At 44.1% G+C, this 144,179-nt stretch overlaps 6 protein-coding genes across 7 annotated transcripts; all 6 read left to right on the top strand.

Annotated features, from left to right (window-relative positions):
• The first annotated feature begins 8,097 nt into the window (after nucleotides 1-8,097).
• LOC139920158 (odorant receptor 131-2-like) lies at nucleotides 8,098-9,051 on the top strand. Its single transcript, XM_071910133.2, has one exon. The coding sequence runs from the start codon at nucleotides 8,098-8,100 to the stop codon at nucleotides 9,049-9,051; it is 954 nt and encodes a 317-aa protein (XP_071766234.2).
• A 13,937-nt stretch (nucleotides 9,052-22,988) lies between these two features.
• LOC144541755 (odorant receptor 131-2-like) lies at nucleotides 22,989-23,942 on the top strand. Its single transcript, XM_078286650.1, has one exon. The coding sequence runs from the start codon at nucleotides 22,989-22,991 to the stop codon at nucleotides 23,940-23,942; it is 954 nt and encodes a 317-aa protein (XP_078142776.1).
• A 14,335-nt stretch (nucleotides 23,943-38,277) lies between these two features.
• On the top strand, nucleotides 38,278-39,231 carry LOC144541754 (odorant receptor 131-2-like). Its single transcript, XM_078286649.1, has one exon. It carries the CDS (start codon nucleotides 38,278-38,280, stop codon nucleotides 39,229-39,231), a length of 954 nt encoding a protein of 317 aa, XP_078142775.1.
• A 13,903-nt stretch (nucleotides 39,232-53,134) lies between these two features.
• Nucleotides 53,135-54,088, top strand: LOC139919996 (odorant receptor 131-2-like). Its single transcript, XM_071909927.2, has one exon. It carries the CDS (start codon nucleotides 53,135-53,137, stop codon nucleotides 54,086-54,088), a length of 954 nt encoding a protein of 317 aa, XP_071766028.2.
• A 14,330-nt stretch (nucleotides 54,089-68,418) lies between these two features.
• LOC144541735 (odorant receptor 131-2-like) lies at nucleotides 68,419-69,372 on the top strand. Its single transcript, XM_078286469.1, has one exon. It carries the CDS (start codon nucleotides 68,419-68,421, stop codon nucleotides 69,370-69,372), a length of 954 nt encoding a protein of 317 aa, XP_078142595.1.
• Nucleotides 69,373-75,118: 5,746 nt separating this feature from the next.
• On the top strand, nucleotides 75,119-120,693 carry nup98 (nucleoporin 98 and 96 precursor). Of its 2 annotated transcripts, none has more exons than XM_071909466.2 (35): nucleotides 75,119-75,238; nucleotides 76,995-77,104; nucleotides 77,567-77,662; nucleotides 79,748-79,933; nucleotides 80,894-81,036; nucleotides 82,769-82,876; nucleotides 83,258-83,438; nucleotides 84,007-84,197; nucleotides 85,510-85,650; nucleotides 87,269-87,404; nucleotides 88,570-88,662; nucleotides 88,976-89,116; nucleotides 89,530-89,663; nucleotides 91,142-91,329; nucleotides 91,798-91,914; nucleotides 92,197-92,386; nucleotides 93,942-94,041; nucleotides 95,273-95,386; nucleotides 95,582-95,720; nucleotides 98,265-98,442; nucleotides 98,735-98,902; nucleotides 102,131-102,361; nucleotides 103,269-103,401; nucleotides 103,529-103,746; nucleotides 104,183-104,367; nucleotides 105,251-105,525; nucleotides 106,333-106,614; nucleotides 107,318-107,475; nucleotides 108,958-109,098; nucleotides 109,547-109,698; nucleotides 110,401-110,622; nucleotides 111,823-112,064; nucleotides 113,105-113,259; nucleotides 116,324-116,435; nucleotides 118,483-120,693. In XM_071909466.2, exons 2-35 carry the CDS (start codon nucleotides 77,026-77,028, stop codon nucleotides 118,683-118,685), a joined length of 5,532 nt encoding a protein of 1,843 aa, XP_071765567.2. In that variant the 5' UTR covers nucleotides 75,119-75,238; nucleotides 76,995-77,025; the 3' UTR covers nucleotides 118,686-120,693. The 2 variants fall into 2 exon arrangements, with proteins under 2 accessions (XP_071765567.2, XP_071765494.2); XM_071909393.2 differs by having other exon boundaries at nucleotides 88,973-89,116.
• Nucleotides 120,694-144,179: the final 23,486 nt, after the last annotated feature.

Below are 144,179 nucleotides of genomic sequence, written 5' to 3'. Positions count from 1 at the left end.
TAAGTTGGTTTAGCTGTTCCTGTTGATGTTTTAACATTTCCTTTGACTGTGCCAACTCAGACCTTGAGTTTAGGTTACCTGACCCTGAATGAGGACCTCCCACCACTGCAAACTGGACACCTGCAGCAGATGGGACAGAGTGGCTCCTTCCCCTGCTACCCCCTGGCATCCCCTCCCGCTCCCACCTAATGGCCTCGCTACAGACATCGAGCAAGGTGGCGGTGGGATGGCGTCTGACAAACTGCTTTAATTCCCTGCGGAGAGCACAATCATACACATGTTCAACAAATTGGTCACGCAGTAATATACTGGAGTTTGGCAGGCCATTAGGAGCATTAGTTACAACCCTGTCCATCAAACACATCAAAGCATGGGAAAATTCGTGCAGTGTTTCACCCTCCTGTTGCTTTCTCGAAAAGAAGTCTTCCTGCAAAGAAACATAGGATTTAGAACACCCATACAACTCCTGCAATACGTCAAGGATTTTGTCTGGATCCTCCCTTTCCTCTCTAGATCAATATTTTATCTCCTCTCTTGCCTCACCTTCCAAATGATCATAAATGAAAAGTGCTTGATCAGCCCAAGACAAGTGGCGGGCACGCATACAAGCTTGAACTTCCTCCACCCACTCTGCAATGCTTAGACCAGTCCTACCTCTAAACATTGGGCATTTTCTGTCTCTAGGGACATAAACCAGTCACTCAATTACTGGAGCACTAGAGGAGTGGGGCTGAGGAGCAGAGTCACTTGTTGATGCAGCACTAGTACCAGGTGCTGCTTCCCGTTCCCGCAGCAGTCGGTTTTCAGCTTGCAATTGGGCAACCAAGTCTCTTAACTGGCTCGCGTCCTCCATGATGAAGAGGGAGACAAGAGCAGGAGAGGTTAACACAGGCCTGTTGCTTGGAGTTCTAGATGTTTGCAGGACCAGCTGCTGTTTTGCCTATGTCATACACACTAACCACTAAAATATACAAATGCATACACATTCATATACAAATACTTAACATAAAATGAACCAACTAAGTACTAGACAAAAAAACAAAAAAAAGAACACACGTCTCTGCTTTTACAGTAATCCTGCCGACAACGCCAGAATGTGGCGCGGTGCCGATATAAGCAAACAGAATATAACTAACCCGACAATGCCACCTGGGGAATTTCACCCCAGGAAGTATATTGAGGAACCTGGACTAATACCTCGGTCATACACAGGCTACACAAGTTCGATAACTGAAGGAAGATAGAGATGTGATTCCAAAAGAAATGCAAATTTATTGAATAATTAATGACTGGAAGGGTCTGTGGAGAGGATGGGTTAAACACAAATGAAAAATGAATCAAACCTATGTGAAAGGAAGTAACAAAATGTTTATTACAATAATTTAATCAATATCTAACAAATGCAATTATTTTACTAAAACACTTCCAGTACTTACAAAGGGGAGCGTGGGCTGAGGCCAGCAATGGAGAGGCAAACTAACTGAGGGCGTGTCCAGGGGTGCAACCACTTAGCTACCACACGTGTATTCACTACAAAACAGCAATCACGGCAAACAGGTGAAAAACAGTGTCCCAGTGCTCTTTTACCATTACAAGCTTGTGAAGAGAACCGCACCAGGGTGTCTAGCCTCCCCAACCAACCAGCACTCTGCACCACTATAGGGAGATAACAGAAATATTAAATTACTCGAGCAAAATATAAAAAGGTCATTAGTAACAAACCAGTTGGCTCACACTAAAAGTACCTGACACAACTGGCAACAAGATAAAACAAGCAAGTCAACACACATACACAGTAAATACAAAACTATCTATAGAGGCAAAACAGCAGCTGATAGAGACCTACAATACAAGAGACACATTAGTAACAGGTCTATAACAACTATAATAACCATTACCTCAGGTATTTATCGTACCCTACTTACCCCTAACTACAGTGACCAGTACCTTGACGAAATGTGCGTTGGCTAAGCAGACTCAGGGTGGTAAGAATCCACGGCACCCAAGGGCAGACAGGAACTACAGCAGATAAGATTGATCAGTTGCAGTACCACTTCACATGTGCTTGGTGCACAAACAGTTGGAAAACATACCTTAAGTCACAAATCTCAGCCAGCAGACACCAGTACGACCAGGTAGACAGGAGACTATTACAAACAAAATAAAGCTCAGTCATTGAGTACATAAAAAGACCCTTAAACAACCTCATGACTGCATCACCTACCTCAGAGTCACAAAGAGGGGCCAATATGGCAACCAACAGGCAGAGAAAAGGAAAAGCAGCCATGATGCCACAGCTTCCTTAAATACCCTGACAAGCTAATTGGAGGGCTGGACCAGGGAGGAGTCAATCTAATGCTGTGGGGGTGTGTCGAGACCTAAGAGGGAGTACTGCATTAATATTGAAACAAGTGTTCCTACTACAATCGGAAAGAGAAAGAAAGCAAACTGAGGGAAAACAACTGCTAACTAATTTCTTTCAAAAGAAAGGTGAGCACAACTAACACAGTTTAAGAATGGTTTAAGCTAATATCAGCAGTTGTTTAGATTGAAGGCAGTCAGCCAGGAATCTAGCTTGGAGCATATTTGCATTGTATAACATAAATTAATCAGTATCATAAATGAATCCGCATCATAGCTACAATGTCATATGACATTATATCTATCAACATTACCTAGCAAAGCTTAACATCATGAAACACATGGCAAGTGTCACGGTGAGGTGTGGTGAGGACCCAAATGCAGGACAGCGAGGCAGGTAGTGATCAAACCCCAAGAATGGGTGTTTAATATAACGGGTGCAGGAAACAACAGGTAAACTTAACTGACACGTAACAGGAAATAATGATCCGACAAAGACTGACTGGGGAACAAGACTAATATACACATGGGGAGGTGATTACAAATCAGAAACAGCTGGGGCAAACAGAGAACATGGCACGTAGAACTAGACAGGGAACATAATACACATAGAAATACAAAAACTAGACAATGAAGCAGGGACTGAAAGTCACAACCGTGACACAAACAGAAAACACTACAATTTGTCAAAAAAAATGTATTGGGGACCCACTCAATTTCCCTGGGACCCACTCAAATTACCACCTGTGGGTCCCGGGGACTCACTACATTGAAAACCTATTTACATCACTGCCACACATGCTTATTTAAAGGAGAATGCCACCCCTTTTGAGAATTCACAAATGTTATTTTTGTGCCCCAGGACAGTTCAGTCAATACTTGTGAATGTGCAAAACTCTTTCCTAAAGCTAGAAACTGGAGAACTGGCCCTTTAATTTGTGATGTCACTAGGATGTGAAATCTGGCTCTACTCCATAGACAATGACTGCCGAGAGACGAGCTGAGGAAATTCAGATATGTTCATTTGTACGACACCTCATCTCCGAATTATAAAGACTACCAATGTCAGTGAATTTGTGGTGAGAAATATCCAGAATGAGTTTCAGAGAATGTAAACACTACTTCTTCTGTTATTACTTCTGTACGAACAAAGCATGCCACTGCCATCTAGCGTTTTGGTGGTCTTCACAAACCAAATCACCAACACAGAACTATAAATACTTGCACTGCCGTAGACACCTGCGGCGTAGCCACAGTGGCACTTTAACGCAGAAGTATAACTTGGCCTTCAGGGCAGTGAGGCTTTAAAGGCCTTCTAGGGGGGTATATAATCTCCACAGCAAACTAAAAGCGAAACCAAACACACACAGTAAAGTTGCTAAAGTTCACACTTGAGAAATAATCCATTCAGGGTAAGCAAAACTTACAACAGTGTATCACAAACAATTCACTGCAAACAAGGGTCCCAATGCCTGCACTGAGACTAACCTGGAAGCCTGATACCTGAGGGTGACCAAACACCTAGCAGGCCAAGCTCTATTCCTCCCAACACTCTGAGGGCTGGTGGAAAAAGGAAGGTCAGAGGAAGGAGCACTTTGAGGAACTCCCTCCGAACAGGAGGCAGAGCTGGAAGATTTGGGGCGGTCAGAGCCCATGTCCTTGACAGAGGTCAGAAACCACCTTGGTGGGAGTGGATAAAATGAATCCTGAAATGCTGAAGGCTCTGGATATTGATGGGCTGTTGTGGCTGACACGTCTCTTCAGTGTTGTGTAGACTTCGGGATTGGTGCCCTTGGATTGGCAGACAGGGGTGGAGAGGGGTTCCCATTCTTCACATTAAGTCAAGCATGTCTGCGGGAGTGACTGAGGGAGAGGTCGTCACGCCCGCAGTTGCCAACAGCCTCCTATCAGTGTCGGCGTCCCCATCCATACCACCTCCCCTGCCACCTCTGACAAGGAGCCCATGCAGATTGGAGGGATGCGTCTCTCCCAGGGAGAGCGGGACCGAAGGAGGAGAAATGGCTGTTGTTTGTATTGTGGGTCTCCTGAGCACTTCCAAGCCTCCTGTCTCAAGCGTCCAGTAAAAGAGGAGACCCGTCAGTAGATGGGGAACTTCTGTTTCCAGCAACTTCTCCCACTCAAGTGATGTTGTCAGCTGTCTTGTCTTGGGGTTCACATGTACTGGGCTCTGGGGAACCAGCTGGATGTTTTATTGGCTCAAGCTTGTGGAATAGGAGGAGGCAATGTGCACCACGGCACTGGATGGGCGGCCCCTAGGCACCGTCAGGCACCCTTTTTGGCTGGTCCTGGAGGGGACCACAGGGAAGAGCTCGCCTTTTACCTCGTCGACTCACCAGTGCTCCCTTTGGTCCTAGGTTGTCCCTGGCTCTCTTGTCACAAGGAGGAAATGAAGGAGGCATTGGAGGCATAGCATTGCTGGTTGGAGGGGCATGAACATCCTTTTGTGGTATGGATGGACCACAAAAACCCCTCATACATCTGGGAGGCCAAATATCTCAACTCCCGCCAAGCACGGATGGCTCTCTTCTTCACCAGGTTTAACTTCAACCTCTCCTAATGACCTGGCAGTAATAATGTCATGCGATTTTGACATCTCAGAGGAGAACGTGGAACCTGAGCCCATCCTGCTTTCGTCCTGCATTATCGCCCCCATGACTTGGGGAGTGGAGGCTGAGGTCTCCCAATCATCTTTATGTCCCGGCACCTGTGCACTCCCGTGTGCTCACATGGGGTCATTCCTCCCGGTTAGTGGGTCATCTGGGGGTACAGAGGATGCTGCTTTTGGTCAAGCGGCGGTTCTGGTGGTCTTCCATGGCCCAGGATGTCTACCACAAATCCCCAAACCAACGTCCCGCTGGTCTGCTCTGCCTATTGCCGACACCCCACCGTCCCTGGTCTCACCTCTTGGTTGACTTCATCACTGGCCTGTCCCCATCTGAGGGAAAAACTGTTGGTGGTAGATCGCTTCTCCAAGGCGACTCACTTCATCGCCCTGCCTAAGCTTCCCTCCCCCCGTGAGACTGCAGCTTTCCTACTGCAGCATGTGTTTCGTCTCCACGGCTTCCCCAGTTCATGTCCCATTTTTGGAGGGCTTTCTGTTCCCTTGTTGGGGCCTCCGCCAGCCTCTCGTCAGGTTGGAGACCACACTACGCTGCCTTGTCGAGTCCAACCCAACTACTTGGAACTCCTAGCTGGTAAAGGCAATAGCCGATAACCACCTCCAGTCTTCCTCCACGTATGAGACTTCAATTACCCATGTGAAGTATTCTGCTCTTTTCTAGTACACACGGACATATTACATATTATAATCTCCTCTCTGTCATGCCAGTCCTGCCAAGTCTTGGTCTCACATAGCCACTGTCTGCGTCCTAGTTCTCAGCTCCGCATCATTACAAGTTCAAGTTCAGGTTGTATAGTGCTCTAGTCAGGTTGTCTTTTGTTTATTCACTGTCAATCTTTATGGCAGTTCGTGATAGGTAAGTTTCAGGTTTTATTTATTTCCTATATCCTAGTATAGTTAGTTTAGCTAGGTAGGTAAGTAGATAGGTGTTTAGTTATTCTGCTTCCCCACCTGTTCCTGTGCTTCCTGTGGTTTCAATAAACCTGTTGCTGCTGTTCCACTGCCTCTTATCTATACTCTGCGCTTGGTTCCAATACTGTCATCTTTTGCATGGCTTGCTGATCTTCTGTTGCTGCAAAAGTTAAAGAGACATTCCAGAATCCAGCAATAATTAAGGAGATATTCCAGACCATTCCCACCAATCCTCACTCCATATCTTCATCCAAAACTGAGGGGTTGCCAGGTGTACAACAGCTGTATGTGTTGTCTCCTTTCCAACGGGTTTCCCACAAGTAGCCTCTGAAGGATGCCATTTTGTAATTACATTAGAGATATGCATAAGGCTTTCAGTCGCACTTCGTTTTCAGAGGGTACAGTAGTAGAAGCATGTGAAGACAGATAAGATGCATAAAACACCAATGTGATAAGATGCGTAAAAAATAGGGGTGCGTCGATCTGTATCTCGACGCATGATCAACGATCCTATTCATGTAAGCTGGGGCGTAATTTCCACTGGGGACGGGGGGGACATGTCCCCCTCTTTTTTAACCGCAAATATCGTACTTAATACGCTACTGTTTGGCCAGCCATCAGATTCTGAGAATGTGAATTGAGCTGCTGATTGTAAGGCCCTGATATACTCCAAAAAATTGCCACGGACGAGTAGCGGACACGGACAGCCTGCCTGCGCGGTTCTATAGTACATTTTGGCGTCTGTGGACCAGTGTTGCCAACTTGGCGACTTTGTCGCTAGACTTAACGACTTTTCAGATCGCCCCTTTATTTCTCAAAAGCAACTAGCGACAAATCTGGCGACTTTTTCTGACCATGGGAAGCAGTGTTAATGTGTTGAATCCCAAAGCATTTGGCAATAAATTGGTACAGCTGATGCCGGTTTTCTCTACTTGCTTGTCTAATCCAGAGAGGTCTGATGATCACAGCGCTTCCCACACACAGCGTAGCCCCCCTCCCTCCGCTGAGAGCAGGGACTGTAGGATAGGGTCCACTTGTAATTGCTACCGGCGTACGCCGAAACTGGCCCGGATGGGCGGAGTCAGCACTTATATTAAAACGGGCTACACCGCGGCGTGCATAACAAGTGCAGCATTATATATTGATATGCAAATTATCGTATGACATCATCTGGCGACTTCTAGCGACTTTCTGAGCAGTATAGTATAGTACTGACAGTGTGTGACTTCTAAAAAAACTTCTAAAAAAAGTTTCATATTCTTTGATACATTTTGTATATGTTTGTTGTGATTGAAGTTGCAAATGACACATTATCTATCGATAGTGCCACAATAATGTACCATAGATCTGTCAGTCCTATTCTTCAAAATATATATCTATCCATAATTGAATAACTCAACATGTGAAGTTCACTAAAGTTGTGGGTTAAGCAATACAGAAAGTAAGACAGTTTTTCTTATGCATATTTAGTACTATTCTGGCAGAATTTAGCATGATGACCAACTTAATTATTTCCCGGATTTTGTATTGGTTACCGTAGTCCGTAAATGTATGTAGAAATGCAGGAAATGGGATTCAAATCGCAAATTGTTTTCTGGGGGAGTACCCCCAGACTCCCCGTTTTATTGTGTCCTCCCCACTTCTCAAACCAAAGTTACGCCCTTGAGCCCAGGTATAGTCTAACTGTGAAACTCCCAAAGATCTATGAGTAAAGAAAAAAAGATACCACATTCTTAAAAGTTCCTCAAACTTGGGAAGTTGCTGTTCCATTCCCACGCCCACCAGGGAAGAACTGATAACATCATAAACGTTTAAATTGGAGAGATGGTAGTAGAGACATTACATCACCCATTTCTAATGTGGTGATCATGCTGACACATGATGGTGTCACATGAAGTAGGCGTGAAGACAAAGCTCATATACAGGATGGGAGGGCAGGCAAACCCTCCAGACCAGCTCTGCCCTTGTGGACATGAGCGTGGCCTCGAACCTGCTAACTGTCTGCACTGGGAAAATCGATGGATGATTTTGTATTCTGCATGCAAACTCAATAGCTGTCACCCTTCGAAAGATGATGGATCTTGACTGTTTTGGAAATACACACTGGAGAGGATTCTTTGTGTTTTGTGCTCCAATTACATCAATAGTTCAATATTTTTTTGTGTCTTTTCTGCTTCTCCAACATGTCAAATCAATCTCAGACCAACATCACTGTTGGAGTGCAGTATCAAGGGTCACTGGAGAGAGCGTTGTTTTCCACTCTGACTACGTTGCCATGCTGCTCTTTCCTCTACATTAATGGGGTCATGCTGTACACCCTGAGGAGTAAGCCGGTGTTTCGTGAAACCTCCCGTTACATTCTGCTGTATAATCTTCTTTTCGCAGACACCCTTCAGCTGGCACTGAGCCAGTTACTTTACATACTGACTGCTTGTAGAATAACACTGACATTTCCTGTGTGTGGTATTCTCAATATGCTCACCGATCTCACAACTGAAATCTCCCCTCTCACCCTGGTGGTAATGTCACTGGAGAGATATGTAGCTGTGTGCTACCCACTGAGGCACGCTGCCATCATCACCATCAGAAGCACAGGCGTGTCCATCGCTGTAGTGTGGGCCTTCAGTTGTCTTAACATCCTCATTCAAGTTCTTATAATGTTAACTTTCCCCTTTGAAGACCTGGAGAGTCTGCAGATGACTAACCATTGCTCCAGCGTAGCCATGTTTCTTGTGCCAATGTCTGATCATTACGACAGAGGCTATACTTGTTTTGTCTTTCTATCAGCTGGTGTGGCAATCATTTGCTCCTATATTGGTGTGACCGTAGCAGCCCGGTCTGCCTCCACAGACAAAGCCTCAGCCAGCAAGGCTCGTAACACAGTGCTGCTGCATCTGATACAGCTGGGCCTGAGTCTCTCCTCAACCATGCACTCCTTACTCCTCTTAGCTATCGTGAGAACAGTAAAGAGAATAGTATTTGTGCGCATCCAGATTGTTCTCTTTGTGTTTGTTTTCATCCTCCCCAGGTGTCTAAGTGCTCTCATCTATGGCCTCAGAGACCAAACCATCAGACCCATCCTCATGTATCACCTATGTTGCCGACTGAAACTCTCAGTCATGTTCCACCGAAGCTGAGGTCTGGCCATAGGCTACATGGAAGGTTTCAAGCATGTGCATATGTGACATTTCAAAACCCATGCAATTATCAGGCAGGCCTTAATAAGCAAGCACATCCAATTTTACTGACTGAATGAGAAATACATTTCCAAAACACTGATAAACTCATCTGTAGTCAATATTCCTGAAATCCAGACTATAACCAGCCTATAAAACTGTTTTAATTTTGTCCACCGAGGACATAAGTTAGCTACTCATTTGAAGAGTATGGAAATTTGTTTTAATTTCATGCTATGTATAATTTCGTAAGAGTAGTTCTCCTCACTTGATGGATACATCAATTTGGAAGAAAACTTCAATTTCAATTTCAGGGAATGTGGAGGCAGAGCAAATGGGCTAGTGCCTTTCAATTAAATTCAAGCTAGGTTTGCTGCACTTAATGATATGCATGATCATACATATATATAGATATCAATAAAATAAGAATGCGGCTTACTATTGTATTGTTTTGTATACTATTGTACATTCCTGCATTATATATGGTCCTCACATATTACATTTTTACTTAAAATTAGTGCAACAGTAGAATAAGCTTCAATTCCCAGATCACCAACATTACAGGCAACCAATAGTTAGGAAGACCTGATCTGCAAACCTGTAATACAAATCTAATTCATAAAGTTTGAAAGTAAAATGTGTTTGTGCGTTGATGCATTTTGTAGTTGTAAACAGCTATTTGCTTTTGAATTCACAAATGTTATTCCTGTGCCCCAGGACAGTTCAGTCAATACTTGTGAACATGCAAAACTCTTTCCTAAAGCTAGAAAATGAAGAACTGACCCTTGAATTTGTGACGTCACTGGGATGTAAAATCTGGCTCTGCTCCATGGACAGTGAATGGGGCTCTGACTTTGTTGACTTTTCTTTGAGTTCTTAAACCCAAATGAGGTTTAAATTCTGGTTCATACCTGTTAGCAATGCTAGAATATGAACTTCATACACAACTCAACATAGCATCTTATGGATCCACAAAGTCAGCCCCCCATTTGTCTGATTTTACATCCCAGTGACATCACAAGTTAAAGGGATAAAGGGTTCTCTCTGATTTCTAACTTAGTTCACAAACACTGACTGAACTGTTCTTGGCCACAGAAATCACATATGTGAACGATTAAAATGGGTGACATTTCAATGTGAAATACAGGTGGGTGTTATCACCTGCTGGGCATATCAGCCACACCTCCAACGGTGCCCTTTGGTCAGCTGCAGGTATTACGAAAGAGGGGAAGAATAATGTAAAGAAATTGCTGACACACAATGCCTCTTCCTCAAGACCAAACGTGTATTCTATATGGCATTTGTCAGTCATACAGTTGAGGGTTAGGGTTAGGGCACCAACATTTCGATTACAGTATTAACTCTTTCACATTACCTTATAAAATAAACAGAAATTATTCCTTTCTGGTAAATATATAATGTACAATTATCAATAGGAAAATTCTCTCATAAAATAAGGCTAGGGTCCAGGTCAAAGTCATTGTGCAGGGTGTGTGTGTGTGTGTGTGTGTGTGTGTGGGGGGGGGGGGGGGTGGGGGTTCAGGGGTCATGGCTCGCGGGCACAGGGGTCGCTGATGTTGTTGAACAGTCCAATGGCCGCCGGCACAAAGGAACGCCTGAGGTGCTCCGTCCTGCAGCGTATCTTATTGCTTATTCTAATTAAGTATGACCGAATTCTACTATCCGGAGATTTTAACCTTCATATAGATGATGAATCAGACAAAAAAGCAATAGAGTTCATAAGCCTTGTACAGAGTCTTGATTTAATTCAACATGTAAGTGCACTAACAGAACATTAGAGGCCACTCACTTGATCTGGTTCTTTCTAAAGGCATTGATATTATCATTTCATCCATCCTTGATGTCCCTTTCTCTGATCACTCGTGTATTTTTTCTTGCTGACATTTGCACTGCCAGTCTGACCCCCACTGAGCAATTGGTAACAAAATGGCATTTAGATGCTGATGCATTTTCTGCCCTGATGAGCTCTGTGCCTCCCCCTGCTACTGGCTGCTCCCTCCACAAAGTTGTGGACATATTTTATGAAAACCTCAGAATATCTATTGACAGTGTTGACCCCCTGAAAGCTGGAAAAGCACACTGTAAGAGACCGGCACCATGGAAACACGATTTTACCGGAAACCTTAAAAAAAAGAGTATAGAACGGCAGAGCGTAGATGGAGAAAATCTAAACTAACTGTTCACCTAGAGATCCTCAGAGAAAACATTAGAATGTACAACCAAGCTATTCGAAAAGAGAGACAGATTTACTTCTCCAATATAATCATTGAAAATAACCCCAGATAATCCCAGAATATTGTTTTCCACAATTAATAGCTTGCTCCATCCATTTCAAAATTCCAATCTGGTCAACAATTTATCCTGTGAAGACTTTGCCTTATTTTTTAAGAATACAATTTCCGTCATAAGATCCAGCATTAAGAATACGAGCGGGGACCTTGTACTGGACCTTCCACCCAACCCCCCCTCTGCTACACTGAATAACTTTACTCCAATAGCTGGAGCTACGCTTCATAAAGTAGTGATGGGAATGAAATCATCTACTTGTTTACTTGACCCCATTCCCACTCGACTCTTCAAGGATAGGTTTGCTAGTCTTTCTTCCCACACTCTTCACATTTTAAACTCCTCCTTATTATCTGGTGTTTTTCCAAATGTGTTTAAATCTGCAGTAGTTAAACCTTTACTAAAGAAGCCAAAACTGGATAGCAGTGTCCTTAATAATTACCGCCCCATCTCCAACATACCCTTTCTAGGCAAAGTGCTTGAGAAAGTGATCTATAATCAAGTGAATGGATACCTCAAGGAAAACAAGATCATGGAACGATTCCAGTCTGGTTTCAGAGCGAACCACAGTACTGAGACCGCGCTGGTTAAAATAGTTAACGACCTTAGACTGAGCGTTGATGCAGGTAATGTAGCAATCCTCATTCTGTTACACTTAAGTGCCGCCTTCGACACGATTGATCATAAAATCTTGTTTTATCGTCTTGAAAAGTGGGTCGGTTTATCTGGCAGTGTAATCAGTTGGTTTCATTCATACTTATGTGGCAGACATTTTGCTGTATTGTTAAATGATGATTTCTCTGAGAACTTTAGCGTTGATTTCGGAATTCCTCAGGGAAGCATTCTTGGGCCTCTCCTTTTCTCTATATATATGTTACCTTTAGGCTATGTCATTCATCAATATGGGGTAAATTTTCACTTTTACGCTGATGACACAGCTTTATCTATCTGTGGAGCCAACTGACCCAAATGCCTGGACAGATCTCCCTGTCTGCTTATCAGAAAGCTCAGCAGTGTACTGCCTCCCCAGACTTTGGATGGGCTACTCTGCCAGCAGTGGAATTTTCTCCCCACCTGCAGAAAAGGTGATGTTGTCGTTTCTGACCCCTTTTCTGAGGGACAGGCTTCATGACTTGGCAGTCTTAATCTTCATCCTTGCCCAGGACACCAGCTCACGAGCCTTTTTTCAGCAGCCTGGATGTGCATGCTGCTGTCTGCAGGATGCTTGTGACGTCGTCCAAGTAGGCTCTCAGTGGGGGTAGCCTCTGCCCTGATGGTAGCTTGACTCCTCCTACCATCTGTCTTGCGCTGATGAAGATGATCTTGAAGGCTGCCACAAACAGGCTGGGAGAGATGGAGCATCCCATGGCAATACCGACCTCCAGCTGTTGCCACCCAGTTGTGAAGTTTTGGAGGGAAGTACATCTGCAGGTCTTTAAACTAGCATTACACAAGGGCGCAGTCCGGCATATGGAAGAACTCCATGGCAAACTCAATGAGTTGGTGTGGGACTGACCCATAGACGTTAGCGAGATTGAGCTACACGACTGGCTCTCTGGATCTGTTCCCATATCATTGAAAAGTGCTCCACACACCCTGGGAGGCCTGGGACGCCCGCTTTCTGGCAGCTGGTATCGATATAACCATTCTCCATGAGGTAGCTGGTCATCCATTGGGATGATCTTGCAAGATCTTGCCTTCCACATTCAGCAGCATGATGCTCCAGAACTGGCTGATGCCTTTGGAGTGTGGTGTTGAACTGGGAAGTAGATGGTTGAGGGCGAGGCACGTACCCTGGTGGTCCTAACAGGATGCTCCGTGCAGGGTCGCTGTACTGGCCTCTGATGTGCTGCTCCAGCTCCTCCTTGGTGACCTCCAGCTTCCCGCTCTTTTTGTCCTCAAGAAGCTGTCTGGCGTGATTGAAGGGGTTTCTGAAGAAACTGGCTCTTTCCTTTTCCTCCACTTTCGGATTCGCTCAGTCCTCCATAGGCAGGCTATCCTTCACTTGACCTCCTCCCAGAGGACCTTCAGCCCCTCCTTCTCAGCCTCTGTTGCCTTCCTCGAATTCCTCCTGAGCTGCCGCCACCTCTGCACCAGCTGGTTGATCTCCTTTTCCCTCCTTTCTTTTCCTCTCTGGACTGCCAACTGCTTGCTGGTGATTTCGCCGAACCTCTCTTTGCACTCCTGGTACAGGATGTCCCCAAACAAGTTGAGCTTGGACTCTTTGCTGCCACGCAGTGCGTTCTCCTGCACACTGCTCAGATCTTCATCCAGCTTCCACCAGGCATCAGCTTTGTTTGATTTTGGCCACTTGATCTTGATCCTCCTCCCCAGTTCCTTCCTCTCGGCTCTCTGGATTGGCTCAGTTCTGGGGGAACTGGTTGCGGTGTCTCCTTGGTGATCCTCAGGGGGGTTGCTCTCCACCATTGGGCCTTCCTGCTCTGCTGTCTGCCCGCCTTCAGCAATGTTAGGTCCTTCAGCACTTTGGTTTTCTACCCGGCTTTCGGTCCCTCTTATCTGACCTGACACTGCAGTGCAGGGGCGTCGTAGTGGGGGGAAAAGTGGGACTGACTACCCAGGGCCCCAATGCGGGGAGGGCCCTTGAAAAGCCTGGAATGAAAAGTTTGTTTTTGTTTGCATTTTTTTATTTCTAAACTGAAACATAACTAAATTAAAATTGGCTGAATAAATCGGTTGAGAGACTGAACTTTGTATCAAAAAAAAATAGTGGAGGCTCTCTGAGGCCCCTCTCACCCCTTACAAAAGGCGCAAAATGGTTTAGTCCGCCCCTGCACTAGGATTCGTCTCTAAACGCAGCTAATCGAGCCGAGTGACTGCTGATGCTGGAGCACCAATGTGCACTGTGATAGAGTCATGTCTTTCCCCAAGAAAGGGAAATCGGGGTACCAAAAAAGAAAAGAAAGAAAGGAAAGAGAAAGAAAGCAAACTGAGGGAAAACGACTGCTAACTAATTTCTTTCAAAAGAAAGGTGAGCACAACTAACACAGTTTAAGAATGGTTTATCAGCAGTTGTTTAGATTGAAGGAAATCATCCAGGAATCTAGCTTGGAGCATATTTGCATTGTATAACATAAATTAATCAGTATCATAAATTAATCTGCATCATAGCTACAATGTCATATGACATTATATCTATCAACATGTTATGTATTTGGAAAAAGAATACATTATTTCAGTATTTAGAATAGGCATTTGGCACTACTTTTGTTAAGTGATAGAATGGTCAGTATACCTTTAATAGGTTAAGGGATACGTCAGCGTAGGGATACCTGTGTGACTGAATTTGCACTTGACCAGTAAAGACCCTAAACTGTATCTCATGGTTCAACTCATCATTTTATTGCTGTTAGTGTAAGAGAAGAAACACAACAGAATTGGCGACGAGTCTATAAGAATCCGTAACGTGCAACGGAAGGAAAAAGGACGGGAAAACTGGATTTTGTTGACCTGGAACTTGTGGAAATTCACCGTCTGCCCACCCCTGGATACTGCGTTTGATGGGAAAGCTAGCAGGAGGAGGGGGCGTGTGTGTTAAACAAAGACCAAGGTAAAAGAAGCTGATAAAAGGAAATAAAACTAAGCGAAAATGTCTGGAATTGCTGGACAAACATGGACAAGTGTTCAGAGAGGGCATCGGTACCCTGAAACACATTAAGGCACAGATTGAGCTTGAGGACAATGCGAAGCCAAGGTTTCACAAGACTCGTCCTGTTCCATATGCCTTGCGCCCCAAAGTGGAAGCAGAGCTCCAACATCTAATGGACCAAGGAATTGTATCCAAGGTGGACTGGTCTGAATGGGCAACACCAATAGTACCTGTAGGCAAAAAGACAAGTGACAGAGTACGTATCTGCGGAGATTTCAAGGTGACAGTGAATCCTGTAATTCACGCAGACCAATACCTGCTCCCACGTATAGATGATATTTTTGCATCTTTAACACATGGTGAACGTTTCTCAAAGATTGACCTTGAACAGGCATATCTACAGATGGAGGTGGAAGAATCATCACGAAAATACCTGACAATAAATACGCACAAGGGCCTATATCAGTACAGTAGACTGGTGTTTGGCATCACCAGTGCCCCAGCAATTTGGCAACGTGCCATGGACCAGGTTCTGCAAGGTATTCCTGGCACTCAGTGTTACTTAGATGATATTATTGTGACTGGCCCGGATAATGCCACTCATTTGGCAAACCTGGATGCTGTGTTGACGAGACTAGAGAAGTATGGACTGAGAGCTAACGAGCAAATGTGAGTTCTTCAAAGACTCAATTGAGTACTGTGGACACAAAATCGACAGACATGGACTTCACAAAACTCAGGATAAGATTGAGGCAGTCCTGAATGCTCCACAGCCAGAAAATGTGAGCCAGCTGCGCTCATTCCTGGGCCTTGTCAACTATTATCATAAATTTCTGCCAAATCTCTCGACTGTGTTACACCCTCTGAACGCATTGCTGCGACAGGACACCAAACGGAGGTGGACCAAAGACTGTGTACAGGCGTTCGCTACAGCAAAGCAACTCATAACCTCAGATGAAGTGTTGACACACTATGATCCTAGCCTCTCTCTGCGTTTAGCATGCGACGCTTCACCATATGGCATTGCCACTGTATTGTCTCATAAAATGACTGATGGGTCAGAGCGACCAATCGCTTTTGCATCTCGGTCTTTAACATCTGCTGAGTGCAATTACGCGCAAATTGACAGAGAAGCTTTGAGCTTGGTATGGGGTGTGAAAAAGTTTAATCAGTACCTATATGGACAGCATTTTACCTTAATTACTGATCACCAGCTCCTAGTATCCATCTTCAGCCCCCAAAAAGGTGTTCCAGCCATGGCAGCTGCACACTTACAAAGATGGGCTTTGTTCTTAGGAGCACATACATACACCATCGAATATAAAGGTACTAAGCTACATGGAAATGCTGATGGGCTATCTCGCCTTCCACAAGCAAAGACTGAAAAAGCTATAGATCCTGCTGTAGTGCTCCACATGTCACAGATAGCGCCTCTTCCTGTCACCAGTGCTCAGGTGCAAAAAGAGACAAGGAGAGACCCTGTCCTAGCTAAAGTTTATGACTTGACAGTGAATGGATGGCCAGCACACGGAGACACCCAGCTCCCGGAGTACTCCACCCAACGAGACCAACTATCTGTGTGCCAAGGTTGCATTATGTGGGGTGCACGTGTTCTTGTACCTCCAAAGCTACGTTCGAGAGTGCTTACCTCATTGCATGAAGGGCACCTTGGTGTAGTCAAAATGAAAAGCCTCTCCAGAAGTTATGTGTGGTGGCCTGGCATAGATGGCCAAATTGAAAACCTTGCTAGGACATGCACAGGTTGTCAACAGACCCAGCGCCAACCCCAGACAGCACCTATCCACACATGGGAGTGGCCTGCCGCCCCCTGGCAATGCATACATGTCGATTATGCTGGTCCATTTTTGGATCACATGTTTCTTGTCGTGGTCGACGCTCATTCAAAGTGGCCTGAAATCTTCATGATAAAGAAGGCAACTTCTACTAAGACTGTGAACCTCTTGTGAATGCTGTTCGCTCGCACGGGCTTACCTCTGCAACTGGTGAGTGACAACGGTAGTCAGTTCACAGGGGAGGAGTTTCAATGTTTTCTCAAGAGCAATGGAATAAAGCACATCACGTCAGCTCCTCACCACCCTGCTACGAATGGACTAGCGGAACGTCTTGTTCAAACATTCAAACAGTCCATGAAAGCAAGTAGGAAGGAGGACATGCCACTGCAACAGAAGGTAGCAAACTTCCTTCTGGCCTACAGAAACACTGTACATGCTACAACAGGACAGACACCTGCGATGCTGTTCATGGGAAGGAGTTTGAGTTAGTGTGGGGCCCAACATGGTCTGGCACAGGCACGTGGACCAACTTCTGGATGCTTCAGCTGGAGAAGTCACAGCGCAACAAGAGGGCTCAGATACTTCCCAGAACTCAGAGGACACCCCCCTCATGACACCAGATTGTGCTGCTGTTAATGGTGACACCCAAATTCCAGCAACTGCGAACTCCACTCTGCATAGTGTAACTGACTCTGAATCCTCAGTACGACGTTACCCTGAGCGAAATCGTACACCACCTCAGAGACTTGATTTATAGTTAACTTGAATAGAGATTGTTGAACTGATTGTTGATTGTAAAAAAAAAAATAAAAAATGTTGTTTTGGTTTATACTTGACATTTCATAATGGTGCCTTATTTGGGTTTAATTTATGGTCATCGGAAATGTATATTCCCTGAAATGTTTTATTGTTTTGTTTAATGTTGGCTCAGAGTACATCAAAGCTGGAAGGGAGGAATTGTTATGTATTTGGAAAAAGAATACATTATTTCAGTATTTAGAATAGGCATTTGGCACTACTTTTGTTAAGTGATAGAATGGTCAGTATACCTTTAATAGGTTAAGTGATACGTCAGCGTAGGGATACCTGTGTGATTGAATTTGCACTTGAACAGTAAAGACCCTAAACTGTATCTCGTGGTTCAACTCATCATTTTATTGCTGTTAGTGTAAGAGAAGAAACACAACACAACCTAGCAAAGCTTAACATCATTAAACACATGGCCCTCAGTTTCAGAAACAGCCACCGAGAGTGGAGGAGTGGCAGGTCCCTCATCTGTTACTGAGGACGTGAGACAAGGTGAGCTCATGAAGTGTCACGGTGAGGTGTGGTGTGGACCCAAATGCAGGACAGCAAGGCAGGTAGTGATCAAACCCCAAGACTGGGTGTTTAATATAATGGGTACAGGAAACAACAGGTAAACAGAGACGGGAGCACTTAACTGACACGTAACAGGAAATAATGATCCGACAAAGACTGACTGGGGAAAAAGACTAATATACACATGGGGAGATGATTACAAATCAGAAACAGCTGGGGTAAACAGAGAACATGGCACGTAGAACTAGACAGGGAACATAATACACATAGAAATACAAAAACTAGACAATAAAGCAGGGACTGAAAACAGAAAACACTACGATTTGTCAAAAAACACAAATTTTATTGGGGTCCCACTCAATTTCCCTAGGACCCACTCAAATTACCACCTGTGGGTCCCGGGGACTCACTACATTGAAAACCTATTTACATCACTGCCACACATGCTTATTTAAAGGAGAATTCCATCCCTTTTGAGAATTCACAAATGTTATTTTTGTGCCCCAGGACAGTTCAGTCAATACTTGTGAACGTGCAAAACTCTTACCTAAAGCTAGAAACTGGAGAACTGGCCCTTTAATTTGTGATGTCACTAGGATGTGAAATCTGGCTATACTCCATAGACAATGACTGCCGAGAGACGAGCTGAGGAAATTCAGATATGTTCATTTGTACGACACGTCATCTCCGATTATAAAGACTACCAATGTCAGTGAATTTGTGGTGAGAAATATCCAGAATGAGTTTCAGAGAATGTAAACACTACTTCTTCTTCTTCTGTTATTACTTCTGTACGAACAAAGCACGCCACTGCCATCTAGCGTTTTGGTGGTCTTCACAAACCAAATCACCAACACAGAACTATAAATACTTGCACTGCCGTAGACACCTGCGGCGTAGCCACAGTGGCACTTCAACGCAGAAGTATAACTTGGCCTTCAGGGCAGTGAGGCTTTAAAGGTCTTCTAGGGGGGTATATAATCTCCACAGCAAACTAAAAGCGAAACCAAACACACACAGTAAAGTTGCTAAAGTTCACACTTGAGAAATAATCCATTCAGGGTAAGCAAAACTTACAACAGTGTTTCACAAACAATTCACTGCAAACAAGGGTCCCAATGCCTGCACTGAGACTAACCTGGAAGCCTGATACCTGAGGATGACCAAACACCTAGCAGGCCAAGCTCTATTCCTCCCAACACTCTGAGGGCTGGTGGAAAAAGGAAGGTCAGAGGAAGGAGCACTTTGAGGAACTCCCTCCGAACAGGAGGCAGAGCTGGAAGATTTGGGGCGGTCAGAGCCCATGTCCTTGGCAGAGGTCAGAAACCACCTTGGTGGGAGTGGATAAAATGAATCCTGAAATGCTGAAGGCTCTGGATATTGATGGGCTGTTGTGGCTGACACGTCTCTTCAGTGTTGTGTAGACTTCGGGATTGGTGCCCTTGGATTGGCAGACAGGGGTGGAGAGGGGTTCCCATTCTTCACATTAAGTCAAGCATGTCTGCGGGAGTGACTGAGGGAGAGGTCGTCACGCCCGCAGTTGCCAACAGCCTCCTATCAGTGTCGGCGTCCCCATCCATACCACCTCCCCTGCCACCTCTGACAAGGAGCCCATGCAGATTGGAGGGATGCGTCTCTCCCAGGGAGAGCGGGACCGAAGGAGGAGAAATGGCTGTTGTTTGTATTGTGGGTCTCCTGAGCACTTCCAAGCCTCCTGTCTCAAGCGTCCAGTAAAAGAGGAGACCCGTCAGTAGATGGGGAACTTCTGTTTCCAGCAACTTCTCCCACTCAAGTGATGTTGTCAGCTGTCTTGTCTTGGGGTTCACATGTACTGGGCTCTGGGGAACCTGCTGGACGTTTTATTGGCTCAAGCTTGTGGAATAGGAGGAGGCAATGTGCGCCACGGCACTGGATGGGCGGCCCCTAGGCACCGTCAGGCACCTTCTTTGGCTGGTCCTGGAGGGGACCACAGGGAAGAGCTCGCCTTTTACCTCGTCGACTCACCAGTGCTCCCTTTGGTCCTAGGTCTTCCCTGGCTCTCTTGTCACAAGGAGGCACTGAAGGAGGCATTGGAGGCATGGCATTGCTGGTTGGAGGGGCATAAAGATCCTTTTGTGGTATGGATGGACCACAAAAACCCCTCATACATCTGGGAGGCCAAATATCTCAACTCCCGCCAAGCACGGATGGTTCTCTTCTTCACCAGGTTTAACTTCAACCTCTCCTAATGACCTGGCAGTAATAATGTCATGCGATTTTGACATCTTAGAGGAGAAAGTGGAACCTGAGCCCATCCTGCTTTCGTCCTGCATTATCACCCACATGACTTGGGGAGTGGAGGCCGAGGTCTCCCAATCATCTTTATGTGCCGGCACCTGTGCACTCCCGTGTGCTCACATGGGGTCATTCCTCCCGGTTAGTGGGTCATCTGGGGGTACAGAGGATGCTGCTTTTGGTCAAGCGGCGGTTCTGGTGGTCTTCCATGGCCCAGGATGTCTACCACAAATCCCCAAACCAACGTCCCGCTGGTCTGCTCTGCCTATTGCCGACACCCCACCGTCCCTGGTCTCACCTCTTGGTTGACTTCATCACTGGCCTGTCCCCATCTGAGGGAAAAACTGTTGGTGGTAGATCGCTTCTCCAAGGCGACTCACTTCATCGCCCTGCCTAAGCTTCCCTCCGCCCGTGAGACTGCAGCTTTCCTACTGCAGCATGTGTTTCGTCTCCACGGCTTCCCCAGTTCATGTCCCATTTTTGGAGGGCTTTCTGTTCCCTTGTTGGGGCCTCCGCCAGCCTCTCGTCAGGTTGGAGACCACACTACGCTGCCTTGTCGAGTCCAACCCAACTACTTGGAACTCCTAGCTGGTAAAGGCAATAGCCGATAACCACCTCCAGTCTTCCTCCACGTATGAGACTTCAATTACCCATGTGAAGTATTCTGCTCTTTTCTAGTACACACGGACATATTACATATTATAATCTCCTCTCTGTCATGCCAGTCCTGCCAAGTCTTGGTCTCACATAGCCACTGTCTGCGTCCTAGTTCTCAGCTCCGCATCATCACAAGTTCAAGTTCAGGTTGTATAGTGCTCTAGTCAGGTTGTCTTTTGTTTATTCACTGTCAATCTTTATGGCAGTTCGTGATAGGTAAGTTTCAGGTTTTATTTATTTCCTATATCCTAGTATAGTTAGTTTAGCTAGGTAGGTAAGTAGATAGGTGTTTAGTTATTCTGCTTCCCCACCTGTTCCTGTGCTTCCTGTGGTTTCAATAAACCTGTTGCTGCTGTTCCACTGCCTCTTATCTATACTCTGTGCTTGGTTCCAATACTGTCATCTTTTGCATGGCTTGCTGATCTTCTGTTGCTGCAAAAGTTAAAGAGACATTCCAGAATCCAGCAATAATTAAAGAGATATTCCAGACCATTCTCATCAATCCTCACTCCATATCTTCATCCAAAACTGAGGGGTTGCCAGGTGTACAACAGCTGTATGTGTTGTCTCCTTTCCAACGGGTTTCCCACAAGTAGCCTCTGAAGGATGCCATTTTGTAATTACATTAGAGATATGCATAAGGCTTTCAATCGCACTTCGTCTTCAGAGGGTACAGTAGTAGAAGCATGTGAAGACAGATAAGATGCATAAAACACCAATGTGATAAAATGCGTAAAAAATAGGGGTGCGTCGATCTGTATCTCGACGCATGATCAACGATCCTATTCATGTAAGCTGGGGCGTAATTTCCACTGGGGACGGGGGGGACATGTCCGGAGTCAGCACTTATATTAAAACGGGCCACGCTGTGGTGTTCATAACAAGTGCAGCATTATATATTGATATGCAAATTATCGTATGACATCATCTGGCAACTTCTAGCGACTTTCTGAGCAGTATAGTATAGTACTGACAGTGTGTGACTTCTAAAAAAACTTCTAAAAAAAGTTTCATATTCTTTGATACATTTTGTATATGTTTGTTGTGATTGAAGTTGCAAATGACACATTATCTATCGATAGTGCCACAATAATGTACCATAGATCTGTCAGTCCTATTCTTCAAAATATATATCTATCCATAATTGAATAACTCAACATGTGAAGTTCACTAAAGTTGTGGGTTAAGCAATACAGAAAGTAAGACAGTTTTTCTTATGCATATTTAGTACTATTCTGGCAGAATTTAGCATGATGACCAACTTAATTATTTCCCGGATTTTGTATTGGTTACCGTAGTCCGTAAATGTATGTAGAAATGCAGGAAATGGGATTCAAATCGCAAATTGTTTTCTGGGGGAGTACCCCCAGACTCCCCGTTTTATTGTGTCCTCCCCACTTCTCAAACCAAAGTTACACCCTTGAGCCCAGGTATAGTCTAACTGTGAAACTCCCAAAGATCTATGAGTAAAGAAAAAAAGATACCACATTCTTAAAAGTTCCTCAAAGTTGGGAAGTTGCTGTTCCATTCCCACGCCCACCAGGGAAGAACTGATAACATCATAAACGTTTAAATTGGAGAGATGGTAGTAGAGACATTACATCACCCATTTCTAATGTGGTGATCATGCTGACACATGATGGTGTCACATGAAGTAGGCGTGAAGACAAAGCTCATATACAGGATGGGAGGGCAGGCAAACCCTCCAGACCAGCTCTGCCCTTGTGGACATGAGCGCGGCCTCGAACCTGCTAACTGTCTGCACTGGGAAAATCGATGGATGATTTTGTATTCTGCATGCAAACTCAATAACTGTCACCCTTCGAAAGATGATGGATCTTGACTGTTTTGGAAATACACACTGGAGAGGATTCTTTGTGTTTTGTGCTCCAATTACATCAATAGTTCAATATTTTTTGTGTCTTTTCTGCTTCTCCAACATGTCAAATCAATCTCAGACCAACATCACTGTTGGAGTGCAGTATCAAGGGTCACTGGAGAGAGCGTTGTTTTCCACTCTGACTACGTTGCCATGCTGCTCTTTCCTCTACATTAATGGGGTCATGCTGTACACCCTGAGGAGTAAGCGGGTGTTTCGTGAAACCTCCCGTTACATTCTGCTGTATAATCTTCTTTTCGCAGACACCCTTCAGCTGGCACTGAGCCAGTTACTTTACATACTGACTGCTTGTAGAATAACACTGACATTTCCTGTGTGTGGTACTCTCATAATGCTCACCAATCTCACAACTGAAATCTCCCCTCTCACCCTGGTGGTGATGTCACTGGAGAGGTATGTAGCTGTGTGCTACCCACTGAGGCACGCTGCCATCATCACCATCAGAAGCACAGGCGTGTCCATTGCTGTAGTGTGGGCCTTCAGTTGTCTTAACATCCTCATTCAAGTTCTTATAATGTTAACTTTCCCCTTTGAAGACCTGGAGAGTCTGCAGATGACTAACCTTTGCTCCAGCGTAGCCATGTTTCTTGTGCCAATGTCTGATCATTACGACAGAGGCTATACTTGTTTTGTCTTTCTATCAGCTGGTGTGGCAATCATTTGCTCCTATATTGGTGTGACCGTAGCAGCCAGGTCTGCCTCCACAGACAAAGCCTCAGCCAGCAAGGCTCGTAACACAGTGCTGCTGCATCTGATACAGCTGGGCCTGAGTCTCTCCTCAACCATGCACTCCTTACTCCTCTTAGCTATCGTGAGAACAGTAAAGAGAATAGTATTTGTGCGCATCCAGATTGTTCTCTTTGTGTTTGTTTTCATCCTCCCCAGGTGTCTAAGTGCTCTCATCTATGGCCTCAGAGACCAAACCATCAGACCCATCCTCATGTATCACCTATGTTGCCGACTGAAACTCTCAGTCATGTTCCACCGAAGCTGAGGTCTGGCCATAGGCTACATGGAATGTTTCAAGCATGTGCATATGTGACATTTCAAAACCCATGCAATTATCAGGCAGGCCTTAATAAGCAAGCACATCCAATTTTACTGACTGAATGAGAAATACATTTCCAAAACACTGATAAACTCATCTGTAGTCAATATTCCTGAAATCCAGACTATAACCAGCCTATAAACTGTTTTAATTTTGTCCACCGAGGACATAAGTTAGCTACTCATTTGAAGAGTATGTAAATTTGTTTTAATTTCATGCTATGTATAATTTCGTAAGAGTAGTTCTCCTCACTTGATGGATACATCAATTTGGAAGAAAACTTCAATTTCAATTTCAGGGAATGTGGAGGCAGAGCAAATGGGCTAGTGCCTTTCAATTAAATTCAAGCTAGGTTTGCTGCACTTAATGATATGCATGATCATACATATATATAGATATCAATAAAATAAGAATGCAGCTTACTATTGTATTGTTTTGTATACTATTGTACATTCCTGCATTATATATGTTCCTCACATATAAAATTTTTACTTAAAATTAGTGCAACAGTAGAATAAGCTTCAATTCCCAGATCACCAACATTACAGGCAACCAATAGTTAGGAAGACCTGATCTGCAAACCTGTAATACAAATCCAATCCATAAAGTTTGAAAGTAAAATGTGTTTGTGCGTTGATGCATTTTGTAGTTGTAAACAGCTATTTGCTTTTGAATTCACAAATGTTATTCCTGTGCCCCAGGACAGTTCAGTCAATACTTGTGAACATGCAAAACTCTTTCCTAAAGCTAGAAAATGAAGAACTGACCCTTGAATTTGTGACGTCACTGGGATGTAAAATCTGGCTCTGCTCCATGGACAGTGAATGGGGCTCTGACTTTGTTGACTTTTCTTTGAGTTCTTAAACCCAAATGAGGTTTAAATTCTGGTTCATACCTGTTAGCATAGAATAGAATATGAACTTCATACACAACTCAACATAGCATCTTATGGATCCACAAAGTCAGCCCCCCATTTGTCTGAATTTACATCCCAGTGACATCACAAGTTAAAGGGATAAAGGGTTCTCTCTGATTTCTAACTTAGTTCACAAACACTGACTGAACTGTTCTTGGCCACAGAAATCACATATGTGAACGATTAAAATGGGTGACATTTCAATGTGAAATACAGGTGGGTGTTATCACCTGCTGGGCATATCAGCCACACCTCCAACGGTGCCCTTTGGTCAGCTGCAGGTATTACGAAAGAGGGGAAGAATAATGTAAAGAAATTGCTGACACACGATGCCTCTTCCTCAAGACCAAACGTGTATTCTATATGGCATTTGTCAGAGTCATACAGTTGAGGGTTAGGGTTAGGGCACCAACATTTCAATTACAGTATTAACTCTTTCACATTACCTTATAAAATAAACAGAAATTATTCCTTTCTGGTAAATATATAATGTACAATTATCAATAGGAAAATTCTCTCATAAAATAAGGCTAGGGTCCAGGTCAAAGTCATTGTGCAGGGTGTTTGTGTGTGTGTGTGTGTGTGTGTGTGTGTGTGGGGGGGGGGGGGGGGGGGGGGGTTCAGGGGTCATGGCTGGCTGGCACAGGGGTCGCTGATGTTGTTGAACAGTCCAATGGCCGCCGGCACAAAGGAACGCCTGAGGTGCTCCGTCCTGCAGCGTATCTTATCGCTTATTCTAATTAAGTATGACCGAATTCTACTATCCGGAGATTTTAACCTTCATATAGATGATGAATCAGACAAAAAAGCAATAGAGTTCATAAGTCTTGTACAGAGTCTTGATTTAATTCAACATGTAAGTGCACCAACAGAACATTAAAGGCCACTCACTTGATCTGGTTCTTTCTAAAGGCATTGATATTGTCATTTCATCCATCCTTGATGTCCCTTTCTCTGATCACTCGTGTATTTTTTCTTGCTGACATTTGCACTGCCAGTCTGACCCCCACTGAGCGATTGGTAACAAAACGGCATTTAGATGCTGATGCATTTTCTGCCCTGATGAGCTCTGTGCCTCCCCCTGCTACTGGCTGCTCCCTCCACAAAGTTGTGGATATATTTTATGAAAACCTCAGAATATCTATTGACAGTGTTGACCCCCTGAAAGCTAGAAAAGCACACTGTAAGAGACCAGCACCATGGAAACACGATTTTAGCCGAAACCTTAAAAAAAGAGTATAGAAAGGCAGAATGTAGATGGAGAAAATCTAAACTAACTGTTTACCTAGAGATCCTCAGAGAAAACATTAGAATGTACAACCAAGCTATTCGAAAAGAGAGACAGACTTACTTCTCCAATATAATCATTGAAAATAACCCCAGATAATCCCAGAATATTGTTTTCCACAATTAATAGCTTGCTCCATCCATTTCAAAATTCCAATCTGGTCAACAATTTATCCTGTGAAGACTTTGCCTTATTTTTTAAGAATACAATTTCTGTCATAAGATCCAGCATTAAGAACACGAGCGGGGACCTGGTACTGGACCTTCCGCCCAACCCCCCCTCTGCTACACTGAATAACTTTACTCCAATAGCTGGAGCTACGCTTCATAAAGTAGTGATGGGAATGAAATAATCTACTTGTTTACTTGACCCCATTCCCACTCGACTCTTCAAGGATAGTTTTGCTAGTCTTTCTTCCCACACTCTTCACATTTTAAACTCCTCCTTATTATCTGGTGTTTTTCCAAATGCGTTTAAATCTGCAATAGTTAAACTTTTACTAAAGAAGCCAAAACTGGATAGCAGTGTCCTTAATAATTACCGCCCCATCTCCAACATACCCTTTCTAGGCAAAGTGCTTGAGAAAGTGGTCTATAATCAAGTGAATGAATACCTCAAGGAAAACAAGATCATGGAACGATTCCAGTCTGGTTTCAGAGCAAACCACAGTACTGAGACCGCGCTGGTTAAAATAGTTAACGACCTTAGACTGAGCGCTGCTGCAGGTAATGTAGCAATCCTCATTCTGTTAGACTTAAGTGCCGCCTTCGACACGATTGATCATAAAATCTTGATTTATCGTCTTGAAAAGTGGGTTGGTTTATCTGGCAGTGTAATCAATTGGTTTCATTCATACTTATGTGGCAGACATTTTGCTGTATTGTTAAATGATGATTTCTCGGAGAACTTTAGCGTTGATTTTGGAATTCCTCAGGGAAGCATTCTTGGGCCTCTCCTTTTCTCTTTATATATGTTACCTTTAGGCTGTCATTCGCCAATATGGGGTAAATTTTCACTTTTACTTTAGGTTCTAGGTACTCAAAGACGCTTCACATACAGGGTAAAATCATTTAATAGGTACATTTATAATAATAAAAAATAAAAGACAAGAATAAAAGTAGGTAGTTAAAAACTAGAGGAATCATGAGATGGAGGGAAGGGAGAGGAGGTTAACAGGTGAAAGCAAGCTTGAAGAGGTGGGTTTTGAGGGCCTGTTTGAAAGATGGTAGGGTCGTAGCCTGTCGGATGTGGATGGGGAGGGCGTTCCAGAGGGAGGGTGCAGCAGCTGAAAAGGCCCTGTCACCCCAGGTCCGGAGCTTGGTCCTGGTGGTCTTTAGGGTGGTTGCGTCCGCGCACCTGAGGCATCGGGTAGGGGTGTGCCGGGGGATGAGGTCGGAGAGGTATGGAGGGGCCAGGTTGTGTATGGCTTTGTAGGTGGTGAGTAGTATTTTAAAGGCAATCCTGTGTTTAACCGGAGCCAGTGGAGGTTGTGAAGGACAGGGGTGATGTGATCGCGGCGGCGGGTGGAGGTGAGCAGGCGGGCAGCGGAGTTCTGGACGTATTGAAGTTTATTAAGGGTTTTGTTAGGTAAGCCGTAGAGGATGCTATTGCAGTAATCGAGTCTGGAAGTTATGAGGGCATGGATGAATGTTTCAGCAGCGGCAGAGGACAGGGAGGGCCGAAGGCGGGCAATGTTCCTGAGGTGGAAGAAGGCAGTTTTTGTGACCTGGTTGACATGAGGTAGAAATGAGAGGGTGGGGTCAAGGATGATTCCGAGGTTGCGGACCTGGGTGGAGGGGGTGACGATGGAGCCATCGATGTTGAGTGAGAAGGTCTGGGCGGAGCGGGTGAGGGAGTTTGGGCCGATGATGAGGATTTCGGATTTATTGCAGTTGAGTTTGAGAAAGTTCCGTTGCATCCATGATTTTATGTCTGCAAGGCAGGTGTTGAGGGTGGAGTGGATGGTTGAGGTGATGGTTTTGGAGGAGAGGTAAAGTTGAGTGTCATCGGCGTAGCAGTGGAAACGGAGGCCATGTCGGCGGAGGATCTGTCCAAGAGGAAGGATGTACAGGATGAAGAGGAGGGGACCAAGCACTGAACCCTGGGGGACACCGTGGGTGACTGGGGCAGTGGAGGATTTGCAGTTGTTTATGGAGATGTATTGATGTCTGTCAGAGAGATATGAGGTAAGCCAGGAGAGGGCGGTGCCGGTTATGCCGAGGGAGTGTTGAAGGCGTGAGAGGCGGATGGAATGGTTGATGGTATCAAAGGCGGCGCTGAGGTCAAGGAGGATGAGGATGGTGAGGAAGCCAGAGTCAGCAGAGAGAAGTATGTCGTTGGTGATTTTCAGTAGGGCAGTTTCAGTGCTGTGTTTGGAGCGGAAGCCGGATTGGAAAGGTTCGTAGAGGTTATTGGAGTCGAGGTGGGATTTGATTTGAGCAGCAACAACTCGCTCATGGATTTTGGACAGAAAGGGGAGGTTGGAGATGGGCCGGTAGTTGTTCGGGATGTCAGGGTCAAGACCAGGTTTTTTCAGTATGGGGGTGACAGCAGCAAGCTTGAGGGGGGGGGGATGAGGCCAGTGGACAAGGAGGAGTTAATTATATTGGTGATGAGTGAGGAGAGTGAGGGGAGGCAGGCCTTGACTAGAAAGGAGGGGATAGGGTCGAGGGCACAGGTTGAGGACTTCATGCTAGTGACTATGGAGGATAGGTCGGTTTCAGTGATTTCACTGAAGGATGTAAATGAGTGACGTGGAAGTAGTGGGGGGTTGGGTTGAAGGCCAGAGAGGGTGGTGAAGGAGGAGGCAGCCAGCTGGTTGTGTATTGTGTCAATTTTAGTTTGGAAGAATGATAGAAATGAGTTGCATTTGCTGGTGGTGAAGGAGTTAGAGATGGTGTCCATGGGTTTGAGGAGTTTGTTGATGGTGGAGAAAAGCAGTTTGCAGCCAGATTGGATGATGGAGGAGTAGTGAGAGGAGCGTGCACTGTTGAGGGCATCTTTATATTGTTGTTGGTGAAGTTTGTAGGCATCCAAGTGGACAGTGAGACCGGTTCTTTTGGCAAGTCGTTCCAGTTGACGGCCTTTGGCTTTGAGATGGTGAAGTTGATCGGTGTACCAGGGGGCGGAGTGTGTGAAGGAGACAGGTTTGGTTTTTATGGGGGCAATTTCATCAAGACAGGAGGAGAGTGCGTCATTGTAGGTATTGACCAGGTCGATGGGGGAGACGTTCGGCGTGAGGGCAGAGTCGGAGATGATGTCGGCCAGGATGGAGGAGAAAGAGGAGGGGTTGATGGACTTGAGGTTCCGGAATGTTATGGAGCGTTTCTGTTTGACAGGAGGGGTGGGGATGTCTATGTCCAGGGTGATAGCCAGATGGTCGGAGATGGTGAGGTCAGTGCTGGTTAGGTTGCTGATGGTGATGCCGGAGGTGCAGACCAGGTCCAGTGTGTGTCCTTTCCTGTGGGTGGGGAAATCTATGTGTTGGGTAATATTGAAATAGTGTAGAATGTCCAGGAGTTCCATTGTGGTTTTGCAGTTGGTAGAGTCGACATGGATGTTGAAGTCACCTAGTAGCAGAACAGATGGTGAAATGGCACAGAGCTGAGTTAGGAATTCAGACAAGTCAGAAGGAAATGCAGGGTTTGGCTTGGGGGGGCGATAAATGACAGCAGTGACCAGAGGTTTAGGACCAGACAGTTTAAAAGCAAGGTGTTCAAATGAGGAGGGGGTGGGAATGGATATTGCAGTAGTGTTGATGGTTTGTCGATGCAGTGTCGCTATTCTGCCACCACGCCCGTCCTGGCATGGTTTTTCCATGTAGGTGTATCCAACGGGTGCAGTCTGGTTTAGAGAGAAGTATTCCAGGGGTTTTTGGCAGGTTTCAGTGAGGCAGAGAAAGTCAAGTTTGTAGTCCATAATAAATTCACTGAGGATGAGGCCCTTGTTATTTAGGGATCGGGTGTTGAAAAGTGCAAATTTGAGATGTGATTGTTTCTGAGTGGGCTGGTTTGCTTTGACCAATGTTCGTAGGCAGGCAGAGTGCACGTGTGGTTTGTTGTGGTGACGTAGTGGAGCTGCGGCAGTGCGCCCGCTGGACCACATGGACGGGATGGCATGCTCCGACCCCGAGTAAACAAACTTTCGCCGGGAGCCTCTATGGATGTAGCTAGGTCGGCGTAACAGCCCAAGGTTTTTGATGGCTGAGATGCATAGAGGTGGAGTGATGTGGTTGTTGAATTTGAAAAGTTGCGAGGTGGAATATTTCAGCATCGTGAAGCCGGGGAGGACGATTAGCATGATGCTAGCTGCCCAGCTGCTGGCCAACTGAGAGACGGCGGTCCCAGCCAACAAGGGCTAACCGCACCGGGACAGCTGAGAGGCTGTCCGGGAAAGAACTCTCAGTAGTAGACAGCACTGAGCAGGGACGGAAGGATCCAGAAGTGCCGGTATGAGGCTGGGGAGCGTGTGCTGAGGAGGGTAGCTAAGGTCCCAGCCAGGGCGGGCTAACCGTAGCGGGGACAGCTGAAGAGGCTGCTAGCAGCTGACTGGAGAGGCAGCGGTCCCAGCCAGCAAGGGCTAACTGCACCGGGGCAGCTGAGGGCTGGCCGGGATAGAGCTCTCGGTAGCAGTGGTAGCACTGGGCAGAGATGGGAAGATCCAGAAGTGCAAGCTGTTGAGAGAGTCTCCGACAGCAGCAGCAGCAGCAGCGGTGGCAGCAAAGTGGCAACCAGTGAGACGGAGGTTATGCAGTCCAGAGTCGGGACCCACGGGAGAGTCGAGACGGAGCAATCGGGCTGTGCTCGGATGGGGCAGGTGAGGCAGCAGAGTCCAAACACTTTGCCTGGAGCGGGAGCTGGTGTAGCTGCTACATTAGCTGGTGTAGCAGGCTGGTGCATGCAGGTATGTAACCACGAAATCCGTCAAAGTAGCGATCGGGTGGAGAATGTGTCCAGACACAACGTGATAAAAAAGGTACAAAACGGTTGAATCTATGGCAGGATAAAAAGTCAGACAATAAAGCTAGCTAAAACGCAAAACTAATCTAATCTCAGATCTTAGATGGAGAAGCGGCAAACAAACAGCGCCAGCGTCCTCTCACATCCGGGGCAATTGTGAGCACATTACGGTGCTACACTTTACATGTTTTAACCACCTTCTTAAACCAATCTTCCATCCTAATAAACCTTTATGGCTTTTTAAATTAACTTATTCTATTTATCTATTTATGTACCAAACACAGATATGTGCGAAATGGCGACTCTCTACACAGACAATGGCCAAGCATGCTCTCTGCGTCCTCTAGTTAGCCTGGCATGCAACACAGTAAGCTAGTGATCTTTTTACCTTCGTTTAAAATAAATTCAAAACTTTTTCCGTTTACTTTCATAACTTAAAATATACCTTAAAACACCATGAGCATTCAGTTTAACCTGAAAGAGGGGAAGAATAATGTAAAGAAATTGCTGACACATGATGCCTCTTCCTCAAGACCAAAGGTGTATTGAGGAAAGCAGCAACGAGCACCCCCCTCAGGCGCAACTCTGCAAGGCCAATGCAATCAATCGCACATTTCTTTGATTAGACATGACTAGCAGGTAACAGACGGATTAAACTGAACCTCAATACAATATTAATATAAAACACCATTATAATCTGCTAAAGTAAAATAATCAAACCTGTACAAAAGTAAAATAGCAGCCTTGTGAAAACCTTACTACTTTGCAGTATTGTAGTATTTCCCATGCAGCATTTAGCATAGAAATTCAAATCTTTCATATAAACCATTTTTTTCTATCCATTACACAGGGTCATTGGCGAGGGACCATCAATCCTCAACGTTTCGCTCCTTGTCCCGGTACATCTCCTGGTGGCGGAGCAGTGGCAGGGACATCTCCCTGCCAGTCCCTACAGCTGGCCTCCGAGTAAATTGCTTGTTCCCCAACCCTGGGAGCTGGCTTTGGTCGATCCTCGCCAGGCCATCTGAGAGCTGTTTCTGGACAGATCTCCCTGTCTGCTTATCAGAAAGCTCAGCGGTGTACTGCCTCCCCAGACTTTGGATGGGCTACTCTGCCAGCAGTGGAATTTTCTCCCCACCTGCAGAAAAGGTGATGTTGTCGTTTCTGACCCCTTTTCTGAGGGACAGGCTTCATGACTTGGCAGTCTTAATCTTCATCCTTGCCCAGGACACCAGCTCATGAGCCTTTTCAGCAGCCTGGATGTGCATGCTGCTGTCTGCAGGATGCTTGTGACGTCGTCCAAGTAGCCTCTCAGTGGGGGTAGCCTCTGCCCTGATGGTAGCTTGACTCCTCCTACCATCTGTCTTGCGCTGATGAAGATGATCTTGAAGGCTGCCACAAACAGGCTGGGAGAGATGGAGCATCCCATGGCAATACCGACCTCCAGCTGTTGCCACCCAGTTGTGAAGTTTTGGAGGGAAGTACATCTGCAGGTCTTTAAACTAGCATGACACAAGGGCGCAGTCCGGCATATGGAAGAACTCCATGGCAAACTCAATGAGTTGGTGTGGGACTGACCCATAGACGTTAGCGAGATTGAGCTATACGACTGGCTCTCTGGATCTGTTCCCATAAAATTGAAAAGTGCTCCACACACCCTGGGAGGCCTGGGACTCCCGCTTTCTGGCAGCTGGTATCGATGTAACCATTCTCCATGAGGTAGCTGGTCATCCATTGGGATGATCTGGCAAGATCTTGCCTTCCACATTCAGCAGCATGATGCTCCTGAACTGGCTGATGCCTTTGGAGTGTGGTGTTGAACTGGGAAGTAGATGGCGGAGGGCGAGGCACGTACCCTGGTGGTCCTAACAGGATGCTCCGTGCAGGGTCGCTGTACTGGCCTCTGATGTGCTGCTCCAGCTCCTCCTTGGTGACCTCCAGCTTCCCGCTCTTTTTGTCCTCAAGAAGCTGTCTGGCGTGATTGAAGGGGTTTCTGAAGAAACTGGCTCTTTCCTTTTCCTTCCTTTTCATCTCCATGCTATTTGGACCCATATCTCACTAATGGTGCATTATATTGTATTGAAATTTGTCAAGAGAATTGTTAAGGCAATTATGGAGATTTGTATGAAGTTTGCACTTTCTGTGATTATTATTAATAAATGAATCAATACATTTTTGTACTGTTATTTTTTTATTATTATTATCGTTTTCCTCTTTGGGCTCAATTTCCCGTGAGATGGTACATGCTAGAGCCATGAAACTGCACCGTGGTCTAGTATGGCTTCAATTAGACCTACAAGAAATATGACCCCCATTGACCTGATGGTGGCGCTATAATTAAAAGTCAAAAATAAAAAGTTTAAAGGGCTGTATCTCCCACACAGTTTGTCCGATTTACATGAAACTTGGTACACATGTCCAGCTGACCGTACTCTACAAATTTGCCATAAGGACTCTCAAGGTTCGCCTGGAAAATTTTTGAGATATTTTGAATTTGAAAAACACATTTTTAACATCTTCTCCTACACCGTTTGACCAATTACCACCAAAATCGGTCAGTAGCATCTATGGTCCTACGCTCTTTAAATGTGGATCATAGATTGTTGATATCTACTGTAGTTTTGAAGATATTAACTCTTGTGAAGGAGGCATGGCCTATAAGCTAAATTGTTAACTTTGTGATAGATGGTCCAATCATCATGAAACCTGGACAACATGTTCACATATAATGAATGAACATGTGTGCAAAGCCATTCAAATATTGACCAATAGGGGGCGCCACAAAGGCCAGAAAACTGTATCTCCTAATCCAATAGGTGAAATTGCACGAAATTCGGTACACATACTCTAGGACCATGTCCTAGTCAAAATCTGAAGTTTGGTCATCATTAGTGAAAGTGGGCGTGGCCTATGACATTTTGGCTTAGAACTCAAACAGAATTTCACCAATCGCTATGAAACTTGGCAATCATGTTCCAACCTTTATGTGGAACATGCGCAACAATTTCCCTACAGATCCAAGTAGATTTTGCCCAACAGCAGCATTTTGAGTGTACAGCTAAACACAGTAAAGCCAATACGAAGTTGGATATTGACACCTTTTAACTTGCTATTACATTCTTCAGTATCAGAACTTGATAGCTTGGGGCCTGATGGCTCAACAGCCTAATATGACCAAACTGACAGTAATCTTAATGCAAACTTCCACGTTTCAGCTCTGGCTGCTGTACTGGCATGAACCCAGCCATCGCCGCTAGCGGCTATATTTAACTAGTTGAATTTATTATTGAGTGTTAAAAAAATTGTTAAGGTACATACCCTTTATTATTGGGGAGACCATCCCTAGAGGATTATATCCATTCATTTTGGAGTGTTTAGGAGTAATAATAATATAATTAACTTTAGATTAGCACAGAAGGATTTTTTTTATCATTTGGCGAAATAAAAATAGTTGGGACATACAACCAATATAATTGGTAAGATTAACCCTGGAGTCTCATTGTGTGATTATTGAATGGCTATTTAATTACATTTGCCTTAATGGGGCCTTCGAGGATTGAGGAATTTTGGGGATATACCCTTGCTGCCGGCCCCCGACTGCATCCTAGTTTAGAAGATCTAGCCAGGCCCTTCTCTGTAACTAGTTCTGAGAAGGATACAAATTTGTTATTTTTAAGAAGATCTTGAATTGTTGTAATACATTTTGCTTTCCAGCTAGTCCAATTCAGGATTTTCTTATTAATTGATATATTTGGGTTGTTCCATAATGGTTGCCGTTTTAATGTAATCGGGCTAATAGATACGATTTTCTGACTTGTTTTAATTATTTTAAACAATGTTTCAATTGGATTATTAGCAACTTCCTTTGCGCTTGTTCAAGTGAAATATAAACCGTTTGGCCCCATTTTCGAGCTTTCCATTACAGTATTTTCTGTTTGAATCCAATCTTTCTCAGGTGTTGCTTGATTAAAAAAATTCTGAGCTTGTAAACACCCAAAGGCTAGAAAATAATGATAAAAGTTTGGTTGATTAAGACCACCCTTCAGTGTTGAGCTTGATAGTCTAGCATAGGAACACCTCGCCTTTTTTCCACTCCAGATAAATTTGGTTATTGTTTTATGAAGATGGTCAAACCAATTCTTAGGAATATATAATATATATATTTTTGGCAGAATGGTCATCTTAATAGCATTTATTCGTCCCCATAGTGAGATTGGTAGGCATGATCATCTTGTGAGGTCACTGTTTACTTTATTCATAATTTTTTTGAGATTGATATCTCTAGTTTGAATGGAATTTGGTGTTATTTTTAATCCTAAATAAGTAACTTCTGTTTGCTTCCATTTTATTTTAGTATTCTTTAAACACTGGATGTTACAGGAATCATTTAAAGGCATAAGCTCTGACTTGGTCCAATTTACCTTATCCTGAGAATGTGCTAAAAGATGTTAAAGTACTACTCAAACAAGCAAGGGATGATGCAACATCTGTTAAATAAAGAATAATATCATCTGCGTAGAGCGATAATTTATATGCATAATCTCCAATTGTCACACCCTTTATTTTAGTTGTTGATCTTATTTTCTGGGCTAAGGGTTCTATTGCTAAGTTGAATAATAAAGGAGAAAGAGGGCATCCTTGTTCCACGATGAAGTGTAAAGGGCTTGGGAACCAAACCATTCGTTTTGACAGTTGCTTGGGGATGACAGTATAACATGCGTATCCATTGCCAATACCATATTCATTGAGTATGTTAAATAGATAGTGCCATTCGACCCTATCGAATGCCTTTTCGGCATCTAATGTACATATACAGTAGCTGCAGATGGGTTGATTTTCATTGCCCATTTCATAATGTTAAATAATTTCCTGATATTGTCAGATGAATTATGTTTTTTCATAAAACCTGTCTGGTCTATGTGGATCACCTTATTAAGGACTTGTGCTAGCCGTGATGCTAAGACTTTGGCAATAATTTTATTATCAAGGTTGGCTAAGGAAATTGGTTGATAATTACTGCATAAAAGAGGGTCTTTGTCTTTTTTATGAATTAATGTCATTTGTGATTGATTAAATTGGGGAGAGAAAGACCCACTAACAAATTATGTCTGATATGTTTCCAACAATATTGGGGCAATAACTGGGCAAAACATTGGTAAAATTCGGCACTATAGCCATCTGGACCTGGAGGTTTGTTTTTAGAAAAGGAAAGAATGGCACTTTATTTAACTCACTGTTATTAGTTTATCTAATTCAGCCTTTTCCCGATCTGAGATAGCTGGTAATTTAGTGTCTACTAAAAAATCTTCTAACTGCAATGTAGTGGATGTATTATCGGAACTATAAAGATTCCCATAGAAAGAAGCAAAGGTGGAGTTGATCTCCTTAGGGTCTGTCATTAATTTGTTCTCTGTTTGGATACCAGTTATATTGTTTTGCATCATTTGCTGTTTTAATCTTGCTGCCAGAAGCTTCCCTGATTTTTCCCTACCTTCATAAAAGATTATCCTTGCTTTATTTAACTCATATTGAACTCTTCCCCTAATTATATAATCATATCTAATTTTCAATAAGCGTAATTTATTCCATTGTTCATCTTCAAAATGCCTAGAAAGAGTTCTTTGGTTTGTATGAATTTCATTGGATAATACTTCAAGTTCTTCATTTTGTTTTTTCTTGTGATGACTAGCAATTTTAATAATTTCCCCTCTAAGGGAGCATTTTAAAGCTTCACAAACGGCTGCGAAATTAGACACAGAATCCCTGTTTAAGGCTATGAAATTCTTTATATATTCTGATATTTGTTCTCTGATTTTTGAGAGTTATTGACTCTCCATTATTTGGATCTAATGGATGGTGATGGTAAACTGAAAACGATTTGGATTGGGCTATGATCAGCAACTAATATTGGATGTATTGTACATTCCAGCATATTTTGAGTTAAATCTTGATCTACAAAAAATAATCTAATTTGATGTCTGTGGAGGTGTAATCCCTCACTGTAGGGTGAAATATCCGCCACACATCTACTAAATTATATGTCTGCATTAAGTTTAACAAAGCAATTGCAGCTTATAAAATCCAAAGTGGGCACACTTGGGGTTTATAGACGTTTGGTGGTGCATCATATATTTGTTTTTCTCTGTCGTTTGACATTCTCTGATATTTCGCATTGTGTGTTCGACAACAATGAGGTAAAAAGTTTCTCTCTGCTTGAGTGAGGGACGGGAGGAGCCGCCTCCCTCCCCACAGACTGACAGGCAGCAGGCAGGGACAAACAAGCCAAGAAAGGGAGAGAGAGAAACAAAATTAATTCAGTAAACTGCTACAATAATATTTTCTGAGATACGCATCATATACCGATACAAAAACGCCCGTATTAATTTGTGATTTGCTCTCAACTTTTGACCGATACAAGCTGTTTGAATTGATGTACCCATACCCCAAACATTTAGATCAGTGCATTGGTTGAAATCTGTGAAGTGTTACACCCCTAGGAAAATAGAAAGTCCAATGAAAGGTAGAGAAGCTAGCCTAAAATCAGCAGGCACAGCAGAGCTGTCAAACAGACACCTTCACAAGCAGCAGGAAGTGATGTGACAGCCCAGGTATAGTCTAACTGTGAAACTCCCAAAGATCTATGAGTAAAGAAAAAAAGATACCACATTCTTAAAAGTTCCTCAAACTTGGGAAGTTGCTGTTCCATTCCCACGCCCACCAGGGAAGAACTGATAACATCATAAACGTGTAAATTGGAGAGATGGTAGTAGAGACATTACATCACCCATTTCTAATGTGGTGATCATGCTGACACATGATGGTGTCACATGAAGTAGGCGTGAAGACAAAGCTCATATACAGGATGGGAGGGCAGGCAAACCCTCCAGACCAGCTCTGCCCTTGTGGACATGAGCGTGGCCTCGAACCTGCTAACTGTCTGCACTGGGAAAATCGATGGATGATTTTGTATTCTGCATGCAAACTCAATAGCTGTCACCCTTCGAAAGATGATGGATCTTGACTGTTTTGGAAATACACACTGGAGAGGATTCTTTGTGTTTTGTGCTCCAATTACATCAATAGTTCAATATTTTTTTGTGTCTTTTCTGCTTCTCTAACATGTCAAATCAATCTCAGACCAACATCACTGTTGGAGTGCAGTATCAAGGGTCACTGGAGAGAGCGTTGTTTTCCACTCTGACTACGTTGCCATGCTGCTCTTTCCTCTACATTAATGGGGTCATGCTGTACACCCTGAGGAGTAAGCCGGTGTTTCGTGAAACCTCCCGTTACATTCTGCTGTATAATCTTCTTTTCGCAGACACCCTTCAGCTGGCACTGAGCCAGTTACTTTACATACTGGCTGCTTGTAGAATAACACTGACATTTCCTGTGTGTGGTACTCTCATAATGCTCGTCATTCTCACAAATGAAATCTCCCCTCTCACCCTGGTGGTGATGTCACTGGAGAGATATGTAGCTGTGTGCTACCCACTGAGGCACGCTGCCATCATCACCATCAGAAGCACAGGCGTGTCCATCGCTGTGGTGTGGGCCTTCAGTTGTCTTAACATCCTCATTCGAGTTCTTATGATGTTAACTTTCCCCTTTGAAGACCTGGAGAGTCTGCAGATGACTGACCATTGCTCCAGCGTAGCCATGTTTCTTGTGCCAATGTCTGATCATTACGACAGAGGCTATACTTGTTTTGTCTTTCTATCAGCTGGTGTGGCAATCATTTGCTCCTATATTGGTGTGACCGTAGCAGCCAGGTCTGCCTCCACAGACAAAGCCTCAGCCAGCAAGGCTCGTAACACAGTGCTGCTGCATCTGATACAGCTGGGCCTGAGTCTCTCCTCAACCATGCACTCCTTACTCCTCTTAGCTATCGTGAGAACAGCAAAGAGAATAGTATTTGTGCGCATCCAGATTGTTCTCTTTGTGTTTGTTTTCATCCTCCCCAGGTGTCTAAGTGCTCTCATCTATGGCCTCAGAGACCAAACCATCAGACCCATCCTCATGTATCACCTATGTTGCCGACTGAAACTCTCAGTCATGTTCCACCGAAGCTGAGGTCTGGCCATAGGCTACATGGAATGTTTCAAGCATGTGCATATGTGACATTTCAAAACCCATTCAATTATCAGGCAGGCCTTAATAAGCAAGCACATCCAATTTTACTGACTGAATGAGAAATACATTTCCAAAACACTGATAAACTCATCTGTAGTCAATATTCCTGAAATCCAGACTATAACCAGCCTATAAAACTGTTTTAATTTTGTCCACCGAGGACATAAGTTAGCTACTCATTTGAAGAGTATGTAAATTTGTTTTAATTTCATGCTATGTATAATTTCGTAAGAGTAGTTCTCCTCACTTGATGGATACATCAATTTGGAAGAAAACTTCAATTTCAATTTCAGGGAATGTGGAGGCAGAGCAAATGGGCTAGTGCCTTTCAATTAAATTCAAGCTAGGTTTGCTGCACTTAATGATATGCATGATCATACATATATATAGATATCAATAAAATAAGAATGCGGCTTACTATTGTATTGTTTTGTATACTATTGTACATTCCTGCATTATATATGGTCCTCACATATTACATTTTTACTTAAAATTAGTGCAACAGTAGAATAAGCTTCAATTCCCAGATCACCAACATTACAGGCAACCAATAGTTAGGAAGACCTGATCTGCAAACCTGTAATACAAATCTAATTCATAAAGTTTGAAAGTAAAATGTGTTTGTGCGTTGATGCATTTTGTAGTTGTAAACAGCTATTTGCTTTTGAATTCACAAATGTTATTCCTGTGCCCCAGGACAGTTCAGTCAATACTTGTGAACATGCAAAACTCTTTCCTAAAGCTAGAAAATGAAGAACTGACCCTTGAATTTGTGACGTCACTGGGATGTAAAATCTGGCTCTGCTCCATGGACAGTGAATGGGGCTCTGACTTTGTTGACTTTTCTTTGAGTTCTTAAACCCAAATGAGGTTTAAATTCTGGTTCATACCTGTTAGCATAGAATAGAATATGAACTTCATACACAACTCAACATAGCATCTTATGGATCCACAAAGTCAGCCCCCCATTTGTCTGATTTTACATCCCAGTGACATCACAAGTTAAAGGGATAAAGGGTTCTCTCTGATTTCTAACTTAGTTCACAAACACTGACTGAACTGTTCTTGGCCACAGAAATCACATATGTGAACGATTAAAATGGGTGACATTTCAATGTGAAATACAGGTGGGTGTTATCACCTGCTGGGCATATCAGCCACACCTCCAACGGTGCCCTTTGGTCAGCTGCAGGTATTACGAAAGAGGGGAAGAATAATGTAAAGAAATTGCTGACACACGATGCCTCTTCCTCAAGACCAAACGTGTATTCTATATGGCATTTGTCAGAGTCATACAGTTGAGGGTTAGGGTTAGGGCACCAACATTTCAATTACAGTATTAACTCTTTCACATTACCTTATAAAATAAACAGAAATTATTCCTTTCTGGTAAATATATAATGTACAATTATCAATAGGAAAATTCTCTCATAAAATAAGGCTAGGGTCCAGGTCAAAGTCATTGTGCAGGGTGTGTGTGTGTGTGTGTGTGTGTGTGTTGGGGGGGGGTTCAGGGGTCATGGCTGGCGGGCACAGGGGTCGCTGATGTTGTTGAACAGTCCAATGGCCGCCGGCACAAAGGAAGGCCTGAGGTGCTCCGTCCTGCAGCGTATCTTATTGCTTATTCTAATTAAGTATGACCGAATTCTACTATCCGGAGATTTTAACCTTCATATAGATGATGAATCAGACAAAAAAGCAATAGAGTTCATAAGCCTTGTACAGAGTCTTGATTTAATTCAACATGTAAGTGCACCAACAGAACATTAGAGGCCACTCACTTGATCTGGTTCTTTCTAAAGGCATTGATATTGTCATTTCATCCATCCTTGATGTCCCTTTCTCTGATCACTCGTGTATTTTTTCTTGCTGACATTTGCACTGCCAGTCTGACCCCCACTGAGCAATTGGTAACAAAATGGCATTTAGATGCTGATGCATTTTCTGCCCTGATGAGCTCTGTGCCTCCCCCTGCTACTGGCTGCTCCCTCCACAAAGTTGTGGACATATTTTATGAAAACCTCAGAATATCTATTGACAGTGTTGACCACCTGAAAGCTAGAAAAGCACACTGTAAGAGACCGGCACCATGGAAACACGATTTTACCGGAAACCTTAAAAAAAGAGTATAGAACGGCAGAGCGTAGATGGAGAAAATCGAAACTAACTGTTCACCTAGAGATCCTCAGAGAAAACATTAGAATGTACAACCAAGCTATTCGAAAAGAGAGACAGATTTACTTCTCCAATATAATCATTGAAAATAACCCCAGATAATCCCAGAATATTGTTTTCCACAATTAATAGCTTGCTCCATCCATTTCAAAATTCCAATCTGGTCAACAATTTATCCTGTGAAGACTTTGCCTTATTTTTTAAGAATACAATTTCCGTCATAAGATCCGGCATTAAGAATACGAGCGGGGACCTGGTACTGGACCTTCCACCCAACCCCCCCTCTGCTACACTGAATAACTTTACTCCAATAGCTGGAGCTACGCTTCATAAAGTAGTGATGGGAATGAAATCATCTACTTGTTTACTTGACCCCATTCCCACTCGACTCTTCAAGGATAGGTTTGCTAGTCTTTCTTCCCACACTCTTCACATTTTAAACTCCTCCTTATTATCTGGTGTTTTTCCAAATGTGTTTAAATCTGCAGTAGTTAAACCTTTACTAAAGAAGCCAAAACTGGATAGCAGTGTCCTTAATAATTACCGCGCCATCTCCAACATACCCTTTCTAGGCAAAGTGCTTGAGAAAGTGGTCTATAATCAAGTGAATGAATACCTCAAGGAAAACAAGATCATGGAACGATTCCAGTCTGGTTTCAGAGCGAACCACAGTACTGAGACCGCGCTGGTTAAAATAGTTAACGACCTTAGACTGAGCGTTGATGCAGGTAATGTAGCAATCCTCATTCTGTTACACTTAAGTGCCGCCTTCGACACGATTGATCATAAAATCTTGTTTTATCGTCTTGAAAAGTGGGTCGGTTTATCTGGCAGTGTAATCAGTTGGTTTCATTCATACTTATGTGGCAGACATTTTGCTGTATTGTTAAATGATGATTTCTCTGAGAACTTTAGCGTTGATTTCGGAATTCCTCAGGGAAGCATTCTTGGGCCTCTCCTTTTCTCTATATATATGTTACCTTTAGGCTATGTCATTCGTCAATATGGGGTAAATTTTCACTTTTACGCTGATGACACAGCTTTATCTATCTGTGGAGCCAACTGACCCAAATGCCTGGACAGATCTCCCTGTCTGCTTATCAGAAAGCTCCCCAGACTTTGGATGGGCTACTCTGCCAGCAGTGGAATTTTCTCCCCACCTGCAGAAAAGGTGATGTTGTCGTTTCTGACCCCTTTTCTGAGGGACAGGCTTCATGACTTGGCAGTCTTAATCTTCATCCTTGCCCAGGACACCAGCTCATGAGCCTTTTTTCAGCAGCCTGGATGTGCATGCTGCTGTCTGCAGGATGCTTGTGACGTCGTCCAAGTAGCCTCTCAGTGGGGGTGGCCTCTGCCCTGATGGTAGCTTGACTCCTCCTACCATCTGTCTTGCGCTGATGAAGATGATCTCGAAGACTGCCACAAACAGGCTGGGAGAGATGGAGCATCCCATGGCAATACCGACCTCCAGCTGTTGCCACCCAGTTGTGAAGTTTTGGAGGGAAGTACATCTGCAGGTATTTAAACTAGCATGACACAAGGGCGCAGTCCGGCATATGGAAGAACTCCATGGCAAACTCAATGAGTTGGTGTGGGACTGACCCATAGACGTTAGCGAGATTGAGCTACACGACTGGCTCTCTGGATCTGTTCCCATATCATTGAAAAGTGCTCCACACACCCTGGGAGGCCTGGGACGCCCGCTTTCTGGCAGCTGGTATCGATATAATCATTCTCCATGAGGTAGCTGGTCATCCATTGGGATGATCTTGCAAGATCTTGCCTTCCACATTCAGCAGCATGATGCTCCAGAACTGGCTGATGCCTTTGGAGTGTGGTGTTGAACTGGGAAGTAGGTGGTGGAGGGCGAGGCACGTACCCTGGTGGTCCTAACAGGATGCTCCGTGCAGGGTCGCTGTACTGGCCTCTGATGTGCTGCTCCAGCTCCTCCTTGGTGACCTCCAGCTTCCCGCTCTTTTTGTCCTCAAGAAGCTGTCTGGCGTGATTGAAGGGGTTTCTGAAGAAACTGGCTCTTTCCTTTTCCTCCACTTTCGGATTCGCTCAGTCCTTCATAGGCAGGCTATCCTTCACTTGACCTCCTCCCAGAGGACCTTCAGCCCCTCCTTCTCAGCCTCTGTTGCCTTCCTCGAATTCCTCCTGAGCTGCCGCCACCTCTGCACCGGCTGGTTGATCTCCTTTTCCCTCCTTTCTTTTCCTCTCTGGACTGCCAACCGCTTGCTGGTGATTTCGCCGAACCTCTCTTTGCACTCCTGGTACAGGATGTCCCCAAACAAGTTGAGCTTGGACTCTTTGCTGCCACGCAGTGCGTTCTCCTGCACACTGCTCAGATCTTCATCCAGCTTCCACCAGGCATCAGCTTTGTTTGATTTTGGCCACTTGATCTTGATCCTCCTCCCCAGTTCCTTCCTCTCGGCTCTCTGGATTGGCTCAGTTCTGGGGGAACTGGTTGCGGTGTCTCCTTGGTGATCCTCAGGGGGGTTGCTCTCCACCATTGGGCCTTCCTGCTCTGCTGTCTGCCCGCCTTCAGCAATGTTAGGTCCTTCAGCACTTTGGTTTTCTACCCGGCTTTCGGTCCCTCTTATCTGACCTGACACTGCAGTGCAGGGGCGTCGTAGTGGGGGGAAAAGTGGGACTGACTACCCAGGGCCCCAATGCGGGGAGGGCCCTTGAAAAGCCTGGAATGAAAAGTTTGTTTTTGTTTGCATTTTTTTATTTCTAAACTGAAACATAACTAAATTAAAATTGGCTGAATAAATCGGTTGAGAGACTGAACTTTGTATCAAAAAAAAATAGTGGAGGCTCTCTGAGGCCCCTCTCACCCCTTACAAAAGGCGCAAAATGGTTTAGTCCGCCCCTGCACTAGGATTCGTCTCTAAACGCAGCTAATCGAGCCGAGTGACTGCTGATGCTGGAGCACCAATGTGCACTGTGATAGAGTCATGTCTTTCCCCAAGAAAGGGAAATCGGGGTACCAAAAAAGAAAAGAAAGAAAGGAAAGAGAAAGAAAGCAAACTGAGGGAAAACGACTGCTAACTAATTTCTTTCAAAAGAAAGGTGAGCACAACTAACACAGTTTAAGAATGGTTTATCAGCAGTTGTTTAGATTGAAGGAAATCATCCAGGAATCTAGCTTGGAGCATATTTGCATTGTATAACATAAATTAATCAGTATCATAAATTAATCTGCATCATAGCTACAATGTCATATGACATTATATCTATCAACATGTTATGTATTTGGAAAAAGAATACATTATTTCAGTATTTAGAATAGGCATTTGGCACTACTTTTGTTAAGTGATAGAATGGTCAGTATACCTTTAATAGGTTAAGGGATACGTCAGCGTAGGGATACCTGTGTGACTGAATTTGCACTTGACCAGTAAAGACCCTAAACTGTATCTCATGGTTCAACTCATCATTTTATTGCTGTTAGTGTAAGAGAAGAAACACAACAGAATTGGCGACGAGTCTATAAGAATCCGTAACGTGCAACGGAAGGAAAAAGGACGGGAAAACTGGATTTTGTTGACCTGGAACTTGTGGAAATTCACCGTCTGCCCACCCCTGGATACTGCGTTTGATGGGAAAGCTAGCAGGAGGAGGGGGCGTGTGTGTTAAACAAAGACCAAGGTAAAAGAAGCTGATAAAAGGAAATAAAACTAAGCGAAAATGTCTGGAATTGCTGGACAAACATGGACAAGTGTTCAGAGAGGGCATCGGTACCCTGAAACACATTAAGGCACAGATTGAGCTTGAGGACAATGCGAAGCCAAGGTTTCACAAGACTCGTCCTGTTCCATATGCCTTGCGCCCCAAAGTGGAAGCAGAGCTCCAACATCTAATGGACCAAGGAATTGTATCCAAGGTGGACTGGTCTGAATGGACAACACCAATAGTACCTGTAGGCAAAAAGACAAGTGACAGAGTACGTATCTGCGGAGATTTCAAGGTGACAGTGAATCCTGTAATTCACGCAGACCAATACCTGCTCCCACGTATAGATGATATTTTTGCATCTTTAACACATGGTGAACGTTTCTCAAAGATTGACCTTGAACAGGCATGGAAGCTGGAAGAATCATCACGAAAATACCTGACAATAAATACTCACAAGGGCCTATATCAGTACAGTAGACTGGTGTTTGGCATCACCAGTGCCCCAGCAATTTGGCAACGTGCCATGCACCAGGTTCTGCAAGGTATTCCTGGCACTCAGTGTTACTTAGATGATATTATTGTGACTGGCCCGGATAATGCCACTCATTTGGCAAACCTGGATGCTGTGTTGACGAGACTAGAGAAGTATGGACTGAGAGCTAACAAGAGCAAATGTGAGTTCTTCAAAGACTCAATTGAGTACTGTGGACACAAAATCGACAGACATGGACTTCACAAAACTCAGGATAAGATTGAGGCAGTCCTGAATGCTCCACAGCCAGAAAATGTGAGCCAGCTGCGCTCATTCCTGGGCCTTGTCAACTATTATCATAAATTTCTGCCAAATCTCTCGACTGTTACACCCTCTGAACGCATTGCTGCGACAGGACACCAAACGGAGGTGGACCAAAGACTGTGTACAGGCGTTCGCTACAGCAAAGCAACTCATAACCTCAGATGAAGTGTTGACACACTATGATCCTAGCCTCTCTCTGCGTTTAGCATGCGACGCTTCACCATATGGCATTGCCGCTGTATTGTCTCATAAAATGACTGATGGGTCAGAGTGACCAATCGCTTTTGCATCTCGGTCTTTAACATCTGCTGAGTGCAATTACGCGCAAATTGACAGAGAAGCTTTGAGCTTGGTATGGGGTGTGAAAAAGTTTAATCAGTACCTATATGGACAGCATTTTACCTTAATTACTGATCACCAGCTCCTAGTATCCATCTTCAGCCCCCAAAAAGGTGTTCCAGCCATGGCAGCTGCACGCTTACAAAGATGGGCTTTGTTCTTAGGAGCACATACATACACCATCGAATATAAAGGTACTAAGCTACATGGAAATGCTGATGGGCTATCTCGCCTTCCACAAGCAAAGACTGAAAAAGCTATAGATCCTGCTGTAGTGCTCCACATGTCACAGATAGCGCCTCTTCCTGTCACCAGTGCTCAGGTGCAAAAAGAGACAAGGAGAGACCCTGTCCTAGCTAAAGTTTATGACTTGACAGTGAATGGATGGCCAGCACACGGAGACACCCAGCTCCCGGAGTACTCCACCCAACGAGACCAACTATCTGTGTGCCAAGGTTGCATTATGTGGGGTGCACGTGTTCTTGTACCTCCAAAGCTACGTTCGAGAGTGCTTACCTCATTGCATGAAGGGCACCTTGGTGTAGTCAAAATGAAAAGCCTCTCCAGAAGTTATGTGTGGTGGCCTGGCATAGATGGCCAAATTGAAAACCTTGCTAGGACATGCACAGGTTGTCAACAGACCCAGCGCCAACCCCAGACAGCACCTATCCACACATGGGAGTGGCCTGCCGCCCCCTGGCAATGCATACATGTCGATTATGCTGGTCCATTTTTGGATCACATGTTTCTTGTCGTGGTCGACGCTCATTCAAAGTGGCCTGAAATCTTCATGATAAAGAAGGCAACTTCTACTAAGACTGTGAACCTCTTGTGAATGCTGTTCGCTCGCACGGGCTTACCTCTGCAACTGGTGAGTGACAACGGTAGTCAGTTCACAGGGGAGGAGTTTCAATGTTTTCTCAAGAGCAATGGAATAAAGCACATCACGTCAGCTCCTCACCACCCTGCTACGAATGGACTAGCGGAACGTCTTGTTCAAACATTCAAACAGTCCATGAAAGCAAGTAGGAAGGAGGACATGCCACTGCAACAGAAGGTAGCAAACTTCCTTCTGGCCTACAGAAACACTGTACATGCTACAACAGGACAGACACCTGCGATGCTGTTCATGGGAAGGAGTTTGAGTTAGTGTGGGGCCCAACATGGTCTGGCACAGGCACGTGGACCAACTTCTGGATGCTTCAGCTGGAGAAGTCACAGCGCAACAAGAGGGCTCAGATACTTCCCAGAACTCAGAGGACACCCCCCTCATGACACCAGATTGTGCTGCTGTTAATGGTGACACCCAAATTCCAGCAACTGCGAACTCCACTCTGCATAGTGTAACTGACTCTGAATCCTCAGTACGACGTTACCCTGAGCGAAATCGTACACCACCTCAGAGACTTGATTTATAGTTAACTTGTATAGAGATTGTTGAACTGATTGTTGATTGTAAAAAAAAAAATAAAAAATGTTGTTTTGGTTTATACTTGACATTTCATAATGGTGCCTTATTTGGGTTTAATTTATGGTCATCGGAAATGTATATTCCCTGAAATGTTTTATTGTTTTGTTTAATGTTGGCTCAGAGTACATCAAAGCTGGAAGGGAGGAATTGTTATGTATTTGGAAAAAGAATACATTATTTCAGTATTTAGAATAGGCATTTGGCACTACTTTTGTTAAGTGATAGAATGGTCAGTATACCTTTAATAGGTTAAGTGATACGTCAGCGTAGGGATACCTGTGTGATTGAATTTGTACTTGAACAGTAAAGACCCTAAACTGTATCTCGTGGTTCAACTCATCATTTTATTGCTGTTAGTGTAAGAGAAGAAACACAACACAACCTAGCAAAGCTTAACATCATTAAACACATGGCCCTCAGTTTCAGAAACAGCCACCGAGAGTGGAGGAGCGGCAGGTCCCTCATCTGTTACTGAGGACGTGAGACAAGGTGAGCTCATGAAGTGTCACGGTGAGGTGTGGTGTGGACCCAAATGCAGGACAGCAAGGCAGGTAGTGATCAAACCCCAAGACTGGGTGTTTAATATAATGGGTACAGGAAACAACAGGTAAACAGAGACGGGAGCACTTAACTGACACGTAACAGGAAATAATGATCCGACAAAGACTGACTGGGGAAAAAGACTAATATACACATGGGGAGATGATTACAAATCAGAAACAGCTGGGGCAAACAGAGAACATGGCACGTAGAACTAGACAGGGAACATAATACACATAGAAATACAAAAACTAGACAATGAAGCAGGGACTGAAAACAGAAAACACTACGATTTGTCAAAAAACACAGATTTTATTGGGGTCCCACTCAATTTCCCTAGGACCCACTCAAATTACCACCTGTGGGTCCCGGGGACTCACTACATTGAAAACCTATTTACATCACTGCCACACATGCTTATTTAAAGGAGAATTCCATCCCTTTTGAGAATTCACAAATGTTATTTTTGTGCCCCAGGACAGTTCAGTCAATACTTGTGAACGTGCAAAACTCTTAACTAAAGCTAGAAACTGGAGAACTGGCCCTTTAATTTGTGATGTCACTAGGATGTGAAATCTGGCTATACTCCATAGACAATGACTGCCGAGAGACGAGCTGAGGAAATTCAGATATGTTCATTTGTACGACACGTCATCTCCGATTATAAAGACTACCAATGTCAGTGAATTTGTGGTGAGAAATATCCAGAATGAGTTTCAGAGAATGTAAACACTACTTCTTCTTCTTCTGTTATTACTTCTGTACGAACAAAGCACGCCACTGCCATCTAGCGTTTTGGTGGTCTTCACAAACCAAATCACCAACACAGAACTATAAATACTTGCACTGCCGTAGACACCTGCGGCGTAGCCACAGTGGCACTTCAAGTATAGTGTAGTATAACTTGGCCTTCAGGGCAGTGAGGCTTTAAAGGTCTTCTAGGGGGATATATAATCTCCACAGCAAACTCCAAAACCAAACACACACAGTAAAGTTGCTAAAGGTCACACTTGAGAAATAATCCATTCAGGGTAAGCTAAACGTACAACAGTGTTTCACAAACAATTCACTGCAAACAAGGGTCCCAATGCCTGCACTGAGACTAACCTGGAAGCCTGATACCTGAGGGTGACCAAACACCTAGCAGGCCAAGCTCTATTCCTCCCAACACTCTGAGGGCTGGTGGAAAAAGGAAGGTCAGAGGAAGGAGCAGTTTGAGGAACTCCCTCCGAACAGGAGGCAGAGCTGGAAGATTTGGGGCGGTCAGAGCCCATGTCCTTGGCAGAGGTCAGAAACCACCTTGGTGGGAGTGGATAAAATGAATCCTGAAATGCTGAAGGCTCTGGATATTGATGGGCTGTTGTGGCTGACACGTCTCTTCAGTGTTGTGTAGACTTCGGGATTGGTGCCCTTGGATTGGCAGACAGGGGTGGAGAGGGGTTCCCATTCTTCACATTAAGTCAAGCATGTCTGCGGGAGTGACTGAGGGAGAGGTCGTCACGCCCGCAGTTGCCAACAGCCTCCTATCAGTGTCGGCGTCCCCATCCATACCACCTCCCCTGCCACCTCTGACAAGGAGCCCATGCAGATTGGAGGGATGCGTCTCTCCCAGGGAGAGCGGGACTGAAGGAGGAGAAATGGCTGTTGTTTGTATTGTGGGTCTCCTGAGCACTTCCAAGCCTCCTGTCTCAAGCGTCCAGTAAAAGAGGAGACCCGTCAGTAGATGGGGAACTTCTGTTTCCAGCAACTTCTCCCACTCAAGTGATGTTGTCAGCTGTCTTGTCTTGGGGTTCACATGTACTGGGCTCTGGGGAACCTGCTGGACGTTTTATTGGCTCAAGCTTGTGGAATAGGAGGAGGCAATGTGCGCCACGGCACTGGATGGGCGGCCCCTAGGCACTGTCAGGCACCTTCTTTGGCTGGTCCTGGAGGGGACCACAGGGAAGAGCTCGCCTTTTACCTCGTCGACTCACCAGTGCTCCCTTTGGTCCTAGGTCTTCCCTGGCTCTCTTGTCACAAGGAGGCACTGAAGGAGGCATTGGAGGCATGGCATTGCTGGTTGGAGGGGCATGAAGATCCTTTTGTGGTATGGATGGACCACAAAAACCCCTCATACATCTGGGAGGCCAAATATCTCAACTCCCGCCAAGCACGGATGGTTCTCTTCTTCACCAGGTTTAACTTCAACCTCTCCTAATGACCTGGCAGTAATAATGTCATGCGATTTTGACATCTTAGAGGAGAAAGTGGAACCTGAGCCCATCCTGCTTTCGTCCTGCATTATCACCCCCATGACTTGGGGAGTGGAGGCCGAGGTCTCCCAATCATCTTTATGTGCCGGCACCTGTGCACTCCCGTGTGCTCACATGGGGTCATTCCTCCCGGTTAGTGGGTCATCTGGGGGTACAGAGGATGCTGCTTTTGGTCAAGCGGCGGTTCTGGTGGTCTTCCATGGCCCAGGATGTCTACCACAAATCCCCAAACCAACGTCCCGCTGGTCTGCTCTGCCTATTGCCGACACCCCACCGTCCCTGGTCTCACCTCTTGGTTGACTTCATCACTGGCCTGTCCCCATCTGAGGGAAAAACTGTTGGTGGTAGATCGCTTCTCCAAGGCGACTCACTTCATCGCCCTGCCTAAGCTTCCCTCCCCCCGTGAGACTGCAGCTTTCCTACTGCAGCATGTGTTTCGTCTCCACGGCTTCCCCAGTTCATGTCCCATTTTTGGAGGGCTTTCTGTTCCCTTGTTGGCGCCTCCGCCAGCCTCTCGTCAGGTTGGAGACCACACTACGCTGCCTTGTCGAGTCCAACCCAACTACTTGGAACTCCTAGCTGGTAAAGGCAATAGCCGATAACCACCTCCAGTCTTCCTCCACGTATGAGACTTCAATTACCCATGTGAAGTATTCTGCTCTTTTCTAGTACACACGGACATATTACATATTATAATCTCCTCTCTGTCATGCCAGTCCTGCCAAGTCTTGGTCTCACATAGCCACTGTCTGCGTCCTAGTTCTCAGCTCCGCATCATCACAAGTTCAAGTTCAGGTTGTATAGTGCTCTAGTCAGGTTGTCTTTTGTTTATTCACTGTCAATCTTTATGGCAGTTCGTGATAGGTAAGTTTCAGGTTTTATTTATTTCCTATATCCTAGTATAGTTAGTTTAGCTAGGTAGGTAAGTAGATAGGTGTTTAGTTATTCTGCTTCCCCACCTGTTCCTGTGCTTCCTGTGGTTTCAATAAACCTGTTGCTGCTGTTCCACTGCCTCTTATCTATACTCTGTGCTTGGTTCCAATACTGTCATCTTTTGCATGGCTTGCTGATCTTCTGTTGCTGCAAAAGTTAAAGAGACATTCCAGAATCCAGCAATAATTAAAGAGATATTCCAGACCATTCTCATCAATCCTCACTCCATATCTTCATCCAAAACTGAGGGGTTGCCAGGTGTACAACAGCTGTATGTGTTGTCTCCTTTCCAACGGGTTTCCCACAAGTAGCCTCTGAAGGATGCCATTTTGTAATTACATTAGAGATATGCATAAGGCTTTCAATCGCACTTCGTCTTCAGAGGGTACAGTAGTAGAAGCATGTGAAGACAGATAAGATGCATAAAACACCAATGTGATAAAATGCGTAAAAAATAGGGGTGCGTCGATCTGTATCTCGACGCATGATCAACGATCCTATTCATGTAAGCTGGGGCGTAATTTCCACTGGGGACGGGGGGGACATGTCCGGAGTCAGCACTTATATTAAAACGGGCCACGCCGTGGTGTTCATAACAAGTGCAGCATTATATATTGATATGCAAATTATCGTATGACATCATCTGGCAACTTCTAGCGACTTTCTGAGCAGTATAGTATAGTACTGACAGTGTGTGACTTCTAAAAAAACTTCTAAAAAAAGTTTCATATTCTTTGATACATTTTGTATATGTTTGTTGTGATTGAAGTTGCAAATGACACATTATCTATCGATAGTGCCACAATAATGTACCATAGATCTGTCAGTCCTATTCTTCAAAATATATATCTATCCATAATTGAATAACTCAACATGTGAAGTTCACTAAAGTTGTGGGTTAAGCAATACAGAAAGTAAGACAGTTTTTCTTATGCATATTTAGTACTATTCTGGCAGAATTTAGCATGATGACCAACTTAATTATTTCCCGGATTTTGTATTGGTTACCGTAGTCCGTAAATGTATGTAGAAATGCAGGAAATGGGATTCAAATCGCAAATTGTTTTCTGGGGGAGTACCCCCAGACTCCCCGTTTTATTGTGTCCTCCCCACTTCTCAAACCAAAGTTACACCCTTGAGCCCAGGTATAGTTTAACTGTGAAACTCCCAAAGATCTATGAGTAAAGAAAAAAAGATACCACATTCTTAAAAGTTCCTCAAAGTTGGGAAGTTGCTGTTCCATTCCCACGCCCACCAGGGAAGAACTGATAACATCATAAACGTTTAAATTGGAGAGATGGTAGTAGAGACATTACATCACCCATTTCTAATGTGGTGATCATGCTGACACATGATGGTGTCACATGAAGTAGGCGTGAAGACAAAGCTCATATACAGGATGGGAGGGCAGGCAAACCCTCCAGACCAGCTCTGCCCTTGTGGACATGAGCGTGGCCTCGAACCTGCTAACTGTCTGCACTGGGAAAATCGATGGATGATTTTGTATTCTGCATGCAAACTCAATAGCTGTCACCCTTCGAAAGATGATGGATCTTGACTGTTTTGGAAATACACACTGGAGAGGATTCTTTGTGTTTTGTGCTCCAATTACATCAATAGTTCAATATTTTTTTGTGTCTTTTCTGCTTCTCCAACATGTCAAATCAATCTCAGACCAACATCACTGTTGGAGTGCAGTATCAAGGGTCACTGGAGAGAGCGTTGTTTTCCATTCTGACTACGTTGCCATGCTGCTCTTTCCTCTACATTAATGGGGTCATGCTGTACACCCTGAGGAGTAAGCGGGTGTTTCGTGAAACCTCCCGTTACATTCTGCTGTATAATCTCCTTTTCGCAGACACCCTTCAGCTGGCACTGAGCCAGTTACTTTACATACTGACTGCTTGTAGAATAACACTGACATTTCCTGTGTGTGGTATTCTCACTATGCTCACCGATCTCACAACTGAAATCTCCCCTCTCACCCTGGTGGTGATGTCACTGGAGAGATATGTAGCTGTGTGCTACCCACTGAGGCACGCTGCCATCATCACCATCAGAAGCACAGGCGTGTCCATCGCTGTGGTGTGGGCCTTCAGTTGTCTTAACATCCTCATTCACGTTCTTATAATGTTAACTTTCCCCTTTGAAGACCTGGAGAGTCTGCAGATGACTGACCTTTGCTCCAGAGTAGCCATGTTTCTTGTGCCAATGTCTGATCATTACGACAGAGGCTATACTTGTTTTGTCTTTCTATCAGCTGCTGTGGCAATCATTTGCTCCTATATTGGTGTGACCGTAGCAGCCCGGTCTGCCTCCACAGACAAAGCCTCAGCCAGCAAGGCTCGTAACACAGTGCTGCTGCATCTGATACAGCTGGGCCTGAGTCTCTCCTCAACCATGTACTCCTTACTCCTCTTAGCTATCGTGAGAACAGTAAAGAGAATAGTATTTGTGCGCATCCAGATTGTTCTCTTTGTGTTTGTTTTCATCCTCCCCAGGTGTCTAAGTGCTCTCATCTATGGCCTCAGAGACCAAACCATCAGACCCATCCTCATGTATCACCTATGTTGCCGACTGAAACTCTCAGTCATGTTCCACCGAAGCTGAGGTCTGGCCATAGGCTACATGGAATGTTTCAAGCATGTGCATATGTGACATTTCAAAACCCATGCAATTATCAGGCAGGCCTTAATAAGCAAGCACATCCAATTTTACTGACTGAATGAGAAATACATTTCCAAAACACTGATAAACTCATCTGTAGTCAATATTCCTGAAATCCAGACTATAACCAGCCTATAAAACTGTTTTAATTTTGTCCACCGAGGACATAAGTTAGCTACTCATTTGAAGAGTATGGAAATTTGTTTTAATTTCATGCTATGTATAATTTCGTAAGAGTAGTTCTCCTCACTTGATGGATACATCAATTTGGAAGAAAACTTCAATTTCAATTTCAGGGAATGTGGAGGCAGAGCAAATGGGCTAGTGCCTTTCAATTAAATTCAAGCTAGGTTTGCTGCACTTAATGATATGCATGATCATACATATATATAGATATCAATAAAATAAGAATGCGGCTTACTATTGTATTGTTTTGTATACTATTGTACATTCCTGCATTATATATGGTCCTCACATATTACATTTTTACTTAAAATTAGTGCAACAGTAGAATAAGCTTCAATTCCCAGATCACCAACATTACAGGCAACCAATAGTTAGGAAGACCTGATCTGCAAACCTATAATACAAATCCAATCCATAAAGTTTGAAAGTAAAATGTGTTTGTGCGTTGATGCATTTTGTAGTTGTAAACAGCTATTTGCTTTTGAATTCACAAATGTTATTCCTGTGCCCCAGGACAGTTCAGTCAATACTTGTGAACATGCAAAACTCTTTCCTAAAGCTAGAAAATGAAGAACTGACCCTTGAATTTGTGACGTCACTGGGATGTAAAATCTGGCTCTGCTCCATGGACAGTGAATGGGGCTCTGACTTTGTTGACTTTTCTTTGAGTTCTTAAACCCAAATGAGGTTTAAATTCTGGTTCATACCTGTTAGCATAGAATAGAATATGAACTTCATACACAACTCAACATAGCATCTTATGGATCCACAAAGTCAGCCCCCCATTTGTCTGATTTTACATCCCAGTGACATCACAAGTTAAAGGGATAAAGGGTTCTCTCTGATTTCTATCTTAGTTCACAAACACTGACTGAACTGTTCTTGGCCACAGAAATCACATATGTGAACGATTAAAATGGGTGACATTTCAATGTGAAATACAGGTGGGTGTTATCACCTGCTGGGCATATCAGCCACACCTCCCAACGGTGCCCTTTGGTCAGCTGCAGGTATTACGAAAGAGGGGAAGAATAATGTAAAGAAATTGCTGACACACGATGCCTCTTCCTCAAGACCAAACGTGTATTCTATATGGCATTTGTCAGAGTCATACAGTTGAGGGTTAGGGTTAGGGCACCAACATTTCAATTACAGTATTAACTCTTTCACATTACCTTATAAAATAAACAGAAATTATTCCTTTCTGGTGAACATATAATATACAATTATCAATAGGAAAATTCTCTCATAAAATAAGGCTAGGGTCCAGGTCAAAGTCATTGTGCAGGGTGTGTGTGTATGTGTGTGTGTGTGGGGGGGGGGGGTTCAGGGGTCATGGCTGGCTGGCACAGGGGTCGCTGATGTTGTTGAACAGTCCAGTGGCCGCCGGCACAAAGGAACGCCTGAGGTGCTCCGTCCTGCAGCGTATCTTATCGCTTATTCTAATTAAGTATGACCGAATTCTACTATCCGGAGATTTTAGCCTTCATACAGATGATGAATCAGACAAAAAAGCAATAGAGTTCATAAGCCTTGTATAGAGGCTTGATTTAATTCAACATGTAAGTGCACTAACAGAACATTAGAGGCCACTCACTTGATCTGGTTCTTTCTAAAGGCATTGATATTGTCATTTCATCCATCCTTGATGTCCCTTTCTCTGATCACTCGTGTATTTTTTCTTGCTGACATTTGCACTGCCAGTCTGACCCCCACTGAGCGATTGGTAACAAAACGGCATTTAGATGCTGATGCATTTTCTGCCCTGATGAGCTCTGTGCCTCCCCCTGCTACTGGCTGCTCCCTCCACAAAGTTGTGGATATATTTTATGAAAACCTCAGAATATCTATTGACAGTGTTGACCCCTGAAAGCTAGAAAAGCACACTGTAAGAGACCGGCACCATGGAAACACGATTTTACCCGAAACCTTAAAAAAAGAGTATAGAAAGGCAGAATGTAGATGGAGAAAATCTAAACTAACTGTTCACCTAGAGATCCTCAGAGAAAACATTAGAATGTACAACCAAGCTATTCGAAAAGAGAGACAGACTTACTTCTCCAATATAATCATTGAAAATAACCTCAGATAATCCCAGAATATTGTTTTCCACAATTAATAGCTTGCTCCATCCATTTCAAAATTCCAGTCTGGTCAACAATTTATCCTGTGAAGACTTTGCCTTATTTTTTAAGAATACAATTTCCGTCATAAGATCCAGCATTAAGAACATGAGCGGGGACCTGGTACTGGACCTTCCACCCAACCCCCCCTCTGCTACACTGAATAACTTTACTCCAATAGCTGGAGCTACGCTTCATAAAGTAGTGATGGGAATGAAATCATCTACTTGTTTACTTGACCCCATTCCCACTCGACTCTTCAAGGATAGTTTTGCTAGTCTTTCTTCCCACACTCTTCACATTTTAAACTCCTCCTTATTATCTGGTGTTTTTCCAAATGCGTTTAAATCTGCAGTCGTTAAACCTTTACTATAGAAGCCAAAACTGGATAGCAGTGTCCTTAATAATTACCGCCCCATCTCCAACATACCCTTTCTAGGCAAAGTGCTTGAGAAAGTGGTCTATAATCAAGTGAATGAATACCTCAAGGAAAACAAGATCATGGAACGATTCCAGTCTGGTTTCAGAGCGAACCACAGTACTGAGACCGCGCTGGTTAAAATAGTTAACGACCTTAGACTAAGCGCTGCTGCAGGTAATGTAGCAATCCTCATTCTGTTAGACTTTAGTGCCGCCTTCGACACGATTGATCATAAAATCTTGATTTATCGTCTTGAAAAGTGGGTTGGTTTATCTGGCAGTGCAATCAATTGGTTTCATTCATACTTATGTGGCAGACATTTTGCTGTATTGTTAAATGATGATTTCTCTGAGAACTTTAGCGTTGATTTCGGAATTCCTCAGGGAAGCATTCTTGGGCCTCTCCTTTTCTCTTTATATATGTTACCTTTAAGCTATGTCATTCGCCAATATGGGGTAAATTTTCACTTTTACTTTAGGTTCTAGGTACTCAAAGACGCTTCACATACAGGGTAAAATCATTTAATAGGTACATCTATTATAATAAAAAATAAAAGACAAGAATAAAAGTAGGTAGTTAAAAACTAGAGGAATCATGAGATGAGGGAAGGGAGAGGAGGTTAACAGGTGAAAGCAAGCTTGAAGAGGTGGGTTTTGAGGGCCTGTTTGAAGGTTTGTTGTCGGATGTGGATGGGGACGGCGTTCCAGAGGGAGGGTGCAGCAGCTGAAAAGGCCCTGTCACCCCAGGTCCGGAAATTGGTCCTGGTGGTCTTTAGGGTGGTTGCGTCCGCGGACCTGAGGCATCGGGTAGGGGTGTGGCGGGGGATGAGGTCGGAGAGGTATGGAGGGGCCAGGTTGTGTATGGCTTTGTAGGTGGTGAGTAGTATTTTAAAGGCAATCCTGTGTTTAACCGGGAGCCAGTGGAGGTTGTGAAGGACAGGGGTGATGTGATCGCGGCGGCAGGTGGAGGTGAGCAGGCGGGCAGCGGAGTTCTGGACGTATTGAAGTTTATTAAGGGTTTTGTTAGGTAAGCCGTAGAGGATGCTATTGCAGTAATCGAGTCTGGAAGTTATGAGGGCATGGATGAATGTTTCAGCAGCGGCAGAGGACAGGGAGGGCCGAAGGCGGGCAATGTTCCTGAGGTGGAAGAAGGCAATTTTTGTGACCTGGTTGACATGAGGTAGAAATGAGAGGGTGGGGTCAAGGATGATTCCAAGGTTGCGGACCTGGGTGGAGGGGGTGACGATGGAGCCATCGATGTTGAGTGAGAAGGTCTGGGCGGAGCGGGTGAGGGAGTTTGGGCCGATGATGAGGATTTCGGATTTATTGCAGTTGAGTTTGTGAAAGTTCCGTTGCATCCATGATTTAATGTCTGCAAGGCAGGTGTTGAGGGTGGAGTGGGTGGTTGAGGTGATGGTTTTGGAGGAGAGGTAAAGTTGAGTGTCATCGGCGTAGCAGTGGAAACGGAGGCCATGTCGGCGGAGGATCTGTCCAAGAGGAAGGATGTACAGGATGAAGAGGAGGGGACCAAGCACTGAACCCTGGGGGACACCGTGGGTGACTGGGGCAGTGGAGGATTTGCAGTTGTTTATGGAGATGTATTGATGTCTGTCAGAGAGATATGAGGTAAGCCAGGAGAGGGCGGTGCCGGTTATGCCGAGGGAGTGTTGAAGGCGTGAGAGGCGGATGGAATGGTTGATGGTATCAAAGGCGGCGCTGAGGTCAAGGAGGATGAGGATGGTGAGGAAGCCAGAGTCAGCAGAGAGAAGTATGTCGTTGGTGATTTTCAGTAGGGCGGTTTCAGTGCTGTGTTTGGAGCGGAAGCCGGATTGGAAAGGTTTGTAGAGGTTATTGGAGTCGAGGTGGGATTTGATTTGAGCAGCGACAACTCGCTCATGGATTTTGGACAGAAAGGGGAGGTTGGAGATGGGCCGGTAGTTGTTCAGGATGTCAGGGTCAAGACCAGGTTTTTTCAGTATGGGGGTGACAGCAGCAAGCTTGAGGGGGGGGGGATGAGGCCAGTGGACAAGGAGGAGTTAATTATATTGGTGATGAGTGGGGAGAGTGAGGGGAGGCAGACTAGAAAGGAGGGGATAGGGTCGAGGGCACAGGTTGAGGACTTCATGCTAGTGACTATGGAGGATAGGTCGGTTTCAGTGATTTCACTGAAGGATGTAAATGAGTGGCTTGGAAGTAGTGGGGGGTTGGGTTGAAGGCCAGAGAGGGTGGTGAAGGAGGAGGCAGCCAGCTGGTTGTGTATTGTGTCAATTTTAGTTTGGAAGAATGATAGAAATGAATTGCATTTGCTGGTGGTGAAGGAGCTAGAGATGGTGTTGAGGAGTTTGTTGATGGTGGAGAAAAGCAGTTTGGGGTTGTTGCAGCCAGATTGGATGATGGAGGAGTAGTGAGAGGAGCGTGCACTGTTGAGGGCATCTTTATATTGTTGTTGGTGGAGTTTGTAGGCATCCAAGTGGACAGTGAGACCGGTTCTTTTGGCAAGTCGTTCCAGTTGACGGCCTTTGGCTTTGAGATGGTGAAGTTGATCGGTGTACCAGGGGGCGGAGTGTGTGAAGGAGACGGGTTTGGTTTTTATGGGGGCAATTTCATCAAGACAGGAGGAGAGTGCGTCATTGTAGGTATTGACCAGGTCGATGGGGGAGATGTTCGGCGTGAGGGCAGAGTCGGAGATGATGTCGGCCAGGATGGAGGAGAGAGAGGAGGGGTTCCGGAATGTTATGGAGCGTTTCTGTTTGACAAGAGGGGTGGGGATGTCTATGTCCAGGGTGATAGCCAGATGGTCGGAGATGGTGAGGTCAGTGCTGGTTAGGTTGCTGATGGTGATGCCGGAGGTGCAGACCAGGTCCAGTGTGTGTCCTTTCCTGTGGGTGGGGAAATCTATGTGTTGGGTAATATTGAAATAGTGTAGAATGTCCAGGAGTTCCATTGTGGTTTTGCAGTTGGTAGAGTCGACATGGATGTTGAAGTCACCTAGTAGCAGAACAGATGGTGAAATGGCACAGAGCTGAGTTAGGAATTCAGACAAGTCAGAAGGAAATGCAGGGTTTGGCTTGGGGGGGCGATAAATGACAGTAGTGACCAGAGGTTTAGGACCAGACAGTTTAAAAGCAAGGTGTTCAAATGAGGAGGGGGTGGTAATGGATATTGCAGTAGTGTTGATGGTTTGTCGATGCAGTGTCGCTATTCCGCCACCACGCCCGTCCTGGCATGGTTTTTCCATGTAGGTGTATCCAACGGGTGCAGTCTGGTTTAGAGAGAAGTATTCCAGGGGTTTTTGGCAGGTTTCAGTGAGGCAGAGAAAGTCAAGTTTGTAGTCCATAATAAATTCACTGAGGATGAGGCCCTTGTTATTTAGGGATCGGGTGTTGAAAAGTGCAAATTTGAGATGTGATTGTTTCTGAGTGGGCTGGTTTGCTTTGACCAATGTTCGTAGGCAGGCAGAGTGCACGTGTGGTTCGTTGTGGTGACGTAGTGGAGCTGCGGCAGTGCGCCCGCTGGACCACATGGACGGGATGGCATGCTCCGACCCCGAGTAAACAAACTTTCGCCGGGAGCCTCTATGGATGTAGCTAGGTCGGCGTAACAGCCCAAGGTTTTTGATGGCTGAGATGCATAGAGGTGGAGTGATGTGGTTGTTGAATTTGAAAAGTTGCGAGGTGGAATATTTCAGCATCGTGAAGCCGGGGAGGATGATTAGCATGATGCTAGCTGCCCAGCTGCTGGCCAACTGAGAGACGGCGGTCCCAGCCAACAAGGGCTAACCGCACCGGGACAGCTGAGAGGCTGTCCGGGAAAGAACTCTCAGTAGTAGACAGCACTGAGCAGGGACGGAAGGATCCAGAAGTGCCGGTATGAGGCTGGGGAGCGTGTGCTGAGGAGGGTAGCTAAGGTCCCAGCCAGGGCGGGCTAACCGTAGCAGGGACAGCTGAAGAGGCTGCTAGCAGCTGACTGGAGAGACAGCGGTCCCAGCCAGCAAGGGCTAACTGCCCCGGGGCAGCTGAGGGCTGGCCGGGATAGAGCTCTCGGTAGCAGTGATAGCACTGGGCAGAGATGGGAAGATCCAGAAGTGCAAGCTGTCGAGAGAGTCTCCGACAGCAGCAGCAGCAACAGCAGCAGCGGTGGCAGCAAAGTGGCAACCAGTGAGACGGAGGTTATGCAGTCCAGAGTCGGGACCCACGGGAGAGTCGAGACGGAGCAATCGGGCTGTGCTCGGATGGGGCAGGTGAGGCAGCAGAGTCCAAACACTTTGCCTGGAGCGGGAGCTGGTGTAGCTGCTACATTAGCTGGTGTAGCAGGCTGGTGCAGCAGGCTGGTGCATGCAGGTATGTAACCACGAAATCCGTCAAAGTAGCGATCGGGTGGAGAATGTGTCCAGACACAACGTGATAAAAAAGGTACAAAACGGTTGAATCTATGGCAGGATAAAAAGTCAGAAAATAAAGCTAGCTAAAACGCAAAACTAATCTAATCTCAGATCTCAGATGGAGAAGCGGCAAACAAACAGCGCCAGCGTCCTCTCACATCCGGGGCAATTGTGAGCACATTACGGTGCTACACTTTACATGTTTTAACCAACTTCTTAAACCAATCTTCCATCCTAATAAACCTTTATGGCTTTTTAAATTAACTTATTCTATTTATATATTTATGTACCAAACACAGATATGTGTGAAATGGCGACTCTCTACACAGACAATGGCCAAGCATGCTCTCTGCGTCCTCTAGTTAGCCTGGCATGCAACACAGCAAGCTAGTGATCTTTTTACCTTTGTTTAAAACAAATTCAAAACATTTTCCGTTTACTTTCATAACTTAAAATATACCTTAAAACACCATGAGCATGTAACAGTAACTTGGAGACATCTTATAACGGTTTAACCTGAAAGAGGGGAAGAATAATGTAAAGAAATTGCTGACACATGATGCCTCTTCCTCAAGACCAAAGGTGTATTGAGGAAAGCAGCAACGAGCACCCCCCTCAGGCGCAACTCTGCAAGGCCAATGCAATCAATCGCACATTTCTTTGATTAGACATGACTAGCAGGTAACAGACGGATTAAACTGAACCTCAATACAATATTAATATAAAACACCATTATAATCTGCTAAAGTAAAATAATCAAACCTGTACAAAAGTAAAATAGCAGCCTTGTGAAAACCTTACTACTTTGCAGTATTGTAGTATTTCCCATGCAGCATTTAGCATAGAAATTCAAATCTTTCATATAAACCATTTTTTTCTATCCATTACACAGGGTCATTGGCGAGGGACCATCAATCCTCCTTGTCCCGGTACATCTCCTGGTGGCGGAGCAGTGGCAGGGACATCTCCCTGCCAGTCCCTACAGCTGGCCTCCGAGTAAATTGCTTGTTCCCCAACCCTGGGAGCTGGCTTTGGTCGATCCTCGCCAGGCCATCTGAGAGCTGTTTCTGGACAGATCTCCCTGTCTGCTTATCAGAAAGCTCAGCAGTGTACTGCCTCCCCAGACTTTGGATGGGCTACTCTGCCAGCAGTGGAATTTTCTCCCCACCTGCAGAAAAGGTGATGTTGTCGTTTCTGACCCCTTTTCTGAGGGACAGGCTTCATGACTTGGCAGTCTTAATCTTCATCCTTGCCCAGGACACCAGTTCATGAGCCTTTTCAGCAGCCTGGATGTGCATGCTGCTGTCTGCAGGATGCTTGTGACGTCGTCCAAGTAGCCTCTCAGTGGGGGTAGCCTCTGCCCTGATGGTAGCTTGACTCCTCCTACCATCTGTCTTGCGCTGATGAAGATGATCTTGAACGCTGCCACAAACAGGCTGGGAGAGATGGAGCATCCCATGGCAATACCGACCTCCAGCTGTTGCCACCCAGTTGTGAAGTTTTGGAGGGAAGTACATCTGCAGGTCTTTAAACTAGCATGACACAAGGGCGCAGTCCGGCATATGGAAGAACTCCATGGCAAACTCAATGAGTTGGTGTGGGACTGACCCATAGACGTTAGCGAGATTGAGCTATACGACTGGCTCTCTGGATCTGTTCCCATAAAATTGAAAAGTGCTCCACACACCCTGGGAGGCCTGGGACTCCCGCTTTCTGGCAGCTGGTATCGATGTAACCATTCTCAATGAGGTAGCTGGTCATCCATTGGGATGATCTGGCAAGATCTTGCCTTCCACATTCAGCAGCATGATGCTCCTGAACTGGCTGATGCCTTTGGAGTGTGGTGTTGAACTGGGAAGTAGATGGTGGAGGGCGAGGCACGTACCCTGGTGGTCCTAACAGGATGCTCCGTGCAGGGTCGCTGTACTGGCCTCTGATGTGCTGCTCCAGCTCCTCCTTGGTGACCTCCAGCTTCCCGCTCTTTTTGTCCTCAAGAAGCTGTCTGGCGTGATTGAAGGGGTTTCTGAAGAAACTGGCTCTTTCCTTTTCCTTCCTTTTCATCTCCATGCTATTTGGACCCATATCTCACTAATGGTGCATTATATTGTATTGAAATTTGTCAAGAGAATTGTTAAGGCAATTATGGAGATTTGTATGAAGTTTGCACTTTCTGTGATTATTATTAATAAATTAATCAATCCATTTTTGTACTGTTATTTTTTTATTATTATTATCGTTTTCCTCTTTGGGCTCAATTTCCCGTGAGATGGTACATGCTAGAGCCATGAAACTGCATCGTGGTCTAGTATGGCTTCAATTAGACCTACAAGAAATATGACCCCCATTGACCTGATGGTGGCGCTATAATTAAAAGTCAAAAATAAAAAGTTTAAAGGGCTGTATCTCCCACACAGTTTGTCCGATTTACATGAAACTTGGTACACATGTCCAGCTGACCGTACTCTACAAATTTGCCATAAGGACTCTCAAGGTTCGCCTGGAAAATTTTTGAGATATTTTGAATTTGAAAAACACATTTTTAACATCTTCTCCTACACCGTTTGACCAATTACCACCAAAATCGGTCAGTAGCATCTATGGTCCTACGCTCTTTAAATGTGGATCATAGATTGTTGATATCTACTGTAGTTTTGAAGATATTAACTCTTGTGAAGGAGGCATGGCCTATAAGCTAAATTGTTAACTTTGTGATAGATGGTCCAATCATCATGAAACCTGGACAACATGTTCACATATAATGAATGAACATGTGTGCAAAGCCATTCAAATATTGACCAATAGGGGGCGCCACAAAGGCCAGAAAACTGTATCTCCTAATCCAATAGGTGAAATTGCACGAAATTCGGTACACATACTCTAGGACCATGTCCTAGTCAAAATCTGAAGTTTGGTCATCATTAGTGAAAGTGGGCGTGGCCTATGACATTTTGGCTTAGAACTCAAACAGAATTTCACCAATCGCTATGAAACTTGGCAATCATGTTCCAACCTTTATGTGGAACATGCGCAACAATTTCCCTACAGATCCAAGTAGATTTTGCCCAACAGCAGCATTTTGAGTGTACAGCTAAACACAGTAAAGCCAATACGAAGTTGGATATTGACACCTTTTAACTTGCTATTACATTCTTCAGTATCAGAACTTGATAGCTTGGGGCCTGATGGCTCAACAGCCTAATATGACCAAACTGACAGTAATCTTAATGCAAACTTCCACGTTTCAGCTCTGGCTGCTGTACTGGCATGAACCCAGCCATCGCCGCTAGCGGCTATATTTAACTAGTTGAATTTATTATTGAGTGTTAAAAAAATTGTTAAGGTACATACCCTTTATTATTGGGGAGACCATCCCTAGAGGATTATATCCATTCATTTTGGAGTGTTTAGGAGTAATAATAATATAATTAACTTTAGATTAGCACAGAAGGATTTTTTTTATCATTTGGCGAAATAAAAATAGTTGGGACATACAACCAATATAATTGGTAAGATTAACCCTGGAGTCTCATTGTGTGATTATTGAATGGCTATTTAATTACATTTGCCTTAATGGGGCCTTCGAGGATTGAGGAATTTTGGGGATATACCCTTGCTGCCGGCCCCCGACTGCATCCTAGTTTAGAAGATCTAGCCAGGCCCTTCTCTGTAACTAGTTCTGAGAAGGATACAAATTTGTTATTTTTAAGAAGATCTTGAATTGTTGTAATACATTTTGCTTTCCAGCTAGTCCAATTCAGGATTTTCTTATTAATTGATATATTTGGGTTGTTCCATAATGGTTGCCGTCTTAATGTAATCGGGCTAATAGATACGATTTTCTGACTTGTTTTAATTATTTTAAACAATGTTTCAATTGGATTATTAGCAACTTCCTTTGCGCTTGTTCAAGTGAAATATAAACCGTTTGGCCCCATTTTCGAGCTTTCCATTACAGTATTTTCTGTTTGAATCCAATCTTTCTCAGGTGTTGCTTGATTAAAAAAATTCTGAGCTTGTAAACACCCAAAGGCTAGAAAATAATGATAAAAGTTTGGTTGATTAAGACCACCCTTCAGTGTTGAGCTTGATAGTCTAGCATAGGAACACCTCGCCTTTTTTCCACTCCAGATAAATTTGGTTATTGTTTTATGAAGATGGTCAAACCAATTCTTAGGAATATATAATATATATATTTTTGGCAGAATGGTCATCTTAATAGCATTTATTCGTCCCCATAGTGAGATTGGTAGGCATGATCATCTTGTGAGGTCACTGTTTACTTTATTCATAATTTTTTTGAGATTGATATCTCTAGTTTGAATGGAATTTGGTGTTATTTTTAATCCTAAATAAGTAACTTCTGTTTGCTTCCATTTTATTTTAGTATTCTTTAAACACTGGATGTTACAGGAATCATTTAAAGGCATAAGCTCTGACTTGGTCCAATTTACCTTATCCTGAGAATGTGCTAAAAGATGTTAAAGTACTACTCAAACAAGCAAGGGATGATGCAACATCTGTTAAATAAAGAATAATATCATCTGCGTAGAGCGATAATTTATATGCATAATCTCCAATTGTCACACCCTTTATTTTAGTTGTTGATCTTATTTTCTGGGCTAAGGGTTCTATTGCTAAGTTGAATAATAAAGGAGAAAGAGGGCATCCTTGTTCCACGATGAAGTGTAAAGGGCTTGGGAACCAAACCATTCGTTTTGACAGTTGCTTGGGGATGACAGTATAACATGCGTATCCATTGCCAATACCATATTCATTGAGTATGTTAAATAGATAGTGCCATTCGACCCTATCGAATGCCTTTTCGGCATCTAATGTACATATACAGTAGCTGCAGATGGGTTGATTTTCATTGCCCATTTCATAATGTTAAATAATTTCCTGATATTGTCAGATGAATTATGTTTTTTCATAAAACCTGTCTGGTCTATGTGGATCACCTTATTAAGGACTTGTGCTAGCCGTGATGCTAAGACTTTGGCAATAATTTTATTATCAAGGTTGGCTAAGGAAATTGGTTGATAATTACTGCATAAAAGAGGGTCTTTGTCTTTTTTATGAATTAATGTCATTTGTGATTGATTAAATTGGGGAGAGAAAGACCCACTAACAAATTATGTCTGATATGTTTCCAACAATATTGGGGCAATAACTGGGCAAAACATTGGTAAAATTCGGCACTATAGCCATCTGGACCTGGAGGTTTGTTTTTAGAAAAGGAAAGAATGGCACTTTATTTAACTCACTGTTATTAGTTTATCTAATTCAGCCTTTTCCCGATCTGAGATAGCTGGTAATTTAGTGTCTACTAAAAAATCTTCTAATTGCAATGTAGTGGATGTATTATCGGAACTATAAAGATTCCCATAGAAAGAAGCAAAGGTGGAGTTGATCTCCTTAGGGTCTGTCATTAATTTGTTCTCTGTTTGGATACCAGTTATATTGTTTTGCATCATTTGCTGTTTTAATCTTGCTGCCAGAAGCTTCCCTGATTTTTCCCTACCTTCATAAAAGATTATCCTTGCTTTATTTAACTCATATTGAACTCTTCCCCTAATTATATAATCATATCTAATTTTCAATAAGCGTAATTTATTCCATTGTTCATCTTCAAAATGCCTAGAAAGAGTTCTTTGGTTTGTATGAATTTCATTGGATAATACTTCAAGTTCTTTATTTTGTTTTTTCTTGTGATGACAAGCAATTTTAATAATTTCCCCTCTAAGGGAGCATTTTAAAGCTTCACAAACGGCTGCGAAATTAGACACAGAATCCCTGTTTAAGGCTATGAAATTCTTTATATATTCTGATATTTGTTCTCTGATTTTTGAGAGTTATTGACTCTCCATTATTTGGATCTAATGGATGGTGATGGTAAACTGAAAACGATTTGGATTGGGCTATGATCAGCAACTAATATTGGATGTATTGTACATTCCAGCATATTTTGAGTTAAATCTTGATCTACAAAAAATAATCTATCATTGAATAAGTTTGATGTCTGAATAAAAGGTGTAATCCCTCACTGTAGGGTGAAATATCCGCCACACATCTACTAAATTATATGTCTGCATTAAGTTTAACAAAGCAATTGCAGCTTATAAAATCCAAAGTGGGCACACTTGGGGTTTATAGACGTTTGGTGGTGCATCATATATTTGTTTTTCTCTGTCGTTTGACATTCTCTGATATTTCGCATTGTGTGTTCAACAACAATGAGGTAAAAAGTTTCTCTCTGCTTGAGTGAGGGACGGGAGGAGCCGCCTCCCTCCCCACAGACTGACAGGCAGCAGGCAGGGACAAACAAGCCAAGAAAGGGAGAGAGAGAAACGAAATTAATTCAGTAAACTGCTACAATAATATTTTCTGAGATACGCATCATATACCGATACAAAAACGCCCGTATTAATTTGTGATTTGCTCTCAACTTTTGACCGATACAAGCTGTTTGAATTGATGTGCCCATACCCCAAACATTTAGATCAGTGCATTGGTTGAAATCTGTGAAGTGTTACACCCCTAGGAAAATAGAAAGTCCAATGAAAGGTAGAGAAGCTAGCCTAAAATCAGCGGGCACAGCAGAGCTGTCAAACAGACACCTTCACAAGCAGCAGGAAGTGATGTGACAGCCCAGGTATAGTCTAACTGTGAAACTCCCAAAGATCTATGAGTAAAGAAAAAAAGATACCACATTCTTAAAAGTTCCTCAAACTTGGGAAGTTGCTGTTCCATTCCCACGCCCACCAGGGAAGAACTGATAACATCATAAACGTTTAAATTGGAGAGATGGTAGTAGAGACATTACATCACCCATTTCTAATGTGGTGATCATGCTGACACATGATGGTGTCACATGAAGTAGGCGTGAAGACAAAGCTCATATACAGGATGGGAGGGCAGGCAAACCCTCCAGACCAGCTCTGCCCTTGTGGACATGAGCGTGGCCTCGAACCTGCTAACTGTCTGCACTGGGAAAATCGATGGATGATTTTGTATTCTGCATGCAAACTCAATAGCTGTCACCCTTCGAAAGATGATGGATCTTGACTGTTTTGGAAATACACACTGGAGAGGATTCTTTGTGTTTTGTGCTCCAATTACATCAATACTTTAATATTTTTTTGTGTCTTTTCTGCTTCTCCAACATGTCAAATCAATCTCAGACCAACATCACTGTTGGAGTGCAGTATCAAGGGTCACTGGAGAGAGCGTTGTTTTCCACTCTGACTACGTTGTCATGCTGCTCTTTCCTCTACATTAATGGGGTCATGCTGTACACCCTGAGGAGTAAGCGGGTGTTTCGTGAAACCTCCCGTTACATTCTGCTGTATAATCTTCTTTTCGCAGACACCCTTCAGCTGGCACTGAGCCAGTTACTTTACATACTGGCTGCTTGTAGAATAACACTGACATTTCCTGTGTGTGGTACTCTCATAATGCTCACCAATCTCACAACTGAAATCTCCCCTCTCACCCTGGTGGTGATGTCACTGGAGAGATATGTAGCTGTGTGCTACCCACTGAGGCACGCTGTCATCATCACCATCAGAAGCACAGGCGTGTCCATCGCTGTAGTGTGGGCCTTCAGTTGTCTTAACATCCTCATTCGAGTTCTTATGATGTTAACTTTCCCCTTTGAAGACCTGGAGAGTCTGCAGATGACTGACCTTTGCTCCAGAGTAGCCATGTTTCTTGTGCCAATGTCTGATCATTACGACAGAGGCTATACCTGTTTTGTCTTTCTATCAGCTGCTGTGGCAATCATTTGCTCCTATATTGGTGTGACCGTAGCAGCCCGGTCTGCCTCCACAGACAAAGCCTCAGCCAGCAAGGCTCGTAACACAGTGCTGCTGCATCTGATACAGCTGGGCCTGAGTCTCTCCTCAACCATGCACTCCTTACTCCTCTTAGCTATCGTGAGAACAGTAAAGAGAATAGTATTTGTGCGCATCCAGATTGTTCTCTTTGTGTTTGTTTTCATCCTCCCCAGGTGTCTAAGTGCTCTCATCTATGGCCTCAGAGACCAAACCATCAGACCCATCCTCATGTATCACCTGTGTTGCCGACTGAAACTCTCAGTCATGTTCCACCGAAGCTGAGGTCTGGCCATAGGCTACATGGAATGTTTCAAGCATGTGCATATGTGACATTTCAAAACCCATGCAATTATCAGGCACGCTTTAATAAGCAAGCACATACAGTTTTATTGACTGAATGAAAAATCAATTTCCAAAACACTGATAAACTCATCTGTAGTCATTATTTCTGAAATGCAGCCTATAGAAGTGCTTTAATTTTGTCAACCAAGGACATAAGTTAGCTACTTGAAGAGTATGGAAATTTGTTTTAATTTAATGCTATCTATAATATTGTAAGAGTAGCTGTCTCTTGATGGATACATCAATGTGGAAGAAAACTTCATTTGTTTCAATTTCAGGGAATGTGGAGGCAGAGCAAATGGGCTAGTGCATTTCTATTAAATTGAGTCAATAAAATGACTATGACGAATGAAAATGACGAATGATAATACGGCTTACTATTGTAAATGTGCTATTGTACATTCCTGCATTATATACAGAGATGGGCAAAGATACATCAAAATGCATCTTGTTACAAAATACAAAATACCCCTCAAATAAATGTATCAAAATAAAATACAAAATACTGGAGCCAGAAAATGTATCAAGATAAAATACATGTATTTTGTATTTTCAAAATACAGGAAAATACATTTGTAGCATTGGGCATTCAGAATTTGTACAAAATGGCAGAACATTCAGATTTGTATAATGTACACAAGGCTCTGGTGAGAGTTTGAACCATACAGGAAGGAAGAACAGGAAGTAGAATGCTACTGTATATGCATATGCCTGTACTGTGTATGTACATATTTTACCCAGGCATAAACACACTTGCACACATATCCACGCGTGCACACGAGAACACTCACACCATTTTCACACAGTATATCCCCAAAATGCCAGACAGATTTCACTTTACTGTTCAACCTTTCTTCTTTGACTTGAAATGAAGAAATCACTAGAAATAACAAGAAGCTGTGTTCGAATACTTGGATTAAATGCTTCAACAGAGCTTTTTGCCAACTGCCTGCTTCATTTTTTAATTAATCTTCTGTCATTTAACAATCAAACATGCACAGTATAAAACCTGGGGGTAAAAAGGATACGCACGAATCACACTGTAGAGAGAATACTCAGAAGCCACAGCACATCTGTGTCCTCTGTATAACAAGGTACTGTATCTAAGCAAAACTGTAAAAAAACAAAAAAAAAAAACAATAGTGAAAATAGTGTCTTGTACATTATGTAGAAACTTGCTCTCTGTCCAATTCAAAGACATGGCAGTTGAGACCCAACCACTTCAATTAGTAGCCTATTTAGTTGCCTTTAAGAAAAACGAACTTTTCAAATATTTCTGGTGTTAACATGAATATTTTTTGGTTTTATGAATCATGGAGAAAGTATTTTGAGTATTTTGAAAATACAAAATTACTCCACTCTAAAGTATCTTGTTACAAATTACATTTGATTTTTTTCAGCCCTGTCAAATACAAATGACAAAATACTCAAAAGTAATTGAAATACGTATTTCAAATACAAGTAACAGAAATACTGCCCATATCTGATTATATATGGTCCTCACATTTTACATTTTTACTTAAAATTAGTGAAACAGCAAATAAAGCTTCAATTCCCAGATCACCAACATTACAGGCAACCAATAGTTAGGAAGACCTGATCTGCAAACTTGTGATACAAATGCACAAATGTGTGTGCTACTCCAGTCCAGAAAGTCGAAAAGCAAAATGTGTTTGTGCGATATAGTTTACAAACCTTGATGCATTTTGTAGTTGTAAAGAGCTATTTGTAAACAGCTAGATGTTATGAGCTCTATATTTCATTCTGTGAATCATTTCAACTCAAAACTTTAGCTATCGTGAGAATATTAAAGAGAATAGTATTTGTGCGCATCCAGATTGTTCTCTTTGTGTTTGTTTTCATCCTCCCCAGGTGTCTAAGTGCTCTCATCTATGGCCTCAGAGACCAAACCATCAGACCCATCCTCATGTATCACCTATGCTGCCGGTGGAAACTCTCAGTCATGTTCAACCGAAGCTGAGGTCTGGCCATAGGCTACAAGGAATGTTTCAAGCATGTACATTTGTGACATTTCAAAACAGGCCACTCTCACCATTACACTTGGCTAGGCAGATAGCTACACAAGAACTTTCCACTCCTAAACTAGTAAATAGATTGAGCCATAATCCAAAATATGTCCTGCGGTGGCAACACATTTTACCTCCTGCAGAGCATGACAGATACATTCAAAAGTTGAGTTTAATTCACCTGGATGCCCTTTCACTGTAGATCAGACCAGCACATACAACTCCGCCTCTACTTGGGCCATAGAAAGTGGAAGACTGTATTGGTGTCAATGTGTTTTTTCATGTTTTCATCGAGGAGGAGTTTGTCTGCTTTATATAGTATTTGTTCACAAAATTAAGTCAATTAGGAAAGACATGTCTTATTAGATTATTGTGTGCCCCTGCCTGAACTTGGGCTTTCCTGATATCTGGAGGAATGAAGGTTAATTGTTATGTGTTTATGCTCTCTCAGTCTTCCTCCCTCAAAGTGGACCAATGACCAAACTCAGTGACTAGACATTACATATCCTGATCACCAGGTTAGTAAAAGTAAATGCTCCATTATTTTGGTTTTGATGGCAGTCCTGTTTACCTAAACTGCTAACTTCTCTGAGAGACTCCACTGTCCAAGCAGCCACACACTCAGTAGCTAGATGGTGAGCTAGCAGTAAAGAGAACCTGAGATCGTGATTGTTACACTTGTTGGAGGTACAATCCACAACACAGCAACTTTTTGGCCTGTTTTTCAGTCTGTTTAAACAATGTGGTTTGGTCTCAGTTAAACTTGCATATGGACATACCCGCGTATGGACAATACTCTTCAATATGGACGATCATCTTCTTTCCCCCAGACAGGGGCATGGCCTCGGCCAATGTGCTGCCGATTGAACATATGGAGAATCTGAACTTGCGGTGTCACACTTTTTAACTTCTCTCCACCTTACCACAAAAATATATCCACAAGTACTGCATTTATGGGAACAATTATTTCTTCCTCATAGAGAAGCATATGAAAGGAAAGGATATGATCTTGTAACAGTGGGCCATGCATAACATTTCAGTTTTCTCATTGCTTTGATGTACAAAACATTATAGTTTACTCATTGCTCATTGCTATTCTCATTGTACAACAATGAGAATATCAACTTCAGCTTCAACTTTCAACTTCATTGTGCTGAGGGAAATTTGGTTTGCAGCCAGAGTTTAAAACAGTCATTAGCACAGATAAAACAACATAAAGGCATCATATAAATAAAAGATATTGAAACTAACAAATAACTCAGATAAACAACAGATCAAGGCCAAAATAAAGTCACTCCTACCATACTGAAGTTTTAAAAACATATGAGTAAGTCCCAGTCCAAGTTAAGTGCTGCAATATAAAATCTAAGTGTCAGGGAGAGCCAGTTCACATTAAATTAAAATATTTAGTGTGTTTATGGCCACTGGGCTGAAAAAGGGAGTGGAATGGATGATCAAGACAGTCCCTCCTGGTGACTGGTTTAAGGTTAGAGGATAACCCTAACCCTAACCCTAACCCTAACCCTAACCCCAACCCTAACCCTAACCCTATGTCCTGAAGCTTGGCCAGGTCCACCTCAATTACCTTACTGGCCACTTTGACCAGCCTCAGACTTTTTTATTTAAAAAAATCCCACAAAGACGAAAATTAACTTTGACCTAGGAAAAACACAAAATGTATCCTCACCTCAAAGTGTTGTGCCTCCTCTATGATGTGACCAGGAGTGGAAGTAATTAGTTACTTCCACTCCTGGTCATTTCATTTACTCACATTACTGTAACTGAGTAGTTTTTTTGTGTACTTGTGCTTTTTTGAGTATTTTTTAAAGTCAGTAATTTGACTTTTCCTTCAGTCCATCTCTCCTGCAGTTTTGTCCTTCAGTCCATTTTAAATCCATCCATCACAGAACAGATTGTGTCTCTCCATCAGCAACAGAAACTGGATCAACAGAAACTGGATCAACAGAAACTGACAAACCGTGGATCCATTCACAGTGAGAAGAGGAATCTGACTTTACTTTGTTTCTGCACTTTATTTTGTCATTTCTAAAGTTTCCAGTTAAAAAGATCTAGAAACTAGTCACTTTTACTCTGAGGACATTTTAAATGAGCTACTTTTTACTTTTACTTCAGTAGACTTTTACACCAGTACTTTTACTTCTACTTAAGTAAATAAGCAGAGTAACAGTACTTCTACTCGAGCAGGACAGACTAGTCCTCTTTCCGCTGCTGGAAGTGATCACATACTGTAGACCTGCTCAGAACAAGAGGCTACACATTTGATATGAAGATGATGTCACAGCACCCCCTAGTGGCTGTAAAAAGCCCGGTCTCCTACTTGTAATGGCCTTCAAAATCCTCCATGTTACCCTGCAGCTTGACATGTGACAATCTTAGATTATTTACATGCCATGTTGGCTTGAAACCCTTGATTTGTTGCTTGTGGCTGTTTATATCTTTTCCCATCACTGTTTTTCTCTGTACACCCGATGACCCAACAAGCTAGTGACTGATTACGGAGTTTTTAATGGGCTCATCTCCCATATTGTCATGAAATATGCATGGTACATACTGTATATCTGATCCATTCTTGTTCTGTGTATTTTCCTCTGAAACTTCAGTGTTCAGATGTTCCACAATTTAGATTTTTTCTCGAAGCATTGTAAAATTTTTGATCAATTATCACCAAACTTGCTAAAACTCATGGGCTGAGTCACACAAATGTATTATTATTATTGTCAGTGGTGGAAAGAGTACCAGAATGTCCTCAAGTACAAGTACTGTTACTTTACTGATATTAGAAGTAAAGGTAGAGGTGTACAAATCTCCTTCAGTAACAGTAAAAAGTGTGTGATTTAAAATGTCCTCAGAGTAAAAGTTCCTGAGTTCCTCTTTAGAAAAGAGAATGTTGTTAGCTGTGATCTTTTCCATGTGATTCTAAAAGGAGAGAGGTCAGAGTTCAAACTAGATTCTTTTAATTGGAAACATTAGAAAATACAAAATAAAGTGCAGAAACAAAGTAAAGTCAGATTCCTCTTCTCACTGTGAATGGATCCACAGTTTGTCCGTTTACGTTGATCCAGTACACAAAAGTACACAAAAAGCTACTCTGTTACAGTAATGTGAGTAAATGTAATTAGTTACTTCCTAGTTCCACCCTTGATTATTATTGACTGGACACTCAGCTGCACATACAAACTGCCCCCCCTTTAATTTTTGCCTGGTGTATTAACTTGTACAAATCTTGAGATTTGCTTGCAATGAAAATTGCGTTACAAATAGAATGTATCATTGTTGTTATAGTATAAACTTGTAAAAGGCTGTGACGACACACACACACACACACACACACACAATCATACCAGTGGAGATGTGTATTATTGTTATGAACTAGTTGTTTATTTTCGATTTTTGTATTATTATTATTGTTTTACTTAATTGCATTTAGATGCAGACTGAATGAAAGAAACTGAATGGGCGGCAGGATGGAAATTATATTAAACCAGATTAAAATTAGCACAGGATTCCAGGACCTGTAGTAGAAGAAGAAGAAGAAGAAGCAGAAGAAGAAGAAGCAGAAGAAGAATGTCGTCCATATTACGTATGACGTAGCACTGTGCGTCGTAACGCTTCTTGGTCTGGTTCCTGCAGTTTTCCCTCCTCGTTGAAAGCTATCGGCTATGCTGATATTCAGCTAAGGAAACTTTAATCGCTGAACATTTTGAACTTAATTTTACCGCTGTAGCGACAACACTGATAAACGAGCAACACCGGCGAAGGTAAATCTGGAAGAACTAACAATTGTTTTTCGTCAGTCATGATTTTGTTTTGCTAACGTTCACATAGCAACGCTAATTAGTTAGCGGGATAGCTAACTAGCTAACATTAGCTTGAAAACGCAGTTTTTAGCATCCGTATGTAACCGGTTAAATATCCAACAACACTGTGAGTTTACATTTATTTTAAAAATCTCATATCGTCCCCTAGCTGGGCAGAGTTGACTTGTTGACATGTGGATGGCGCAGTAAGTTAACCAACGTGTTAGCTGAAGCGTTACCGTAGCAGCGCTCGTGCTAATGTTAGCTGTCGGCAGCTATGTTGACTTGTGGTTTACAAACTGGTCTTATCTGGCTCTGCCGTGCTGACTGACGGCTCGCTGCCGAACTGCTTCAAACTCAGCCAGCTAGCAGCAGCTACCGTTGCTTTCTGGCTTAATGTAACGTTACGGCGAGTTGGGCAGCTCGGTCGACAGCACGTGGACCCGGAAGGCAGAGAACCAACTTAGGGTTTGTTGTTCGGCTTCCAACAGAAGCAGAGAAACGCCAGACTGGAGTTCAGGCCGTGTGTTTACCAGCTTTATTTTTGGCAGCTGACCTCACGTTGAGGTCGGCGAATTTCCGTGACCCAAAATTTAATACAACTTAAAATTGTGTGGCATTCCCACAATAAAGAACTGCTGTGTGACAGTCTAGCTGCTTCTGTGAGCTAGTTAACGACAACTGACCATACAAGCTACACGTGTCCAGTACATAAACCATGTCGGACAGTTATTAATATGATGTTAGATTAGAATTAGTCTGGGACTCGTTTGCATGACAGCAATCTTAACATAATGAGTTCAGTTTGCTTCAGTCTGGAAATGACAGCAGGCATGCAGTTTCAGAGTAACTTAAAATAAAATAAATAGTGTTTACTGACAGTTGCCTGCTGACTGAAGGGATTTTTATTTGTTACAGTGAGGATAATTCTGAAGTCTGTTCTGTTCCAGCAAAATGGTTCTGTGTTGAACTTAATTTCACAATATATAAACAGTTTTATTCCAAAATTATCACAGTCATCTGGGCAAGGTAATTAATTATGCAACATTATAACAATTTCTGTTACTCTTTAAGAACAGTAGGTCATGTAAGCCCTTGGTTGAAAAAGTAGTGACATCTTAAAGACTGGATCCTCTATGTTTCAGAGATATTGAACGATGAAATTAAGTTGAGTTTTTCCCCAAAATGTATATATAACACACTGGAAATGAAATCTTCCTTTGCCCTTTCACACTTATGGTTTCTGACTTAATTTCACCAACTGTAAATTGAATGAGTTTTATATTTATCCTGAAGCTGTAAATATTGTAATTTTACACTGTGAAAAACATTAGACGTATAAAATAAAATTCATATCTTTGATTGGGGCTTTATTCTGTACAGTCTGTGCTTGGGTTTGTCCATTTTGAGGCACATGAAAAACTGTTAGATTTTGACTGAGCTTTTAATTAATTCTATTTGATCTTACTTAATCCTGATTTAAATTGTGAATCTAAACATCGGACCGCCGCTGGTGTAGAAGAGGGCAGTTTGGCTAAATTTATACTGTTGTCACATTTATTAGTGGTGGTGATTTTCTCACTGTGCTGGAGCATTGCTACTGCAGAATGACTACAGAAGCAATGTTTCTATAGCAGGTCAGGCATCAACAAAAAAAAATAAAAAATCTAAGTTTGACGTTTTACTTAGTAAACGCTCTTCTCTGTTTTCCATGCAGCAGACATATGCGGTCCTGCTAGCAGGCCAAGATGTTCAACAAGTCGTTTGGCACTCCGTTCGGAGGAGGGACCGGGGGGTTCGGCACCGCATCCACCTTCGGACAACAAAGTAAGTTGGAGTAAAATCTGCTGAAGCCAACAGCAGCAGAACCAGGCAGATTCTAGTCTCCAAGTGACTTCCTTCTTGCTCATCTGTCTATTTTGTTCGTACAGTGGAGCCTCACTTAGCTGATTCCCTCACTAATGTGAACCTGAAGGTTAAGCAAGTAGGCACAGTGAACAGAATGTCTGAACTGATATGTAAAGCTTATGGCTGAAATTATCATTATTATGCTAAATATTGTGATCATCACAATTATTACGCTTGATGATTTGATGAACAGAATAATTTTACTGCACTTGTGGCATCTTCTTTCAATATTTTGATTATCTTCAACTTGTCTGTGTTGTGAATGAAATCTAATGTTTCAGTTTGTATTCTACCAGTTTTATTCCTGCAGACTAAAGTTACAGCAGGCTGCTGTAAGCATCAGTTGTGCAGCCTCATGCTGATGTGACTCTGTGTTTTCAGACACTGGCTTCGGGACGACCGGAGGCTTCGGGACGTCTGCTTTCGGGACGACCACCAACACCGGAGGACTCTTTGGTGCCACACAGAATAAACCTGGTTTGTTAACTCTCTCTCCCATATCATAGTAACTTAATAACTTTATTTGTATAGCACTTTCCAATACAGGTAACAAAGTGCTTTACAACATTAAAAAAAGTGACTCTGTAGTTTTTCTTTTCTGCCAACTAGTGCTGAATGATATTGACAAAAAATTGAATGGCGATTATTTGACAGAATATTGGAATTGCGATTTAAACTGTGATGCATATCGTCACAACTTTAGACAACAGTGTGCAGGATTTACTGAGTTTGAGTCTGATGAAAGGTTTTGATTCATGGACCAAAGATTACCTGTAGCTCTAAAACTCCTTGTTCACAAATCCAGTTCATATTCAGTTCATATTGCAATTTCTTTTTTCTTGATTATTTGTTCCTCCCCTAGTGTCAAGAGCCTGTCTGTCAGTGGCAGCATGAAACTCACTTTTTTGCCTACAGTGTAAATCCCAAAATTCATCGGCCACTTTCACTATCTCACCAGCCTCGCAGATTTTTTAGAACAGGGCTCTAGTGGTGGGTGGCTACCTGCCAAAGCACTTTTGAATATATTATTATACCTTACACTAGTTATTAAGTAGGAGTTAGGTTTGGCTGGTGACTAGTCCAGTGAATGGTGATTTATTAAACACAGATGTAGGAAAAAACAGACAGACACACATGGGCTGATGAACACAGATGTTTTAGAGTGGTAGTTATCAGTACTCCTGCACAGAGAAAGTGAACTGACTGCCGCCCCACGACTAAAGGAATGAGAGGGAGAGATAAACGATCAGGTAAACCTTTGGTGGAAGAGACCAAGGTGCTTCTAAGGAGTGCTAAGGAAATATCAAGTACCCTAAGGCCTTGTCCACACTAAGCCAGGTAAATTTGAAAACGCTTCTTTATTTCTCCGTTTTGGCCTTCCATCCACACTTAAGACAGCTATTTGAAAACGCCGGTTTCGTGTTGTAGTGCGGACGGGGAAAACGGGGCTTTTCCAAAACGCTGACGTGGGATTGTCATGTGATCTCACTCAGGCGGCAGTCAAACGGTCTATATTCTCCGTAGCTTTGGCGATCTTGTAGTTGTTCGTTACTTTCAAAAGCAGCTCAACTTTGTCGTCTGTCCAGATAAAGAAGTCAGGCTCGCTTTTGTCCATCTTTTGTCGTGATTTGGGCATCTTGTTGGCGCTTAAAGGGGGTCGCACACAGGACGAGAAGCGCGACAGGACAAGGCGCAGGTAAACCACACAGGAAGCGTCGCACAGAGAGCGCCAGTAGAAGTTAATATGTATAATAGATTAACGTTATAACGTTACAACTTACCGGTACATCCCGTTACTCCGGCAATCTTCCTCCAAGCTGCCCACTTTCATTGGTATCCTTGGAGAATCTGTGATTGGTGGCGTATAATACCGGATATTTAACTACTTCATTGATAAACCGTTCATCATCCATCTTTAGTTTTTTTTTTTTTTTTTTGAGGGCCGTTCATAAAGTGAATGAATGGATATACTGGATAGCCTACATTTATTTGATTTAATTGGCAATGTTTTTTAGATGGAAAACAAATGTCAGCTGACAAAATAAATATGAGTTATTGTTTTTAAAATATTAGATAGCTTGCTGTTCACAATGATAAATTTCAAGCCGCATATCTAATATTGATTTGTGGGTCTTGTTTTGGGTTTAATAGCAATAGTGGAAAACGTGAGTGGCGCTCCAAGACTCTGAGCAGCGCTGTAAGTCGTGGCTGGGCGCTGCCAGAGAGACGTAAACACTTATTTCGAATTTTTAGACGTTGTATCTCGTCCGCCAGACGTGTCCGGTGTGCGGCCCCCTTAAAGCCCTGACAACACTTCTGTAAACAATGGTAACGACATAAACCGTTGTACTACCTTTTTTGTGTATCAGTGCGGACTGGAAACTTTTAGAAAACGGCCTGGAAACGCAAACGACAATGCCGTTTTCAAATTTACCCAGATTAGTGTGGACAAGACCTAAACTGTGTGTAAAGGGGAGTGAAGTGAGGAAGTCAAACAAAAGAGATTGGTGATTTCTTCAATACACTAGTTTGATGTGTTGTGTGCCCCCCCCCCCCCCACAGGCGGCCTGTTTGGCTCCAGTACGTTCAGCCAGCCGGTGACTTCCTCCACCAGTGCGGGCTTCGGGTTCGGAGCGGCCGGCGGGACGTCCACCAGCCTGTTCGGCAGCACCAACACCGGCACGACCGGCGGACTCTTCTCCCAGCAGAACAATGCTTTCGGCGCAAACAAACCCGCCTCTTTTGGCAGTGAGTCGCTTCCTCTGCTCTGCTGTTTTGGGTGTTCCACTTCATCACCTAACTGATGTGATCAAGAGGAATACTGACATCCTGCTTATGTTCTGTGTGTGCAGCTGTAATCTGTTGCATGGTGTCGGCAGACTAAAATTAGGAGATGATAAATTGAGAATTTACGTGAGAATTCAGAGTGCTAGGACTGCTGTGAAGCTTTCCATAATGAAACCATTGTCTAAAGGAATAGTTCACCCAAAAATGAAACTTCTGTCATTATCTACTCTCCCCCATGCCAGTTGAAACTCTAGTTATTCCTTTAATAACAGGAAGAAGAAATTGGGTCATTACAGCAGCAAAGAATAGAGGTGTAGACTGGAGAAGAAAGAGTAAAATATAGCCTACTAAGGATATGAAGAAAGAGAATAAGAACATACACCACCAGTCAAAAGTCTGCACCCACCTGACTGAATGTTATATGTTCCTCATTCTCTTAAAGCCATTCTGATCTAACGGCTTCTGCTTAAATGCTTGAAATGAGTTTCTTAGACAAATACAAATAGTGAAGTTGATCCTATGTATGAATTTCTTTCCTTTGCCTTTCCATCAAGGCAAAGGGCGGCTACTTTAAAGAATCTAAAATATAAGATAGTTTTGATTGACTTTTTTGGTCACTGCATAATTACATTTCTTTACTATTATTCTAAAATGTGGAAAATAGTAGAAATAAAGAAAAAATATGTGTGTCCAAACTTTTGACTGGTAGTGGAAGTAAAAATAGAATAAAATAAAAATGGAGCATGTTTATCGTTTCTACAGGCAAAATCGATGATAAATAACAATTCAGCACTCCAGTCCAGTTTCATACCTGAGCACCTCTTAGCCATTTCGATTGATTTATCTAATGAAAACATCTGAATCCTGTAGAGAAAACGTATTCCCTGTGTGTTAAATTGTAAACGGCGCTGTGTTCTCCAGGCTTCGGGACGAGCACCAGCAGCGGCGGGCTGTTTGGATCGACCAACACCACCTCCAACCCGTTCGGCGGGACGTCCGGCTCCCTGTTCGGAGGGTCCGGGTTCTCAGCCGCGCAGCAGCCAGGAACCACACTCAAATTCAACGTGAGTATTTCTGGCCGAGCGAAGCCCTGAAACCTGCCGTTCCCTCTCTGTATGGGAGCAGAGGAGGTGGAAGTACACAGATTCCATTTGAAATCCTTTACTCAAGTCAAAGTATAAAGGTACATGGTGTTAAATTTACTCTAAGTATAAAAGTAAATTAGTGGTCTAAAAAAGTCATTTGTAATGTTCTGAACTGGTTTTCTGTTGTCGTTCCTCTGAATCCCGGATGAGAAAGATTCTGAACATTAATTCTAGCAGCTGAATTCATGAATGTTAATTCTCTGCTCTCTTGTTGCGTCTCTCTTCTTCCCGTTGCTTCTCCTCTTCCCTCCTTTTCTGGTGTCGCTTTGCTGAACAAGCAGCCAATCACATTTGGCTCTTGATCAGCTGTTTCCTGGATAGAAGCTGTCTGATGTGGAAAAAAGAAACAAAAAAAAAAACCCCAGTTGATTTCCCAGAGTAATGAGTCTGTTTTGAAAACATAGGGAGTAGAAAGTCTAGATTTTTCTTTTGAAATATAGTGAGTAAAACTAAAAAGTCCTCAGTGAAAGAAAATTTGAGTGAAGTACAAATAGTAGAAAATCTTACGTAAGTACAGTAGCAAAGTATTTTTACTTTACTTCCCTCCTCTGTATGGGAGAGAACCTCCTGTCAAACTCCACTTCAAAATATAGCAGTTTTACATTTCCTTGCTCAGTGATGAACCAACATAATGTACCTCACAGAACATAATTTACAACCTTTTCCAAATTGTTAGGGTTCACTAATTAATTTGGCAGACTTAGGGCCGGTTCACATGCCGTGTCTTTTGCGCGCTCAAATCCATTCATTTCAATGGGGGCGCGCGGCAGAAGAGTATTTCTGTACTCTTGTAATTTTGCGGGCTTGGAGAGAGGGGGACATTCATGGTGAGATCTTTTTCTGCTCCATATGTAGATCAACAAGTAAAGCTACTGCGACAGTTTAACTGCGATGGTAATCCATTATTTCAGATAACTACTAACAAACTTTGTGTGAAGTTGTAGTCTGTGGTTGCTTGGCAACGCCAGGCGCACCTGTAGCGTAACCGTCCAAGCGCACTTGATAAAAGTTCGGTGTTTCACTGTCCACTCAGAGCGCCTCGCGTTTTCCAAGCGTTTTAGAGCGCTGCATGTGAATCGGCCCAAGAAGCGCTTACTTCAGTTAAACTCCAGCTTTTATAACCAGTTCACCTGTTATTTCCACAATCTACTGTAACAAAATACACTGTGTAGGGCGGCAGAAAACGGTGTGAATCGATTTGTAAAAGTTGACGTTTTATTGAAGTAAACATTTTGCTCGGTGGATCACAAGCCAAATTTACAAGTGGAACCTAATATTTGGGAAAAAGTCTGAAGTTTTGTTCTGTGAGTTATGTCTGTTGAGCAAGGCAATGCAAAACTGACAGATTTTCCAGTGAAGTTCAGTGTTGGAGCTCAGCAGAAAGTTGTATCGCTCAGAGTAATTGGAACAACTTATAACTGTTATTCTATTTTCATAGTTCAATATTTTAGTGATTATATATCATCCAATTTGTAACTGTTTTGCATGCAGAAGTTTTAAGTTAGTTGACGTCTTCAGTAATATTCTACAAGGAGTTTTACCTGAACGTCTGTAGCAGCGGTGTCAAAGCTTTTGAAGCGCGAGATGTCTCACTCTGGACGGAACGGCCGGTTGGCACTGTAACAGATAACCTTCTTGTGTTTCCCCTCAGCCTCCGACAGGAAGTGACACGATGGTGAAAGGGGGCGTGACCACGAGCATCAACACCAAGCACCAGTGCATCACGGCCATGAAGGAGTACGAGAACAAATCGCTGGAGGTGGGTTCGCCAGGGAAACGCCGGTCGTTCGACCGCCGATCGTAATCTGCCGACAGACTTTCTGGATAGGTCGTCGGTGATTGGACGATCACGGTTTCAGCTGCCCAATCACATTATAGGCCTACACTTGTTATCTTTGTTCATGTGCCATTTAACAGGAATTTAATAGTCTTTATTTTTTAAGAGAGCGCTGTTTTTAATTTCAGAGAGACACATGAACAAAATATTTTCAGTGTTTGATTGTTGGATTTATTTGATTGGATTTGGACCTTTACAGCACGCAGTTCATAAACTCTGCTCATCCTGCTGTGGTTCTTTGAACATCGGCCTCTCACCATTTTGGATTTCCTCACTCCCTCTGCGCTCCTTCTCTTCCTGCAGGAGCTGAGGCTGGAGGACTACCAGGCGGGCAGGAAGGGTCCGTCCAACCCGATGGCCGCGGCGACGGGCGGTCTGTTCGGCCCGGCCGCGGCCACGTCCAGCACCGCCACCGGCCTGTTCGGCCCCTCGGCCACCAACACCAACTTCTCCTTCGGACAGGCCAAGACCACCTTCGGCACAAGTAAGTCGGCATGGCGACAAGAACGGAGACTGAGGTAGTTTTTAGTTCGTTTTTTGTGTTAAGCCACCCGATAGCCGCCTCCAAAGTGATGTAACCTAATCACACACACACACTCACACACACTCACACTTAATTTACTTGTTTTTTGTTTTATTTTTTAATTTTTTTGGTTATTGTTGTTTCCATTGTATACTTTGTATAATTTATTTTAGGTAGTTTATAAGCCCACTGGGGTTTCAAACCTCTCCGGCCCTTTTTTTGTTTTGTATTGTCTTTATTGTTTTTTATTTCATGGTGCAAAAAAATAAAACCTAAATCCTATTATTTTGAAAATGTGATTATAATAGTCACATCTTAACTCTCTCATAATCCTCTTCTCAAATGCAAATTAATTGACCTTGTGTCACAACAGAGAACAAACTTCTGGGTTCTTTGTCTATTGGTTTACATGGAGTGCTGCCGTACAGTGATGTATGGCGAAATATACAGTATATAGCCACAGATCTTTCTAGCGATGCCATTGGCTGCTAGAATGTGAAATTGAAATCGTCCCCCCCTCCCCTCCCAGGCGCCGGCGGGTTCGGAGCGGCCACAGGAAGTCTGTTCGGCCAGCAGCAGCAGCAGCAGCAGCAGGCGCAGCAGCAGCAGCAGGCGGCCGGCAGCCTGTTCAAGCCGTTCGGTCAGACCACCACCACCCAGAGCACCGGCTTCTCCTTCGGCAACACCAACACCATGGGCCAGGCCAACACCAGCAGCATGGTGAGGACCGCACCGCACCGTCTGTCCATCCAGCTGTCCACCTGTACCAAACTAGTTTTTGTTTCTTTCTACCTTACCTACCCACCCCATTTGTTGGCTAATTGATAATGAATTAATAACCAGATCTGATAAAGAAGCGCTAGTCGCAGGTTTTGATTTGTTAAAGGCATACTGAGCAGGATTTCCCCCCTTATATCCCCCCAAATAGCATAAACTCATCCAAAACTTATCCTCCTCAATCATTACGTATGGCCCATTGGTAGTGTGTGTCAGTGTGTGTCTGCAGAGAGCCTGCTGCCTTCTGCCTGGATTTTCTAATTTCTGAATGTTCGGGACGTTTCTGGGCGTCGACCTTTTGGCAGCAGGTGTGTCCTGCCACCAAAACCCTGCTGAATCCTTTTATATCTAAAAGCCTCGCTGGCTGCGGCAGCGGTCTGAACTCTAAAACAGAGCAACTGGTCAGAGCTAGTGTGTATCATGAGCTGCAGCTAGCTACCGTTAGCGTAGCTTCGTTGTAGTAGAAAAGCTGATAGCTAAGCTAACAGCAGCTGCCTGTCCAACAGAAAACAGCCCGACTCGTCGCTCTTCATCCCCATCCTCTCCTTCAATACTCTCCAGCAGGTGAAAGCCAACAGATTCACTTTCGTTTTGGAACAAGCCTTGTCTGCGTGGCGTTTTGCCTCGCTTTACGTTTTTTACTGGTTTTTACCGTTTTGGCAACCGGAGGGAGGAGGGGTCAACTTTGAAAGTTGTGTTTACAAGCCACAAGCAGCAAAATCCTACTCAGTATGCCTTTAAAGCCACACCAAGTAGCAACGTGTTTAAATTCTAAACTTTCAAGGACTTCATTACCCAGAAACTACATGTCGTCTTCTGAGTGTGTGTGTGTGTGTGTGTGTGTGTGTTGGGGGTGTCTCGCTTGCTGCTGTTCAGGAGACTCTTCTGGATTTCCCTCTTCAGTCCGCTCTCTTCCTGTGTGGAGGAGATTTCCCACCAGAGAGCAAACTGACAGCAGAGTTTAATTTGGACAAACAGAGAATCTACAGCGGCTCAGTTAGTGGAGACGAGACGCTCTGCTGATTTAGGTTTATAATATGGGAGTATTTTTATACAAAAGTATTTTTCCCCCACATTATGCCTGGTAAAGAAAAAAAGTGAAGTAAGATTCCAAATGGCGAGGCAGACGGTCCCGTCGCCTGTAGATACTGTTCCCTCTTCCCTCTGCCCGCTGCAGTACGGTCATTTGTTCCTGTTGTCTGGTGCTGAAGAGGTTTTGTCCTCCGTCTCACGCCTGTCCTCTGCTGTGCCTCAGGGTTTGTTTGGCAACACGGCGGCGTCTCAGGCGGGCGGGTTGTTCGGCGCCACGGCTCAGACTAGCGCCGCCACCGGCTTCGGGACGGGAACCGGGCTGTTCGGTCAGACCAACACCGGGTTCGGCAACGTTGGCACACAGGTACAAACCGGAGAGGGAGGGGGGGGTTGTCGGGGGGAGTCTAGTTTGAAATGGGCAAAATGGATTTAGTCCAGTCTATTAACCTGCATACTAACCTATGGAAGTACACAGTGATACTGTGTTAGTACATGATGAACATCTGCCTAACACACTGCTGTTACATGTTTTGTAAGCACATCATGCATTGGAGGTTTTCATTCAGCACTAACAGTGTTATTGTGTAGTTGGAATACTTTGGGTCAGTACAGGGCTAAAGGGGCATTAAGCAACAACATCTACAAGTCTCCGGCACGGTTTCCTTTTTTCACATTTTTCATTCAAACATTTCCACTTAACAGGCTGTAGTGTTGACATTTTTTCAGTTGCGTTATATTTAACTATATCATTGCGATCACACTCTCACAAAATAATTGGGATTAGCATTTTAGCCACAATCATGCAGCGCTACGTGCAGAAGTGAGCTTCATTTTAATAGATTTTGGTCATTTTGATGCAGAACATCAAAGCAGTTGAACAGACAGATGGCACGACTGTGATTTGAGTTCATGTTTTTTTTTTTTAGAGCGTTTGATCCACTGTCAGTCAGAGTTGTGTCCAACTAACCTTTGAGTAAACCTGACCAAACCTTATTAAACCACTAAACCTGATTACTAAAGGCTTAATGGGGTTTAAACGTGACTAAACCTTGAGAAAACTTCTACTTCAACATCTACTGTTGGCGTTGCCATGGCAAACTGACCTGGGTGTTTATTTTCACTGTGTCATTTTATTATCTTAGGTTTTGGGGTATGTTTTCTTTAATTATGTATAATTTTCTAAAAAAACTCATTTTCTGATATTTACAGTAAACTTAACTAAGCATAAGCGTTTTCTTTTGTCGTTGTTTTCCTAGAGGAATGAGAAAGGTTCTTATCCTGGAAACTGATGTTTATGAACTCGACCAAATACACTGACATTCATAGAATAATTTGTAGAATATACTGAGGTGTTATCTTTCAATCCATAAATTTAGCATGAAATTGGAGGTAGGAGTTTCTTCTGGATGCTCGTTTCTGAATTGTCCAAATTCATTAATCTTACGTTTTACTTTTTAGCTGCTTTTTGTAGAATATTTTAGGCTGTTGCCGTTTCATCCGTGTTTTTTCTACACTGCGATTTTTAAAGTAGAAAAATATAAATGTCCTACTAAAAGGATGAATGAACTTTAAAAATAGTGTAATAAATTGCAGTACATGATGACTTTGCCCAGAGGTTTAAGGATTTTGTTCCGCAGGTCACAAGCTGTATTTAACACATTGTGATCAGTGTGATGAAGCTGAATTAGAAACACACCATCATCATTTTTCGCTGATATATTTTTTTTTCCTGGGATCAGAATCAGAATCAGCTTTATTGGCCAAGTATGTACACATACAAGGAATTTGACTCGTTGCTCTCAGTGTACTTATACAGAATAAATACACAGCTAAAAACAAGGACAACAAAATGAACAGAGGTAAACCTAAACATCTAACTACTATGTGCGAGGAAATCTCCTTTTCAGCCGTGTGTGTGTGTGATAGATCTTTGTAAATGAGGGTTAATCTTGCGGTGTGTGTGTGTGTGTTGTGTTTTACAGCAGAGTTTATTTGGCAACAAGACGGCAGGTTTCGGCACCACCACCACCAGCGCCCCGTCCTTCGGCACCGGCACCGGCCTGTTCGGCAACAAGCCGGCCCTCACACTGGGAACAGGAACCAACACTTCCACTTTTGGTAAGTCCCGCCTTCACTTCCCTTCGCCCCGTCTGCTACAGTCGTGAGCCAGATGCTGAGTTAGGATGTGATCAAACCTCCAGCTGGTTCTCTTTGGTCTGAACCAGAGAGGACAAGCTAGCTACAAGCCAACCAGGGCTTGTAAACAAAAGTCACATGACTCACAAGCAGCTTGTGTATTGGACAGTTTGAACCTGTCATCCTGCAGGTTAGAGACTAGACTTCCTGTAACTTCATCTACATGATGGACTTGTCTGTCTCTTCTTCTGTGGTGTTCATACCAGTTAAGAACACATGAAGAAACAGCTGAATATGAGCATCAGTCCAGACTTCATTTTGTTCTGCTAGGCTTCCCGAGCATGAGGAGCCGCATCTGTCTCCTTCTACCCATAATCCCTTGTGTTTTGGGATGGTTTCCTGTAGTTGGAGTTGCAGTTCTCCTGTTAGAGGACTGAGACTCTCTGTGCTGTTATTTGGTGCCACCAGAGTTCAAAGGTCATCGTTCTCACCTGGACAAACCAAGCAACTGAAGGAGGAAACGCTGCAGAGTTCAGATAAACGGATCAGAACATGATTGGTGTGAACACAGCCTTAGACACATTAATCCAGAGCGCCTTATATATATATATATTAAGAAAAGAACATTACAGCCAGATTCAATATTCAGCAATTTATTGCCATATCATCCTAGATTGTTAGAAATGTATCTGTGTCCCGAGGAGAGACGCAAGACACGACATCAGGGACACACATGCATAAAAAAACAACATAAAAACAAGTGTGTAATTGTTAAAAGTCACTCTGGAAATCTTGTGTATTTTGTATATTTGTGTATTTATTTAGCCCTTTATCACAAGCATGCCTCAAAGGACTTCACAGAGAATTGTGAGTGAAGATTTGTCTACTCAACCCTCGACTTTGGTCGAGGGTTGAGTAGACAAATCTTCACTCACAATTCTCAAGTCACCAACCATCTTTTCAGTCTTTTCCTATTCTGAAAATCTAATTGGTTGGTAAAAGTGAAAATGTTGAAAGGAGCTGGTGGATGTTTGGATTCGGTGTTTTGGACCGGCCAGACAGCGAGGAGGATTAACTGCTGCTGTCACTGAAATGATAACCAATAGTTGTTTTGTTTGTTTTTTTTGTTTTTTTTTACTGGCTGTAGGTTTTGGTGCCAACCCTGCCGGCGGGAGCCTGTTTGGGAACAAGCCGACCGCCGGAGGCCTGGGGACCGGACTGGGAACCGGGTTCGGAGCAGGTACTGATGGAACCGCATCATTACAAAGGATCAGATTAGGGATGCACAGATCCTGAGTAGCTAATAATGGACAGGATTACTTGATGTGGACGCTGTTTACTACTCAGAATCTGTATCTGCATCAGCAGTGGAAAAGGTTGTGATTGATACATCTGTGAAGTATGAGAGAATTAAATTTGTGATCTATGTTTTACCGCACTTTCAGTTTAGTTTATGGTTTTGGGTTAAGGCCGAGGTTAGAGGTTGGGGAATGAAGGTAGTGCTGAATGAAGGTCCTCACAAGTATATTAATACAAATGTGTGTGTTCAGCAGTGGGCACGGGGCAGACGTCTCTGTTTGGGAACACCCAGAACAAACTGGGAACCACACTAGGAACCATGGGAACGTTTGGAGCGACCGGATTCAACAGTGGAACCAGCAGTCTGGGCTTCGGAGCGCCGCAGCAGCCTGTTGGTGAGCAGCTGGAGTCTTACTTCCTTTTTACTTTCCTGTTTTACTTTCTTTCTGTCTGTCTTGCAATCTGTTTTTTTCTTTCTTTCTGTCTGTCTGTTTTTCTGTCTTTCTGTCTGTTTTTCTTTCTGTCTTTCCTTCCATCATTAGGTATTTGTATTTCTTTCTGTTTGTCTATTTTTCTCTCTCCTGTGTGTGTGGTGGGGGGGATTCTGCGTTCCTCTGGCATTAAAAAAAGATTACACTTGATTGGCTTAATGAAGGCGCTGTAATTAAAGGTCAAAATCTTTAATTAAAACATGATATCTCTAGACATCACTGGTCCAGTTTTGACAAAACCTTGAGGGATCACAGTCGTACTGAGGCAGGTTCATCACATGGGAAGTGACACAAGTTGCGTTTGTTTTCTCCTCCAGCGCTCAGCGACCCGAACGCGGCGGCCGCCCAGCAGGTGATGCTGCAGCAGCAGCTCAACGCTCTGGCCTACTCCCCCTTCGGAGACTCTCCGCTCTTCAGAAACCCTCTGTCTGACCCCAAGAAGAAGGAGGAGGTGAGAGGAAAGGAGAAGAATACAGACTTTGAGTCTGTTCAATACAAGCACAAAAGGATGTAATCAATAAAAGTTCAGTGTCAACAAAGCCTGACAGTCTGTGCAGAATTATAAGATAAGATAGCAGTTTATTAATCCCCTTGGGGAAATTCAGGTGCCACAGCAGCAACTGGCAGAACCGTACCAAGGAAAACAAGTACAGGAAGATAATAAAAAAATGAAGAGGTAGTAAGATAAATAAAGGTAATGTACATACTATAAAATATATAGGGACAGTGCAAATAATGCAAATGAATGCTAATAATAAATGCAAGGGGGGGCTTGATGCCGCCTCCCCAGCACACCACAGCAAAGAAGAGACTGGCTGCTACAGACCGGTAGAGCATCTGCAGCAGCCTGTTGCTCACGCTGAAGGACCTGAGTCTCCTCAGGAAGAACAGCTGCTCTGTCCTTTCCTGTAGAGCCTCAGTGTTGTCCGACCAGTCCAGTTTGTTGTTGAGCTGCACTCCTAGGAACCGATAGGACTTCACCATCTCCACCTCCTCCCCCTGGATGGTGACGGGGTTTGGGGGCTTTCTGCTCCTTAGAAAGTCCACCACCAGCTCCTTGGTCTTCGTGATGTTGAGCTGGAGGTGGTTGTTGTCGCACCGACCTACAAAGCTCTCCACCAGCACGATCCAGAGTTGAAACGGAAGTCTGAGGTGTAGAGGGTGAAAAGAAATGGTGACCGTACGGTTCCTTGGGGTGCGCCGGTGTTGCCCACCACCACGTCTGACCGGCTGCCCTGCAGCCAGACGTACTGCGGCCTGCCGGTGAGGTAGTCCGTGATCCAGTCCACGAGGTCGTGGTCTACCTGCTTCTCTGAGAGCTTCTCTGCCAGCAGGAGGGGCCGGATGGTGTTGAAGGCACTGGAGAAGTCAAAGAACATGATTCTCACAGCGCCCCCTGGCCTCTCCAGGTGCAAGTAAGCCCTTCCACAGCTGGGGCGCCTTCTTCAGCCTCAGAGAGGTCGAAGAGGTGCTGGAACACCCCTGCAAGCCGCCCAGCGCACGCCTTGAGCACCCTGGGGTGATGTTGTCTGGACCCTTCACTTTGTTTATTCGCAGCTTGGAGAGCTGCCGTCTCACCTGGCCAGATGTGATGAATGGGCTGGGGGAGGGGGGGGGGGGGGGGTGTTGAAAGGTCCTCTGATGTGGAAGGCAGACTGGGGCTGGGAGAGGAGGGGGGAGGGGGGGGCCAGTAATCCTTACGTTTATTTCTGAGACACAAATCTTTCTAGCGATGCCATTGGCTGCTAGAATGTAAACTATTTAAAAATGTCATTACAAAGTGACAATAATATAACTTGGATGGAGAGATATTGTATTGAAATATTGTTGTACATCCTCAGCAGAATGATTGCAAATGCTAAGAGGAAACTGAAGTGAGAGCCAAGTTCTTTACAATAACCAATCACAACTCGCCCTGTGTTCTGACAGCGTCTGAAGCCGACCAATCCGGCGGCCCAGAAGGCTCTGACCACGCCCACCCACTACAAGCTGACCCCGCGGCCCGCGACTCGAGTTCGCCCCAAGGCGCTGACGTCGTCCGGTTCCTCCAAGTCGCAGCTGTTCGACGGTCTGGACGACGACGAGCCCTCGCTCACCAACGGAGCCTTCGTACCCAGGTAACCGTTACCGCTGCCCAGACTGATCACCGTGGCAACAAGGCCCGAGGAGGCGTTCTGTTTGTACCCAACTCCCGAGTTTTCTTCATTCGAGACATCTAATGCGGTTTCCTTTGTGTGGAAAGGCAGAACATCAATTTGCTTCTATTTGATTTAGCTGTTAGATTTTAGTATTGTCTGATACTAAGACCAGAGCTGCAAGATAATGGCTAAAATGATAATGACCATTATTTTGCTAGATATTGCGATCAAGATATACGATCGATGATTGGATGATTTGGGGAACAAAATATTTTTTTACTGCGTGTTTGACATCTTACAACATCTTTATTTTCAACTGCAGTGCTCTTAAGTGAAAGTGAACAGAAATGAAGTTGCTTTGTAGTGTTTAAGTCTGTGTGTGTGTGTGTGTGTGTGTGTGTGTGTGTGTGTGTGTGTGTGTGTGTGTGTGTGTGTGTTTCCCGGCAGGAAGAGCATCAAGAAGCTGGTCCTGAAGAACCTGAACAACAGCCAGTACAGCAGTCCAGTCAGCAAGGAGACAGACGACCTGGCATCACCGCCTGAGTACCCACACAACGGACACAGGTCAGAACACACACACACACACACACACACTGATGCTGTCTAGTCCAATCCTCCTTCTCCTTCTCCTTCTTTTCTTCTTTTTCTTCTTCTGCTTCCTCCTCGTCTTCTTCTTCTAATCTGCACGTCTTACAGAACACATTTGGTCAAAGTACTGAATGTTTGTAAAATTCAGTGTTGAGTCTATCAAACAGTATCAAACTAGTATTACAATTTGGATATCACTACAACAGTAGTAGTAATAACATGAATTCTTAAATGATCTGTGTGTTCTCCTGCCTGCAGCCACATGGAGGAGGAGGAGGAGGTGCGGGAGGAGCCGGGGCCCGGCGGCCGGCCGGACGACGACCCGGAGGTCACCCAGTTCTACGTCAACCCCATCGCCAAGCCGATCCCGCAGGGCCGCGCCCCCCCCAGCCTGCAGGACACCATCACAGACCTCAACATGCACAAACCGCCCAGGAACGGCCTGGAGGTGAGCTGAGCGCCGAGTCCCAGCTCCCACCTGACTCTGATCTGATGCTGTCCGATCAGCGTGAAGCAGAGCTGTGACGAACGAGTGTTTTCATTATCTAGAGATTGTCTTTTCGATTAATCACTTAGTCTATAAAATGTCAAAAATATAGACAAATGTCCGTCTCAGTTCCCAGAGTCTAAATTGATTCTTCAGATTTCTTCCTCAGTCCGACCAGCAGCCAAAAAACACAAAGTATTCATTTAATAATGAGATGAAACAGAGAAGAGCAGCAAATCTCAGTGTTTGTGAAGCTGGAACCAGTAAATGTTTGGTATTTTTACCTGATGAATGACTAAAACAATGAATTATGTGTCGATCGACTAATCGATTAATCCACTAATCATTTCAGCACTAGTGTGAATAATGTCAAGCTGCATGCAGTCACATTTTTTTTATTCTGATCTGCACCACAAGACATGCAAACGACAATTAAATCGGACTTTGTTAGCGTTGCCATGACAACAAGACAATCTTACCTCATTCAATTCAATAAACCTGTAGCATAGAGGACAATAAGACGAAATAATTTGGGGAGATGCCTCAGTTCAGTCAAAACTCAAAGGCTCATACAGTAACTGAAAGAACGTCTGTGTGTTATGTTTTGAAAGCGTGTTTCAGCTGTTAGATATTACATCATCAAACAGGTTATACTGAGAAAGACCCAACAGAACAGCTGGAGTACGATGTCAAGCACTAGAGTCGTCACGGTGCCATTTTGACACCGGTGTTGTTTCCCTCCTCAACACCGGTCACACCGGTAATACCGCCTGTCGCCACTAGAGGGTCTGAGCGCTTTCAAAGTCAGCGACGCTACAATGACAGTGAAACTTAAAATTCCTCTCCAAACTCACGTGTGTTAACGGCATTTGTAAACGGTAACACTTTTTAATCAGAGATTTCTAACACTGCTCAACACTCGGAGAGTTAATGTGAGGTCAGACTCTGGCAGCTTGCCCTTCTTTAGGCTACCATTGGATTGTACTGGACACATTACTGTCACTAGGTAAGGACAAATAATGAGTCCTATTCATTCTAATATGTCATATTAGTGATCAGATATTAGCGATCAGTATGTTGTTAGTATGTCCATTTATCCTTTAGTAGCCTAACTTGAACATGGAAGCTCTGAATATGTGCTTTTATTTTACAAAATACAAAATAACGGTATTCCCGGTGTGGGGCTGATAACACCGTGTGGACTCCAAGACCGTATGCTACCGGTAACACCGCCCACCGCCCAACCCTATCAAGCACACACTTCATCTCACACTCTGAAGACGCTCTCTCTGGTCTCAGGTTTCTTGTTTCTCTCTCCAAGACGACCTGGGAAGTTTGTTCTCCTCGGGGGTTTAGAACAGCAAATGTAAAAGCTTTGATGAAGTGGCTGTAGGTTTGAATCACTGTTGTGTTATATCAGTCAGAGATGGAGAGAAGCAGAACGAACACTGTGGATTGTTATTGTGTATTTTTCTGTCTGTGTGTGTGTATAACCGGAGTGTTCCTGCTTCCCCAGCTGAGCAGCGAGGACATGTCGGCCTCTCTGGGCGAAGAGTCTCTGCAGGAGGAGAGAGAGGAGGAGCAGCAGGAGAACCAGCAGTCTCCACACCCAGCAGGTCAGACTCTGAAACACACTGCCTCACAGTGCCAGGCAGACCCACCATGAATACATTTCCCTCACTGGAATAGTAATAACATTAAAAGAACAGAAACAGTCTAAGCAGTCTGTCAGAAATGAGACTGTGGCCAGAAGAAGAATCGAGAGAATTGCTAGAAAACGAACAGACTTCTGGAGACTGGACTTGCTGCTGTGTGAACATACAGTGTTTTCATTTATCTCAACTGTTTTGGAAATCATTTTGTAACAGTTGTTTTAAATAGTGCTATATAAACGTTGAAATGATCTCATAGTATTGGAATAGTTCTATTTTATTGCTTGCTCTGTTCTTATCTTGATGCCTTATGTTTTCTGGCACTTCGGTTGCTGGTTTCTCCTTATGATTAACTAGACAATAGGCTTAGGACGATATTTAATATTATCGCTACAGATATTTCATGAATATCGCAATATTTCCCGCAATATCAAATATCGCCCCCCACCCCCCCCCTCCACAAAACAAAAAGTGTGTTGCTTAGATCACGATTGTACAAGCTTTTATACTTAGAAATAGGGCTGAACGATTTTGAAAAAATATCTAATTGCGATTATTTTGACTCATATTGCAATTGCGATATTAGAGGGAATGATAATTTTTACATCATTATTCTCATTTTCATTGAAAAACGTATTAAAATGATTATGGTGTGATTTTTGTGGGGATCTGTACCAAACAAAGATGTTTTCTTAAGTCTGTAGAATATGATGTGTAGGCAGGACATCTCTGCAGCACGACAATATTTCATTTAAAACGGTATTTTGACACATTTCGCCTTTAACAAATATTGCGCCTCCTGCGATTTGAAAATTGCAGTAGGCCATATTGCAATTTCGATAAAATTTCGATTAATTGTTCAGCCCTACTTACAAACTTATAATCTACTACTGGTAGGATAGTAAAAAAACAAAAATGATCATACTTGAACTGAAATTCCATTTTTTTTTTTTTTAAAGATTTTGGATATCACCCAAGCATACCACACATAGCCCTTTTCCGAGGTTGCAAACCTTGCTGACTCTATTTTTGTGATTTTATATTTGTACTTGTTTGTTTTGTTTCCATTTTTTATTTGTTTGCTTTTTGTTGTTTGTATTTAGCTGTTGCAACTGTAACAGTTAATAGGGATCCTAATAAAGTGAAACTATCTACATGTTGTGAAAGTGAAGTGTCTCCCCCCCCTCTCTGTCAGGCATCGTCCTGAGCCGTGTGGGCTACTACACCATCCCCTCCATGGAGGAGCTGGCGGAGATGGTGGACGACAGCGGAGAGTGTGTGGTGGAAAACTTCACCGTCGGCAGGAAAGGTAACGCTCCTCCATCTCCGTCTCCACATGGTGGCTGTTGTGTGTCAGTGTCTGGTAGAGCAGACAAACTAACCATCCCGCAGATAAAATGCATCAGAATCTGGCCGTAGGCGGCCGGTAACTTCCCACATCGTTACGCGTATGAGGCCTGATTGGACGACCGCCTCACCGCTGTGCTCTGATTGGCTCTCGCAGGCTACGGCTCCGTCTTCTTCCCCGGCGAGGTGAAGGTGACCGGACTGAACCTGGACGAGATCGTTCACTTCAGACGCAAGGAGGTCATCGTCTACCCAGACGACAAGAACAAGCCCGCCGAGGGGGAGGGGCTTAACAGGTGAGTGACAGCAGGAGGAAGTGGTGTAAGGAGGCTGGAAAATGAGGCTGTGATATGGACTGATGAAGGAAAAAGGCATATTAGTATAATAACAATAATAGTAATAATAATAGCTTTGTTTATATAGCACTTATTAAAAACAGAGTTACAAAGTGCTTTACAAAGACATCAGAATTAATAACCAGAAAAAACAACACAAAGTAAGAATGGAATTAAAACAACATGAGAAACACAAATGTAAAACAAAAGAACGATGAGTCGGGTATTAAAAGCAAGTCTAAAAAAGTGATTTTTAAGAAGGGATTTGAAGTAGGGCTGAACGATTTTGAAAAAATATCTAATTGCGATTATTTTGACTGATATTGCGATATGATTTGCGATATTAGAGGGAATGATAATTTTTACATCATTATTCTCATTTTCATTGAAAAACGTATTAAAATGATTATGGTGTGATTTTTGCGGGGATCTGTACCAAACAAAGATGTTTTCTTAAGTCTGTAGAATATGATGTGTAGGCAGGACATCTCTGCAGCACGACAGTATTTAATTTAAAATGGTATTTTGACACATTTCACCTTTAACAAATATTGCGCCTCCTGCGATTTGAAAATTGCAGTAGGCCATATTGCGATTTCGATAAAATTTCGATTAATTGTTCAGCCCTAATTTGAAGGAGGCCACTGAGTTTGCCCGCCTGATAACCTCCGGCAGGCTGTCCAGAGGGACGGGGCCCTGATGACAAAAGCACCGTCACCTAGAGTCTTTAGCCTTGACCCAGGAACTGCCAGGAGGGCCTTCCCCGAGGATCTCAGGCTGCGCTCTGGTTCGTACGGGGTTAAAAAGTCTGTGATGTAAGGGGGAGCTCGACCGAGCCGTGCTTTGAAAGTAATCAATAAAATCTTAAAATCAATTCTAAAACTAATGGGTAGCCAATGAAGGCAGGCTAAGATTGGGGTGATGCGTTCTGCTCTTCTTGTACGAGTTAAAAGTCTGGCTGCTGCATTTTGGACTAATTGTAGGCATAAGAGGTTTTTCTTATTGACGGCGGAGTGTAAAGAATTACAGTAATCTAGGCGGGAGAAAATAAAAGCGTGGAGTGAAGTCTGCATAATTTAAAAATATTTCTAAGATGGTAAAAGCAGGACTGGACAACCTTTTTCGCTGAGGACTTAACGTTAGCTGCTATAACACCAAGGTGTTGTTGAATTATGGTTGTGGCGGCCTTTTTATGGGCTTTTTGACAGTTATCAATAAAGCATTACCACATTCAAACTGAGACAGAAGTCACTTTATTTAAACAAACACGACCATCGCTGAGAAGAGCAACTAGCCACATCCTTGTGTCAGGAAGCAGCGGTGTTGATGGGAAATGTGGCGTCGAATTTGAGAAACACAAAATGCTGCAGGTTGCTCCTTTAATATCTGCAGTGCTGCTGGGATCAGAGCAGGGAGCCTGGTCCCACTGCTAATCCATCACATGGATTTAACAGTGAGTTTAAAAAAGTCTCATGGTCCTTGTTGTGGCTCAGGGATCGGATTATTATTAGTAGCACTGCAGCTACATTACATTACATTACATTACGTCATTAAGCAGACGCTTTTGTCCAAGGCGACTTACAATTAGTACATTTCATCAACAGTAGTCAAACCGACCGTATATCAGTCTTCATCAGCTAAGCCTTCAATAGGAATAAGCAGCTATTATGGGATGTCCTGCCTGGGGAGCTTAGACTGGCAGAATTACTGTAATCCTTTTAACCTTTAATTCATTTGATCGTTTTTGTTAATCATTTTTTTTTTATTGTCTGTCTGTAGAACTGTAGGCAATTCAGTGCAATTTGAAAAGGTTCAGGTTCAGGTCTTTATTGTCCCTCATTTTGCAGCAAGGCACAATAAAAAAAAAAAAATTGAACACAATGCCACGCAGTACAATACAAATACAAAGCATTCCATACAATAAAGAGTCCTTAACACAAAATAAAATAAAGTGCTAAAGTAGAAAGTGCAACAGCGACATTCAAATGGAGCATCTTCTGTGTTGCTGGGTTTCCTTTCCCTCTCTCTGCGTCTCACTGTTGTAACGGTCAGCTTGTTCTGTTTGATGCTCCGTCTGCTCTGTCCTCAGGGTGATGATGATCAATAAGGCTTAAAGGCAAAAAAATCTAATTGCGATTAATTGATAGAATGTTGCAGTTGCAATTTAAACTGCTATTCATATCATCACAGGTTTTTCTTGTCATAATTGTTTTTACAACTTTGAGATTTTTTTAAAGAAAAGTGATTTTCATGATTCATGGACCAGAGATTACCTGCAGCTGTAAAACTCCTTGTTCACAAATCCAGTTTGGACCAAACTCTCTCTGAAGAAATGAACTGCAGTCTCTGAGATTTGGAAATTGCAGAAGTTCATAATGTGTTCAATTTTTTTACTTTTTATTGTTCAGATCTAGTGATCAAACCTTCAGCTAGTTTTCTTTGGTCTGAACTAATTTTGCCAGCGGTTCCAGTCCCTGTAACTAATCCAGTGTAATCCCCCCCCAGGCGGGCGGAGGTGACCCTGGACGGCGTTTGGCCGAACGACAAGACGACCTGCACTCAGATCAAGAGTCCGGAGCGTCTGACGGACATGAACTACGAGGGCCGGCTGGAGAGCGCCTCCCGCAGACAGGGGGCTCGCTTCCTGGAGTACCGGCCTGAGAGCGGGTCCTGGGTGTTCGAGGTGAGGCGGCGGGAAACTGAACCTCATTAGATATGAATCCAGTATCTGTCATCACAATAATAATATAAACTTTATTTTATACACTTTTCAAAACGACGTTAGTTAAGTGCTTCACAACAAGGAACAAGTGTAACGAATAAAATGTGTAGTGCAAAAATAAACTGTAAAAATAAACATGGCAAAGAAATAAAGACAAATGACAATAAATAAATGTAAATCTTATAGCTTCTAGTGGACTGTAGCAGACGGTTTCCTGTCTGTTCCCGCCTGACTCCTCCCCCCTCCCCCTCAGGTCGCCCATTTCTCCAAGTACGGCCTGCAGGACTCGGACGAGGAGGAGGAAGTCCCGCCCAAAGCCGACCCCAAGAAGCTGAAGACGATGACATCACTTCCTCCCTCCAGGCTGCAGCAGCAGCAGCAGCTCCCCCCCTCCCAGCAGCAGGTGGCGCCACAGGCTCAGGTAGAGCAGCCTGCGCCCAAACACTCCCATCCAACACACACCATGCTCACCGACACACGGGGGTAAAGGGGCATTTCACTCATTAACGTGTCAGAAGTGTGATCAGCGCTTAATGCTTCAGACTCGCTCTGGATGTGAAACAACTTAACGTCCAGGGATTCATCCCACAGCTACAAAACGAGCTATAATCTGACTTTATTGCTCAGCCCACCCACAGAATATTCAGGGTTTGAGTGATGTGGGTTTTTTGAAGCCCAATACATATATTTTCTGGACTGCAGCTGCCAATATTTTGTGCCAATATTAAACATCGAAATCGGAACTGCAGGGTCTGATCCGCCTGTAGCTCTGAAAAACACTTAGCATCTCTCTCACTACACTTCCCCAGTTGGTTTTTAGTGAAATGCCCCTTAGATTCAGATTAGACCTCCGTCTGTCCCGTCATCCCTCTAACACTTTGTTTTTTTTTTAGGTTTCTCTACAATGAAACTTTATTACGAACGCTTTTAGTTTTCAGCAGACGACATGTTACGGTGTGATCGGCTTGTGAGGTGTGTGAGGTTTCACTTCATTCACGTCTCAATATGAGCTAGAGAATTTAGATAAGAGGTGAGCGGCAGTGATGTGTTTTGTGTGGAGGGTTTGTGACGCAGCAGAGCGAGAAGGTGGCGGTGTTTCCTCTGAACCGACGCGGCGGTGGAACTCTGGGTTCTGTCGGCGTTTTTGGTTCTGGTGCAAAAAAAACGTTCTTGGGATACTTTTATCACAATCCGGAGATCGAGGCTACACTTTTTATTCAAGGGGTAAATTAAGCCAAATTATACTGTTATTTTAAATTCAGAGTTTGTTTTCCTGCTGTGGCGCTGCACCGCTGCTGACTGGATGGAGGAAACACTGAAGTCATTGAATGTATGAACTGCTCTGAGTGTATTTCTGATCTGTAGTGAAGAGTAAACTACTCTCTGCTGTGTTTCTGACAATCCAGCGACTTCTGGTGCCGTTTCAGGTGATATTTCACTTAGATTAGATGTTCTACTTCTTCTTTTTTGCACACACAGCTGTCTAGGTGTTGGGGAACGGTCATTAACCCGTTCTAAAAATAATACTCACTAATAGAAACACAAGAATAGAATATGATTTCCTGCTCAGTCCAGAGTCTGAATTTTCATAAAGTCAGTTTCACCGAAATTGACTTTTAACAAGAAATTGACGGCACAGAAATGTGAAATGTTGTTCACTTTCCTCTGAAATGTTCTGAGCACATTTTGTTGTATCCCAGTTTGTCATTTATTCTTGAAGAATACACACAAAGGATGTGCCAACGTTATTATTTGGGCATATTAAAATGAGCTGCCTGTGTTTTTTCCCCTTTGTATTCAGAGAGAAGGAAACTTTATCAACAAACAAACCTCAGTGTCAGTTTAGGTTTTGGTTTGGCAGCAGGATTTCATTTGCATCAGTTAAAATGTTCTGAGGGGGGAAAGTTTGTATAACTTGCTTTTACATGTGTGATATAAATTGTACTTAATTTCATACTGGCAATGAATAAAAGTTAAATTAATAAAGTTACTGAAAATGACATTTTCCCTTTGGTCTGTCAGGTTTGTGTATGTGTAGAGAACAGTGGAGGTGATGGTGGTAACAATAGTAGCTAACCCAGTGTTAAAACTGATATTTATTTGATATGATAAAACTGATATTTATTTGATATGATAAAACTGATATTTATTTGATATGATAAAACTGATATTTATAGATAACGGCACCAAATTTTAACATCAACTCTATATTTGTGTTTGAAGTGAAGCTGGGCTACTATTAAAGGGAAACTGCATAAAGATGTCAGCTACAGTCAGTCTGGTGACTCTTATTCTGTTTAAAGTGATATTTCACTTTCTCATACTCTCTCTCCCTGCTTCTCTTTCTATCCCTCCCTCTCTCTCTCTTTCTTTCTTTCTCTCTTTCCCTCCCCCCTCTCCTTCTCCCCTCCTGTCTCTCTCTCTCTCTTTCTTTCTCTCTTTCCCTCCCCCCTCTCCTTCTCCCCTCCTGTCTCTCTCTCCCTCTTTCTCTCTCTCTCTCTTTCCCTCCCCCCTCTCCTTCTCCCCTCCTGTCTCTCTCTCTCTCTCTTTCTCTCTCTCTTTCCCTCCCCCCTCTCCTTCTCCCCTCCTCTCTCTCTCTCTCTCTCTCTCTCTCTCTCTCTCTCTCTCTCTCTCTCTCTCTCTCTCTCTCTCTCTCTCTCTCTCTCTCTCTCTCTCTCTCTCTCTCTCTCTCTCTCTCTCTCTCTCTCTCTCTCTCTCTCTCTCTCTCTCTCTCTCCCTCCCTCCCTCCCTCCATGTCACAGGTCTACCTGAGGTCTAGTCCACTGAGTCTAACTGTTTCAACTCCTCTAGCAGCGCTGGTTGACACACCAAACTTAATTTCTTATCGTCAACAGATCCTATGAAAATAACTAAATCAACAATGCGTTTGCTCTCCTCCAGTTACTTTCCCTCTTCCCATGTTCCCTTTTTATCCTTCAACCTGGAAGTCATCGGCTCCAATTGTAAGCTAAAAACCTTTAAATACAGCTCACAAAGACATAGTTTACATTTTAAAAAATCTCTAACTGTTACCATGAAAAGTCAGGCTGTTGTAGTTATTACCAAATCAAATTCAAATGGGAACAAATTCTTCATTACGCCGGGGACTATTTTCTGGGCTACGGAACTACTTTCCTGAGATGGAAAACGTGTTTACGGTCGGCTTATTAAGTCGTTTGAGGAAAAAGTCGTCCGGCCCGGTGCATCGTGATGATGAAATATGCTGCAGAGCAGCAGCATGGCTCTGTGACGGGTTTTAATAGTTTTTAATACAATGCAGTTCTGTGGCTGCTGGGACATGAGGCTGCACTGGGCACCGGCTGCATGGACGAGACTTGCTGGCAAAACAAATTCATTGCTGATTTTGTTATTTTCATAGGATTTGTTGACTGTAAGAAATGCATTAAAAACACCAGCGTTATCCTTTAAAGAAGAACAACTCTTCCATGACACTTTTTCACCTGTTTCCTCTGCAGAGCCATGGGAGGAATGATGCGTTTATGGCGGTTCAGTGTGGACAGGGAACTTTTCCTGTTAGTGTGGACTAGACCGAAGTTATCCTACTTCACTTACATGCAACTCTGTGTGTGTGTGTGTGTGTGTGTGTGTGTGTGTGTGTGTGTGTGTGTGTGTGTGTGTGCTCGTTCAGTCGGCCGTACCCTCGGAGCTGCCGGGCGGCGTGGCGGAGCTGGACAGCGATATGGCCGACATCACCCAGAGCTTCCCGGCAGAGAGCATGCTGGGAGGAGAGGAGGACGGCGAGGCGGGCGTCCCGGCGACGGGGGGGCGGCTCGGGGGGTCGATCCCCGCGGAGCACGAGCCCGTTTCGGCGTCCAGCCAGATCGCCTCCTCGCTGGGGATCAACCCCCACACCTTGCAGGTAGGCAGCCGCTCTCCACCCACACCACCCCCCCCCCCTCGTTTTGACACTCAGAAGTGTTGGTGTTGTGTCAGGAGGCCGTCGCAGGCGAGGAGCCGAGGCCAGAGGCTCTGGACGCTCTTCCCTCTGACGCTGCTTCCTGTCGACACGCTGCGTCTCCAGCCAGCCGTTGCCATAGTTGCAGCGCATGTTTTAAGTTTTATTGGAGATATGCAGCGCTGCACATAGACCATAACAACACACATAACAACAACACTCCTGTGTCGCATCATTGGTGCGTTACACAGATTGAGCAACACTCATTTTCTCAATATTGTTCGTCTTCACTTCAGAGCCTGATGAGCGTGACTGGATGAATAAATTAAAACACTGAAGAAAAAAATTATGATAATCCGCCAAGCATAAATCAATGGGGAAAATGGTTTTGTTTTTATGGTGGTGGTTTAACCATGTTTATCTTTTTACAATTTCATTGTTTTCAAACTGTGGAAAATCCACATTTATTTTATTTAAATAATTTCTTAAATATTAGCCTATCGTAATTTTAATTGTAGCCAGTTAATTTGGAGCTATATTATTACATTTGCAGGAAGCGGGCTCCTCCTCGCTCTCTGCAGTAGTTCAAATCGGTGTCGCAGTGCATGCTGGGTTACCCGCGCCTTTAAACCAGCACTTTAGCTGCCTCGTTTTGGAATAGCCGCTGGCCCGCGCTTCATGTGGCTCACTTGTTAACGGGACGTCCAGAGCGGGAATGTTCAAATCTCAAATCTGAGGGTTCGTGTGTAGGCAGAGGGTGTAGAGGCTGAACTGGGACGGGGGGGGGGGGGGGGGGGGAGAGTGAGATGGGAATCAAATATGGCCGCCGCCTGAGGAGAGCGAATCACTTGTTGTTTCCTCTGATTGGCAGATCATGAAGGCGTCTCTGTTCGCCGAGGATGAGGAGGAGAGCGACATGCTGCTGGATCATGGAGGGATGAAGGTTTCGGCCGAAGTTTCCTCGCCTCGGATCGTCCTGCAGGGAGCGCAGAGCCGACCGTCTGGTAGGAGACACTAAACTCTCTCTCTCTGTCTGTCTGTGTAATTATTATGTCATTCATTTTGTTTTTCAATTCCCCCCCCTCCCCCTCCCCTCTCTCCCTCCCTCCCTCCCTCCCTCCCTCTCTCCAGTCGGTGGTCTCCTCCAGGCTCGTTTCACCTCCACTCTGCTCTCTCAGCTCCCTGAGTCTCTGTCCCGGGCGTCTCCGGACCGCCCGCTGTCCCGGTCCGGTCCTGGCCCCGCCTCCTTCCTGCTGCCCCCCCGCGCCCCGGAGCCCTCCATCAGGACGGTGGGCGCCCGGCGGCTCGGCGGCCCCGTCGCCGCCAAGGACTCCGTCACTCTGGGGAAGGTCGGTACTCGCTGTTTCAGTCGCCGCCGCTGCCTTACAGCTCCATACTGAGACAGGAAGTGTATTGTTAGTCCCGCCCTCCTCCCCCTCAGTCAGTCTAGTCCCCACCCCACCACCTGTCAGTCACCTTGATGATGTCATCAGGTAACAGCGGCAGCGTAAATCCTGTGCAGCCGATCTGACTCTGCTGTTCGCCGTGTTTCTGAACGTTTAGCTTCGCTGTTCTTTCCTTTCTTCTTCTTTCCTCCATTTGTTGTTGTTGCTGTGACTTCCTGCTCTGCGGCCGCTAGCCTCACCTTGATAGAGAGTCCATTTGTAACTGCCACCGGCGTACGCCGAAACTGACCCGGGTAGACGGAGTCAGCACAAAAGTGAAGTGAATGGAAGATAGAGAGAACCTGTCCTGTCCAACCTCATGTGACCTGTGTCTCTGCAGGGCGGGCTGCTGATGGACGCCGGTCTGTTTGCGGGCCGGTCCTTCCGGGTGGGCTGGGGTCCCGGCTGGACGCTGGCGCACTGCGGCGAGCGGCTGAGCGCACCGCCGGCCAAAACGCTCGACCACGAAGAGCCGCCGACCGCCACACACTTCAGCTTCCTGCCCAAACCAGCCAGGAGCAAACCGTGAGCTGCAACACACACACACACACACACACACACACGCACCAGCACACAGACACACACACACACGTCTGCAGTTTTGCATGTATGCGGCATGTATCCTGGCTGTTTCTGAGCCTGGCCGGTCCAAGCTCCAGTACAGATGATTCTTGTGGGGATTAAAGCTGGATTTTACACAATTATGGCTTTAATTTTCTGCCTTTTTCTTTACTTGGAGTTACTTGTGGTATTTAGACAGCGTTTGTTTCAAAATATTTACTTTGAAAACAACTAAAATAAAGGAAAAATAGCAAATATTTCATAACATAATAAAAGCACTGTCAATCAGCTGACACCCACAGGAAGGAGTGGAAGTCTCCTCCAGGAAATAATCCCTTTAATAAACACTTCACTGTCACATGGTTTTTATTTAGCAGGACAGCAGTTCAGTTCAGTTCAAACTAAGTTTGACAGCAGAGAGTTTGGATTTTAAAAAACGAATAAATGTTAAAAAATGTAATTGCATACAGAATGCAATGCAGCACGATTGGGGGAAATGTAAACAGGCTAGAACTCTAAATCAGTGGTTCTCAACCTGGGGGTCGGGATCCCTGAGGGGGTCGCGAGATGATTTATGGGATAGGAAAAAAGCATATTTCTACTATACAGGTTTATTATCATGTCTATTTTTTCAGATTTTTGTCAAATTTTTGCTTTTTTTCTTGTGAAATACTGAACAGTTTTCTGCCTCCTCTGATAGTGACTCAGATGAAACAACCTGAAAAGGGAAAATCATTCTTTGGTCGAACTCTGCAGCTTGAGAGGAGACATCGCTTCGTTTTAAGGGTCACAAGGCAAAAAGGTAGAAGCGCTGATCTAAATGCTGATGATGTCTCTCCTCCTCCAGCCTGACTGAAAGCCCCTTCAAGGTGGTGATGGAGCAGCTGTCCGGTCTGGAGCCCGCAGCGGGGAAGAGCGGCGGCTTCGAGGAGGAAGAGGAGGAGGAGGAGGAGGAGAGGCGGGCGCTGCACCGGCGCCCCCTGGAGATCTGCCTGAAGCACAGCGGCGTCAGCGGCGAGGGCTCCGCCTGCCCGCTGGTCCGGCCGCAGCTCGGCGTGGCGGCGCTGCACGAGTACGCCGACTGGATCAGCCGGCTGCAGGAGGAGCAGGGAGACGCCGACGGTGAGACGGGTCACAGGGTCGGGGATATCAGGACACTTTACTAATGGGTCACTTTCCAGGAAGAGAGCAGAATATACTCTACCACTCAGAAGTTTGGACACACCACATTTCTCTTTATTTTTACTATTTTCCACATTTTAGAACAACAGTAAAGACTCAAAACTATAAAATGACACAAATGGAATTATGCAGCGACCAAAAAAGTGTTAAACAAATCAAAAACTATATTATATTTTAGATTCTTTGCCTTGATGGAAAGGCAAAGGCTTTGGAAAGAAATTCATACACAGGATCAACTTCACTATTTATATTTGAATAAGAAACTCATTTCAAGCTTTTAAGCAGAAGCCTTTAGATCAGAATGGTTGATAAGGTGATGATTAGGCCTATTAAGATTAAAATAAATAAATAAATAATAAAAATAAATGAGTGAATAATAAATAAATTAAATAATTAATTGAATCTCTCTCCCTGCTTCTCTTTCTATCCCTCCCTCTCTCTTTCTTTCTTTCTCTCGTTCCCTCCCCCCTATCTTTCTCCCCTCCTGTCTCTCTCTCTCTCTCTTTCTTTCTCTCTTTCCCTCCCCCCTCTCCTTCTCCCCTCCTGTCTCTCTCTCCCTCTTTCTCTCTCTCTCTCTTTCCCTCCCCCCTCTCCTTCTCCCCTCCTGTGTGTCTCTCTCTCTCTCTCTCTCGCTCTCTCTCTCTCTCTCTCTCTCTCTCTCTCTCTCTCTCTCTCTCTCTCTCTCTCTCTCTCTCTCTCTCTCTCTCTCTCCCCTCCCTCCCTCCCTCTCTCCCTCCCCCCTCCCAGCGGTCCTGGGCTCCTGGGCGGAGGTCTGGACCCTGGTGGAGGCCCTGTGGGGCCGGCTGGGCCCGGCGGACGCGGACCCGGACGCGGACGCCGCGGCCCCCGGTCCGTACGAGCAGCAGCTGGAGAGGAGGCGCTCCTTCTCGGCCTGGCTGTCCCGCGGCGCCGCCCGCCGGGTGGAGGAGGAGGTGGCGCTGGCGGGGAAGGGCGGCCATGTTGAAGCCATCTTCAGCTGCCTGACGGGAAACCGCATCAGCGAGGCGTGCAGACTGGCCCAGAGGGAAGGTGAGGAGGAGGAGGGGTCGAGGACTTCAGCTTAACTGCTTTGTCTTCACTGCTCTCTGCATATCTCATTGTTTTTGTCCATTTTATTGTCTGTTTTATTGTTTTGTTCCGGCAGCTATTGCTCAACTCAGGGTTTCCTTATGTTTTATTTTGTTTGGACACTGTGACCATTATTTTATTTTGTGATTGATTGTTGATTTAGCCTTTAACTTTAATTTAAAAATGTAAAAGTGGCTGCTAAAAAGTGCGTGGCTGGTAGAATGTAGGAATCTAACAGACACCGGGGAGATGGGAAATTAAACACTGACCCAGAGAGAATACTGGTCACAGAAAGCTAATAACATGCTGCTTTGTTCACTGTGCAAAGAAGCCGAACGGCTTAAGATGCGGCTGCAATTCATTTGCATTTACTTTGATCTAGGAAATGTTATGGTTGTTATGTTATGGTCTAGGAAACGTTGGTCACATAACGTGCAGCAGGAAGCAGCTGATCAGGAGCAGGATCTGTTGCGATGGCTTCCTCCAGGAGCCAATAGAAAAGACTCATTTTGAAAAACAGACTCCCAAAAGTTTGATTTGCTTCTAAATTTAACAAATAGAAAATGTGAAACTGTAAAATGTTAATTAGCAAAAGGATTTTTATGGATTAACCGCTAAATGAATGGATAACAAAATGCCTGCTGCCCCGTCTGCCCGCCCTCAGGAGACCACCGCCTCTCCCTGCTGCTGTCCCAGGCCACCGGCTCCCAGTTCAGCCGCGACCTGCTGGCGCTGCAGCTGGCCGACTGGAACCGCATGCAGACCGACTGCTACCTGCCGGAGGAGCGGCTCCGCATCTTCAGCCTGCTGGCCGGGAAACCGGTACGACACGCCGAGCCGCTGCTGTGTGTGTGTGTGTGTGTGTGTGTGCGTTTGGGTCGGGGGAGGAGGAACAGCAGCAAGGGACAGGAGCTCAGAAAACTGTTAGGATGACGGGTGCTGAGAGATTCACCTGAGGGAATAAAGGAGAGGAAACGAATCTGCTTCACCAGCTGATCTGGTGGATCCTTCCAGTTTATTCAAGGGAAAAACTCGATCTCATGACAAAAACAGGCTACTCACTCTTGGAATAATCCAAAATTTATGTTATTTTCTTCGTTTTTTGGTTTTTCAATAAGTGATTTGATTAAAAATGGATGCCCTATAAATGCTAAAGATGGGTTAGGGTTAATCACAGTAAAGAAAGCCCTTGTGGGTATTGTGGCTTTTATACATCTGGTTACTAACACGTTTGCACTGTCCAGAGTTTTCTCCTCAGTAGTAAACACAGAAGAAAACCATTGCTGGTTATCAGATGTCCTGGGACTTCTTTATAAGTCTGTATTACAGACTGTTCTGACTTCAGTGTGATTTGTGTGTTTGGGAACGTGCGCGCCCAAGATCGTAACAAACGTCAGCGCATAGTAAAGACAGCAAGGAGGATCACATGAATTGAACAGGTGTCAGTAGCTCAGCTTTACACTCGCCTTATTTTAAAAACTTTATTCTGAACGACTCTTCCTTTACACCAGAAATTTAAACTGAGGCAGAATTAAAACACCCAGGTTCAGTCAGTCCTTTGTTCCTGCTGCCAGTCATGTCAACAGTATTTTGAATTTTGTTTTACAATCTCATAAGCTTTGCACTGTGCAAATATTTTTATTGCTACCAACCCATTTATTTATTTTAGTCTACAACTATTAGACCTGTAAAATGTATTTTTAGAATTGCTGTTTGTTTTATGATAGATAGATAGATTGATACTTTATTTATCCCGAAGGAAAGTCTGGTGTACAGTAGCTTGTGTAGTGTATGTTACAGGATAGAAAGGTACAATATAGTCATACAAAATATATAAAAAAACAAGGTAAGAGACTACAAAAAATAAGAATGAACAGAAGAAAAAGACGAGTCCTGGCAGAGACTGGAAAAGTGTCTGTGCGATATACAGTATGTAGACAACTATGCATTTACAAAAACTGAAAACCTATAACTGTAAACTAAATATAAATATACTAGCTATCAACATAAGATACTGTCGATGCACCAGGTTACAAGATACATGGCTCAATCTGTACAGGTGTAAATACAACTCTGACGTATGTGTGTATACATATATGATGACAGATGTAAAGTGATGAACTAGACCAGATGCAATAAACAACAATGACAGATAGTCACTTGCAGTGTGTAAAGCAGTAAGTACCCATGTGTGTTGATGTTTTCTTGGTGCTGTGTATACATGTTTGTGCACCAGGGACCAGATGAAGTTCCTGAGTGGATAATAGAGTTAGAGTTAGCTGACTGTGTTCCCCCGCTCTGCAGGTGTGGCAGTCGTCTGAATACGTGGTGAATGTGTGTTCGGAGCTGGACTGGAAGCGCTGTGTGGCGGTCCACCTGTGGTACATGCTGCCGCCCACCGCCTCCGTCGCCGACGCCCTCGCCAAGTACGAAGCCGCCTTCCAGGTGAGCGGCCGGCCGTCTCTCGCGTCTCTCCGCTTTCACGTTACGTTCAGCTGAGACTTTTACCCACAGCGACTGGCGTGGTGGAAAAAAGAGCAGGATACATTTACGTTTTTCTTTCTCTCTTTTGCTCACTCACATCCTTTCGTTCACTGTAATATAATATATTCTCACTTGCTCGTTCTCATTGCACTCACTGCCTCTCTCTTTCTGTTTCTCAAATGATCTTTCTCAAATTATTTTAATGCATTTTTGGCGTCTTACATCAGCATCTCAACTATTAAAAATACCCACGATTTTTAGTAACAATGTTGAACTCAGCATTAGAGAAATTAAATGTTGCCAATATTCCAATATTCAATTATTTTTAATTGTGGAAGCTAAAAGTTCAAGATGATCCACGGTTGACTGTGCACCCCGGCAGCACTGACAGACCCGTCTCCCCCTGCAGGGTGAAGGCGAGGGGGGGAAGTACGCCTGCGCCCCCCTGCCTGCCTACCTGGAGCAGGCGGAGCAGCCGGACCTGGAGGAGGAGGAGGAGGAGGAGAGCAAGCGGCCGCTGCACGACATCTGCTTCCACCTGCTCAAACTCTACAGCGACAGGTAATCAGTTCAGAGTTCAGAGGGCAGAGCGGTAACGCATGCTGTTCAGTTCATTTTGGAGGACCTAATTGAAGACAGGCCACACTTTCACCCAAAGTGTCTTCCAGTCCCACGAGTGTACACAGTTCTAGTATGAGAAGCCCCGGGAAAAGTATAGAATACAAATTAGATAATACATTTTTTTGTAATTCTCTTTTATTCATGTTGAAATACAAAGTTATTTAACAAGACGCATGTAGTACAAATTGATTATAAAATAACTTAAATATAAAATAAAACCACTAAAGGAGGAGGTCCATAATTGCAGTAGAAGGTACTTCTTCATACAAAGTCTGCTGGTAAAGGAGGAACATAAATACCCTTTTTTTTCCAATTTTCATCTAATTTAATTTAACCTTTAATTTGAGAACTCAGAAAGGAGTTCTCAAATTAAAGGTTATCCTCCATTATAAATATAAATCAATCCACAAATTTGATCATTACTATGTCTTGGAAATTGGATGAGAAGTATGGAGATGAGGGAAAATAACAAAACATAAACAGACCATGAAAACAGCTTCCCGTTATACATAATTCCACATTTTTTGTAGCTAGTTGTCTCTGGCTCTCTTCCTCCTCGTCCCCTTCCTTCAATAAACCGGTAAAAAATCTGGAAAATAAACCCAAAACTGTACCCCTCTGCCCCCCCCTCTCCCCCCTCAGACACTACAGCCTGCAGCAGCTGTTGGACCCTCTGACGGTCACCTGGGAGCGCTTGGATTACCGTCTGAGCTGGCACCTGTGGGCGGTGCTGCAGGCGCTCCACTACAGCCACCTGAGCGCGTCGCGGCAGGGCCTGCTGCACGCCAGCTACGCCGCCCAGCTGGAGAGCGCCGGCCTGTGGCACCTGGCCGTGTTCGTCCTGCTGCACATCCCCGACCACACGTAGGTTCCGGACTCGCTCCCAAAACGCCGAAGCACCGAGAACCGGTTTCATCAGAGTACAGGGACGGCACGGGGGTTTGTTTAGCTGACGTTAGCTGTCAGGCCGGAGAGAACGAACAGACTTCCTGAAGAGCTGCGCCAGAAAACATTCATTTTAATAGCTGAGTGTTGAGCAAGTCGTTGTTGCTTTTTGTGTCTGCTGATTTTGGCCATATCTCATGCTGTCAGAGATGAAGAGGAAATAAGATAATATAATATTCTAATGCATGAACTAATGGTCATGCAACCACAATGGCTGCCTGGTACATGGGAGACACTGTGACACTTCTGGGAGGTTTTGCTTGGCAGATATTTTACAGACAGCCTTTGATTACAAATATTACGTCATCATACTTATTTTTGACAAAAGCATTTCCATCTATTAATCACATAATTTGTTTATCGACAAAACTTCCACTTCCAATTTACATTCAGCTTTTCTAATTTGATAAATCATACTTCAAATACTTGGATTGCATTAAAATACTTGGTTGGTAATCCATCTACTGCTGCAGTGGCATGCTGAGCTTGGTTTCAGTGCATGCTGGCACACATGGGATGAGGACAGAGTCAATGCAAAGGCACAGTGCAAGACTAATATACATTTAACATTTAGTATTCTTTCATAGAAAAGCTTACGCGTCTCACCCACGGAGTGATTTATTAGGCACAAAACACGACTAATGTCTTCATCGAAACGCTCCAGACTTTCTTCACCCTATTTCTACAGTCAGTCTTCTGTATTTGTGTTAATGAGAGCAGAGCGGCTCTGGTTGCAGCGTGGAGAAGTCTTGAGACGCGTGAAATAAATAATCAGAGAACGTAGATTCCTGAGACTGAGAAGTATCATAATGTGTAAAGTCACTGTGCAGACACTGTAAAAAGAAGAGAAAACCAGTTTGCTCAAGTTATTCTTGCTAGAATTTCAGTTGTAGAGCATCAGGACTCTCCAGCAGCAGTGAAACCTCTTTTCTCTCCCTGGCTGTGGGAGCTGAGATCTGTCTGCCTCTTCCTCCTCCTTCCTCTTCTCTCCATTGCTTCCTTTCTCCTTCCTGCATCGCTCTTGTCCATCACTTCCTCTTTCTGCCTCCTCCTCCACCCATCCCTCCCCAAAAAACCAAGCCCAGAGTGTCTCATGGTGTCCCCCCCCCCCCCCCCCAGGCTGCGGGAGCGGGCGGTGCGGGAGATGCTGCACCTCCACTGCCCCCTGCTGGAGACGGAGGAGTCGGCCCAGAGGGAGCGCTTCCTGACCGGCCGGCTGCTGATCCCGGAGCAGTGGATCCACGAGGCCAAGGCCACCCGCGCCCGCCGCGACGGCGACCGCCACCAGGAGGCGCTGCACCTGTACCGGGCCGGATACTGGAGCCGGTGCCACCGGCTGCTGATCCAGCACCTGGCCTCAGGTACGCACAAGGCATTACGATACTAGTAGCAGTCTTTTATATTAGGGATGCACCGATGCCACTTTTTCAATGCCGATTACGAGTATGAAAGTTTAAGTATCGGCCGATACTGAGTTCCGATCCATTACTTTCACTGAACAGTGCAGCTTACTTCCTTAGTTTGGGGTCAATGGACAAAATTATTGAGATAAAATCCTTGTTTTTCCCACTGTTTGAGAAATACAGGCTTCTATGTGCCACAAATGCATAAAGACATTCAAGACAGTTTGCTTTTATTTCTTACATGTTATTCATGGCTTTCGGTATCAGATTTTAGTCTTGGGTAAAATCTCCGATACCGATATTCCATTTTAGCCTGGTATCGGCACCGATACCAGTATCGGTATTGGTGCATCCCTATTTTATATAGCATGTTTTAAATTGTAAATTTAAATTGTCTTTTTTTAGAATAAGAAAAGATGTCAAAAAAATTGTCATCAAAAAACCATGCCATAATCTAAAAGTTACTCATGAATCGAAAGTCACAAAACAGCGAAGATAATCAGGTGAAGAACAGGCTGCAGGTTTTGCTGAGCAAACATGTGACGGCTCTTTTATGTTTTATGGAAAACTACTGTTCCAATTATTTTGGCCAGTGAGTGTACATCATAACTTGAAACTTCACATCCAATACATAACAGAATAATGAGATCATTTAAAAAAGAAAAAATACTGCCACCAGCACCGCTTATACAAAAGCAAACAAAAAAAACAGAATCAAGACGCCATCAGTGACCACCACAGACATTTTTACACCCAAATTTACATTAGCCTTCAAGTTCTGCAATCAGAAAAGTGTCTTTGGGCGAGACGTTCAGGTCCGTCTCCCCCTCTTAATCTGATGAAGAATCCAGACTGCCTTGGTATGAAGCTCCACACAGAAACAAAGTGGAGATTAAACCCAGAGGCTGTAGAGGAGAGACGGCGGCGCACAAGACACGATGCGCAGCGGACGGTTTGTGAACTCAGCTGAGGTTTTTGTCCCTTCCGTCTTCCTGTAGACTGCATCATCAACGACAACCATGACTACCTGCTGGAGTTCCTGGAGGGTTTGGCGGCGCCGGAGCGCAGCGCCTCCATCCAGGACTGGGACACCGCCGGCAGAGTCTACCTGGACTACATCAGAGTCATACAGACACTGCAGGACATACAGCAGGTAGGGGGCATCTGTGTGTGTGTGTGTGTGTGTGTGTGTGTGTTTCCAAATGTCAAAATGTTCTGGTCAAAGGTCTCGGTCAGCCAGGAACTCAACTCATGGGAAAGAGTGAAATAAAACAAAAACATATGGCCTTCATATTAGTTATGGCTTGACTTTGCACTCCAGCAGCTCAGTGTCGGATGCTTTTGGACACGCTGAGGTTCAACATGCGGCTTCTGACCGTCTGACGGTCACTCAGGAACCGATGGAGCTCTTCCACTCCTCTTCCTGACTGCCAAACCTGAAGTATCAGCCAATCTGATTCAGTGCCAATCCATAACTTTAACAGAACAAAACAGACTTTGACTCTCCTGATCTTCAGACTGAACGTCCATCTGGAGGGAGCAGGAGAGAGTTTGACCATTAGTTAGTTTGAGACATTTTTTGAGTGTGGGAAAAAAAGACAGAAAAGGTTCCAGTTCAGATTGTAGTAGAGCTGGGCGATAAATCGATTTTATCAATTAATTCGAATTTATAGTTTAGGACGATGTGTAAAAATGAAAATCGAGTTTCACTGTAACCTGGGTAATGCAGCACGGATCGCTCTCTGTCAGCCCCACCGCTTCCCTGAGCGTCCGGTCGATAACAACGCTCCGAGGTTTCCCCTCACACACAAACACAGCGTCAAGATGGCAGCGCACGCTTCTACAGGTGAGGAGCTCGTTTCAAAAAAAGGCGGCGTCTCCTCGGTCGTTCGGAAGCGGTTCGGTTTTGTAATGTACGGCGTCGAGCGAACCGCTGTCCGCTGTAAAGTTTGTTTAAAGTCTGAGGGAACTAAAGGCAGCATCTCCGACAGAAGTGTGCGGCGCTGCGACCTGCACAAGCTAGTCCAAACGCCTGCCATAAAGCAGGTAACATTAACAGCATCATTTTCCCGTGGCGTCCCATATGACAAGAAGGGCCCCGGTGGCAAGACGGTGGCGTGAATAATGCCTTTGTCTTTTTTAGTTTGTTTCTAAGAAAAAAAAAAAACGATTAAAATCGGATGTAGGTGTGAAAAAATGTGAGATTTTATTTCTAGGACATATCGCCCCAGATTGTAGTCATGGGGACGGTCTGATACCAACAGCCTCTTTCTGCCGGTATCGGCCTGATATCTGCTTCCAGTATCGGGGTTTCCCTCTGCTCAGTCTGTCCGTCTGCAGCGCTGCTGGCCGGCTGAGCCTCGGTCTGGCTGCCGGCCCACCTGTAAGTCTCTTATTTTCAAAAGGAATTAAAGAATTGGCCCGGCAGACTCCCTGCTCAATTAACCTTCACACGCCTCAAGTTCACACCACAATGAGCTGAGCGTCCGGCAGTTTGAGAAGCAGAAAGAAGTGGACCGATGCCAGAGAGGATGCTGGGAAACCTACAGTTGTGGTGCTGGAGTTTTGTTAACCTTGTAAGAGTAATGTTAGTGGTAAAGTCAGACAAAACCAGATATCCACCATATGAAAATGGGTTAGTTGACTCTAGTGTTTTACTGACTGAATCCTCCGTGTTTTAGAGATGAACATGAAGGAATGTTTTTCCAAAATAGATATAATCCTTGATATGTGTGTGCTTGTAAGCAAAACCAACATGTCAAATGGGAAAATTAAAAAAAAAGGAAACAAAGAGTTTTGTGTTTGGGTTTCGACTCTGACTCCATTACAATCCGCTCTGTCGGCCAATTTCCTGCTAATCCGTTAATCTCCTGACTATCTGGTGCTCTGAACGGCGTCCAGATGGACTGAACCGGCTGCACACCGCTTCACTGTGAGTGTGAGGGTGTGTTTGGGTGGGTGGGGGGGGGAGGAGGGCATGGCCATGTCCTTAGATCACATTTCATACTTTAGGAATTTAGATGATTCTCTCATCCTGAGCGATTTACAATGACAACATTTACATGGACAGCAACAATCTGACAATCGGTCTTATTCTAAATAAAACAACATTCAGATGAATCTGTCTCCATGTGTTTCTTATAGAACTGTTCCCTTCATGTTCCTGTCTCCAGCTGCGGAGCAAAGTCCGGTCACTGAAAACTTCACGATCTCCGTTTCCCTCTAAATCCTGAGCATGCTCAGTTTCAGCCTCTCCTTCTGTTTCCTGCTGTCGGTCTCTTTCTCCTCTGAAACCAGTTCAGCCTCTGGAAGGCAGAGGAGCGTCAGGCGGTCGGATCGCCGCTCCGGTCCTCCGATAGAGAGTCCTGGTCCAGGTGTTTACAGTCTGAACCGCTTCAGTAATGAGACTGGGATCAGAATACTCCAAGTGATGGACGATCTGTTTCTCTCCCAATACGATTCGATACGTGATCTGAGGTTCAGGATCAATACAACCAGGATACCATGTGATTAGTGGCAACAAAGTCTGACTGTGCCGAATTCTGTTTATTTCTGTCTTTCAAATCTTTCTAGCGATGCCATTGGCTGCTAGAATATAAACAACAATTTAAAAATGTCATTACAAAGTGACAATAATATAATTTGGATGGAGAGCTTGTGAAACTGTGATGGTCAAGAGTCTCATTAGTGATTACTACAGCAGAATAACATGGAGCTGATATCACCATTCATGTTCCTGACAGCAGAATAACATGGAGCTGATATCACCATTCATGTTCCTGACAGCAGAATAACATGGAGCTGATATCACCATTCATGTTCCTGACAGCAGAATAACATGGAGCTGATATCACCATTCATGTTCCTGACAGCAGAATAACATGGAGCTGATATCACCATTCATGTTCCTGACAGCAGAATAACATGGAGCTGATATCACCATTCATGTTCCTGACAGCAGAATAACATGAGCTGATATCACCATTCATGTTCCTGACAGCAGAATAACATGTAGTAAAGTATTCAATGAGCACAGCATAAGAATAGGCTTCATTTGACACATTGCCAGACTCTGTCCCAGCCTCCTCTCTATGTTCCTGTGTGTTAGTGATGTGTGTGTTAGTGATGTGTGTGTTAGTGATGTGTGATGTGTGTGTTGGTGATGTGTGTGTTGGTGATGTGTGTTGGTGATGTGTGTGTTCTCCTCCCCGCTGCAGATGGAGAACGCAGGTTACGAGCTGGAGCGTCTCCACACCGACGTCACGTCTCTCTGCAGCAGGATCGAACTGCTGCCCTGCACCACCGCCAAAGACCGCCTCGCCCAATCAGGTGAGAGCAGGACCGGGTTCCTCCTGCATATTAAACTCAACTCACACCGCCGTTTCCCACAAGCCCTTGCTACCGATCACCGACTCCTTCCCAACCTGGTGCTCCTGAATCTGGTCGAATTTCATTATATTCATTGTTTACATTGATTGATGTAGTTTGGGGCTTTAATGAGGTTCTTACCTGAAATGGGAAGATAAAGGTTTGGTAAAACACTCTAGACATGGTGCTGCTCTCAAGTCAGCTTTGTATTGAATGAAGCACTGCAGCATGCACACACACACACACACACACACACACACACACACACACACACGCCCTGCAGGAAGATCAGTGCAGCCCATAATATATTCTGTTCAAACAGCTGTTAAACACGATCTGAAATAAAACCACACCGCAGCATGTCTTTTCATTTCAAGTCTTTTCTTTTTATTTCCATCACATCCTGTCACCTGACACCGACTCTCTGCTCCCCGAGCGTTTCCTCTGAGCCGGAGCTGTTCGGTCCGTCCTGAAGAGACGGCAGGCGTTCATTCCAACCCCCCAAAAAAAGAAACCCAGCAGCTGATTTCAGCAGGGAGTCCGTCACTCTCACAGTCCGTACGATCGTCCCGCAACAAACTTCTCAACAGCGTGAGAACAGAGAAGCTTCGTTACAGTTTGACATGATTTTACGCTTCGTGCCTTCAGTTCAGACTCACAGCTGTTCTCTTCCCAGCCGACTCAAACGGTCTGTGCTGTAGACCAGGACCGGGCCGTAACTAGGGCTGAACAATTAATCGAAATTTGATCGAAATCGCAATATGGCCTACTGCAATTTTCAAATCGCAGGAGGCGCAATATTTGTTAAAGGTGAAATGTGTCAAAATACCATTTTAAATTAAATACTGTCGTGCTGCAGAGATGTCCTGCCTACACATCATATTCTACAGACTTAAGAAAACATCTTTGTTTGGTACAGATCCCCGCAAAAATCACACCATAATCATTTTAATACGTTTTTCAATGAAAATGAGAATAATGATGTAAAAATGATCATTCCCTCTAATATCGCAAATCATATCGCAATTGCAATATCAGTCAAAATAATCGCAATTAAGATATTTTTTCAAAATCGTTAGCCCTAGCCGTAACTCAGTATTATGGTTTATGATCTTACAATAGAATCTAATGGTGATTTTGGGAAATCATGACACACAATTCTGCTGTCTGAACTGACAATAACAAGCACATTTTATTTAAAAACTCTGAGCATTAATTTGATTATTTAACGTGGTTTTGCATACGTGAGCCATATTGTGATATATATGTATATCGAACAATATTTTAGGATTATTGTGATACTGATTTCGACCGTGTGGCCGAGCTGTAGACAGCAGAGCGCTCCCTGCACTACACACTGTAGTGTCTGGATGTGATGCGTCACGCTCGCAGTGCATCCTGGGTCTTCCCCTCCGTTCTCGTCGGTCGAGTCTCCGCCCGATGCTTCCTTGGTTCGAGGTAAACTTGATCTGTCCTCCGTCCGCATTCTTCTGTTTTGGAATCCTGCTTTGGTCGTTAAAGGGACAGCCAACTAAAATATGCCATTTCTCATTAAAATGTTGAGAATCTGATTAAAAAAGACTTTAACACGTCAGAGTGGGAAATCCAATCAGAAGTCGACCTCAACTAGAAACGCCTTTCAACTAGACTGAGCTAGCAGAGCGAGTTTTAATTTATCCATCACTCTCTCTCTCCAGTGTAGAGTGAAGCTCGCTCGCCCAGCAGCTCTCTGAACCTCCATTTTATTACAGTTACTGAATGTTAGGAACGCTCAGATCTTGGTGGATGATGAACATGTAACTCGAGAGAGAGGCTAAAGGAGAAATTTTAACTGGGTGTTGCCTCCCTTTAAATATTACGTCAAACAGCGTCGGGGTGAAATCAGCTGGTTTGGTTTTTGGTTGGAATGAAAACCTGCAGCAGTCCCTCTGGCCCGGCCCGGACGCCGCCGGTTCAGAGGAAACGCCGCCCCCTCCTAACCGAGCCCCGCCCCCTCCCCTCTGTGCAGAGATGGCGAAGCGCGTGGCCAACATCCTGCGTGTGGTGCTGAGCCTGCAGCAGGGGGGCGAGGGGGGGGCGGACGCGCTCCACATGCCCCTCGCCCAGCTGGCGCCCCACATCACCCGCCTGCCCATGCCGGAGGACTACACCCTGGAGGAGCTGCGCGGCCTCACCCAGTCCTACCTCAAGCAGCTCATCGTCAGCCAATGAGGACGCAGAACGCTCCTGAAAAGGGAGGGGTGTGTCGCTTGAACCGCTGCGGTGGCTGAAGGTCGGGACGGAAAATGTTTTGTTTCAAATTTCAAAATCCCTCAACACAGACCTGAATTCAACTTCAAATTAGAAAAAGAAGAAGAAAAACAATAAATGCACAGGCACGTTGAAGTCGACACATCCTGTTCTGCAGGTTCATGGACTCAACAGTTTTACCCACAATGCAGTTCAGTTCCATTCAGTATTGAACGCAACTGAACTGTTGGACAGACGGTTGTTCCTCTGTATCTGCTCTTTCTCTGCTTTCAGTTTCTCCAGTAGGAAAATGGCACAAGGCTTGGATATATCATTCCTCACTGTGTGTGTGTGTGTGTGCGTGTGTGTGTGTGTGTGTGTGTGTGTGTTCTGCGGAGCGTTTCAAGAGGTAAGAATAAACGTCATGCCAGTAAATCTCAGAAATGCCATGAAATAACTCTTAATTTGACTTTAAAAAATTATATTTATGATCTCTACATATTCCTAAGAAGTAATATATAAGGCTTGGAGTTCACATTGAATTTTGAATACCAAGAGTTAAACTTGCTTACAAAATGCATTTTCAAAAGTTTCCTGGCTGATGACTTGTTTTTGTTTCTTGAAGCGTTCCCAAAGGAGACTTCCATGGTGATTTGGGTTTTTTCCCCTCATTTTTTTGTATAGCTCTTTTTTTGTAATTGCACCATGGCGTGTGTGTAAATGTAAGCCTGAATGACTTGTTTTGACCTTTGACCCTAATGAAAGGGGCGTGCTCACTGGCTGGTGTGGATAAATCGTCCCGAAACCCGTCTCTTCTTCGGCAACGTGAAGCAGCTGTTCATTATATTCAGTTTTGTCATCGCAGAAAAAGGCCGATAGCTCACCGAGGCGCGGCGGCGGGTTCAGATTACAGAAAGTCACAATTTATCTGTCAATATGTGAATAAGGACGATCTATCTTGATATTGAAATCTGTAGTCTTAATGTGTACAAGTCTTTTTTGGATACCAGAGACGACTCAGAGGAAAAATAACACGCAGACGCAAAGTGTAAAATGCAGAAAGGTCTATTTTTGTAGTTTTTTTCTATTTGGTTTGAATGTAAATGAGAAGCGGTGCGTGTGCAGCCGGAGGCGCGTGTGCAGCCGGAGGCGCGTGTGCAGCCGGAGGCGCGTGTGCAGCCGGAGGTGCTGCGGCGCCCGGCTGCAGGTCGGACGCCCGTTTAAAGATTTCTATCGTTTACGGATCTGATGCTGCCGATTATTTGAAGAGTTTCTTTCCAAAACGACTCGCCTGCCGTATCGAAGGTGCATCGCCTGTTCAGATATAAATGACATCAAAGCATAATCTTATTGTATTGTTTAAGTTATTTAACATCTCAAGACATTCTGCTTGCACAGTGGAACCATTTCAGAGGAGATAGCCGTATATATTTTTGGAATATGAAACATCGACATCAGGTAAATTATTACCTCTTGCCTTTAATTTCCCAAAATGGATGCAGAGTGTTTTGGAAGGAAACTCTTGGCTTGTTGATGTGGAGCGATTGGTCATTTGTCCTGTTGTTGTAGATAACTGCCAGCTTGCCAAGAATGGTTTTTTTTTCTTTATTATTATTATTTTTTTTTTCAGAGTCAAATCAGTTTCTGTATTATCGTATTTTTCAGCAAATACTCCTTATTCTCTGTGTATTTTTTCCTCCAAACATCAGTTTTTCTGTATTTTACTTTTACCGTTTGATAAAAAAAAAGACTATGTATGTAGTTTACGTGGATATGTGGCTTGTGTGTGTGTGTGTGTGTGTGTGTGTGTGTGTGTGTGTGTGTGTGTGTGTGTGTGTGTGTGTGTGTGTGTGTGCAGCTGCTGGGATAGAGACGCAGCAGATCTCTGGTAACTCTGTCGTTGCTGTTGCTGAGTGTGTGTGCATGTTTCCTGATGATATTGTTGATGATTGTGACATTTTTTAATAAAGTCTGAACTGAAATAAAAGCAGCGTTGCCGTCTGTCTTATTTTTTATTTATTTATTTATCTGCCAGAGACAGCAGGACAGCTCATACTAACACACAGCTGGTACAGTGCAGCCGGACTGTGTGTGTGTGTGTGTGGACATACAGTAGGACACAAGACAGGAAATACAGAAGTCAGTAAACGTGTCGCTACATGAAGTGTCGTCAGAAAATATTCATCCTCCTCGTCTTTTTTTGTGGAATGCAGCCTGAATTCAAACTGGATAAATTGAGTTTTTTTTTTTTTGCTCAACAATCTACACAAAATACCCAATAATGACAGTGAAACCATGCTGTTGGATATTTATTTTGCTAATTTATTGAAAATGTGCGGAAGAGGATTAGGGCCACGTGAAAAATGTATTTGAGTTCTAAATTTCATTTTCACACCTGTAGTTGGTTTGCTTTGTTCTGAAACTGCAACTAATTTGTTGCCATGTTGCAGTTCCTGGTTCAGTTTCTTCTCAGCGGTGTTTCTAAGTGGACCAAGATTTGTAAACAAACGCCATGCACGATCAAACTGGTCCCTCATTGGTCAGAATCTCCGCGCGGGAATTCTCTCCTAAAATAAACAAAACAAAACAGGAACACAGTGGAGCAGAGGCTTGTTCCCCAGCAGCAGGACAGGTCATTCTCTGGTTTGTATATCAGTGTTTACTGCATGAGCAGAATATTCAGTTTGAACGTGAATCAAGGCTGCGTCTTGAAAACCGTCTTGAGACCGTCTCAGGATGGTCTCAGTCCACTTGTTCTGGTCTGCACCCGGGTACGAACAAACCGAACCTGGGGGGGAAACTCCAGGTTCTGAAATAAAGGCTCCAGACGAACTAGGTGTGAAAACGCCGTAAATTAGAATTCTGAGAATAAAGTCGGAATTCTGAGATTCTGACTTTGAACTCAGAATTCCGACTTTATTCTCAAAATTCTGAGATTAAACGCAGAACTCAAATTTTTCACATCTGGTCCTAATCCTCTTCCGTAAAAATGAAACACAAATAATAAGTCTTCAGCCCTCTTGAGTCTGTACTTTGTAGAAGCGTCTTCGGCGGCGACTCCACCTTCGTCTTGTTGGATCCGTCGAGCTGCTTCCGGATTCTTTTTTTTCCATTTCCTCACGGAGCTTTTGTTGAAGAGGTTTCCATTCAGATCTCAGTCTCTGAGTCCTGCCGTCAGTTCCTGAGACTTCACGGTGAAGTTTCTGTTATCAGCGGGACTTTAAACAGACGGATGTAACTTCCTGCAACAACTCAACTCTCGCGAGAGTTGAGCGAGACTTGGTTACACACAGACCGGATCAAGCGAAAGGTAAAGACAAACGTTTCATTTCTCTGTAGGGTCCTTTCCATAATGTTGTCAGACACTTATAATAACACTCTGAGCCTGTCAGTGGCAGAAACAAGAACTTTTAGTGGACGTACATTGACGGTGAGATTTGCCCCGTCGGATTACATTGCAGCTCGTTTCGCGGCTGCCGGCTGAAGCGATCTCGCTCAATACTGGACCAGTTTCAAAAATCGTTGTCCCCTTTAGTCACTTAGACACAAAAAGATGGGAAAATAGGGTCCAGGTTGAAAAATACCCAAGTTACCCTTTAACTCAGTTTGGATTCACTGCAAATTCAGGCTGTAGCTGAAAAAGTCAAGAGGATTGAATACTTCCTGAAGGCGCTGTACTGCAGCTCAGTATCTGCTCCTACGTACTTTCACTCATCTCTTTTTACTCATTTACGCATTTTGTTAAAACTGAACAAGTGAGGAGAGGAGAGGAGGAGAGGAGAGGTGGATGTCAGCTGATGGATGAGTTAAGTATCTGCCACCTGATGTGTTCAGGGAACAAGCAGCTTTTGGTTCCTGTTACACTGGAATCGGACAAGTAGCCTTACCTTTCCTTAAATTATTAACTCACCTGCCAAGCTCATGATGTATTTTTAACACCGTTGTCGGCTCAGCCTGCACACAGCGGGAAGAACAAAACGGAACTTAGACCTTTTCCACCTGGCTCTTATTTGTTTACCTCGCACTTCTGTCTCATAGGAACCCTCTAAGGACACGGGAGTTATTTTATTTCCATTTCTTACCTAAATTTACAGTAATGTTCCACTTGCTGTCAGGCTGCTGTGGCTCTGACTCATGACTGTTGGTCACTTGTAATGTTGATGATGTAGGAATTGAAGCTTATTCTACTGCTGCACTCATCGCACGTCTCTTTAGATAAGAACATCAAATAAATGTCTAAAATTGAAAGGTAATATCAGTATTGAAAAGGACAGGCTGTGTCGTCCCTGAGCGTACATGTACGGGTTTCTTGAAGAAAGACAAAGATTAAACAATGTTGTAAGAACAAAACTTTTAACACTAATGTGTGCTGAAGGAGGATTTGCAGTTTTAGTTTAAAGGATATTAAGCAGCATCTCTCCCTTCCTGGATTTTTACGTCATCATCAGAAACAGTCAGGAGTTACAGTAAGTTCCTTCCTCTAGACTCTGTTCGCTTCCATTCAACTCCAAATTATATCAAAAACAAATTTCTCAGATGGCAAACTAAGTGTAGTGATGTAATCCATGGAGCTGTGTGCGTCCACAGATGTTTTGCTAAGCCTCGGCTAATTAAGCATTTACAAAGACATTCTGTGAGAGGAAAGTAGTTCCTATATCCAAATATGTTTTAACGTTTTTGAATCAATGCTTGCATTCAGAAAGCCCTGATTGGACGAACGTGGCCAGAGTGGGCGTGTCCGTGACGTCAGGAGGAAATGTAAACATTGGAGCGAGGAAATACACACAACACTGTAGCGGCATCATCGTCACAAAGTTGTATTGTAAAAGTAATAAACACTTTTTTTCCACTATTTTTCACACGCACACATCATACTGGTACATTTTTGTTTTTCTTTTTTGTATAAGCCGCTGAAGCAGTTGGGGGTTCAGTGCCTTGCTCACCGGCACTTTCGACAGAACCTGCTGAGGAAGAGGAGGCTGCTGGCTTCTTGCAGACTGTAAGTGTATTTACAGTAAAGTTGGATCTGCTATTGGCTACAACTTGATGTGATGAAGGGTGAGGTGACATTAAATATTTTTTTTTTTTTGCACCTGCCCTCCTATATCATGATGGCATTTCGGTTTAAAGGGAATCACTCAGAGTTGTTTGAGTTGTGCACCTGTATGGGGGGTGATTACTGCCATAGAAAAGATGAAGCAGCAGGAGAGGCGTCATCACTATTTTTAATGGATTTAATAGCACACACACCTTGACTTGAGTCTGGGGTTGCATCAAGATGTTTGTGGAAAAGTTTATGCGAGAAGCACTGAGTTGCTGTCAGAGGGTCGACACTCACTATCAGATAAGTCGTTCCTTTTATTTATTTGTTTCCAATATAAACACTAATCAACTTGAACCATTTCAACTCATATCCTATATTCCTGTTGCCCTCTTTTTACTCGCCAGGTTCAGATTTTATGGTTTGCCTATTTCATATCCAAACAAGGCAGCGGTAAACGTCCCACCATGCCGCCCCCTCATGGCCAATCAGCAACCAACATGTCTCCATGTTTTGACCTGTAACTCTAGCTGAGATATTGCTGATGAACAAAGAGACGGAAACCAAGCCATCGTCCATTAATTAATCTAGACAATAAATCTATCTTTTTACATGGTTTTGTTGAATACTCAGTTCTGATTGGCTTATGAACACATTCTGAGTTCTGTTAACAGACCGCTGTTAAACATAACAAACCGTTGTTTCACATCTATACTGAACAAAAATATAAACTAATATACTAATATAAATAAATATTGTGAGCAGCCCAAGACACACCTGTGCAATAATCATGCTGTTTAATCAGCATCTTGATATGCCACACCTGTCAGGTGGATGGATTATCTTGGCAAAGGAGAAGTGCTCACTAACATGGATTTAAACAAATTTGTGAACAAAATTTGAGAGAAATAAGCCTTTTGTGTGCATAGAAAAACTCTTAGATCTTTTATTTCAACTCCTGAAAAATGGGAGCAAAAACAAAAGTGTTGCGTTTATATTTTTGTTCAGTATAATATCACTGCAGTCAAGAAGTCTGCTCTAACTGGCTCCACCTTGTGGCAAAAAGACGTTTCTTCTTGGTTACTGCAGACAAACTGCTGAGGTTAGAAACATGGAAGATTTGTATTTAATATTTAAATTTATTCAGAGAGAACCAAGCTTTTGATTGCTGGTTAGATGCTGAACAGCAATATTTTCAGATTTGTTTTACGGTGCTATGGTTACAGTCCTACTGAAGTATTTTTTAGTGGAAGCTTGTAAATGACCTTAACTTGTAATAAAACCAATATAAATCAATATTTTGTGTCAAATGATTAATGTAATTGGTAAGAAGCCATGTAATGAGCAGAATAATGTAAAGTGAGACAGTATTTATCACAGAATAAGCCCCTTCAGTCATGGCAGTGTGTATTAACCCAACTGCTTAGTTTCCCATTCCTCCTGGTTGTGGCATTAATCACCCCCCATACTCCTGACCGCCGCACTACTGTAGCCTGACCGCAAACACACTGACCTGCATCATCTCTCTCTCTCTCTCTCTCTCTCTCTCTCTCTCTCTCTCTCTCTCTCTCTCTCTCTCTGTCAGTATTATTCTCTCAGCTCGTCGGACGGAGGCTGTTTGATCTGCGATCGCTTTAAGCGCGCGGTCAGACGTTTAATCGATCATTATTTATTCGATCAATACTCACCGTCCGGGATGCGTCTGTGGAGCGGCGTGGAAGCGTCGCTGCTCTTCTTCGTGGTCACTTTCCTCCCAGGTAAGAACATGTTTAAACCTTAATTAAGGTATTTTCAATTAATTAAAAGCAGTGGCGTTGAAACTGTGGTTTTTGGAAAAAGTGACACCACCTGTCTCAAAATGACCGATGGCACAAAATTAAAACAAATTATACTTTTTATTGAATACTGCATAGCCGAAGTCCTTGGCTGACAAAATGGGAATACAAACTAGATCCTCTACATTTTAGGAATTAAAGGATGAACTTATGGTTATGATTTTTCTTTCCACAAGAGAAATTGTATTTAGTAAATGAACTCCTCCAGTCGGTTCAGTGAGCTGCAGACAGACTCAGAGTGTAAAAAGGGTTTAACTGCAACATAATGATGAGGGAAATCTGCAGGAAAAAAAACCCAAACCAGAAAAATGACTGACAGCTGTCGAGGATCCAGACTGATGAGGGAAAGATGAAAACTGAGGATTAAAAAGTCAAGTTTCACACGGAGAGAGAATGATTCATAACGATTATCACAGTTCTGTTCTGATCAGGCCGACTGCAGGAACACTCGGTCAGTCTGGTTTCATTTACACCAAAACCTCCTGCTGCGATCCGCTGAATTTCTGAGTAAAGTGATGAATGACTGACAGGATATTATTTGGTCAATGTGATGAATTATTAGACGGAGAAGTTGCTCCTGAAAGCTCTCCTGGTGTGATTTCTAGATATAGTATAGATACATTTTTGGCCATTTTTGCGTAATCTTTGCTCTTTGTTATATATGTTTTATAATAAAAACACATGAGTTCAGATCTGGATGAAGTGTGCCAGACAATTAGAAAAATAAATAGCAAGAACAGTGAGCCTGAGGTGCTGCTTGGGTTTTATTATTAGGATTGATGTGTGCAGGTCAGGTCAGGTCAGATCAACCTTACTGAAGACAGATGAGCGTCTGGAAGTTCTTGTCCTCTGTGAAGCGGAGGTCGGGGTTAAAGTTCAGCTGCAGCACGCCGCTTTAAACTCACCGTGTCCAAATAAAGCCTGCTGGGTTTTTGGATAAATTGCAGAAAGCTTTGGACTTTATTTGGAGCGACTCCATTCTCACAGAGGAGAATCATTTTTTACGAGACGTCATTTTTCTTCAACTGAGCTAGAGGAAAAAAAAAAAAAAGCATCTGAATCACCCAGGATGCTTTGCAAAACTCATCCAGACACTTCTGGCATGCTGTGGAAACTGTCTTCACTTCATATAAGTTGTAGATATATAGGTTGAATTTAGTAATATTAATTTAATAATTTCAAAATGTGAAGTGAGACTGTTATCCACTGTTTAATGATATGGAACTGAGTGAAGCTCTGTGTTCCTCTGGTAGAGTCTTGTTGTGTCTCTTCCTCCATGATAAAACCCCCAAATCAGTGATTCTGTGATCTGTTGCTCCGGTAGAGCAGACTGGAGAATTGTGTTTTTTTCTCTCTCCATTCACTGCCTGTCTGGAGGAACAGTCTGAAAATCACTTCTAGCACATAAAGGAACGCCGACACAGCAGATTCTGATGATATATAAAAAACTAGTCCTGCTGCTGGATTGTTTTTGAAGTGAATCTCTTTCTTTATGTTTATTAAACCTGGAACACCGAAATCCGGTCGGATGAAACTTATGCCGCTGGAACGAAGAAAATAAAACGTTTACCGATAATTATACATAGGTGAAAAAAGTGAGAGACTTGTTTTTTTTATATATTGGCAGAATCTGCTTTGTCAAAGTCCTGTCTCCCACCTTTTTTTTTGCCAATTTACAGTTATTGGCGCTGTAAAGTCACTCTGCATGTGTAACGGGGTGTTTCCCAGGGAAGATTTTCTGCTCAGACAAGAAGAATCAGACGATGATGCAGAGTAGCTTCCTTCATGCAGGTTTAATACGAGCTCGGTTCAAAGCAAATAGCAATGAAATGATGATTGATACGTGGCATCAAAACACATGGAAAGTATAAGCAGTCCCCGGGTAAACAGAGTTCACCATAAAAAGGGCTTCATCAGAGCTCAGACGGGACATGGTCCACATGGGAATCTCATGACCCCATGACCTTGGGAAACACCTGTCCAAACATGGATACATACATGCATGAATGTAAAGGCATACTATCAATGTGAATCACTTTATTTACTCTCATTTAATACACTGAATTGTGTATTTTCATGTTCTGAGCGGTTTATTTTCCTCCTTCAGTCGGTTGGTTTGTCCCGGTGAGAACGATGACCTTTGAACTCTGGTGGCACCAAGTAATGGTGTGATGACAGGTCAAAGCTCTGTCCAGTAAACAAGTTGCTTGTGAGTCATGTGACTTTTGTTTACAAGTCCTGGTTGGCTTGTGATTGGTCGGTTTGAACCTAAAGGAACCAAATACAGAAATACAACAAAGTCAGCTTTTCCTCCAGCTGGTTCAGACCAAAGAAAACCAGCTGGAGGTTTGATCACATCCTCAGTGTGACTTCTGCTGTTGTGCAGATTATAAGATGCTGTGTGTGTGTGTGTGTGTGTGTGTGTGGCTCTCTCTCTCTCTCTCTCTCTCTCCATCCTGCTTTAGTCATATCATCCCTCTAATAATCCTCACCATCTGGGGCTCAGACAGGCAGCAGTAGTGTGTTCTGTCACGACACACACACACACACACACACACACACACACACGGGTCAAGCAGATGCAGATATGCAGAAGTGACGTTTCTGTTTTATGTACCGGCTGATGGTAAAGTTTTATTTTCATGTTGGTTTAGATTTTGCTAATTTGCACTTATTAATGATATAAACTGAAAAAATAAATATGAACTGTACAGGTGAGGAGAGGCAGATAGAAACATCTCACTGCAAACGAGAAATAAAAATAATATAAATGATGCAGTTTATGTAAAATACAGAGAATCCAGTCTGTGTGTCTGTTATGTTCTCAGCCATGGACTGAAGTTCTGCACTGTCTTTTAAAAAGCATCAGAATTTGTTGTTGTTTTGTGTTCATGATTTTGTAAGAATTATATATTCAGTGGACGTGTTTCAGACCCCGACAGTCTTCATCAGTAACCTTCACACGTCTCTCCTCTGCTTTATTGGAGTTTGGTCCTGCAGACACTGAACTGAACTGAGCTGAACTGAAGTGAACTGAACTGAACTGAACTGAGTGGAGGTTTCACTGTTCATGGGGCCGCTGAGTGATAAGGGGGGAGGAGAAAAAGAGTTTCCAGCTCTGAGGAGGAGAGGAGAGCAGGAGGAACGATCTGAACCAGTCTGATCTTCAGACTGAACGTCATCTGGTTCCACCCCGTCATTCAGCTGAGGTTTCCTCCTTGTTAGTCGTTTTCTGTGTGTGTGTGTGGGGGGGGGGGGGGGGGGGGGGGGTGAGTTGATTTTCCCCGAACCAATCACTAGAGACTGACGTATCGCCTGCTCTGACATCACTTCAGTCACATGACGCTGCAGCCAGTCAGCCTCTACATGTTAGCAGACATTTACCAACTGACCAAGAATGTCGTCCATTTGGACAAAAATATCATCTTTGTAAAGACGAAGAAATCTGTTGGTTAAGGAGGAGATTTCAACAAATCTATTCTGCTGAAACACGAGTGAAAACTGTCGCACAAACGGTTCAAACTTTAGTCCCGCCCACAAAGGCTCTGATTGGCTCGACTGTTACTCTGAGCGAGAACAAGCCGCTGACGAGGGAAACTCCAGACTCAATGAAACGCTCCCCAAAATCTGAAGAGTGTTGACCAAGTTAACGTCGCCACTCCTCTGTCACATCCACTGATGTGGATCAAATTCACAGCTGACTGACTGGAAACGTGAAGTTTCCCAGATCCCCGGGTGTTGAGCGCCATGTTTCCCCAGAGAAGGTAAAAAGGGAGAGGAGAGAAGTGAAGACGGACAAACAGGTTAAAGGTCAGAAAGGTTTGTTTGTGGTTGCGTAACAGCGTCCGGTCTGGACCAACAGTAATTAGTGTAACTGCTTTCCCCTCAGGGTGCCAGGGAGCGCACCCCCCCCCCCCCCCCCCCACCGCCTGCTAAATACTTAATCACAGGGAAGCCCCACACACACACACACACACACACACACAGATACTGTTACAGTGCTGGTGAGGACCTTCCCTTGACTACATTCGTTCCCCAACACATAACCCGAACCTTAACCCTTTCCTCTAGGAACGCTTCCTTGACCCGGGTCTTTGTCCACCCGGGACCTGTGAGAGAAGCGCTGCTGCTTTTCCTTCATTATTTCCTGTGGAACAGTTTTGACCCTAAACAGATACCTGAGTCTTTTTAGTGCTGAGCCCGTGAGGCTGAACCTGTTCTCAAATTGAAACAATTTCAACTTTGTCTGAAGCTCATCAATGTCACTTCAGAGTTCTACCAACCAATAAGGATGAAGCAGGGGCGGGACCAAGAGCCGGCATCCTGCCGTTTTGTAGCTAACGTTAGCTAGGCTAACTAGCTAGGCTAACGTTTATCATAGCAACAACACCGGAGACGTGTTCCCGCTCGCCGCTCGCCGCTCGGCACCAGCGAGGAGGTCACAGACCCGAAGTGCTGTGTGATCCCTCCCAGCTCCTGACCTCTGACCTCTGACCTCTGACCTCCCTGTGGAGAGGAGAAAGAGAGAGGACAGTTTCACTACAGGAAACAATAACGCCTCACATTATTATTATTATTTACACAGGTTCCTAATTTGATGAAGAGCATAACATCTTTGACAACATACTGCAGCTTTATGGAAGGGGAAGATGATACTGAAGTAAACTCTGTAAATGCTGCTGTGGTGAGAAGAGACTTTGCATTATCAGCTTTTCTGCAGTTTAGACAGACTGGTTGATTATCTGTTTTGCATTTTCATGCTTTAGTCCATAATGTAGTGCATTGTTTAGTCCTTCAGGACAGGATCGACACACAGATGTCACTTATAGTGTAAAAAAAAAAAAAAAAAAAAGACTCCAGCAATTATGGCGTTTCCATCTGAAAGTCCGGCTGGATTATCTCTGTGGTTTTGTCCTGCAGGTCAAATCCCACTCTGATGCATGCTGGGATTGACGGCTTTAATCCTCATAACCCTCAACACTTGTCACTGGTCACTCTTCCCTCCTCCTTCGCTCCCTCCTGTCCTCCCTAGCTTCCTCCTTCCTTCCTCTCTCTTCTCTCGTCCTCCCAATAGCAACCACACACACACACACACACACACACACACTTCCTCAGACTGGGGATTCACCAGTACTGAAACTGGTTTGGCATATCAGGCCGATACCAGACAATTTCCAATTTACTGCAGTAATAATAGTAATAACACTGTAGTCTCATGCCAAGAGCAACATGAGACATCAAAGCAAAAATAATTTTGAAAAAATGAATTACAATTTTTCACATGTAGCATCACATTCAGTCTCTCTACTGAGGGGAAAATAGATTCTGTCTGAATCATTTTTGTCCTTTGAACCCAAACTAACGATCCAGTAAATGTAATGGATGAGACTGGCTTCCAGTATCAGATGATGTTTGAAGTTTACACACACACACACACACACACACACACACACACGCACACACACACACAGGATCTACTTTACATGCCTTTATCCTTTGTTTTTGCACTCAGGCATGATGTTCATGATTCTGGCCATCTGTGCATGTATGTACTTATAATGTAAATTCTCACTCTCCTGCTGTCTGTGTGCCATGATGATGATGATGATATGTGTGTGTGTGTGTGTGTGTGTGTGTGCTGCGGCAGAGTGAGCAGTGTGTGCCAGCTGGCTGGACAGAGCTGTCTTTAGCTCCTCTCAAAGCGCTGACTAACCCCGAGCGCATCGAGCCGACAGACCGACCCTGCTGTCGTTTATACAGCGCCGGTCAAAACCAACGGGTGCAATTTAAACATGGTTTAAACAGGATAATTGCAATGTAAAAGAGCGACAACAATTAGTAAAAGAACACAATATCTAGTGTTCAGGATCTCTGCACAGCTTCAGAGTCTTAGCAGGTGCAAAGGGAGACGAGCAGGACTGAAGAGGAAGGAGAGACTCAATACACAGCACTTTACTGCTGAGCTTCTGCTCTGATGATGGCCGAAGGCAGCGTGCATGGAGTCTCTCCTTCCTAAAAGAACACAATATAAACAAACACCAAAGCAAACAAACATAAAATGTACAGAAAGAATTTAAACGCAGATGATAAAAACAATAAAATCAATGGAAAGCAGGATAAAAAGATGTTTTCAGACGGAGAAGATTATTCCAGAGTTTGGGTGCCGTTCTCCTCAGGATTTAAGTTTGGACAGAAGGTCGGACGACCTGAGTGACCTTTCAGTTTTTAGAGTCGACAGATCACAGATGTAGTAAAAGCACACCGTGTGTTCGTTGTGTTTGTAATGCGCAGCGCTCAGAGGGATTCTGGTCCGTAGTGTTCAGGCTGCTCAGCTCTAAGGCTTGGCTCATGCTTTCTGTGTAGCCAGATGTTCGTCCTCGTACCTCGACGTGCTTTTCGTGCTTTTCGTGACGCCTGCAGCCTGAAAGCTGCAGGAGGAAACTCAGCTCTCCACATCCCCAACAAGAAGAAATAACCCACCAGAATCAGCCAGTAGTTCTGTTTCAAGTTCAAGTTCAAGCACAGAACAAAAAAAAGAAAATGGAAGAAACGTTGGGCGGGCCGAGTCACAGAGGGATCCCCCCCCCCCACCGGGACGGCTGCCGCGGTTCCTCTTTGTTCATCCGGTCCCGGACAGCGGATCTGCGGCGCCGCCCGTGTCGTTTCACATCTCAGGTGTTCCCGACCTCGAGCCCGACGCCGGCACTCAGCTGTTTCCACTACAGATCACGCTGCTTTGATTCCGTCGCGTCTGTTTCCACGTGAAGCCCGAAGCGGCTTTCAGAGGCCGGCGGAAGGGAAGTCCAGCGTGCGCTCGTCCTCCAGGCCGTCCCGCAGAAGGGAAACCAGCACGTCCACACGCCTCTGTCCCGTCAGATGAGCCTTTATTATCTGTCATCGTGTGTTAGAGACCCTTCGTAACCCTTCGGTGTCAAACTGACCCCACTACTGGCTTTGTTTTATGTTTTTTTGATTAGTTTGAAATGTCACATGACCTGAAATGTCACCTCATATGTGATCAATTTTGATATTTTGACTTTAATGTGATTTTAAACCACTAGGGCCTGAAATCTGTTTGAAATCCATTTCATCACTTCAGAAAGTGATGAAACCTAATCTCAGAAATAAAGTGTTAGGGTTACTCTGCAATCACTCCGCTACCAACTACATCGCCATGCCACTGATTGACAGCTGTTGCACCAATGGTTTTAAAGGAAAAGGCGGGACAGATAGCAACGCTGGTACCTGATTGGCTGATGGGCTGCAGCTTTTCTGCGCTGCCAGACCTGGAAACAAGGCGACTGTGGTCGACTTCAGCTGACATTTCTCTGGTTGTAGAAAGTGAAGGTTATGGTTAATTCCATGAAAGATTACTTTTTGGAAATACAAGGTTTTCCACAGACAGTCATGATATACAATCTAAACCTATTGCATAATAAGCATATTGTAATTTACTTTATTTCTGTGTAAATGTGTAAAAAAATAGAGCAGGAGAAACTCGCTGATTTCATTATTAGGTGCAAAAAAGGGAAGCAGAATGTCACATGTACAACAATAAACCATAATACCTCATTATATAAAAAAACAACTTGCACAACATAAACATATTATCTTGCATAATAAACATATTGCTTATCCTGTTTGTTTAATCACATTATATGAAAATAAGGGTCAGAGAAACACTTGGAGGGGCTTCAGTCTGTGTTGTGGGAATCATGTCAACTCACATCTGTCTTTCTCAAGGCACCAACATATATGAACACACACACACACACACACACACACACACACACACACGGGTCCTGCTCATTAGCCTGCAGACAGACTGTAGAGCCGAAGGTAATCTGATCATCGCTCTTTCTCCCTTTCCCTCTGAAGTCATATAACAAGTTAGCCGGTCATTATTTTCTATCTGAAGGTGAAATGATCTTCTACACTTCCATTTTTGTGCAAGAGATGTTAAGACTCTCCCTCCCTCCCTCTCTATCTATCTCTCTCTCTCTCTCTCCTTCTCTGTCTCTCTAGAGTCGTATAAGAAGTTAGCAATATATTATTTTCTGAAGGTCGGTGAACTGGCTATGGTCTACACTTCCTTTTTTGTGCAAGGCATGTTAAAACTCCCTCCTCTCTCTCTCTCTCTCTCTCTCTCTCTAGGACTATTTCTTTTTGTCTTTCATGTCTTTGCTTGTCATTGTGAATCTCTCATTTGCTTCCAGAGACTTTGCTTCTTTGCTGAGCACTTGGTGTACTTAGTGCTGCTCTGAGGCAACAACATTAGTTGCTGTCGTACATCACATCTAATTTTATTTATATAGCACATTTCATACAGCAGTGTAACACAAACCGCTTTACAAACAGGGTTCAGGGTCATGAAAAAACAACCAGTGGCAGAAACAAGACAGCCAACATCATAGAGGGACACAAGAACAGGAGAAGTAGCATTTAAAAGGGCAAAAAGAATAAATATATATTTATTTTTAAAAAGTATGGCTAAAAAACAAAGACAGTTTATTCAAAAGCAGCAGTTAAAAGGCGGATTTTAATTTTTCTAGTAAAGCTGTAATCTTTTATTTAGTCTCCATCTTTGTTGCTCAGCCTCACTGTGGTGTTTCTGCACTGCACGTCAACCACCTGTCAATCAAACAGTGTGGGCGGAGCTTGGATTTTCTGTTGTCTGTTCGGTCATGGTGGCTATAGCTGCTCATTCTAACTACCCAGTTCTTCTTCTTCTGTTTATTCCAAACAAACCAGAAAAGTAAAACGCATCACTTCCTGTGCGGCGGCGGATTTTTCCCAGGAAAGAGCGACCAGACTCCGGCTGTTTAGAACAGACAGTAGAAACGCTTTCATGAACTGGATAACACTGACATTAATTTAGATGAAAATGTTGATTATTAGCAAGGCAAAATGGAGTTATTACGCTACAGTCAAATGCTACTCAATCTACTCAATTCTCAATCTATTTCTATACAGCTCTGATAATTGTGCATTCCTCTGAGGCAACATTTTCAGCATCCAGACTCTGAAAATATCTCTGCAACATTCAGATTCTGTCTATATACAGCTCTTCTACCTCTACATTGTCCAAACTGTGTCTATGTACACCTCTGGTACCCCAAAACATGTCATTGATCAGTTCACTAAACAATTGAAGCACTTTGGTGGAGCCACAAAGATGCGATGGATTTTGTTTCCTGGAAACTGTCTATATACAGCTCTGGTACCCGCTCAGCAGCTTCTGGTTGGCTGTCAGAGGCTATAAAAAGCCCTCCTGCACTTGTAAGGTAGTTGTGGATGGCAAGTCAAAATGACATGTGAGGTTGTAACTGCCAAGAGGCTGTTTTGTTCCTGCTTGATGCTATCTGGCTCAGGAATGGTTGTCTGGAAGCAGAAAAGAAAAGCATTTGTCAAGTTTTAAAAGGCAGTCGGCGTCCAGACGTGGTGCTGCGGTTAACGAGTAACTTAACACCAAACCCAAATCTGTGTAGCCTAACATCTAAAGGTAAACGGCATGCTACTGAAATTGCCGTCTGTTATTGGCTGATCTTTGGTGCCAGGTGAGGTCACCGCCCAAAGTTTGTGACCATAGGTGAGGGTCGGAATGAAGATCTTCATCGCCACAGTCTGATACAACACCCACATCACTGAAGCCAATGCACCTAACTGGCGGTCAATCCAAGCCAGTTAGGATAGGATACCTGAAGGATACCTGAACTCCTCCCACTGGGGAAGCAGCTCCTTCACCTGGATAGGGCTGTCCACCTTCTCCAGGTGAGAGCCATGGCTTCAGACTCGGAGGTGCTGATCCTCATCTCGGCCACATCACACTGCAACCCGCTCCAGGGCACACTGGAGATCACAGTTGGATGAAGCCAGAAGGATGACATCATTCATAAACAGCAGAGATCCTCCCTAATGTCACAGAACTGGACTCTCTCCAGACCTCAACTGCACATGCTTGAAGATTAATTGAACATGCTTGACTTAATGCCAAGAATGTATACACAGCTGTTGCTCCGAGTGTACAGTGACCTCGGCACCCCATTCTCCCGTAGCACCTCCTGCAGGAAACCTCAGGGAACACAGTCGTAAGCCTTTTCCAAATCCACAAAACACATGTAGACAGGATTAGCAAATTCCCATGACCCCTCGATTGTCTGCCAGAGGGTTAAAAGCTGCTCCACTGTTCTGCGACCATGATGGAATCCGCAGTGCTCCTCCTGAATCTGAGGTTTGACAGTTGAGTCTCTTGTCCAGCATCTTGACAGAGGCTTTCCAAGAGAGGCTGAGCAGTGTGATTCTACGATAGTTGGAACAAACCCTCCGCTCCCTCTTTTTGAAAATGGGGACCACCATCCTTGTCTGCCAATCCAAGGGCACTGTCCCCGGAAATCCACATGATATTGAAGAGTCAACCACAATAGCGCAACAATATCCAGGAGCCTTCAGCATCTCAGGACAATCTCATCCACCCCAGGTGCTTTGCCACTGAGGAGCTTTCTAACCACCACAGTGACCTCTGCCAAGGAGAGGGGCTCTGACCTGCTCCAATCTTCCACCGCTGCCTCCTGTCCGGAGGGTATCTATCGGGTTTAGGAGTTCCTCAAAGTGCTCCTTCCACATTCTGACAGCGAACACCTGCCTTCCGCTCTCGAGTCACCGAATGGTTTTCCAGAACCTCTTTGAGGCCATCTGAAGTCATCCATAGCCTCTCCAAACTCCTTCCACACACTCCAGCAGGTGCTGACTACATGTTTGGGTCTACCGGGCCTCAGGCCTGATGGTCTGATGAAACCACTACAAAGTCAATCACCAACCTTTGGCCCAAGGTGCTCTGGTACCATCTACAGTTATGAGCCTCCTCATGTTCAAACATGGTGTTTGCTATGGAAAACCCATGACTACAGCAGAAGTCCAACAACAACACACCACTCGGGGTCAGATCGGGACGGCCACTCCTCCAAGTCCCCTCCAGGTATCCCAGTCGTTGCCAACATGAGTGCTGAAGTCTCCCAGTAGGACTATGGAGTCAGTAGGTGGAGCCTCTCCAGCACCTCACCCACCTTCTCTCAGAAGGCAGAGTACTCTGAACTGCTGTTGGGTGCATTTGTGCATTTTCTCTCTCTGCAACACGCAGTCACATTGAGGCGACCCTCTCATCCACTGGGAGAGACTCCAACTGTGCGGCAGCCAGCCGGGGACTTGTGTATGATTTTAATTACAACACTTAATCATAAAATAACTCATGGAATGCATTGAACGTCACGGATTGATGAGATCTAACAGTGTGGAAGAGGATCCAAGGCGGGACTTTAATATCTCCTGCACCGTCCCAATCGCCACGCCAACCCCTCACCCACGCAATCCTCACATTCAAAACACAGATACAGAATGACACGTTTATGAGTGTTTAGAGTTGGCATGGGGTCAAAACCAAGAGGATAATGGCATGTGCTGCAAAGGTTTAACGTACAAAAATAAGTCTATCAAATGTTGCTCATCAGATTAGTGCGTGATGTGGACAGCAGTAGGCAGACGTACAAAGCCTTTGCAGAAAAAGTATTTAGAGATGTAGAGATCTGAGATCATGATAATCACTTATCATAATCATAATAGTCACTTAAAAGTTATATCAGATAAAGTTGTATAACAGCGAGTTCTAAGTCATACCAGATAAAGCTGAAGACAGATTCATCTTGTATAACTAGCAGGTGGATAGTGGCAGAGAAGCAGATAACTGAAGCCCTCAGTAACCATATAAGTAACTTTGAAACGTCTTAAACAGCCAACGTACTTGCAGTTATCTCTCTGAATCATATGGGTCACAGTGCCGCCCACACTGTTGGATTGACTTGATCTCTGGAAAGTGCGTTGCAGAAACACCACAGCAACGAGCGCACCAAAGATGGAGACACAATTAAAAAAAGAGAATTCCAGGAGTTATTTTGTGACAAAGTGTTATAATTTCTTTTTTTGATGAACCCCCTTGCCCTCAACCTGCCTCGTCTACTTCCACTTCAGTTAGTGATTTCCTACGTTTCCCAGAATGCCTTTCAACAACCCCCAGAGAATGGGCCTGGACTTCTTGCATTCAGCTGTGGGTTTTACGTGTAGATGGAGAGAGAAATAGCAGAGTGAGAGTTTTTCCAGTCGAGAAAAAATTAAACTTGCTTCTCACTCAAGCCCCAACCTGTCTCTCTGCTGCAGTGCATTCTGGTCTCTCTCCTGCTCCTGCAGTGCATTCTGGTCTCTCTCCTGCTCCTGTGGTGGAGAAACTGGTCTCTCTCCTCTTCTACGATGGATTTCTCCCTGTATGATTGTTGAACGTCTCTCGGTGCAAAATGGCGGCTCTAGAAAGAAGCCCTCGCTCTTTGATTCTGAGGGACTGACACCAAAACCTGACGTTTACCGCTGAGGTTTTACATCCTGAAACATTTTCTCATATCAAACTCCACTGTAGCTGCTGGAAACATCTGGAGGTGACGTCACCTCGTCTACGATTGGCCGGTTATCCACCAAGAAGAAAAACACAACAATTACTAAATGTAGCCAGGAAGGAAAAGTACATCATCAATAGCTGTTTTTAACAGTGTGGAAATGTTTAAGGGGGGATTTTTCCTTTAAAGGTCCATATCATGTAAACAGGACTCCCTCTCCTCTGTGAGGATAAAGGAGTTGGATGTGTATCTAAACATGGTGAAAGTATCAAAACTAAATCCACACAATCCATATTAGAAAAGCGAGCCTCTAAACGAGCCGTTTGGACTTCCGTAACTTTGCGGCGTCACAAAGGTTCGCTCATTATCATTTCTGTAAGAAATAATAGACTAACAAAGTGTTTTTTTCAAAGCGGTCGAGCGGTCGTCGTCGTTTATTACCGGAGAGTTTTCCCTACCTGTAGCCGCCGGGCCGCGGCGTCTCACGTTTCGCTCTCGAAACGGTTAGCCGATCGGAACGGAGGGTCGTGAATATTAATGAGCCTTAAAGACACGGAGACAGAAACGGCCTGTTCTTGGTAAGGCTCAGAGAGATGCTGGAAAATGAACGTGGAGAAATGGATTGAGAGTGTTTTTGGTTCATGACACCACACACACAGCTCTGAATGGACAGAAAGACACAAAATTAAAATTAGTTAATTACAGAAAAGCATACTAAATTGACTTTCATTCAATTTCATTTCAGTACTTTCCTATGGTCGTTTTATCTTAAACAGCAATGTGTTGTCCTTTTTTTCCAAACCCATCTGGAATATAAATAAACCAGAAAACATATTCGGGATGCGGGTTAGCGGCTCCTGATGGACCGGTTATCTCCTTCTGTCTGTAATTACCTCTCGCCTTATCGCCCACCTTCTTCTTTCCCTTCTCTCACCTCTCTTCCCTTCTCTGCTCCTCTGCTTCCTCTCCTCCTCTCTCTCTCCCTCTTTTCCCTCTTATTCCCTTTTCCTTTTATCCTTGTATTTGTTCCTCTCCTCCTTTCTTCCTCCTCTCCCCCTCTTTCTTCCCCATCCTACCCCGTCTCTTCTCATTCTTCCTCTTTCCCCCTCTCTCCTCTCCCTCCTCTCCTCCTCCCCTTCCCCATCTCCTCTTGCTCTTCCTCTTCCCTCCTCCTCCTCGCTCCATTTCCTCTCCTCTCTCTTTCCTGTCCTCTTTCCCTCTCCTCCTTCCCTCCAACCTCTTCTCCCCTTTCCTCTCCTTCTCCTCCTCTCTGCTCTTTTCATTCTTCCTCATCCTCCCCACCTCCTCTTGCTCTTCCTCTTTCGTCCTTCCTTCGTCTTTCTCCACTCCTCCTTTCTCCTCCCTCCTCTCCTTCCCTCCTCGTTTTAATAATCACCTGCATCCCTCCTTTCTTCCCCTCCCTTCCCTAACCTTCTCATCCTTTCCGCTCCTAATTTACTTCCTAATTTCTCTCCACCTCCACCTTTCACCTCCGTTCTTTCTTTGCCTTCTTTCTCTTTTCTCATTCTTCCTACCAGGGGATCTGCCTGTCCGTCCGTTAATCCCTTCCTCAAATTAAAATTATAATTGGAATGAGCAATATGAAGATGGAGGAAGCATTGGATTCATGTTTTTTTTTTTTAATTTCAGCCGTTCACAAACACAAAATTGTTTTCAGTCCCTGAAATACTGTGAGGTGAGTGGAGGACAGGTGATACAGGGGAGGGAATGATAAGACGGGAGGTAAATGATGGATGCAAATGTTATTAAAAGTTGCCAAAAAATACAGCAGTATCCTGAATAAGATAAGGTTAATACTGAGCCAAGGCAGCGTGCCATATAGTTATTAATACTGTTTCCACAGTTTATCATCAACTTTCCTTTGTAGCAAATTGCCATCAGCTGCACGGCGTGAGGCAGAGACCGCAGTAACTGCAGAGCAGGACCTCATTAAATGCCATAGGCTGTTTTCATTAAAGCAGCCAACAAATATGGTGAACCGGACACTATAATACAGGCTTTAAAGTCACGTTTATGAGAACTCCAAGTTGATCCATCTGAGCATCAAGTCGGTCTAAAACTGAAAGTAGTTTGGTTCTTCGGTCAGTGATTTCCTGGGGAAACAGACTTTTTAAATCCTGACCAATTTTGAATCTATCCATACTAAGTTATCTAGGTTAGCTAGTTAGCTAGCTGACCTTCCAAACTAGCCATACTAGTCTATAGCTGTCTAGGTACGCTAGTTAGCTAGCCTGCTTTGCCATGGTCATGAATGAATGTAAAAAGAAGTCATTGATATTTTTATTGATATTTTGACCAGAATTCCATCTTTGCCCTTCAAGTTCACCAGTTGGCTAACTTTCGGCACTAAAAAACTGTCGTTCTTTGGCTCCGCCCACTGAGGTTTAACTCAACCAATCAGATTATTTGTGCCTCCAGAAACGTTTTAAGAACTAAACCTACAATCTGTTTAACACTTGAGAGCTGAGCCAACCTGTCTGTTGGCTTAAAATAATTTAATTTGCACTAACCAAATATTTTTAGATCGAGAGATAGATGCTGTAGATATCGAGGTATTTTATATATCGTTGTATATAACAACATATATACATGTTGTCAGCTACAGCAGCGACACACACTCAAAACATCACAAAACTAAAAAAAAAAAAGATAAATCAATATTTGGCATAGTAAGCGATAATATGAATTCTAAAGAATAATTGTAATAACAATTCTAGTAGAATCTAATCATTAGTTCTGTTCTACCAAACAGAAATCTATTTCCTCTCCTTATATACAACAGATGTAAGACAGATCTGCATCCATATATTCCATATTCGACATATTGAAATATGATGCCACTCCATGTTTCAGGTGTTTCTAACCTGCTGACGATCATTCAAGGAAAAGGAGGAAAATTCAGTTCAGTTCAAGTCTTTATTACCCATAAGAGACATTTGGCCAAATATCATCATAAATTCAGTCCACCATCAAAATAATAATCATCGTCATCATTAATAATACATTAATGATCACACCTGCCTAAAGTGAAGTCGTCACAGGATTTAATAGGAATTAGCACACTGCTGCAGTTTTTCAGACAGCAGACATTTTCTGATTCGTCTGTAGAACCCAAGGTGATGTCCAGGTTAATTGAGCTGGGAAATGTGGGGTTTGTGTGTGTGTGTGTGTATGTGTGTGTGTGTGAGTGTGTGTGTGTGTGTGTGTGTGTGTGTTTCTATAGGGGGATTGGGCTGCAGGATGTTTTGCTGGCGGTCGGACAGTTAAACAGCCTCGGGAATTCAAAGAGAAACGTGGAGAAGGAAGCAGAGAAAAGGATTTGAGAATATCTGAGTGCTTATTGTGTTCACTTCCTACTGAATAATACACAGAATAATACACAATAAAATCAATTGGAAGGCCACAACAATTATTGTTGTTATTATTATTATTATTATTGTTGTTATTATTGTTAAGGAAAAACATAATGTTTATATCACTTCTCTCTATAAAAAAAACACCTTCAAGACTGGCCACCTTCACCTTTCAATAAAAATCAGATGAAGTCGGTGTCATCCACCTCTGATGTGACGGAGCTGAGGAAGAGACTTTCCTCAACAGCTTCAGAGTGTTGGGCTGGAAAACCTGCAGTGAAACCTGCTTCACCTGTTTCACCTGCTTCATCTGCCTCACCTGCTTCACCTGTTTCACCTGCTTCATCTGCCTCACCTGCTTCACCTGTTTCACCTGCTTCATCTGCCTCACCTGCTTCACCTGTCTCACCTGCCTCACCTGCTTCACCTGCCTCACCTGCTTCATCTGTCTCACCTGCTTCACCTGCCTCACCTGCTTCACCTGCCTCACCTGCTTCACCTGCCTCACCTGCTTCACCTGCCTCACCTGCTTCATCTGTCTCACCTGCTTCACCTGCCTCACCTGCCTCACCTGCTTCATCTGCCTCACCTGCCTCACCTGCTTCATCTGCCTCACCTGCTTCACCTGCCTCACCTGCTTCACCTGCCTCACCTGCTTCACCTGCCTCACCTGCTTCACCTGCCTCACCTGCTTCACCTGCCTCACCTGCCTCACCTGCTTCATCTGCCTCACCTGCTTCACCTGCCTCACCTGCTTCATCTGCCTCACCTGCTTCACCTGCCTCACCTGCTTCACCTGCCTCACCTGCTTCATCTGCCTCACCTGCTTCACCTGCTTCATCTGCTTCACCTGCCTCACCTGCCTCACCTGCTTCATCTGCCTCATCTGCTTCACCTGTCCCAACTGCTTCATCTGCCTCACCTGCTTCATCTGTCTCATCTGCCTCACCTGCTTCATCTGTCTCACCTGCTTCATCTGCCTCACCTGCTTCACCTGCCTCACCTGCTTCACCTGCCTCAACTGCTTCATCTGCTTCACCTGCTTCATCTGCCTCACCTGCTTCATCTGCCTCACCTGCTTCACCTGCCTCACCTGCCTCAACTGCTTCATCTGCTTCACCTGCTTCATCTGCCTCACCTGCTTCATCTGCCTCACCTGCTTCATCTGCCTCACCTGCTTCATCTGTCTCACCTGCTTCATCTGCCTCACCTGCTTCACCTGCCTCAACTGCTTCATCTGCCTCACCTGCTTCATCTGCCTCACCTGCCTCATCTGCCTCACCTGCTTCATCTGCCTCACCTGCTTCATCTGCCTCACCTGCCTCATCTGCCTCACCTGCTTCATCTGCCTCACCTGCCTCATCTGCCTCAACTGCTTCATCTGCCTCACCTGCCTCATCTGCCTCACCTGCTTCATCTGCCTCACCTGCTTCATCTGCCTCACCTGCTTCATCTGCTTCACCTGCTTCACCTGCCTCATCTGCCTCACCTGCTTCACCTGCTTCATCTGCCTCACCTGCTTCATCTGCCTCACCTGCTTCATCTGCCTCACCTGCTTCACCTGCCTCAAGGTGAAGCAGGTGAGGTAGGTGAGCTACCAATGAGCTTCCAATGAGCTGCAGGTGAATAACACTCCTCTGGAGTGTTATTCACCTGCAGCTCATTCACCTGCAACACTGTTAATCTCAATGGGACTACCTGGTTAAATAAAGATCAAATAAATAAATAAATGACATGCTTCTCTCTCTCTCTGTCTTTCTCTCTCTGTCTTTATCTCTCCCTCTCTCTCTGTCTCTCTCTCTCTCTCTGTTTATCTCTCTCCCCCTCTCTCTCTCTCTCTCTCTCTCCAGCATGCTCGGCCGCTCATGGCCGCTACGCTCAGAAGCTGCTGAATGATTTGTTCTCTAACTACACCAACGCGTTGCGGCCGGTGGAAGACACGGATCACATCATCAACGTGACGCTGCAGATCACTCTCTCCCAGATCATCGACATGGTAACCACACCGACGCTCCTCACTACGTGTCGTCATGCTGGTGATCCGGTTGGATCTTACTGGTGATTTGGAGCGACATGCTGGCCAGGCTGAGGAAGTCACTTTTCTTCAGAGAGCATGTTCTGCCCCCTTGATTTTTGCTCAAATTGCAGCGCAAGAAATGAGCCTCGTGTTGCCCTTTGTGTTTCTTACGTAGACGATGTGAAGGAAGAAACACTAGATGTCAGTGTGGAGCTTTGTTAACACAGAAGTAACAACAGAAGAAGTCGTAGTGAAACTGTTGTGGACATTTCAGTTCATCTGGTGTCTTTATAATCGAGAGATGATCTGTGGCCCAGATGAACATATCTGAATATATCTAACCCTAACCCAGAAGCACAAATGACCCTTACCTGGAGTTAAGAGGATGGGATGTGTACATGCATGTCCGTGCTCATATATATATATATATATATGTGTGTGTGTGTGTGTGTGTGTGTGCGCCCTCTCCTCAGGACGAGCGGAACCAGATCCTGACCACCTACCTGTGGATCCGGCAGGTTTGGAAGGACGCCTACCTGAGCTGGAGGACGGAGGAGTACGACGGCCTGGACACCATCCGCATCCCCAGCAGCTACGTGTGGAGACCCGACATCGTCCTGTACAACAGGTCAGTCACTCTTCCTCTTCCTCTTCCTCTGTTAAGAGGTTCAAGTAATCCTCTGTCTGTCCTGCTCCTCTCTCTCTCTCTCTAACTCCACAGTGATCCAGCCTCTATCAGTTCATAAATCTTCTCCACTGTCTGTTCTAGACA

The sequence above is a fragment of the Centroberyx gerrardi genome, chromosome 11 (genome assembly GCF_048128805.1).
Source record: "Centroberyx gerrardi isolate f3 chromosome 11, fCenGer3.hap1.cur.20231027, whole genome shotgun sequence".
In the NCBI taxonomy this organism is placed as follows: Eukaryota; Metazoa; Chordata; class Actinopteri; order Beryciformes; family Berycidae; genus Centroberyx; species Centroberyx gerrardi.
This window is presented reverse-complemented; position numbering and strand designations above follow the sequence as displayed.

Coding starts and splice junctions, on each gene's coding strand:
- LOC144541755 (XM_078286650.1), top strand. CDS start 22,989: ATGTCAAATCAATCTCAGACCAACATCACTGTTGGAGTGCAGTATCAA.
- LOC139920158 (XM_071910133.2), top strand. CDS start 8,098: ATGTCAAATCAATCTCAGACCAACATCACTGTTGGAGTGCAGTATCAA.
- LOC144541735 (XM_078286469.1), top strand. CDS start 68,419: ATGTCAAATCAATCTCAGACCAACATCACTGTTGGAGTGCAGTATCAA.
- LOC144541754 (XM_078286649.1), top strand. CDS start 38,278: ATGTCAAATCAATCTCAGACCAACATCACTGTTGGAGTGCAGTATCAA.
- LOC139919996 (XM_071909927.2), top strand. CDS start 53,135: ATGTCAAATCAATCTCAGACCAACATCACTGTTGGAGTGCAGTATCAA.
- nup98 (XM_071909393.2), top strand. CDS start 77,026: ATGTTCAACAAGTCGTTTGGCACTCCGTTCGGAGGAGGGACCGGGGGG. Junction 95,721..98,264: donor GAGGGGGAGGGGCTTAACAG/GTGAGTGACAGC, acceptor ATCCCCCCCCAG/GCGGGCGGAGGTGACCCTGG. Junction 103,402..103,528: donor AGCGCAGAGCCGACCGTCTG/GTAGGAGACACT, acceptor CCCTCTCTCCAG/TCGGTGGTCTCCTCCAGGCT.